Source organism: Leuresthes tenuis, unplaced genomic scaffold (assembly GCF_036924035.1).
Source record: "Leuresthes tenuis unplaced genomic scaffold, fLeuTen1.0.hap1 SCAF_17, whole genome shotgun sequence".
Taxonomy (NCBI): domain Eukaryota; kingdom Metazoa; phylum Chordata; class Actinopteri; order Atheriniformes; family Atherinopsidae; genus Leuresthes; species Leuresthes tenuis.
Window position 1 is genome coordinate 31,662,693 of NW_027325371.1, and position 144,179 is coordinate 31,806,871.

Below are 144,179 nucleotides of genomic sequence, written 5' to 3' on the forward strand. Positions count from 1 at the left end.
GCTAGATTTGGAGCACCACAGATTTTACAGTTGGTATAAAGAGATAAGGCAGACAGACATACAGGTGAGGCAGAGCTGCTAACTTTGATCTATTTCTAGAAAGTCTTTGCTGGCCTGCCCAATACTGCTTGTGTTACTCATTGTAAACACATGATGTAAGAGCCAGTGTTTGCCTTGAGAAACCCTCTCACATGTCCCTACTCCTTTACAGGTTTACTTTTCATGCCATCTTATCCTGTTTACAGAAGCTGCAGTACATCAGCTGACTGTAAGAGGCGTTTATAGACTTTTTGTCCCCACCAGATTCACTGCAATATGGACCAATCTTAGTATGTTACACAGTAAGAGTCTAATGCAACATGGAGTTAGGTGCCACGGGATGCCTTTGTCAGATAAGATCATGCAGCACAATTTACCTTGGAAATTTATTGAGAAAAAAATAAGTAATTTGAATTACGTAATGTACAGACTACAGAAAGTATTCAAGAAGAATATCAAAAACCCGGTACCTTCCCTTCTATATCCTGTAAGTACTGTTATTTTCCTGAATACTCATCACAACATTCTGTGTTTATTAAAAATCTAAGACTAAGATTAGATGCAGCAACAGGTCACAGGTCAATATTTTTATCCCTGAAAAAAATCAGAAAGTGAGGGCTATGATCCTTTTTAAAACAAAGCCATCACACTGTTAGAAACTGCCATAATGTTAATGTTGTAACTGATAATGAGCTAATACCCAATTAAACCCAATTAAGTCCACATTCATAAAGTCACTGATAATGTAAATAACTAACAGAACGTGGGCACAGTAAGAATATCATTGCACTTTTTCTTACCAGAGGAGATTGTCGGGCTATTCCGGGAAGTCTGCAATGTGCCTGTGTGTCCCTATCTGTCTGTTCTGGACAATGTTGTGAGTTGGGATCTATTCATAGCAACACCACGATGACGTTTTACAGCCCCTCCCTGGGATTTAACAAAGTGAAGCAATACAGCTTTCAGTGAGCAAATTTCGGCTCTTTTTAGTGAACCGAATCATTTGGCTCAGCTCACCAAGAAGAGCTCTTTCGGCTCCCAAATGGCTCTCCATTTTACCACTTATCCCTTTTAGAATTCAGCCAAATTTAGTGCTGTTTTGATTTGTGATTCATCTTTGAACACATATATCATTCAAATTTCAATAAATTGCTGTAGCCAATTGCATTTGTAGTTGTAAAATCCCTTGTAACTCTCTAACTTGCTTGAAGAACCACTCTGCTACACAAAGCAGAAAGAACAAGCATAGCAATTAAAATAGGACAGCTATTGACATAACTGTCAAAATGCATCCAAATAATCCTTTTCTGTTTGAAAAACACTCCTCTCTCCTTCAAGGGAGTCTCTCCCTCCTCCTCCTCCTGTCACAGTCTCAGCGCTGCAAACCCCGCCCCTCCCTGCTTGGTGGTATGATCCTTGTCAATCCTCACGATTGGTTGCACAGCCAGAGGTGTCAAATGTATTCACATTCATTACCCAAGTAGAAGTATAGATACTAGAGTTTAAAAAGTATGGAAGCGAATTGTAACCTTAATTCAAATTAAAATGCATTTGCAGAAATGCTTTTTCATTTTAAGAATGTGGCTGTATTATTTGACTCATAAATTCAATTAGTAATCAATCATCCTATTTGCATGATAATTTTCTTCTTCAAGAGTGCTCAATCTTTCACTTAATCAAAATGAAAAAGAAATAGACATTTGAGATTTATTTTTCAAAATATGCCCCAGAAAATAGATACCAAAATTATTGGACTCATAAATAAAAGTAGTAATCAGTCCTTCCATTTGCATTTTCTTCTTCAAGACTGCACATTGTTGCTTTTTCGTTTTCATGTCGTGCCTGCAAAGTACTACCCATGGTTCGAAAATGAAAAAGCATTCTGAGCGGCGCAGCAGAGTGACGTCAGCTCTTCTTCAGCTCCCTGCTGACCGAGCTACTCATCTTGTTCGGAAGGGGGCGGTGTGCATATCTGCATTGCATTACATTCAAAATATGCCGGGAAATTGATTGAATTGCCGGGTCTTTAGAGGACGCATCACAGATCATGGCGCTCCCTAAGATTGTGCAAATACTGTTAGAATTAGCTGAGCAGGTAGAATCTAATAATATATCTGGGTCTGATGCCCGTGGCCGAGTAAAAGTCAGAGAGCTTGGCTGCATGCTCTGCCGTCACAGATTTACACATTAATGAGGTTGCCATAGTAAACCCCTGTTCAGTCGTGGAACGGCTGGATGCTGTGGTGCCTCAAATGGGACGAGGACGACCAACCATCAACATCCGTTCAAGTCCATTGAAAGCTATTTATTAAATGGTTTAAAAATAAAGGAAATAGAGGAGCTGTGCGGCACAGGCCACCAGACAATCCGTCAGACGATGCAAAGCAACGGATTGACGTAGCAGACTCCTTATTACTATTACTTGTAAAGGGGCCGTGTTCACAACGAAACTTAATTGTTGCCATTTGATGCTTTGTGCCAAAGTTATAACCTGATCATTGTTGATGTGACTGTCACTAAGAATAACTTTTATAACGTAGATCAGCGGCTCCTAAACTAAACGATCAGCGGCTCCCTTCTATGTCCCCACTGGGCTGACCCACCCTCAATCCCCCAGACATTAAGAAACCGGGCGGGCGGTTACATCCGCTGTTCATTCATGGAACGGGGGTTTATGTCCACTGCTATGCCGACTTTCGCCAAACTGTTCTCATGAGGAGATAAACATATTTCATGCCAGAAATAAGGTCTAGATTTAGAAATACTGGAGTTCCCCTTTAAGTAAGGTAACAAAGTATTTGTACCGAAAGTGGCAAAAATTGGCATCGGCCAATATGGCCACAGTCTGAGAAGTGACCTTTTCTTGTCAGGAAACCTTGTGGCATGTGATAAGACAACAAGATTATTTCGAAAAGAAGAAAGCTAAGACAAAATGAACATCTAAGTGACTTACTAGATACAAATCTCCTCAGATTAAAAATACAAATAAATTAAATAACAAGAAAAATTTCTATCAAATCAGTCAATTTGTCTTTCCAATTTGTTTTGGAAAAGACCCGACAACTTTTCAACAAGCATGATGAAATGTTCAACGAATTCTGGGATTGAATCTACAACAGCAAATTCAGAAGGTGTCTAACACCGTAAAACATCTTATTCTGGAAATTAATTGACACGATGAAATTCTCAAAGGTTCAGGGAACGAGACTGAAGATTTAAAGAAAGAAAATATACCACTGAGGGTAGGCATTGCTGAATGCAAAATGTTACATTTGGAGATAGGCTCTGAAGCTGCATGGTTTGAAAGAGGAGGCAAAAAAAAACTGAGAAAAACAAGGATCGATGTTATTGGCAAAAATATTTCTGGGCTTCTGGAATATCTGGAGGAGGGTATTGACATTGCCTCTTGATCCAAGAAGAAAGTTTTATCTCATCAGTCTGTTATCATCTTGTTTACTCTTCACCAACTTCGAAATGCGATGTGGAAACGTACCAAAGTCAGCAAGTTTCTGTGGGATAACAAACTACAACTCACAGAGGCTCTGTTTCTGGAGCTGCGAGAAAAATAACTGGTTTGTCATCAACAAAGCAAGGAAGGAAGGGAAAAAAGCTAAAGTTTGCTCTGATCAAAGGGAGAAAAAAAACAGTGCTTTTTAACATTGGCTAATTCTTCTTAAAATGGACTTTCTGAAGGTTTGAGATCCTAATTGAATTTCTTTGCAGTGACATCCAGATTCTTTATAAAGTGACTGTTGAGATGGTCCTGATCATTTTCAGTCACAGACTTATAATCTGTGGTGAGTCACTGTGACACTCTCTCATTGTCAAGGATCCTCCAGTTGAGAAAGTTGAATTGTGTGGTACTTCTTTATGGAATATTTTTCTGCAGAAGTGAATCATTCACTGTGATGACGCACCTGAATATACATTTCTGTTCTTTTTTTTTTTTTTTTTTGGACCCACAGATATCATTTGCATTTTTAAAAAAAACAAAAGTCATGGAGACATGGAAAAACTGTAACAGGTGGTGTATGGACCAAATTGCAGTACAAAGGAGTCAGAAGACAGTGGTAAAAAGTTCAAGGCTTTACTGAGACTCTGGCAGACAGACAAATGGTTTAGAAACTGGCAAACAGGAATCAGGAGAGGAGAGGCAAAGTTCTTCGTCAGGGACAGAAGGCTGGGTCGAATTACCAGGAGGCAGACGAGGCAGACGAGGCAGACGAGGTCGGTACCGGGAAGGCTGGCAGGAGAACGCTGGGAAGACTTGCATGGCAAAGAACAATCTGGCAAAGGATAGAGTGTGGAGCTGGTGACTATATGCTGGGCTGATTGCATGTGATGAGAGGCAGCTGTGTGCACAGGTGAGTGGAGTGAACTGATGAGGTGTGTGTGGCTGACAGGCTGAGTGGGGCAGAAGCAGGATCAATGGAAAATTACTGATGGTTGGATGACTGAACTGTGACAAAAACAACAGGAAACAATCATGTGAGTCAGATGGTACATTTTTGAAGGGACAGTGGTGTAATGAAATTTACTGTTGATATGGCACCAGCCACTTCAATTCAATTCAGTTCAATTAAATTGTATTTATGTAGTGCCAAATTTTGACAAACGTCATCTCAAGGCACTTCAAAGTTACAATCCAGTTAAAGATAATTAGTATGTATGAATAATAATACAATTCATTGTAATACAATCATAAACCAATCCAATCCAAAGAATTCAATTCCAGATTAGTCCAATTTATACATGCTAATAAATAAACTAAGCTAATAAATAAAAAAATACCCAGCTTAGAAAACCAACAGATTGCACCAAAACTTCTCTTCATTCCAGTCTCCCATCCTGAGCATGCCTGTGGCGACTGTGGAAAGAAAAAACTCCCTTTTAACAGGAAGAAACCTCCATCAGACCCAGAACCAAGGAGGAGGACAAAAAAGAGGGGACAGCCAGCACCATAACACCAGGCCAGGGATACCTGCTGAGAGAGAGAAACACAAGTTAATGACAAGAATGTTTTATGTAAATAGCGAGAAAAGAGGGAGGAGAGGTGTATCATGAGACGTCCCCCAGGAGTCTAGGCCTACTCTGGGAACCACAAGTAAACCTGCAGTCTGAGAGAAAAGTGCTCTGTTGGGAAAATATCCAACTATAAGATCTTTAAGATATGATGGAGTTTGGTCATTAAGAGCTTTATATGTGAGAAGAAGAATCTTAAATTCTATTCTGAATTTAACAGGGAGCCAATGAAGAGACGCTAAAACTGGAGAAACATGATCTCTCCTGTTAGTTCTCATCAGAACTCTGGCTGCAGCATTTTGGATCAGCTGGAGGTTTTTCAGAGAATGTGTGGGACAGCCCAATAAAAAAGAATTACAGTAGTCCAGTCTTCAAGTAACAAATGCTTTGACTAGTTTCTCTGCATGACCCTGAGACAGGATGTTCCTGATTTTAGCAATATTACGAAGGTGAAAGAAGGCAGTCGTAGAAACCAGTTTTATATGTGCGTCAAATGATAAATTCTGGTCAAAAATAACTCCAAGGTTCCTCACTGTAGAACTAGAAGCCAAGGAAATACCATCTAGAATAACTATATAACTAGACAATTTCTCCCTGAAGCTCTCAGGTCCAAAGAGAACAAATTCAGTTTTGTCTGAATTTAAAAGCAGACAGTTCTGAGTCATCCAGGTCTTTATGTCTTGAAGACAGGCTTGTAGTCTGACCAACCTATTGGTTTCATAGATAGGTACAGCTGAGTATCATCAGCATAACAATGGAAATTTATGCCATGCTGTCTAATAATGTTACCTAATGGAAGTATGTATATAGTGAAAAGAATCGGCCCAAGCACAGAACCCTGAGGAACTCCATGACTTACTCTGGTAAGTCCGCTATGAGAAGCTAAGAGGAGATCATTGGTAACTTTCACCAGTGCTGTTTCTGTGCTATGATGCACTCTGAATCCTTCTGAAACTCTTCAAACAGATTGCACTCTGTGTAAATGATCACAAAGTTCAGCTGCAACAATTTTCTCAAGAACTTTACACAGAAAAAGGGAGATTGTTAATTTGCTAACACTTTTGAATCAAGAGTAGGTTTTTTTGAGTCAAGATTTCATTACAGCAGCCTTAAATGTCTGAGGTATGGGGTGGTCGGGTTGTGTAGGCGCTGCAGTTGCAGTTGGCCCAGGTTCAAGTCCCACATTGAGTCCTGCATCGGACAGCCTTTACTGTGTGTCATTCCCCTCTCTCTGTCCCCTTTCCTGTCTCATACAAAGCATACACAGCACCCCCAAAAAAATATTTGGCTATTACACTGGCTATCAAAAATTTATATTATATAAAGATATAACATAAAAATTGGCTATTACAAAGAAATAAAGAAATGAAGGTGATAGATGAATGATTTATCTTTTTCAAATAAATAAATTTCCTCTTTTTAAAAAGAAGCTAGCATTTCCACAGAAGAGGATTTTGAATTGAAAGAGATACAACTTGAAATTGGATCAGATTTATCTAGATTTGACAAGAGGTGTGTTCGTGAAATCTAGAGCCAAATGACTGGGGTAGGGCGAAAAGAATTCTAGTTGTCTTGTTGCACTTGAAAAAAAGAATGGCAACTGGAATTCACTTACAGCCTCTAAAATAAATGTTATACAATCAACTGACCCTCAGGTAATCTTAAATTTTGTATCTTCATTTTACAGGAATTTATATACATCTGCTTTTGATGACAGCTTCAGCAGCAAGATAAGAAGTCATGTGTCTGCTGTTGATACAGATCTTAGAAGTCGATGTGACTCTGTTCTGATTATAGATTAAATTAAAACGGCTCTTTTCTCAACGAAAAAAGGAAAATCACCAGCTGTTGATGGTTTTTCTGTTGAGTTTTAATCTTGACTTCTTATTCAAATTCCCTTATTTAATATGTAAAAAGCATGGGTCGAGTTGGGGTGAAATAAGTACAGCAATTATTTGACTCATTTCTCTGATACCAAAATCAGATCAAGACATTTCATCAATAGACAATGGGCAAACTATTACAGGGTTAACTATTGACTATAAAATCTTACCCTTGGTATATGCAAATAGACCAAAATCAGGTCTTAATAGTATAATTGCTGAAAGAGAATCTGACTTTCTTATGTTAGTAATAACATAAGGGGCAGCTGTAGTTCAGGAGGAAGAGCAGTCGCCCACCAATCGGAAGGTCGGTGGCTCGACTCTGGCTTCCCCGGGCTACATGCCAAAGCGTCCTTGGGCAAGACACTGAACCCCACGTTGCCTCCTGATGTATCCATCAGGGTATGATTGATTAGAAAGCACATAGTTATGTGTATCCTGAGACACATAATATCACTTGAACTATACAAGTTCATTTACCATAAGACTTCCTTTAGATTTGTTAGACTATGCAGCTTTAGTGCTGTCTGAAGCCTCTATTAGACTTTTATCAAGCTTTCAACACCATTAAACATTAATTTCTCATTGAATGTCTTAAATTGTTTGGTTTTATGAATGCCTTCATAAACACCAGTAATAGTTTTTTATAAAGAAATCACCAGCTCTGTAATTGTAAACTTTGATACTTCCCATAGATTCGATATTGAATAGAAAAATACTTTAAAATACAGTGGGGGAAATTCAAAATTTGTCAAGTAGCTCAATTTTTTTTTTTAAAGTTTTTGTAATGATTGTATATTAGAACAATACTAATAATTATAAAAGAATGCATAAATAAATAAATAAATTTGAGAAAAACATCAGCAATCACTGTTAAAAAGCCTTGCCAGTCCATGCTGTCGAGAGAATGTTGAATGTTCTCCAAAAAAGAATATAATTTCCTCCTCATCTGTTGCTCTACCAAAGCACTGAGAGGGTTTAGCTTTCTGCCTACCACAGAACCGGCCTTTTTCACTAATTTGTCCAGGCGCCTACGGTTTTTGTCTCACCTGAGCTCAGCTCCAACCTCCTCTATAGTTAGACACAGAGATTGTAGCACAAGTATGGTGACAGAAGTGATGTTGCTATCAATCATAGAGATAGGGGTGGAGTTGGACAGAGGAGGGCTGGAGGTGGTAGCTGTGCTCAGGATGCCTGGTGGTGGAAGCGGCCGCAGAGGTGGAGGTGCGGTTGGATTCAAGAGGCCTTGTGGTGGAAGCTGCCGCAGAGGTGGAGGTGCAGCTGGATTCAGGAGGCCTGGTGGTGGAAGCTGCCGCAGAGGTGGACGTGCGGCTGGATTCAGGAGGCCTGGTGGTGGAAGCTGCCGCAGAGGTGGACGTGCGGCTGGATTCAGGAGGCCTGGTGGTGGAAGCTGCCGCAGAGGTGGACGTGCGGCTGGATTCAGGATGCCTGGTGGCGGAAGCTGCTGCAGAGGTGGAGGTGTGGCTGGATTCAGGAGGCCTGGTGGTGGAAGCTGCCACAGAGGTGGACGTGCGGCTGGATTCAGGATGCCTGGTGGTGGAAGCTGCCACAGAGGTGGAGGTGAGGTTGGATTCAGGAGGCCTGGTGGTGGAAGCTGCTGCAGAGGTGGAGGTGCGGCTGGATTCAGGAGGCCTGGTGGTGGAAGCTGCCGCAGAGGTGGAGGTGCGGCTGGATTCAGGAGGCCTGGTGGTGGAAGCTGCCGCAGAGGTGGAGGTGCGGCTGGATTCAGGAGGCCTGGTGGTGGAAGCTGCCGCAGAGGTGGAGGTGCGGCTGGATTCAGGAGGCCTGGTGGTGGAAGCTGCCGCAGAGGTGGACGTGCGGCTGGATTCAGGAGGCCTGGTGGTGGAAGCTGCCGCAGAGGTGGACGTGCGGCTGGATTCAGGAGGCCTGGTGGTGGAAGCTGCCGCAGAGGTGGACGTGCGGCTGGATTCAGGAGGCCTGGTGGTGGAAGCTGCCGCAGAGGTGGACGTGCGGCTGGATTCAGGATGCCTGGTGGCGGAAGCTGCTGCAGAGGTGGAGGTGCGGTTGGATTCAAGAGGCCTGGTGGTGGAAGCTGCCGCAGAGGTGGAGGTGCGGCTGGATTCAGGAGGCCTGGTGGTGGGAGCTGCCACAGAGGTGGAGGTGCAGTTGGATTCAGGAGGCCTGGTGGTGGAAGCTGCCGCAGAGGTGGAGGTGCGGTTGGATTCAAGAGGCCTGGTGGTGGAAGCTGCTGCAGAGGTGGAGGTGCGGTTGGATTCAAGAGGCCTGGTGGTGGAAGCTGCCGCAGAGGCGGAGTTGCGGCTGGATTCAGGAGGCCTGGTGGTGGGAGCTGCCACAGAGGTGGAGGTGCAGTTGGATTCAAGAGGCCTGGTGGTGGAAGCTGCCGCAGAGGTGGAAAAAGCCACACTATCAAACCTGTTTAATATTTGTTACCCATATCACCTTCAACAGACTGAGAGTTCTTCAGTCTGTATCCAGTGATGGTCCTCATGCTCCTCCACACCTCCTTGGTGTTACTGTTCTCCAGCAAAACAAAAACAAAACTGAGGTAATTGTCTTTGGAGCCAAAGATAAACGATTGAAAGTCACCACAGAGCTTCAATCTATACACCTAAAAACTAAAAACCAGGCCAGAAATCTGGGTGTAGTGATGGACTCAGACCTAAATTTGGACAAAAACCCATTAAGGCAATAACAAAGTCAGCCTACTATCACCTTAAGAATATATCAAGGTTAAAAGATCTGATGTCTCAGCAGGACCTGGAAAAACTAGTCCATGCATTCCTCTTTAGTAGGCTTGATTATTGTAACAGCATCTTTACAGGTCTACCTAAAAAGTCAGTTAGACAACTGCAGCTCATCCAGAACTCAGCTGCTCAAGTCCTCACTGAGACCTAAACAAAAGTAGACCAAGTCAGTCCAGCTCTGAAGTCTTTACACTGGCTGCCTGTCCATCAGAGTACAGACTTTAAAGTTCTGATGCTGGTCTATAAAGCTCTGAATGGTCTAGGATACCAAAAATACATCAGTGACCTCCTGACCCACTATGAACCCTCCAGACCCCCCTGGATCTGTTTTTTTTTTTTTTAATGTTTTTTTTTTTTTTATCAGTTCCCAGTTCCCAGAGTCAGAACCAGACCAGAGTCAGAACCAAACATGGAGAATCTGCATTCAGCTTCTATGCTCCGCATGTCTGGAACAAACTCCCAGAAAGCCTCAGATCAGCTGAAACACTCAGTGTATTTAAGTCCAGGTTGAACACACATCTATTTTCAGCTGCATTTGAAAAAAAGCTCCAAATAAGCTTGAGTTTCAAAATGTAATCATATTTTACATTTTTATTCAATCATATCTTTATTGCTCTGATTTAATCTATTGTTCTTCTTTCTTTCTTTTTTATTTTAAATTGTGCTTTCTATCTCTACTGTTTTAATGTTTCTGTAAAGCACTTTGAATTACCTTGTTGCTGAATTGTACTATACAAATAAACTTGCCTTGCCTTGTACTCCACCTTAGCTCGAAGTAGTGTCTTTTTAAGCTCCTATTGTACACTCCTAATGTACAATACACTGTGTTGTACATTCCTGGTTCAGGAGGTCTTTGATAATCACTGGTGATCCATGGTTTATTATTAGGATAGCACCTTACAGTCCTCACTGGAATCACAGTGTCCCTACAGAAGTTAATGTATTCAGTGATGGTGCTGACCCTCCTTTCCATGTGTAACCATGCCAGCCCTTGGTACTGGCAGGTTCAGTTATCTCTGATGATACCCTGCGTTGTCCATCCATCCATCCATTTTCTATACCGACAGTCCGTTAATCGGGTAGCGGGTGGGCTGGAGCCTATCCCAGCAGTCATCGGGCGAAAGGCGGGTACACCCTGGACAGGTCGCCAGTCCGTCACAGGGCCTACCCTGCGTTGTGTTTTTAGAAATTGAGATTGGTTTGGTTTCGCCTGTACCGGCCGTTTATTTTCTCCTGTATAACACACGAGAATGCTGGTCAGGCACGGTTAACTCACACATGCTCGGACGCATCCGTCCCAATACTCACATATACACAATGAACAAAATACACATTTACCTGTATAACACACGAGAATGCTGGTCAGGCACTGTTAACTCACACATGTTGCAAAGGAATGGAAATACTTAATAAAGGAATTTAAAAATAACTAGCATACAAACTGCTAACAAGGAACCGACTTACCTCGGACGCATCCGTCCCAATACTGACGTCCATCAGATGCAACTGATGACGTAACCACGCCAGCATTAAGGAGGACACACCCAAGAGCCAACACACCACACACAACAACAATAAACGCAAGTGGAATGACAACCATTCACTCCGTTACACATGTCAGTGTCCATTTCTTCTTCCTCCAGCAGGACAGCCCAGTCTGTGACACCAAAGCAGTCTCTCAATGCATTACTCAACTCTGGTGACCACTTCCTGAAAGCTCTGGTAGTAACAGGAAGTCTTTGTACGCAAAGTATGTGGGTTGGAGATAGACCACACTATGATCAGATCTACTGCCTTGTAGCATAAAACAGATTTAATATCTTTTCTCCACACGTCTTACAGTCCACATACTGTACAAAGCCAGTCAGGCAGGAGGATAAAGAAATCCCCTGTGATGGCAGTGAATGCCTCAGGATGCTGGGTCTGTATTCTAGCAACGGCGTCATGGATGACGTCACACGCCGTTGTCGGTGCTGCCCTCAATGGAATGTAAGCTACGATGACGACTGTATATGGGAACTCTCTGGGCGCATAGAACGCACGGAAACCAACTGACAGCAGTTCAATGTCTGGACAACATATCCTCTCCTTAACGGTCACATTGCGGGGGTTAACCCATCTCTGATTAAAAAACAGGATAATACCCCCGCCTTTCCGCTTACCGCTCGTACTCTGGTCACGATCTGCTCGTATGGCTGTGAAGCCGGGTATGTCCACACATGAGTCTGGTGTGTTGTCGTTCAGCCAGGACTCAGACAGACAGAACAAACTGCTCTCCTTATTCTGCCATTGGTTCCAGACAAGCGCCTCTTGCTCATCACACTTGTTTGGTAGCGAGTTAGCGTTTCTCATAATCACAGAGGGCAGAAAAGGCTTGTACCTCTACCTTCTGTTGGCCCTCTTTGCCTTTAGTTTTGCTCCAGCTCTGCATCCACGGTACAGTTTTTTTTAGCTCGGTCGGAATTGGATGTTTAATTCCGCGTCCAATGCTCTACTGGTAGCAGTGCACATTGTCAAAAAATAAAAATAAAACGAAATGTAAGTAAAAAGCAGGTCACTAAAAATCACTAAAAATGTTTAAATTAAAACTAAAGTTACATATAATTATATAAACAACGAACACAATTCAGAGCTACATTTATATAACATACTTCTATATATATATATATATATATGTGTGTGTTTCACAGCCTCTTCTTTTGCTTTGTGTGGAGATCCTCAACCTGCCTTGTTCTTAATAAACACTTGGTCTGAAACTGACCCTGCATCTGTGTCCTGTGTCCTGAGGCCCTGACAAATACAACTGTGTAATCAAAGCTATTTCCTCAGTGTTAATTCACTTGATTAAAAGTCACTTATGCTGTGATGACACACTCCTTCAGCTTATATCACGGATCACATAAATAATCTTTCATTGTCTTTTTACAGAAGGAAAAGACTACAAGACTAATTTTGGGGAAAATAATTCTCTAAATGTGTATATATAGGTAAAAACAATAAACACCCTGCGGAGCAGTGGATGCGTGCCAAGAACTTCCCTGAAAAAAAATTGCGGAAAAAAAGAAAAAAGTCCGAAAAAATGAGAAAAAAAAACATTTTACATGTAAAATTCGGCTACTTTAGCTAGCATTTTGCTAACAAGCTAAATTCGTAAAAAGCCCGCTACCAAGCAGCGGGTGTATATTATGGCCACGCTCTGATACATAAAAAAAAATCCGGAAAAAAAAACACGGCCGAAAAAATGTGGAAAAACATGAAAAAAGAAGGCGATTTATTAGTATCTAGAAAAGTTTCCCTTTTCTTTTTATTATTATTATCCCGCACGCTTTTTCGTCCGTTAATGCGGCTCGAACCGCAACGTGAAGCCACGCATGGCATACATCAATACGTGCGTCTCCACGATGCCTCGATGGGCATTACTTTTATTGTTCAAAAGTGTTACCGTGGCAATGCTAGGTGCCGAAAACCGGAAAAAAGGTCGAACATTTGCGCGCTTATCGCTCGTCTATACTTTATCGCAGAGACATCGTTCAAACTTTCAAAGACTCAGGCTGATGGGTACTAAGCGCCCGTACAACCTCATTATGCGAATTATTACGCTTTTTGAGATTTTGAACTTTGAATTTTTAAAAACCGTCATTTTGACTTTGGCCGCTTGTTACTAGGCAGCAGGTTGTCGTAGAGACATTATTAATATATTCCACGACTCGCCCTACTGTGGACTACAACACATTCAAATCTCATGAAGCTGTGATTAAATTTTTTATTTATTTATTTTTTTTGTCCAGTCATCCCAATGCATTTCTATGAGGATTGTGAACATTTTGTTACCACGAAAACGAAAAAAATTAATCTGTTAATTCGGCCCGAACCGAAACTCGCAACCCACGTAATGCATACGTCATTACGTGCGTCTCCATCGTGCCTCGATGGGCCTTACTTGTCTCAATCAAAAGCGTTACCATGGTAACGGTAGAAGCCAGGAAGCGAAGACATTTGGACGTTTATTGCCTGGCCCAACTTTATCGTAGACACATCATTCGTGCGTTCAACCACTTGGGTCGCTTCGTACTAAATGGTCATTAAGCCTCGTTACGCTAGGTGCTCCGGTTTTTGCGATAGCTAAGTTTAAATTTTAAAAAAAGTGTAAATTTGATTTTGGACGCTTGTTGCTAGGCAACAGGTCCTTGTAGAAAAAACATTCAAATGTTCCCCAACCCGGGACGCGTTGTACTACAACATATTTCTCATATGAAGTCTCATTATGCTGGCTATTACGGTTTCTGAGAAATTTAACGTTAAAATTTGCCCAACCGTTAACATGAGGCTTGTTACCGTTGACAACACAAATCCTATGCATTCCTAAGGGGGAGCCTCGGAGTGAATGCAATATAACCAGAGCCAACTTAGACAGAACCAGCAGATGCTAACATCATGCTAAAATGCTAACATACTAGCATCATTACCATTTTGCAGGGAAGCCTAAAATGCCAATGTTACATCACGTAGACATGCTCTATTAGCTGATGCCATGAGGTTATTATGCCGATTTTTGGAGGACTTTTGCTCGGCCGCACTATAACGTAGAGACAACGTTCAAATGTTCAAACACACGGGACGCTTTGGACTACAACATATTAGCGTCTCGTTATGCTGGCTACTACGGTTTTTGAGATGTGACACTTTAAATTGGTCATAATTTTAATGCTAATGATTGACATGCTGATTTTGGAGAGGCTTTGCTCGGCCAAACTTTATCGTACAGACATCGTTCAAACATTTAAAGACTCGCGACAGTTTGAACTACAACATACTTAAGTCTCGTCAGGGTGGCATTGACAATTTTTGAGAATTTTCAACGTTACTTCTATCGTAATTTGAATGCTAATGAATACACATGCTGATTTCGGAAGCCTTTTGCTCAGCCATAGTTTATCGTACACACATCGTACAAACATTTAAAGACTCAGGACGATGTGGACCATATTGTAACCTCATAAGCAAAGCAGCAAGGGGGCAGAAATGGGCAGTAGGGCATGCCCATATCAAAATTTCCAGAAACTTTCTAGTTGTTGTTGTTATTGTCTAATATACAATCTTTGTAAATATTTAAATAAATTTGAGCTACGTGAATATTTATTTTTTTAATTTGGAAATCATTGTACTCCATTTTCAGACTAAACCTGGAGAAGCAGCATTTAGCTGTTATGCTGCAAACAAGTGGAACAAACTGCCAGTAGAGATTAAACTGTCACCAAATGTAGACATTTTTAAATCCAGCTTAAAAACATTTCTTTTCTCATGTGTCTATGCATGAAATCTGCACGGTATCTTTGAACTTATCTACACTGTTTTATTCATTTTAATTATTTTATTGCCTTCTCTTTATATTCTTTTACATATTTTTAATGCTTCTTCCACTCCCTGCTGCAATGCTTTTATTTTATGTAAAGCACTTTGAATTATTTTGTACATGAAATGTGCTAAAATACATTGGACTTTGACTTTCATTTGAATTTTACATGCGCCAGACTCAACTTTTTTAGAAGTGAGTTAGTTCGACCATATATTTACCATACCTATTTTCAACAGCCCGTTCAGGTTGCTGGAGCCCATTCCTGCTGTCATTGTGTTGTAACACCCTGGTGGGTCGCTTCTTAGTTTGCTTTTATTTACAAAACTCCAATACTTTACAATCAAGAAAAAAACTGAACATTCCCTTTAAACAAGTACTTGGCAAAATCTAACAAAAAAAAATTTCGATTGGAAGAAAATTCAGGTCGAGTATATATATGTGTTGTGTATGTATATATATATAAATACATACACACATACTCTATAAGAAGCAACATGGTATGCTGGCAAAATCACTGACATACAGATAATAATTAATTGGCACATACTAAGCGAATGATGCAAAGATAAAAATACACATTCAGCTTCTTAATAAATGCACTAAACAGAATAACAAAAGAAGAAATCGTGTTGCTGCAAGTTGCTGACTATGGCTGGGAACTAAAAGCATTGAAAATACAGAAGCCAGTTTCTCAAATACAGATAGATTAGTCACCTACTACAGAGTTTTCGACTGGGTTTCCCATGTCTCAAAGTTAGGTTCAATCTAAACGACACACCATCGCCATTACAGGCAGCTATTACACAACAAATAAACTTGAATTAATCAAAAACCTTTTGACAAAAAACTGACGTGAAGAGTCAGATTCTGTATAAAAGTATTCATAACCCTGCTTACAAGAACCTAAAAAGCCTTTCCATCTTGGTCGTGGTCTTCTATTTCTTGTTTAACAACACAAAAGTGTGTCTCATTCATCAGCTTTCAAGACTAACAGTCCTCTGTCACTCTACAAAGATGGAAACTGAGCATCTATATTAAGATATAGGGTAAACCAGATTACACTGAAGTCTGGATGATGTATCCCCTACGTGTGGGTTTAAAAATCCCATTTCTGACAAGTTGCCATCTCTCTGATGTTTTAGGCATAGTGGAGCTGAACACAGCATGCTCATTTGCTCTCCATAACAGCTCTATGTTGTGAATGTTCTTATTTTCATGTTAGTGAAACAATATTGCTAGAACACAAAAAAAAAAGAAAGAAAAAAAAACAAAGTATAACTGAGGCAATGAGAACATTAATGTTTAACAGGTACAGTCAAAGTGTTTATGTTTATGCATTTAGCAGACGCTTTTATCCAAAGCGACTTACAGATAGGGTAAGGGGGTCTTGCCTAAGGACCCCTACTGGAGGTAGTACCTTTCATGCAGGGGCTTTGAACCCAAGTCTCCCACACGAAAGATGGATATCATACCACTACACTATCCAGTGAGACTAGAACTTTCCAGGTTTTGTTCAAAGTGTTGGTCTAAGAACTTTAAACAAGCTCCAAACACAAATGAATTAATATGCTATTATAACACATAACCTTCATATCTGTTTCAGCATTTCTCATAAATGCCTTTTCCTATAGTTCAAGACCATCACAGGTTAAACATTGTATGAGGTAAGTTCATAGTTCAAGTAGCTGTGGTTTGTTCAGCCACCTCTGTAATATCATGGGTTGTTACTGGATGAGAAATGAGAACAAGAAAGTACTGGTGGATAAAATGGCTATTGAAAAAAAGAAACTGACATAATGCAATATCAAAACTATATGGATTGAAATGCAACTATGAACAGACAACAAGGAAAGTAAATTTCACAACTACATCCAATACGTTAAAGTTGTTCGTAGATTAGCAACAAACATGCCACTGCTGGTCATTACATATAAAAAGTGACAAGAAACAGTAGCAGTGATTGAATTAATTCTGCCTGCTCTTTAACTTGGTAACAAAGTGCAGATATTTTGAGCTTCTTTTTCTGTTTGCTGGTACTTTTGAATAGATTTATGACTTAAAGTAATTATGACTTTTTTTCCTGCTCTTTGTTTCCTTCTCCAGTTGTGGGATGCAACACCACTATCATAAAAACAAATCTCCAAGTGAGCCTTGCACATGTTGAGTCATACCACAACGCCATCAAAAGCCCACAAAAATGTCAAGTGGCCATAAAAAAAACAGTGTGGTGCAGGGTGGGACCAGTTGCCCAAACATCCCATGTCATAAATGTCCCAGAGAGACATTGGCTCACCTAAATAAGCAAGTGAAAACTCACTGCAGTTTGCTTATCATCCTGGAGTTGGTGTTGAAGATGCTGTCATCTACCTGCCTCAACAAGCCCACTCCCATCTGGACAAAGCAGGCAGCTTGTTTTTTATTCTTTGATTTCTCCAGTGTAAGGTTGGGCGATATGACGATATTAGATTGCGAAGGATTACGACGTGAAGACGATCTGTCAAACTGCAGAGATTGTGGGATCGTGTAGGGCACATTCTATAAGTTATAGTTAGTTGTAGTTGCAGTTCTATGCTGATGCACCGACGCACCAGTCGTATTATGTCGTCAACCTGACCGACCAATCATAGCGAATACCCGCCTCGTTTGTGTGTGTAGCGGTAGCCGCATGGAGAGCCATGGCTGAAAGGTCACTGAAAAAAATTCCATCTCCATTATATGGAATTGGTTTGGATTTTCTGCAACTGATCAAGTGCAAGCAAATGTAATTTGCAAAGTTTGCACAGAAACGGTTCGCACCTGTTCAATCACTTAAAGAGGAAGCATCCCAAACAGTATGCTGAGAGCCAAACAGCGAGGGGCCCAGCGGCACCGGCACCACAGGCGGAGGCAGCAGCTAGCTAAGACCAAAACAGACAACATTAACACAGGTATTTGACAAAAGCACTCCATAAATGACTGTCTGTAATGTCTTTGATTGATATTGATATGACTAAATTGTCTGTTTTTCATTATTTAAATTTAATTTAAAAAAATCTTTTTTTTTAAAATCGTGATATGATATTTTTGCCATATCGCCCACCCCTACTCCAGTGCTTTTAATACAATACAATACATGCACTGTTAAGTAATAAGCTGCAGAAAATACAGGTGGATGCCCCAATAACGCCCTGGATTATTGACTACCTGACAAACAGACCACAGTTTGTGAGACTGAAGGGTTGTGTGTCTGAGAAGGTGGTCAGTAGCACCACAGGGGACTGTACTCTTGCTGTTTCTCTTCACTCTGTACACCTCAGACTCCCAATACAACTCAGGGTGCTGTCATCTCCAGAAATACTCTGATGACTCTGTATTTGATGGGTGTATCAGTGATGGACAAGAGGCTGAGTTCAGGGATCTAGTCAATTACTTTGTGGCACGGTTTGGGAACAATCACCTCATCTTAAATGCAAACAAAACAAAAGAGATGACTGGATTTTAGGAGAACCACAAATAAGCCAAACAGTGTCTCCATCCAAGGTGAAGAGGTGGAGAAGGACAGCAGGTACCTGGGTGTTTAACTGGACAGCAGACTGAGCTGGAAATACAACACTGAAGCTGTCAACAAGAAGGGACAGAACAGGCATCTGTTGTGACAGCAGCATCAGAGCCAGAGACTCAAAGAAACTGAACAACCTGATAAAGAAGGCTGGCTCTGTGCTGGGACTGCTCTGGAATGCTGCATGTTTGTGAACATAAAGAACAGCACTGACCGTCCTCTTCATAACATTGTGCTGAACAATGATCAGTGATCAGTTTGAGGTTTCTTCAGCTCCACTGCAAAAAGAAAGAAACAGGAGGTCCTTCCTACCAGCAGCAATAAGTGCTATTAATGAAAGCTTCTAATGTTCACTTAAAAAATAAATAAAATTATTCCTGCAACAATATAATTTCCCTTTGGCAAAATTAAAGTGATTTTTTTTAATTAATTCATTTTCTTTTTTTCCCCAAAAGGAATCAGAAGCACTTCATTTCAAAGGTTCACAAACTTTTTTCTTCTGCCAACATTATGTAAATTCAGCTTTTGTGTGTGCATAATGGCACTGGTGAAGTTTTATGAGAGCTGTATGGGAAGTCTGTTAATGGGAATCTGCTGATTTATCTGATAAAATGCCCCACAGAACCTCTGAGGAACAAAAAAAAGACTGAAAGAAATTAATCATTGCACTGATTTACCAGAGCTAACAGAGTTCAGGTAGCTACGTCATGACTTGTGTGCGTTTGGTCACAGAGTCAATTTTCCACTGTCCACTTTGCTTGCAGAGGTAAGTTGAAAAAAGCTCATCTTGTTCAAAGCATTTTGTGATTGTTATCATGGTGATGATGATGGTCGAGAGCAAAGACACCTCAACATGGCACATGTTCACTGAATAGAATGTGGAAGTGTGACCCCTGCTTAAGAACAGATATGAACTAATTATTCTCATCATTTAGTGGTCATTTTCTGACAACACAGCGTGAAAAATAAACTATACACAGTAATTACAGTAAGGACCAAGAAAAATAAACTAATTAGGTTCCACGTGAATATTCTTGACAGACAGGTTAACAAGCTCCACCCTTCAACCCCCCCTAAACAAAACAATGTGCTTAAAGTGCAAGCTTTGACAATTCAGAGCAGAAATGACTTTAAACCTGTTGGTGGACTTAATGTCCATGAGATCCGTTTGTTACCCTCTGATTTCTGATAGTTTAACACACCAAACCACAACTTTTAATTTTTCTATGTATCTCTCCTTTACACAGCTCTCATGCTTTCTTCTATCTCTCCGTCGCAAGTCCAACCTACCTCCTTCACTTCCACTAACCCCACCCTTTAGCAGCACGCCTTCTCCTTTTCTTTATTGTCTCTATGATCCAGCCTCCTGCTCCTGTCCCAGGCCCTGTAACAGCAGTCCCATGGGAGTCCTCTTTAGACCAATGCTCTCCAGCTTATTCTCCAGCTTGTTCTTCAAGTTGCGCAGCCTCACAGATGCATGGATGAGAATCACTGTGAACCAGACAAAAGTGTTGGACTTAATTAGCAAGCATTTTAGAAGTAGCTGCTAAATAATTAATAGAACCGTTCACTCTAAAACAAAAAACATTTTTAGGACAAGAAAGACCTTTTCTTCATCCTCCTTTGTTTTCAGATTCTTCTTGGTTTTCTTCTCACTTACATTTATGTACAAAGAGACATTACAAAGATTATTTAGGTATCCCACATAGCAGTTAGCTGTCTTTGACACTTAAAGGGGAACCATGTGAATTTATTGTCATTTTAGGGGTGAATTATAATTTGTGCACAGGATAAACAACTTGTCTTGTTGTCAGGAATCTGTCTAAATTCATCAAAAGAAAAATAAAAGCTGAAGAACATACTAAGATGACTGAATGTGAGTTACAGACATGACCTCTGTGCCCTCTACAATCCATCAGTCAATCAACACTGCAACGAAACTCAGTGAAGGTTCAGGAGATCCAGAGGCTCAGTCCAGTAGCTTTTTCAAAGTGTAGCTTTGCCAGATCTTCTTTTTGACTCACAATTCCATGATGAATCCAAGTAAGATTTACCACAAATGTATCAGTTCCTCCTCAGGTAATGCAGGAGATGCATTTTGCTGCAGGAGGGATGTCATGCTTACCCCATTCCCTAAAATTGTCTATGAATCAGACTTTGAGCAAAGAAAGTGAATATGTACACTGTTGCACTTACTGTCTAAAAGCATTCCAAAAGTGACAATATGAATGAGTGAGTCAGCAAAAAGCTTTAAGGCAGAACAACAAGAAAAATTCAAAGAGAAAACAAAATGCAGACACAGGCAGATTTTCAAATACAGCTTACCTGTTTCTATATCTGTGTACAGTAAACAGACATGACAATGTCTTCACTGGTGCTAAAGAGTACATTGTTTTAATCTGATGTAGCGTACTGTAAGTGCAGTACTGTGTGTGTGTGTGTGTGTGTGTGTGTGGTTCCTCTCTTACTCAGTATGGGGAAGGCTATCCCAAACAGGAACACACTCACTCCTCCCAACACTGATATGAAGAAGTAACTGGCCAAAAGAATGGCCAGCACAGATATTAATGGGTGGTTTCTCCGGAAACGGCGAACAGGAGCTTGGTTCTCAGCAGCCCAGATGAAGCCCAGGAACAACAAGGTTACCGCCGCTGCACCAACAAACAAGTGGAAGGGCTGAAAATACCTAAGAGGCGAGATGTGAGGGACAGTGGTGGATATACCCAGTGAGATGAATCATATGTGCAGAAACAGGGCACAGTGTGACTAACAGCTGGAATGTATCCTCTAACTTCACTGCACTGGGAGAATTTTACAATCAGACGACTCTCAGGTAGCAGAGGGTGGGGTGAGCCACGGTTTACTAGTGCAGTCATCAAGATAAGCAAAAAGCAGAGTAAAATGAGAGCCTCTAACCAAATATCAGGATGTATTTGTCAATTCAAATAAACTGAAAGAATTTACGAAAAACACAACTCTAAAAATTGGATTCTTGTGGCTCAATTTACCCCAAGCTGGGGGTAAGTTTATCTGGGTGGGTTGGTGGGGGTAGAGCGAACATCTGGAATCTTTTTACAGATAACCCCAACCCTAACTAATCTAATAGAGCACTTTTGTTTCACACTTTTCTTAAAGATAACTAAATAGAAAAACTTATACTCCACTAAACTTGTAAACTTCCCCAAAACGAAGCATTGTTGAATAAAACCAGTTGAATGAATAAATGTCACTCAGACAAATAAACATTTTCATCAAAAATACGTCAAAAACTGCTGCCCAGATAAACCTTTTCATGTTATAGCCTGTGCCACAGGATGCAAAACCGGATGCTCTGCTCCATAACAGATATTTTTGGAGAAAAATTGCTAGCTTACCAATTCAGGCAGATGTTGAACTGAATGATTTGCATGGTTTTCTACCCTGACAAATGACAGAAATATTTTCAGATCTGGCTAAAGTGCCACTGATGTAGCAGCCATGACATCTAATATGTCAGAGTGAATCTGTGCTGTGCTTCTTTTTACAGTGTGACAGAACAGCTGGATGCTCCCAAAATGAATGATACAGAGGCCAGCCAAGTATTTTCAGTTTTGTCATGCTAAGTTAGATCGGCTGCTTTCTTCTACTCCGCCGCAGAGGATCTGACCACGACCTCCAGCTCTGTCTCAGGTGTTTAATCTGATTTCTGATGATGGAGCTGGTGGAGGCGGCTTGCTCTGACTGCTGCCAGTCACTGAGAGGATGCAGAAAGACCAAGAAAATCTACAGAAATGTGTGTGACTGCCGCGCAGTGACAGAGAGAGGTGGTCAGGGAAAGGGTCGGCTGAAAACCGTGAAACTTACCCCACAATGAACAGAAAGCCCAGTGCGGACAGGAAGTAATTACTCTGGTAGTACAGCAGATTGTTAATCATGCGGTTGTTCCAGCGGTCCAAGTCACGCACATCTGGCACAGCAAACCGAGCCGAGCTAAGGAGAAAATCATCCAAACTCCGAAGGGGAGGCGGCTGTACGCCTGCCATCTTTCCTTTCCGATAAATAAACTTTATTTCCCAGAGTGCAACGCTGTGGAGAAACGAGAGGACGCTTGCGCTGTCTAGAGGCTCATGCCCGTACATCCAGAGTGCGCTTCTCCTCACCGAGATTCCCCAGTGCCTTTTTCATTAGAAACACATGACCAACTGTCTGGACAGTTAGCCAGATCTACCAGACAGGATCTGGAGTCCAGAAGCCCAGAGTCACTAAACACAGCCACAGAGAACACCAATCTGAGAGACATTTTAACTGTCAGTCCTTCAACTCTTTGCTGGCAGTAAAACAACCACCTTTGAGTGTGAGCAGAAAAATAAAAGAAAGAAAATTAAAAAGCATCAATTAAAGAACATGAGTGCATAAAGGAATGACCACCAGACTGACAAACAGTTTTTATCCTCAGGCCATCAAGCTTCTGAATCATGGACCATAACCCCACTTCTGGACAATATGGTTATTGCAATATTTGCAATTTTTGCACATGAACATTTGACTGATCTTTTGTTGCAAATTTTGCACTTTATATTCTTTATATTCTATATTTTATACTCTCTCTCTCTCTCTCTCTCTATATATATATATATATATATATATATATATATATATATATATATATATATATATATATGCCAGAATCATCCTGATATGAAAAGAAGAAAACAAGAGTGTAAAAACAAGAAAAAGAGGGGGAGACAAAAAACTAGGCAATATTTATTTGTGTATATATATATATATATACACAAATATATTTAATTTTTAAAATATTTTTTCAGTTGCCCTGCAGTGCTCGCTACAGTGAGCCCACAGAAACAAAGAGAAAGTGTTATCAGTCACCTTGAGAATCTCTCTCTCTCTAAAACCTAATAATCAATAATGGAGCCTGCTCACTGGGCTCTAAAGGGGCTGTAAAACAGCTGCAGCACATCCAGAACGGTGCTGCTCGAGTCCTGACTAGAACCAGGAAATACGACCATATTAGTCCAGCGCTCAGGTCTAGAACCAGGAAATACGACCACATTAGTCCAGCGCTCAGGTCTAGAACCAAGAAATACGACCACATTAGTCCAGCGCTCAGGTCTAGAACCAGGAAATACGACCACATTAGTCCAGCGCTCAGGTCTAGAACCAGGAAATACGACCATATTAGTCCAGCGATCAGGTCTAGAACCAGGAAATACGACCACATTAGTCCAACGCTCAGGTCTAGAACCAGGAAATACGACCACATTAGTCCAGCGCTCAGGTCTAGAACCAGGAAATACGACCACATTAGTCAAGCGCTCAGGTCTAGAACCAGGAAATACGACCATATTAGTCCAGCGATCAGGTCTAGAACCAGGAAATACGACCACATTAGTCCAGCGCTCAGGTCTAGAACCAGGAAATACGACCACATTAGTCCAGCGCTCAGGTCTAGAACCAGGAAATACGACCATATAAGTCCAGCGCTCAGGTCTAGAACCAGGAAATACGACCACATTAGTTCAGTGCTCAGGTCTCTGCACTGGCTTCCTGTCGCTCACAGACTTTAAAACAGCTCTCCTCATATACAAGTCTCGTCATGGTCTAGCGCCAAAGTACATCTCTGACATATTAGAGCCATGTGAACCAACTGGGACTCTGAGACCCTCAGGGAGGGGTCTCCTGCTGGTGCCCAGAGTCAGGACTAAACAAGGTGAGGCTGCGTTTCAGCTTTATGCTCCTAAAATCTGGAACAGTCTTCCAGAAGATGTGAGACAGGCCCCAACTCTGACAATGTTTAAATCCAGGCTGAAAACAATTAATTTAGCTGTGAATATGACCACTGAAAGCATTTAATTGAATTAATTAATGACTTTTTTTATGTTTTTAGAATAATTTTGTTTGCCTTCTTGTGATTTTATGTAGCTGTAAAGCACTTTGAATGCCTTGTGTACGAATTTTGCTCTACAAATAAACTTGCCTTGCCTTACAGTGATCTCACAGTGATCTTACAGACTGTTGCGGAAGAGTAGGAAAAAAACTGGTGGCAGGTCACAGACTTGAGTTCATACCTAGCTGAGAGGACATTGCGCTGTTATTGCATGTATGACAGTGAACAGCACTTTGAAACACTTGACAGGCTGAAGGATGGACTGATTAAATTAAATATCTGCAAATTCTGGAATAATCTGAAACAAATGTTGAGGTCTTTGTGGGCCTTATTGAAGTGTTTCTTTTTTTTTTTTTTTAAATGTGAGTTCTAAAGAAAATAAAAAAACATTTTAGTGGATTTTGAATTAATCTTGAAGCAATACTAGATAGGAGATAAGTGTGTGAACCTTAAATGATTTGTAGTGATGCTACTTATGTGTGAATGAATAGAAGTACACATACAATTTTCTATTCTATTCTATATTCATACATTGGACATTTCACTTACATGTATTCTAAACTAAAACTGGACAGAGATTTACACGAGAATCCTTCTCAACCCACGAGGCTGTTGGCAGGTCGTCCACAGCCGCTCAGCCACTGAAGGCGCTGCGCGACTTTTCTTGTGAAAGGTCCGATGTAGAGGAAGAGGCGTGTCAGGAGGACTTTCTGCGTGTTTGGGTGGCGTCGTGCTCGTGGCTTCGAGTCTTTGGTTCTATCCGGTTGGCTGATGCGGAGGCGGGAGCGCGCCAAGGCTGTCCCATTATTAAAAAAGCCGTGATCGCGGTGTGACAGCTCGAGGCTGTCCACGTCAACACAAAGAACGAGCGCGGCGACGGCGGCGGCAGCAGCGATGGACTCCACGTCCCCGGTGAGTTTCTCCGCCGTTCCAGCAGACACGAGATTCAGCTCGTCTGTGTATGGGATGGAGGGATTAACAGGTAGCAGGGTGTTCTCTCTCTTTTCCTATCAGCATTCCGGCCGGACATTTGTTGCATTATGGTAGTTTCGGTGGAAGACATTATGAGAGAGACTGGGAGGGAAGGAAGAGGTCTTGGCTGCAGATTATTAAAACATCAGGTTTTATGCATGAACAGATGGGATCTGACACATTATTTGACTAAATGCGCAGATCAGTGTTCGTGATGCATTTAGTAACCCTCGCACTTTCTCTCCTGTATGGGTTTAGAAATGGAAGCAGTGTCAGTGATAACTTCTCCAAACGTTTACTCTGTTCATGGACTAGTTGAGCCACAGCGTTAATCTCCAGCTTTCTCACTTCGTTCAGCAGGACAAGACAGGGAAAGCCAACGACCCGATCCTGCAAAGATAACCACTTCAGAGATGCTGTGTGTATTTTCATGAAATGAGTGCAGTTAAAGCGGATCTGCGCGTTTCAGTGTGTGCTTCTGTTGGGCAGAAATGTAGTGACGTGTAAAGCAGGGTAGGTGCCACGTCCACCGTTCTCTCTCCCTCCTCGTTTGCCTTGCGCACCCTTTACACAGTCTCACTCGCTATTTCGGCCTGTCATCCGTCTTCCCTCATATTTGCCTTCCAAAAAACCTGTGTCAGATGTCTGTCTCTTTCATACGCAACACCCATGCTCCACTGCGCTGATTTGCTTTAGGTTTAAGAAGCAAAAACAACAAGAGATTGTGAAAAGCAACTTTATTAAGCAATTTTATTGAACTTGTAAGGTTTTTAAACCAGGCCTGAGTATTGTCATTTTACCTAAAGAAATCTAAAGTCCATTTTTAAAATGTGAAACATATTTGGTAATCAGAAGCAAATATGCTAATATTAGTCGACCATGATGCTAATTAAAACATGTCCAACATTATAAATAGCTGCTGTTATTTTTTATTCATTAAGTACAACCCAATTCCAAAAAGGTTGTGACACTGTAAAATTAAACTATTTTCAGATCTAATTAACAAAGCTTTAGCTTGCAATAATTCATGAAGACCATCAAATGTTTAAAGTGAGACATTTTACTGGTTCATCAGCTCATGTGAATTTGATGTCTAAAAAAATAACTAATTGGGTTAAATGCAGCAGTAATATGATTGGGCATATAAAGGACACCTTCTTTCTGAGGTGATGATAGGCAGAGGTTCAATCTGCAAAAAAAAAAATAGTGCTGAGCAATTTCAGAATAATGACTTTATTGTACATAATATCACCTAAAGATTTGCCAGAGATGTCTCTGTGGTGCCCTAAATCTGTCATTTAGTGAAAAGAAATTGGGGAATATACACATATGAATAAAAAAAGATAAATAAAGGTATAAAGATAAAATACGAATTTCAAATTTTAATTCAAAACATTCTCATTCTCTTATTTTTACTCTAATTTTTGATTGAATTATTTTTTTTTAAACAAAAATTAAATAGTTTTGAATTAATACACAGTCTGTTGAAAAAAAAAAACACTCTAATATTTCATTGGACCGCCTTTAGTTCTGATCACGGCATGCATTTGCTGTGGCATCGTTTCGATAAGCTTCTGCAGTGTTACAGCATTTATTTCTGTCCAGAGTTAACTTTTCACCAACATCTTGTAGTGATGATGAGAGTCGGACTGCTGCACAAAGCCTTCTCCAGCCCATCCCAAAGATTCTCAGTGGGGTTAAGGTCTGGACTCTGTGGGGGCCGACCCATGTGTGAAAATTATGTTTCATGCTCCCTGAAGCACTCTTTCACAGTTTGAGCCCGATGAATCTAGGCATTGTCATCTTGGAATATGCCCGTGCCATCAGGGAAGAAAAAATCCACTGATGGAATAACCTGGTCATTCAGTATATTCAGGTAGTCAGCTGACCTCATGTTGAGCCCATCACTCTGGAACAGGGTAAATCTGGACTTTTTTAACAATTAGCTTCACTGATAAGATGTTTTCTTAAGGCTGCACAGCAGTTTAGTCCCTATCCCTTCACATTGTGCGTGTGGAAATGCTCGTACTTTCACAAAGCCGTGAGTTCTACTGTTGTTTTACGATTTGATTTCACCAAACGTTTAAGTGATCGCCAATCACGATCAATGAAAATCTTTTCCAACCACATTTTTTCCTCAAAGATGTTGGTTCCCACTATCCTTCCTGTTTTTAATGATGCGTTGGACAGCTTTTAACCCAATTTTGTAGTTCCAGCAATTGTCCTCAGATGTTTTCTTTGATTGGTGAATGTCAATAATTTGACCCCTCTGACACAGATGAACAGCTTTTCCACAACCACAGGATGTGTATTTAAGAAATGAGAAGCTACTCACTGCATCACTTTGGGTTAAATAACTTGTTGCCAGCTGAAACATAATCATCCATGTGGTGATGAATGAATGAATGATTTATTCACCCCTTCATGTTTTCAATATAATTTTTTTTATTAAACTTTTTATTCTCTCCTAATTTCTGGTTACATTGTTATTTTTCAAATTTGAATATTTATCAGTTTTTCCATGATGGATGAGAAGGTTTATATTAATGTTTCTGCATTTAGCAGATGCTTTTATCCAAAGCGACTTACAAATAAGGATACAACATTAAAACTAATATCAAAGCTAACAATAAGCTATGTAGAAGAAAACCACTAGTCAGACTCTGTCAGAGGTGACAGGGGTGATAGTGTAGAGATAGAGTGCAAGCATAGAGGGAAGTACAGAAAGAGAAAGTGAAGTGGGGAAGTACAGGGTAAGTGTTAGGGTAGGAGATGCTCTCTGAAGAGCTGGTTCTTCAAGACTTTCTTCAAGATAGACAGGGTAGCGCTCAGTAGGTCATTCCACCATCATGTAACAACACATGAAAAGATGTCTTATGACAATTGTGGTGAAAAGAGTGTTGAGTTGAAAGGCAAAGCCGTTTTCACCAGTCAGTCTACATATCAACCTTCACCTATGATCATGACTTGTGAGTACTGACTGAAAGAATGAGATTGGAAATGCAAGCAGCCAAAATGTGCTTTCTCCATAGTGTGGATTGATTTATCCTTAGGGATAGGGGGAGGAGCTTGGTCATTTGGTAGGGGCTCAAGGTAGAGTCACTAGTCTCCTCTGTATTGAATTTAGGTGGTTTGGGCATCTGGTTAGTATGCCTTCTGGATACCACCCAGAGGAAATGTAGTGGACACGTCCCATGAAGACATGGCCTTGGGGCAGATACAAGACTTGCTGGGGAGATTATATCATCTGACTTGAGACACCTCATGGGCCCTCCTGAAGAACTGGAGGGGGTGGCTGAAGAGAAGGAAATCTGGGCGTCTGTGCTCATAACATTGCTGGTGATCATAACCAGCTGAAAACTGATGGATGGATGGATAGATACTATGTTTATGGCTTTTCCATCGAGCTTTTGCTCTGAGCCCGTCAGATTTTAGCCAGAGTTGGCTTCTTTTCCCTCATGCTTTGAGCCAAATGAATTGTAAAAAAAAAATAAAAAAAAATTGGACTTCTTGGATCTTGAAGACGATCATGTATCACCTTCCCAGCACCTACGATGCAGCATCATCTCTTCTCCCCAGGCAGTTTCACAACCATTCATACCTTGGATCCTGTGACCAGAACTCGCCCTTTCAGGCAGGTGGACAATTCAGAGGTGATAATGACTCTAACAACATGCACATTGGTGGGAGCTCAGTGACACATGTGACCGTAACGACCCTCTCTGCTTATAAGCTCGTACTCCCCACCATCTAGTTCAGAACTGAAGAAGCCTTTTGGATGAGAGCTGAAATGTCTTCATGATCCAAGAAGTCCAGTTGCCCTATTCAAACTCTTATGATCGAAAGCCAAAGCTTTTTCTTTCTTTCACATACTGATGCAGTCATCAGTTGGAAACTTTGGGTTCAGTGTCTTGCCCAAGAACACTGGTCCAGGGAAGCTAGGGGTCAAACCAATGACATTTTGATTGACAGACAACTGCTCTTCCTGAGTCACCCTTACTTGCAGTATAATGATACTATCGTGGGCTTGATCTACCATAGTATCATTATAATACACATTCTGTTGATCGGTATAAAACATCATAACTTTGAGAAAACATAAAAGACAACCAATCATGCACACAAGTATCAGTGGGAAGTGTACACTTAAATGGGATGGTTATGTTGTCATATGGTTGGCATTAAGGACAAAGAACAATTAGAACTGGTTAGAATCACAGCTGGTCAAAGTTGACAGCTATTATTTATTTTGGTTAAACCAGTATAATTTTACTCATCCCAAAAATTTAGGTCATTATTGAACAAGTTAGATGGTGCTTTCATTGCATGAAAAGTGCATGTGGTAACAGATCCATCTACATCAGCCTCCTCCCCTCACTTTGGCACCATAGCTACTGAACTTGGGATGTTCTTAGTTTCTGGTCTAAGTTCTGTGATACACTCTGACTGTGAATCTTTGCTAGTCAGTGCATAACAGAACTTTGTCCCGGGTCTAAAAGTTCTCCATGGAGACAAACACGTGGATGGATGGATGAGTAAGTCATGTATGTGTCAATGAATGTAAGTTTTCTGTCATTTACACTTCTGGAAAATGATTTTTATTGGCACGTATCATTCACAGGTCTTTACACTGGTTTATTTCAAAGTGTGAATGCTGCCAGAACTAAAGTATTGTCGAGCTGGACAGCTTTGTGTGGTTAAAGACTAGGGTGAAAATAAAGCAAATGGTACCTAAAATGAAGCTTGTATCTGAATAATAAAGTGTGATGCCACACACTAACCAAGTGTGGGAGGAATGAATGTGACTGGAGCTGTGGTATTACATCTTTTCATTGCATGTTTCTATGAGCTTTCTGGGGTAAATGAGCAAAGTTAAATAATTAAAGAATACCTTTTCTGTATATTGTTGCAGGAGCCTTCCCTCTACACAGTAAAAGCTGTTTTTATACTTGATAATGATGGCAACAGACTTGTGTCAAAGGTAAGTTAAGTGGCCGTTACGTCTTTTGGCCTTTAACTGTAAATTACATTAAATTTCTTCTTTCACTGAATGTACAATTACTGTAAACGTTCTTTGATAAGTTAATCCACCGAAATAAACGCAGTACTGCTTTCACTCTTTCAATATTACATTTGTTTGTAAAGTTTAATTTGTGGATTCCACAGCCATACTTTAAGGCAAGATGTTTCAAATAGTAGGCTAAGTTCTCTTTGGGCAGTTCAGCATTTTGTGACATACTGAACTGATCATTAAACCAGTATCACTGATAATTGTGTATTTCAGTACTATGATCCTGAGCTTTACCCCTCCATGAAGGAGCAGAAAAACTTTGAGAGCAACGTTTTCAACAAAACACACAAAGCGGACAGTAAGTTCTTTATTTATGTCATTTATTTATGTGTGTGTTTTCTTGTATATATATATATATATATATATATATTTTTTTTTATCCCCATCCCCCTCCTATCATTAAGATTATGATCAGATTTTATTGTCATATACAGGGACACACGGAATTTAACCCATCCAGGTTGGACATGCACATGCACATGCACATGCACAGGGTCACACACTCATAGAGACAGATGCCATAGACTGGAGCGGTGGGCTGGGAGCATGGAAGTTCGGTGCCTTGCTCAAGGGCACCTCGGCCATGGCAAGGAGGTGACTGACCTCCCTCCAGCTGTCAGTTTCACCAATCATTTTGAGTGGTGAGAGTGGGGAATCGAACCTGTCCGGCCGCCCGTCATGACACCCCTTGTATTGTAATGAACACTCCCACACATCTCCAGTGTCAACTATTGCAGTTTCTGCTGTTAGTTGCCTAAAGCAATTTTGCATGTTTTTATTCCCAATTTGCACTGTGGAACTGAATCTAATCTGTGGTATTCATGACAGAGTTGGACAGTGACCCATGTAAATGTAGCAAGAAAGACTTTGGGAGAGTATCGGTGCTTTCTTTTTGGGGAAACCTGATCAGCACCCACTTCTAGTTTTTGTAACATTCACACAGTTGATACCTGATCTACCACTGGTTTGTCTCCTTGTCAGTCACGCAGCATCCTCCCCTTTTGTTCTAGACGCCTCCTTTATTCCTTCTTTTCTCTTTCTTCTAATTTATGTAATTTTACTGCCCCCCCCCTGCATAGTCTTCTCATCTACTCAACATCTCTTTGCTGTGTCAGGGTCTGTCCTTCTCCCGCATCTCACTCTTCCTTTACACCCCTGTTTTCTATCTTCTGTTTTCTTCCTATCATATTATTTTTTTGTTTTTGTTTTTTATTATATTTTTATTAGGAGTTAAGGCACATTAGAACAGGAACCAATGTCATATTTACATTGAATACCACATCACGATATAAACATATTGATACAATAGAAATACTGTGCATCTTGATGAATCAAGAGCAAGGCATACAGTCAACCTCTCAACCTCCTAGGATGTTTTTTTTTACTTTGGGCAGACCAGGAGCTTTATTATTTTGCACGCATCTCATGGCAAAAATGATTTCTTTACCGTTAATGGTGAGTCAAGTTCTTTAGCAGCATCTGAGTTTATCACAGGGAAATTGAGGCTATCTAGGAATGAATTAATTTCAGTGGTGTCGGGTGGAGATTCAGACTCTTATAAAGAGGAATAGAATGAGTGAAAAACAGAATTAATGGTGGTGGGATCCCTATGCAATGTGCCCAATGATATGTGAGCCTGGCTGGCAATGTAGTTGGTGAGCCAGGAGCTGGCTTTCCTTATCACCATGTTCATGATATGTGGAGCGTGATCATAAAACAAGTCGCTCTACATCACTAGTATTGATGATATCAAATTCAGTCTGTAAATCAACAAGTAGCGAGTTGTTGGTCCAATTTAGTGATTTTAATACTGATTTATTGCAATTTGGCTTTAGGGGACTTGTTTAAATGGGTAGAGTAGGAGATGATTTGATTTGGTGAGGCCATCTGTCCCACAGCTAAAGCTGGGCTGAAACTGGCTCATTAACAGGACAATGATCCCAAACACAGCAGCAGATCTACAACAGAATGTGTGAAAAAGAAAAGTATCAAGGTGTTGCAATGGTCCAGTCAGAGTCCAGACCTCAGCCTGACTGAAATGCTGTGGTGGGACCTTAAGAGAGCTGTGCAGAAACCAATGCTGCAAACCTCAATGAGCTAAAGCAACGTTGTACAGAAGAGTGTGAGTCTGGGGTGCAGAGTCGCTCCATCTCACTAAGGATTACACCACCCGTGTTTTAAAACCATTAATATCTCTTCTTTTTTCTTTTTCTTTTTTTTTAATGAAATGTTTAAGATTTTGAGCAGAGGGAGACGAGCATTTTAATCTCGTGAAAAACTAGTACAGCATAGATCTTCCCATTAACATAACTAATAAATGAATAACCAGTAAAAGAAGAAATGCAGGGTTCATAGTACTTGTTAATTTTGCAATGGTGTTAACTACGTTACTCTAGAACATAAACACCTGAGGGCAGCCTCACAGAGAATGCATTCAAGTACCAACCATGCCAAATGCAAAACAAATAGTACAGATAGGGATCTAACCTCATCAAATGTCTTTTCTGTGGTGTTATGAGTGTGGCGACATATGTTGAAATGAATAAACCATGGCCTGACGTCTTTAGATGAACTTTTAAATATTGTCCCAAATAATATCCCAATTAATGTATCTCTGCAACTTTTCCATCTACCTTTGCCATTCTTTAATTGTGTAGTCAGAGGATTTTAAATGCCCAGACAATTGCAAGTATAAAAAAGAAAGACACTATCTTTATTATTAGATCCACAATTGGATGTAGCTTTAATTCAGAGCCCCATTGACTGCTTGAGAGCTGAAAGTAGTCTGAAAAAGTGTAACAGAAAATGATTAGGGATCTCGTAGAGTGACACCAGATCGCTAATGCTTTGTAAGGCGTTTTCCCCCTTTATGTAATTGAGTACATATGTAACGACATATGGGCCACGTGTAAATGGTTCCCTGACAATAAGGAGTGATTATACCAGAGAGGAGAGTTTTTGTGCTGTTTGACCTTCCCTCCGAAGTACTTTTTTATTCTTTAACAACAAGGAGATTATGGGGCAATGTCTGAAAGAGCAAAGTGTTTAAGTGAGACACCTGAAAATAGGAAGTCTTGTAGCCTCAGAGGGCTTTACATTTCTAACCAGCGGACCTCAGCTTTTGAGTTCAACCAGTGTATTAGGTGCTGCAAAGTAAAAGGCCAATGATATAGTTATGATTTGGAAGGGCCCAGCCTCCTTTAAGTTTAGGCCTTTGTAATGTTACCCATTTTATTTGGGGGCACCTGTTGTTCCAGATATATGATTTAAGCAAAGACTCCTCCTTATTCCAGTAATCAGCTGGGGGAGGTAGTGGTAGCATAGAGCTTATGAAGTTAATTCTGGATAGGACATTCATTTTAACTGCTGAGATCCAGCCGGGTACTAATGAAGGAAGAAGCATCCACTTACTAATATCTTCATCTATCTTTTTCAAAATGGCACTATAATTAATCTTCACAATAGAGGACAGTGATGGTGTTATTTGAATACCAAGGGGTGACTTGTTCAGCAATGGTTAGTTCAGATTCAAAATTTGAACCATTTTGATAAATTTTGGGCCGAAACAACTCGCCAAGTATTTCCACTCCTGTCAGTCAAATGCATTTTGTGCATCCATGAAAAATCAATATATTGTCAGAGGAAAGCCTTCCTTTTGATAAATCCTATCAGGTGCCAGTCAATTAGATTATACGTCACCTTTTCAAGGCAAAGAACGAACGCCTTAGCATACAGTTTAACATTGGCATTTATCAGTAAAATGGGACAATAATTGCACTTTCAAATGGGTCCTTTTCTGGTTTTAGCAATACAGTTATCAGAGCAATATGCTGATTTATAAGGAGACCATTATTTTCAATAGCATAATTAAGTGCATCGAGCCATAGTGATCCCAGTTTTTCCCAGAGTTCATCCATTCATCCATTAATTTTCTCTACCTGCTTCATCCAACGCAGGGTCGCCTGAGTTCTCCAAATATTGAGTAAGTTCAGGCTTTGAGAAAAGCCTTGGGGGAAGTTACCGGAACCAGAGATATTACACCATGTGACCGGTCCAAGTTTTGATCAAAAAGGTTATTCATATCTGATCCAGTAATTAAAGCATAATCATTTAAAGACATCGGATCTTTTGTTGAGATTGGAGAGAAGGCTACTTCATAAATGATTAGAGCATGAATAGGGGTGCGTTTTGAAAGGAAAATTCAGCCCCTTCACATTTAAGGACAGTGTAGTAATGTCATCCACAATTTTCAATAAGGAACACACCAAAAGGCATAAAAAAATAAATGAAAGGAAAGGGTTTAATACGCGAGATATGAGTTGAGATTGGAATCAATTGTTTTGCCTCCGTCTGTCCTCATAACAATCTTAAGATGCAGGCAACTAATTTCAGCAATGCTGTTATTATTAGCATATTTTCTGGTCCAGCAGACCAAACCTTGGAGGTTATCAACTTTAGTAGAAAGCGTGTGCACCTTTGTTGCTTGGGTGTTCAAGTTGTCTTTGAGAGAGCGTAGCACCTCTGAGAGGAAACAGGGCTATCTCCAAAGTATCAGTTAGCATTTCTCTAACAGGATGTAATCCCTTCTTTTACTGCTAGTACAGTCTGAGACCTGGGTAGAGAGATATTAGTCATTCCTGTCAAGTGGTCTCAGTGAAACAAATAATCAAATAATTTACCTGCCATTGAGCTCACATTTCCCCTGATCATCAAGGACATAAATTATTTAACTTCCTCTTCTTTTCTACGTTTTGTTCCTTTCCTGGATCCTAGAGATTTTATCTTCAACTCATCTAGATTAAGGGGTCTTATTCCAGGCATTTCTTGTGGTTTGGAAAGATAAATTATTTCTGCTTAAAGTAAAAAAAGTGCCAGAATTACCATCAGAAATTTTTCTGTCAGCACAGCATCCAAACTAGCATAGAAAAAAAGTTTTAGAAAAAGATCTGTTTTCTCTGGAAAAAAAGCTCAGTAGAAAATCTCACTAGACAAAGAAAGACACAAATATGTCCTTTGCTACTGCAGCAGGCTGCCACTCGCACTTTTAAGGAGGATCTACCACTCGCTAACTTTATGGGTGACGTTTAGGCCAGCTTGTTCATAGAAACAGTTTAATTGAGTCAAATTTGTAACAAGGGCACAACATATATGCAGTTAACTGACAATGATGTGTCAAACAGTAAATTTTCATCAACATGTAATACATTTTTTAAAACTGGATTACAGATAAATGTTTTATATTAAAAGAAGGGGTAGTTTTAAAGGATTTAAGAATGTATTGTTTTACATTTCAAAAAGTACTGTTAAACTCTGCTTTTTGTTCTTTACTCTACAAAATTTCTCTGCAGACGAGATAGCTTTCCTGGAGGGGATGACAATTGTGTATAAGAGCAGCATAGATATTTTCTTCTACGTCATTGGAAGTGCTCAGGAAAATGAGGTAAGATTAGTTAAAATTTTTCATCAAATAACATTTCCCCATTTTATAGAAAATACAGAAATGACTTGATAGAAGGCAGTTGCAGAGGACTCACTGGTAGGTTGTAGATTACTTCCAGTCACTCCTACAGGCACAGTAATTTCATAAATGGTCTGTTGTAGGGGACTAAGCTGTAAGATATTGTCATTTGTCTGAATCGAAGGCAAGTAGTGGTTAGTTTGATGAATCTGAAATATGAAACATATATTAGTTCATTTAAACATTGTTTGCTTTGTAAAACATAATGCATAATTTCACGTGTTTTCATGTCTGAAGTATTTTAGTAACAACTTCACTGATAAAGATGCAGGTTTGTTGTACAATATTAATAATTTATATTCAAATTAACAGGAAAGAAAAGTAGCCCTAAAATTGACTTCATTTGGTAATCCATTTGGAGGCTTACCTGAAAAGTTTCAAAGTTCTTTTTGCAAACAGACCTTAGTAAATGGTAAATGGTCCAGACTAAACTTTTCACATCAGTTAGTGTCTTCAGAGTGACTTTTTGTCATGTTTCTCATTCACTTCTTCAAACGTACACATGCACTCACACAGCGCTTCTGATTTGATACAAATGTGTATTTTTCATGCACACACTATCACACTAAGCACATCAAGGGATGTATGGGGTTCAGTGTCTTGCCAGAAAGAACAATCATCCATCCAAATCTACTGCTGTACCAAATCCGTGCCTCGGATTTCTTTGGTGTATTTTAAGGCATAAATTAGAGAGGCACTCAGGGTATTTTAAGACACTGACAAAGTGTAGGTGTATGGGGCTGGTTAGTTCATGCTGAATATCTGCAAATTTATTATATTTATTTATTCATTCATTTTCTCTTGCCAGTTGATGCTGATGTCAGTACTCAACTGTTTGTTTGACTCCCTCAGTCACATCCTCAGGTATGTTCCTTCATGGAGTTGTTTAAAAAGATAGATGAATGAAAGTTTGATTTTATTTATAAAACTGTTGGAACCAAAAACTTGAAGGAGAAAAAAAAAGTAAAAAAGGCAGTTGCTCCAGACTTCTCTCCATAAAAATGCATCAAAGCATTTGTCATCAATTCTAATAGAAATCCATGCACATCATTATTCAGGGTATTATTCTATTATTTATCTTGTTATTAATTGTTTTAGATAATATTATTCTAAAATGCACCACCCCATAGAGGCAGCAAGTTGCTGATGATCTAAACATATTGTGGGGGATTTTGTATTTTTTCCTCAAAGTTTCTTTTTTTTCTTTTCCACAAAATATAGATTTTTGGAAGATATTTTTACTCTTGTTTAGAAGCTGTGCCTTTTGTGTGATTTCTCCTTGTATTTGTGACACTTTTCAACATCTTTTATGATGAGTTCCCATGCTAACCACAGTCAACCAAATGCCATCTTCTTCTTGGAAGAAAAGACCCCAAACCCCTTCAAATTGAAGTGCCATTGATGTCAAACAGGATCAAGACCGTGAGAATTTAAACCATTTCTTCCCCCAGTCATTATGGGCAAAGTGAGATCACTTTGGACAAGCTTGAAGATGGACAAGCTTGAAGTGCTAATGAGGAAATATGGAGAATGCAGTATCATGTGCAGTATTAAGTATCATGTTTCACAGAGACAGAGCATATACCGGACTTCAGTGCCTCTGTAGCTGGCTTTTAGACTTTTCAGGCAGACGGAGACACCAGAAGTAGTCCCAAAAGTAAAGATTAAGTTATTGCAGGGCTTATTAATAACAGATGGTGTGATCATGGACATGTCACTGTGAAAGAGGAGATCTGTCCCCTGGATACTGAACTGTTAGCATTGAGTTTACGTTCATATATATATATATATATATATATATATATATATATACACATACATACAATTACTGATAATTGTTTAAATTCATTATGCTGCATAAATAATTTGCCATTTCAGAATGAATAAAGTTTTATTCAAATCAAGGTTATTCAAATCAATTCAATCATTTCGTCCAAGCCTCTCAGGAAATAAGTCTATGTTAAACTATATGTAAAATAGAAGAAGCAATCCTGATCTAATTAAAATAAAATCTGAAATATGCAAACGTTCATCCTATTTTTATGTGTATTCAATTTATTACAAAACACAAAGATTAGTTTGAAAGCTGTCTGTGCCAAAAGTGTGTGTATGTTTCACATCAGCATTTATTATTGACTGGAACATAGCGGTTGGTGTGGTTGCCATGGGAACTGGTGCAGATGTAATCCAGAATGTGAGTGACGAAGACGTGGGTATTTTTTGTTATTATATAGTAGTAAAAATGATCAACTAATATTAATGGGACAGGCAATTTGTACATTTTAGTGGGACAGTGTGAAGTTAAATTTCATTCCAACTCTAGATCTGAGTTTAATCTTTTCTAGCACTTGCCAAGTTCAAACAAACACTTGTGTTTCAAGCATTCAGTTGCTTAAATATAGATTTTTGGGACAATATTGAAGTAGATCTGTGTCCCCTATCTCTGTGTCAGAGTGAGTTATAAAAAAAAACTGCAGGCATTTTTTACTCCTCCAAATGTTATACAATTGAAATGAAGAACAACAAGCTTTGTTGTTTTTTTTAATCATAGTTGTTCTGTCTTCTCACTGAATATGGCCAACAATATTTGAAAAAGCGTGGTGGGCTGCAGTTTAATGATGATGCAGAAAGGATAAAAAGTTCTTCAATTTACTTATCTTCCTTGTGAGACTGTGATAAGAACATAAATATCAAGCTGGAGCCACAAAAGCAGGTGAGACGAGGGTGTTGGAATTGCACTTTTTGATAGCATGTGTGAACGACCAGAATTTTAGCTAAAAGCTAAATAGCTAATACTAAAGCTCTTCTCTTCTTTGTCGAGGTTGTGGCCATCTTGTTGAAGCAAAAGTTTATATTATTTTTCAGTGGACAAACATTATTACAGTTCTCAAACTTCAAACCCTGTTTGCTACTAAATATCTGGTCTGCTGGAAATTGTGTGTGCATGTTCATTGAAAGCATATGCTCTGTTCGATTGAAAGTAAAGTCTGAGCACAGTTTTATATATACCAGCTGTAAAAAGTGAAACTTTGAGTTGGTACAATGTGTAAACTTACTGGAGTAAACATCAGTCTGCCTTTCCCAAGTAGGAGAGTGTTAAACCTGCTCCAAATTAGGTTTAGCTTCAGATTGTGGACTGAGGTGCTGAATCTCTACAGGAACAGTCAATGTAGAATATTTATTTTTGTAAGTAGTTAGGCTGCTCTGATAAGTATGAGTCAAATCACTGCAAGAATAATTAATTAGTGAATGAACAAACCATGAACTTGATTGGATGCGGCTAATATTTGCACTTATGCTGCAGGAAAAATGTGGAGCGGAGGTGTTTACTGGAAAACATGGACGGAGTGTTCCTGGTATTTGATGAAATCATTGATGGGGGGTAAGATAAATCTTAACTGTATGTTAATTTACTGCAGGTTTTGGTTACTCTTAGTGAAAATTAACCTGTGATTAACTAATTTTTTAAAATTTTTTTGTTCATAAAATGCCAGAAAATTAATTGTTAGTCTTGCTTGTGCAGAACTCATTCCTAATAAGTTTGTTTATCCTGTCGCCAGGGTGATTATTGAGAGTGACCCCCAGCAAGTCCTACAGAAGGTCAATTACAGGGTAGGATGACTGTTGACCATTCCCATATTTTAGTAATATCAATTTAATTTATCATCAGAAAATGTACTTGGAAGCAGGTGATAATGTCTGAGGCAGCTTTTTTGCCTGTTTTGAATTACTATGTTATGACTCTCACTGCTTTTTCTGCCTCCTCTTACCTGCTTCATCTTTGTCTTTCCTTCTCCTTGTCTCTCCTCTTTTGATTAGTGACAGCTTATGTCAGAGACAGCCTATGGCTTTGTCCTGTTTGATTACATCACCAGTAACCTAAGAAGCACAGACAGGAGCTTGCTTCTGTAGACAAACAAACCAAGGGTGAGAAAGAGAGGGAGTTAAGGAGACAGAGAGAGAGAGAGAGAGAGAGAGGACAGAAAGATGGTTGGGGAATGGAAAAACAATAGGTGAGACAGGATAGAAATGCATGATGAGAGAGCACGCAGACTAATATATTTCTGTATTTCTGTTCCATTGTTTGAACCACTGGTAGATGAAAAGCCAAGTCATTAGACTTATTCCTCAGGGGAACACTTCTGAAAATGGCATGTTAATTCATTCAGTAGTCAAAGTAATGGACTGACTATCAAATAGCCATTTTTAACCCTCACCGCTAGCATGTTTTCAAACTCCTGTAGGAGTTGTGATTGGTTCAACTGCTAGCACTGTGGTTACTGGCCTCCAGCATGATTCTGCAGTTCTGATGGTGGTTGCAGTGCTTTGCATTTGCTTTTGGTGTCTGTGTGTTTTACTTTAGCTTTTTGTCTCTTATACTCATGATAATGTCGTTTTCTTTTACAGGCAGATGAGAACCCATTAACAGAACAAAGTGTGACGCAGGTAACTCGCATACATTTCATAATGTTGCACTACAAGAGTTGCACTTAAAGTACATCCATAAAAATAGACACTAGGCAAGGCAAGTTTATTTGTACAATTCAAAGTGTTTTACAGCTACATAAAATCACAAGTAGGCAAATAAAATCATTCCATAAAAATAATCCATCCATTTTCTATACCGACAGTCCGTTAATCGGGTAGCGGGTGGGCTGGAGCCTATCCCAGCAGTCATCGGGCGAAAGGCAGGGTACACCCTGGACAGGTCGCCAGTCCATCACAGATTAAAAATAATCCTTATTCATTAATTCATCATCATTAATCATTAATTAATTATATTAAAAGGGAAGAGTGCAGATAAAAGAGACCCCTCCCTGAGGTTCTCAGAGTCCCAGCTGAAAAGTCTATTCTCTGAGCGACAGGAAGCCAATGCAGAGACCTGAGCACTGGCCTAATATGGTCATATTTCCTGGTTCTAGTCAGGACTTGAGCAGCAGTGTTCTGGATGTGCTGCAGCTGTTTTACAGCCCCTTTAGAGCCCAGTGAGCAGGCTGTTACAGTAGTCCAACCTGCTGTCTAAGTCTGGTTTAGACACTATTCCTTTGATTCTGGTAGTGGTTTTTAGATGGTAAAAAGCTGCTGATGATATTGATTTAATGCAGCTGTTAAAGTTCAGGTCTGAGTCCAATATTACCCCGAGATTTCTAACCTGATTATTAGGTTTTTGAGAGAGAGAGAGAGAGAGAGAGAGAGAGAGAGAGATTCTCAAGGTGACTGATAACACTTTCTCTTTGTTTCTGTTTTGTCTGAGTTTAGCTGGAGAAAATTGTTTTGCATCCACACTCTGATCTGTTGGATGCAGCGACACAATGTATCTACAGGCCCGTGTTCTCCTGCCGTCAGTGACACATAGATCTGAGTGTCATCTGCATAGTTGTGGTAGGACACATTATAGCTGCGTATTAGCTGGCCTAATGGGAGCATGTACAGATTGAACAATAGGAGTCCCAGGATGGACCCCTGGGGAACCTCCACTGCTTTACATTTATCTAGTGGCAGCTGATTGTGTTGCTGTCATGTCTGCATTACTCCCCTTGTGCATTTCTGTAACATTTCGAGAGTTTGGTAGACATGGTCTGACTTAATAACAGATCTATATCATTTTTAGCACAACACAATAGTGGACTGCTGGAGTCACATTAACTATCAAACAGCAGAGATTCATGGATTTGAGATAAGATCAGCTGTTGATCAGCACATGATCCGACAGATCGTGTTATAGAATAGCTTTGTTCAGACTTTCCTCCTCTGTGGTTTTATCTACGATAATCAGCTGCAGGACTGAGTCAGTTGTTCATTTAGCTCAGATGTGGAGTAAAAAATGTTTGACAGTCTTTGAGCTCTAGCGGAAGCTTCTGCTCTGTCTGATTATATAATCAATGTTTCCAACTGCTCCCACCCATTGTCATTCAATTAAATTCAGTTTTATATTTATATAGTGCTTAATTACAACAAATGTCTTATTGAGGTACTTCAAAAATGCAGTCCAATTGAAGCCAATTAGAATCCAATCCAATCAAATTAAATTTAATAAATGCTAAATTAGTCCAATTCATACAAAGCCAATTTATAAAAATAAAAATAAAAAAAACATTCTAAGGAAACCAACAGATTGCACCGAAACTTCTCTTTGATCCAATTCCAAATCCTGAGCGTGCATGAGATGACTGTGGAGAGAAAAAACAACCTTTTAACAGGACGAAACCTCCATCAGAACCAGGCCAAAAGAAGGGTGACCATCTGCCTCACCCAGCTGGGGGTTGAGAGGACAGGAAAGAGGGGACAACAAGCACCGTAACACGAGGTCAGAGATACCTGCTGAGAGAGAGAAACACAAGTTAATGACAACAATGATGTCATATGTACATGGAGAGTAAAGAGGGAGGGAGGAGAGGTGCATCATGGGAGCTCCCCCAGTAGTCTAAGCCTATAGCAGCAGAACTATGGGATGTTTCAGGGTCACCTGAGCCATCCCTAACTATAAGCTTCATCAAAAAGGAAAGTTTCAGCCTGATCTTAAAGGTAGAGAGGGTGTCTGCTTCCTGAAGCCAAACTGGCAGCTGGTTCCACAGAGAGGGGCCTGATAACTGAAGGCTCTGCCTCCCATTCTGCTTTTAGAAACTCTGGGAACCACAAGTAAACCTGCAGTTTGGGAGCAAAGTGCTCTGTTAGGAAAATATCTTACAATGAGATCTTTAAGATATGATGGAGCTCGGTCATTAAGAGCTTTATATGTGAGGAGAAGAATCTTAAATTCTATTCTGAATTTAACAGGGGGCCAATGAAGAGAAGCTAAAATCTTCTGTTTTATCTTTAACACAGTTACACTCAACCACTCATGCCGACTGATTTTTATTTCTCCACCAATTTACTGATTTTCATGCTAATGCAGTCCAGTGAGTTTCCTTAACGACTGCAGTTCTCCAGTGATAACACTCTTTCTTCTTACCTTACCTATTGCACACTTGTGCATGGGCTTGTTTGTTTTTCTGGCTTTTAACACACTTTGTCTGTGTGTATATACTCACTAAGGTTCTGTTTGTCTGTTGCTTTTACCCTAACAGCACCTAACAGAGAAACTGGCACTCACCACTAATGTAAGTTTCTACTAACATTGTATTACAAAGCTATTTTATTGCGGACTGTTTAACATCCAACAGTATGGGTATGAATTATCTTTCTTTCAGCCCAAAGCAATAAGTACAAAATACTCAATTTTGGATTGTTAGTTCAGTACACCCTATGATCAAAACTCTTACTGTCAGAATATCCACTGAATTGTTATTGTGTCTTACATCTCATAGAGTTTTCTTAGTGTGTACTCTGCCTGCACTCATCACCACTGCTGCTCATCCCTACAGTGCAGAAATAGTGTTTTCTAATACTTTGTAGGTATGTATACGTCAAATTATTTTCAGGCAGTTTTACCCATCTGAGCAGAGAATACGTTCCAAAGAAAGGGAAAAACATTTGATAGTTGACATATATTCTTATACCATTTGTTAACCTACCTGGTTTGGTGGCCATGATTCCAGAACTAAGAAAAGCTTGTGAAAGGTTGAGAAACTGCTCCACAGACTACACTAAAATAAAGCATAGCATGTGTAGTTTTTAAACCAACAAAGAAGTCTACTGTATCCTATTGCATGTATGTACTCCAGTCTCAGAAGTACAGTGATTTGTATTCTCAGTATATCTCCACTTCTGTGCAACTTGAAAAAACCTCAGAGACACAGCAAACATGATCCATTGTTTTGTCATAATATAAAACACTACTACTTTACTTTACACCTAACATCTCTAAGGTCAGGACTCTTCTAAACGCATTGTACAAAAGTATCTCTGAGAACCTAGCCATACTATAGAAATGGAAAATTCTCAAGAAATTGGCATATTATCAGTTTATTGAATTACAACTGCAGTGGACAAAAAGTTTCTAGCATGTTATAGTAATATTCCAGTAAAAGTAAAATCTCTGAGAAATACCACAATGTAGAATTATCAAGCAAAAGAAATCTGTGGGATTCAATTGTACATGATATTGTTACAGTCTTTAATATGTTATCATTCGATTTTTAACAGCGATTCTACCCATAGTATATACAATCTAAATGTCTGAATTACCTATGAAGCTGTCAGTGAAAAGTTGTTGAGTAAATGTACTTCAGAAAAATAATATATCAGAAAAGTACCGACTGCATTCTCCTGAATCCTGGGGGTGTTAAATGAGTGCCCTGCGACACCTGCTGTTGGAATGTGGTACAACATTCTATCAAATTCTTATAGTGTTTCTCTTTTGTTGAGACCTGTCCACTCTGGACTTGTGGGCTCATAGCTGGTGCTTGATGCTGTATCTCTGAGGGGCTACAAGACAAAGTTTCCCAGTTATGGGGTCCCGCATCATACTATTATTTAAACGTTACGTTATATGCCACAACACTACACAATTCATTGACTTGATAATTAATTAACTTGAACGGTGCTTTGCAGGCAGGGTTCAACATATTGCCTTACCCATTTCGTCGTCCTTATTTGACGTTACAAACCGCAAGCTCGTCTTAGTGAAAAAGTTGCCAATTTTTGCACATTTAGCTGTATATGTTTCCAGAGTTTTCCTCTTTTTAATTCTAGCCTTCACCACACCACCCTCGCTCTTTCTACTTTCCATCTTTCAAACACCACTGACCGAGTGCACTGATGTGTTACGTTAGGGTGCGTCTAGAAAAAAGGAAAAAAAAAAAAAAAAAAGATCAACCCACTGCCATGACTGAACACCAGTGCTGTACTGACCACCAGAACCCAGTATAAAACGTCTTTTTGACACGGTTTGGTGTGTGTGTGTTTTTTTTTTTTTTTTTTTTTTTACACCGTTATAACACAGTCGGTCACCCAAACACATCGCGTTTATTTCTTCTTATTGCTGATAAGGCTGGAAGCTCGGTCTGCTGTTTCTGAACCCAAGCCCCCTGTTAAAAGGGGAACAGAATATTTCAGAGGGAGAAAAACAGGCTGGCTGAAATAATCTGTTTAATGTTTTTAAACACACATTTGCTTTTATTTATTTACATATTTTTAAGAAAGACCAATCATACCCAAATATGTCACAGGGACAGGGTGTTTGAGGAGAGGAATACATGCAGTACGTTATTTCAACACTACATCTGCTCGAGCAGATGATTTTCTGACACAAAGCACATTAACTGACATTAATGATTAAAAGTCATGGCAGCTACTAGGCTACTAGAAATCTTTCATTTATCCAGTAACGTGTTACATTTTACATCATAAACGTGGTTTACAGGAATAAGGTGGAACACTTTCCAGTAAGTTTTATTTTTCATGCCCAGCAGACAGAGCTTCCAGCCTTTTATATCAGCAGGAAGAGGAAATAAACTTGATGTGTGGGAACACAGGGTTTGGGTGACTGACTGTTATCTCTTAAACTATCGTTCAAGTCAACACAAGTGGGGGAAGTGGATACATTTGAGCAGATGCTGGGAACAAACTCGGTGAACAGAATAAGACATTAATCCCCCCACCCCCACACTGTATTGTATCCAGTTTCTAAAATAGATTTAAAATGATAAAAAATTTACCGCTATTTTTTTGTTACATAATTTCCATTTCTGAAGAAAAACATCCAATGAGCAAAAGATCCACAGGCTGTTTCTGTTCCTGCTGAGCTCCATCATGGAGGCACGGGACTGCACAGGGTTCTCTGTATGCGTTCAGCCTGACCTCTGCTGGTTGAAGTTGGTACTGTAACGTTATGCACTTGTGAGATTTAAAACCAAAAGCACAATTCTATCTGTAGGTTACCTGCATGAATTGTTTCTATGATGGCTTGTGCAGCCCGTAAAGATTACTGATACATGTCTTCACTGAAGGCTTCAACACACATACTGTATAGAAGTTATTATGAATTATGAGAGAATGCTTATAAGCAGTTGGTGAGTATACATTATTTGTACACTTCTGTATAACTGATCAGCAGTTATAAAGCTCTATGTTTTCTGCATCCATGACTTGGCTAACATTTTGAGCATCAGTATGTACATCAGCAACATCTTTTTTATGTGCATCTTCTTTCCTGGTTTTCAGGTTCTGCAGTCAGCCAAGGAGCAGATCAAATGGTCCATACTGAAATGACTTGGGAAGAAAAAGGCTGAACTGTCAAGAGCTAGAGTGAATGTTTCTTGTCCCTAATCTACATTTATAGGGCCAAACCAAAGGGAAGGTCGTCACATGCCTGTCAGGTTGTAGGCTGCTTTATAAAGCAATTAACCAGTCAGTACTTGGGTTTTCTGGTTTCTCTTTGTGACTGTATGTTGTATGTATTTAACTTATTTGTCTTGGGAGTGATGTTAGCCTTTGCACATGTAGAGATTAATTTAGCAAGCCAAATGGGGCTATTCTCAAAGGGCTATCAAAAAGTATAACCAGGCAGTTAACCAGTACCAAGTTATCAATTAAGCTGTGGAGATATAAATGGCAAATAATTTGAGTGTTCTTGTTATCAACATTTCTACAAGTTTGTAGCCTGTAATTTGTTACTATGTATGAGTCAGAACACCTTCAGGTCAATGTATGAATAAAAGAAAAAAATCCACACATGATCAGCAAAAATGTTTAAAGCAAGAAAACAGAATACAGAATACCAGGTGACATGCTCTCATGTCACCTGGTAATTAGTTACAGTTTGTAAGGGGAGGTAACCAAAATTCATTTCCACAACATAAAATAACGAACCTGTTTAGATTCGTATCCCCTTCAAGCAATAAAGAAAATAACAAACCAAAAATAAAGTGTCCACCTTTCAGTTTTGAGCTGCTCTCAAAATTTAGGGATCAAGGTGACAAAGTTTAAAGTTCAAAGTTCACAGTTCAGTTAAGTCACACCAAGGTCCATTTGATTAAAGTCCAAGTCTATATATGTGCAGTCTACCCGGATAGTGTGTTATTCTTTCGAAGTTCATCTGAACCAGATGCTAAAGACTAAAGACTGAGGATCCCGTTCCAATCCCTGGTTCCTGTCGATCCAGCCAAAAAAAAAACAGAAAACAGAACACGGCAAGTCCTCCAGTCACAGCCGTCCTGGAGCTTCCGTAGTACATGAACACACTAAGACTCGGTTTCATAAACGGTTAACAACACTCTTTTTCTACAAAAATAAGAACCTCGGTCATGGCCGATTGTGGCAGCGATCTTGGAGTTCTGCCATAGCGTCTCCCTCCCAGCATGCAATGCACGCATCACTGCCTTTCCCGCATTGACTGAACAGGAAGCGCCTCCGTGTGGCTACTTAAAGGAACTGCAGTTAGAAACCAGCCCTTTCAGTGTCTTTACATACATTACATAGACTCACACAAACCAACAATATAACATACGTTTCGTAACCCGACAGTAATTTTCATGGAGTTACATCTGTATGTCGTGTGATCTCTTTGAATAATAGTAACGTGTTTTCAATTTAGAATCTGTGATCCCTCTTTCTTGCAGTCTGCTTCAAAGCACACAACTGTGAATTATACCAAGGAGCCAACCTCTTCTGACTGATTAGAAGCTGCATTATATAAAGACACATTCCAGTGTAAAGAGATCTCATTTGGTGATTTGTCTTCTTTCTAATATCTTAGTTTTATTTTAAAGGGTGTTCCTAAAATTCTGTTCTTAATCATTTACAGATCTCCAGGATACTGTGCAAGTTTTATTTATGAATTTTCTTAATTATTGTTTGTTATTTCGACCCACCTTTGAGGTCACACTCTGGACCTGGTCATTTCTAAAGGTGTTGATATTTTTTCTGTTGTGGTTATTGATTTGACCTTGTCTGACCATTTCTATATTTTATTTGATTTATTGACCACTCAGAATGTTCAAACAACCAGCTTTTCAGTTGATAAGAGGTACATTAATGGGAAAACAAGTGCTCAGTTTAGGGAGGCCATAGCTATGTCACCAACAGTGAGCGCACAGTTGGTTGACGGACTGCTGGATCATTTCAACTTGAAAATTCTGAATGTAATGGAAGCTGTTGCACCGATAAGAATCAAGAGCACCTTAAGGATAAAGAAAACACCATGGAGAAACACTGCAACGGTCAAAAACCTGAAAAGAGAATGCAGGAAAGCTGAACGAAAGTGGAGGAAAACAAAGCTTCAGATTCACTATGAACTGTATAAACGAAGTCTGAGTAGTTCTATCAATGAGCTGTGCAAGGCCAGAGAGCTGCATTTATATGAAATGATTAATAAGAATGCCAACAGTTCTCCAACTCTGTTTTCTCTGGTTGAAAAACTCAAAAACCCTCCTAAACAGTTCAGCATCTGAAATCAACAGATTGCACTCGGGACATAATACCATCTGACTTTTTAAAAACTCTTTTTAACCTCAGTAGAAAGTGATCTCCTACAAATAGTTTGTACTACATTTATCCCAAGTCACTAAAGACAGCTGCCATTAAGCCACTCCTAAAGAAGAGAACTCTAGACGCCTCTGTGATGAACAACTACAGACCTGTCTCTAACCTCTCTTTTATATCCAAGATTATTGAGAAAGTAGTATTTAACAAGCTCAATGACTTTCTGAATGGAAGTGGAAGTCTAGATAACTTTCAATCAGGCTTCCGACGTCACAGCACTGAAACAAAATAAAAGTAAAGTGTTAAACGACATCCGGTTGAAGACTGATTCTGGTTATGTTTCAGTCCTGGTTCTGTTGGATCTCAGGGCTGCATTTGATACTGTAGATCACAGAAGCCTGTTGTACAGGCTGGAAAACTGGGTTGGACTTTCTGGAGCGGTCCTTAACTGGTTCAGGTCCTATAAAGAAGGCTGGAGTTATTTTGTTACAATTGGCAGCTATGAATCTGAGCAAGTGGCCATGACTTGTGGAGTCCCCCAGGGGTCAATTCTTGGACCTCTTCTGTTTAACTTGAATGTACTACCTTTGGGACAGATATTGCAGAACTTTAACATCAATTATCACAGTTATGCAGACTATACACAACTTTATGTGTCTCTGTCACCAGACGACTGCAGCCCAGCAGATGTACTGTGTTCAGTGTCTGGAGGAAATAAACCTGGATGAGAGAGAATTTTCTACAATTAAATGAAGACAAAACTGAGATCATTCTGTTTAGTAGCAAAGAGAAGAAGGTCAGCATTGGTAAATATATTGAGACTCGGGACCTTACAATCACTGACCAAGTTGGTAACCTTGGAGTGTTGATAGACTCAGATCTGACTTTCAGCAGCCACATCAAAGCTGTCACCAAGGCAGTTTTTTACCAACTCAGAAACATCAACAGAATTAAATATTTTCTCTCCCAAAAAGACAAGGAGAAACTCATCCATGCATTCATCTCCAGTACACTCGATTACTGTAATGGTCTTTTAACTGGACTTCCCAAAAAGAGCATTAAATATCTGCAGCTCATCCAGAACGCTGCTGCTGGAGTTTTAACCAGGACTAAGAGATCTGAACACATCACTCCAGTTTTAAAATCTTTACCCTGGCTTCCAGTCAGTCACAGAATAGGCAAGGCAAGGCAAGTTTATTTGTATAGCACAATTCAACAACAAGGTGATTCAAAGTGCTTCACAGAGACATTAAAACAGAAGAAATAAAAAGCATGATTTAAAATTTAAACAAAAGAAGGAAATAAGAACAATAGATAAAATCAGAAAAAATGATATATATGAAAGATAAAATCAATAGTTATGAAACTCAAGCTTATTCAAATGCAGCTGAAAATAGATGTTTCTTCAAACTGGACTTAAATACACTGAGTGTTTCAGCTGATCTGAGGCTTTCTGGGAGTTTGTTCCAGACATGTGGAGCATAGAAGCTGAATGCAGCTTCTCCATGTCTGGTTTTGACTCTGGGAACTGATAAAAAACCGGATCCAGATGACCTGAGGGGTCTGGAAGGTTCATAGTGGGTCAGGAGGTCACTGATGTATTTTGGTCCTTGACCATTCAGAGCTTTATAGACCAGCATCAGAACTTTAAAGTCTATCCTCTGATGGAGAGGCAGCCAGTGTAAAGACTTCAGAGCTGGACTGATGTGCTCCACTTTTTTGGTCTTAGTGAGGACTCGAGCAGCTGAGTTCTGGATGAGCTGCAGTTGTCTAACTGACTTTTTAGGCAGACCTGTAAAGATGCTATTACAATAATCAAGCCTACTAAAGATGAATGCATGGACTAGTTTTTCCAGGTCCTGCTGAGACATCAGATCTTTTAGCCTTGATATATTCTTAAGGTGATAGTAGGCTGACTTTGTTATTGCCTTAATGTGTTTGTCCAAATTTAGGTCTGAGTCCATCACTACACCCAGATTTCTGGCCTGGTTGGTCGTTTTTAGATTTATAGATTGAAGCTCTGTGGTGACTTTCAATCGTTTATCTTTGGCTCAAAGACAATTACCTCAGTTTTGTTTTTGTTTAGCTGGAGGAAGTTGTGGCACATCCAGTCATTAATCTCAATGCATTTTCCAAGGGCCTGTACAGGCCCTCTGTCTCCTGGTGACATTGTTATATACATCTGTGTGTCATCTGCATAGCTATGGTAGTTTATTTGGTTGTTTTTTATAATCTGTGCCAGTGGGAGCATGTAGATGTTAAACAGAAGAGGTCCCAGGATGGAACCTTGGGGAACTCCACATGTGATTCTTGTCTGCTCAGATGTAAAGTTACCTATTGACACAAAGTACTTCCTGTTCTCTAAGTATGTTTTGAACCAGTTTAGTACAGTTCCGGAAAGACCAGCCCAGTTCTCCAGTCGTTTGAGTAATATATTGTGGTCAACTGTATCAAAAGCAGCACTGAGATCTAGTAAAACTAAGACTGACATTTTTCCACCGTCTGTATTCATACATATGCCATTAAACACTTTGGTCAGAGCAGTCTCAGTGCTGTGGTGCTGTCTAAAGCCTGACTGGAAGGTATCATAGCAGTTATTCTGTGTTAAAAAGTAATTAAGCTGTTGAAAAACCGCTTTTTCAATGATCTTACTTATAAATGGGAGATTTGAGATGGGCCTGTAGTTGTTCATTTGCGTCTTGTCAAGATTGTCCTTTTTCAGCAGAGGTTTAATTACAGCTGTTTTTAGTGGCTCTGGAAACAAGATTTTAAAAGCCTACTGATGGTTTAAAAATCCCAGAACGGTGCAGGCCCAAAATACATCTGCGATATGTTCAGAGAATATAAACCCAGCAGAGCTCTTAGATCCAAGGACCCAGGTCAGCTGATCCAGTCCAGAGTCCAGACTAAACATGGAGAATCAGCATTTAGCTGTTATGCTGCAAACAAGTGGAACAAACTGTCAGTGGAGAACTGTCACCAAATGTAGACATTTTTCAATCCAGGTTAAAAACATTTCTTTTCTCATGTGTCTATGCATGAAATCTGCAGGGTATATTTTAACTTATCTAGACTGTTGCTTGTTTTTATTAATTTTAATTATTTTCTTTCTTGCAATGCTTTTATTTTATTTAAAGCTATGCAAATAAATTTGACTTGATTTGATTACCTTCCTTTTCAGAGGGGCAACATTGTCCAGTGTTGTACGCATTGAAGCTATAGTGCTGTCAACAAGAGAGTCAAGTCCTACTGGAGTGAAATTTAGGTAGTCGTCCTCTGTCATATCAGCACATGGCAGTGAAGAAAAGGATGATGAAATCAACTCTTTAAATCTGGTTACAGCATTCTCTGACAGACACCTTCTATATGTAGAATTCTTCTCAGAAGCTGTATAGTCAAGTAATGTAAATTCAAAGTCAGCACAAGATCAAGGGTATGATTAAGGCAGTGAATAGGTCTGTGAACACTTTGAGAAAATCCAATAGAGTCTAATATTGTGAGAATTTGTCTTTTTTGCCATATTTATTTATTCAGTCTGTGTTCCTGGTGCTATGTCATGGACTTTCTGGCGGTTGCTGTGACTGCTGGCCAATATGTCATTTAACTCACCTGTGGTGACTGTTGGTTCACTGAGTACTTAAGCTCCAGTCTTCTGCTCTCTCATCGTCAGATTGTTGGTTATCCATAGGTGGTACAGCTCCGACTTACTCTTGAGTTTTGCACTTAAAGGTTTTTAAGTCACTAAGTCTAGTGTTTTCTCTTGCCTTTCTACAGAGGTCTTGCCAGTCCCACATAAAGTCCTCAACCAAGGACACTCGACCTTGCAGAGCTGGTCAGTATTGATGAGGGAACAGAACAAACTTCTTATAAAGAGACAGAGGACAAATAGTTAATTTGGTGAACCAGTGTGTACAGTTTTGGAGGCTCACACCACAAAGGACATTTTTTACATTTATCCAACAGTGATTGGATGTTGAACCACAGGACATTTGGAACTGAATTTAATGCTTTTTGAGCTGAAATCTGTAGAGCACTGCAAGCAGAACAGAGGCCTCAGGGGGAGAGCCTGTGAATCCGACCATAAACATCACACAAAGAATGAAGGAAGTGAAACAAAGAAACGGCCTGGTGGATACCTGGGCAGGGCCAGACTTTAGAATGTGAATTAAAATGCAAATATTGATTCCAATTAGACACCTAACAATTTATTAGGGAGAGTTTTATAAAATAAGATTAGAAATAAAAAAATCTGGTGTTCTCCCTGGGGTGTAAATAATGATAAACTAAAAGTTTCCTATTGAAAGACATAATTTATACAAACTGCTTCAGATGTAAGAATGTTTATCCAGTGCTTTCTAATTACAAGATGCACCAATGATCAGAATCCTGTGTGATGCATCAATGGTATGAACCACAGGCTGTTATAGCAAAGCAAAGAGCCCCTCATAGATCGGATGAAATCAGGTAAAAAGTGATGTGTTGAAGGAGACGCTAACACACATGTACCAAATAATTCATGGTCCAAAATAAAACTCTGCTTACCAAGAGAGAATAGAGTTAAAAAGAATTCCAAATCTTCCAAATTACCCAGAAATCAGAAGACAAAGAGGGAGCGAGTAAAATTATTGAGGGATTAAGTGCCTATATAAATAGAAGATAACTGAACTGATTTGGATTAATACAATCAGATTTATTGGTTAAAACACAGTGAGTGTGACACTATTAACAGGTGTAAAATAGAGAAATCCAAGTATAGGTTAGTTCGTGATTTGAATATCAGGTTCTAGGTTCAATCCCCACCTGGGGCCTTTCTGTGTGCATGTTCTCCCCGTGTATGCGTGGGTTCTCTCTGGGTACTCCGGCTTCCTCCCACCATTCAAAAACATGCATGTTAGGTTAATTGGTGATACTAAAATTGTCCTTAGGAGTGAGTATGAGCATGAATGGTTGTTTGTCTCTGTGTGGCCCTGTGATGGACTGGTGACCTGTCCAGGATGTACCCTGCCTCTTGCTTGATGACTGCTGGGATAGGCTCCAGCCCCCTGATGGATTAAGTGGGTATAGAAAATGGATGGATTAATGTTCTGCTTATTTAGTGTTTCTCTGGCTGAGGACTCTCAGTGTTTGTTAGCATTCATACAGAGGTAAGCAGATGTTCATTTAGCACAAAGTCAAGACATGGCTGAGAGAATTAATGAAACCTATCCAACATTGATATGATCTGTGAGCTGTTCCAGGAGTTGTTTCTTACATTAAAGCGTTAATTCTGACATTCTCATACCAGCACCATAGTTGAGGGGAATCCTTTAAAGGACCCGTACTTCAAACATTGATGATTCTTTTAAGTTTAGATGTGCACAGTACATACACACTGTGACATGGGGGAAGGAATGGCAAGAACAAAACAGCTGATTACTTCGTGATGAGCTATTTTATATTAGTGTTCAATTCCACCCACTAAACCCGACACCAACTAAATACACCGATCCAAACATATTCTTATAGACAAAAAGAAGAGTGAGTGTGAGGTGCTGAATGTGGGAGAATGCGAATGGGATGAATGAAATGTTCTGTGAAAAAAGTTTTGGTTCATTAGAAAACTTCCATAAGAGATGACCTGGGTTGTTTAATCTGGTGCACTGAAGTAAATTAGAATATACTGAAGGCAGAGCTGCTCTAAGTAAAGTAAAGCACAGAGCTTTGAACTACATGATTAAAGGCCTAAATTATGTCAAAGCAAAACAAAAAGGATCCTGAACAATTTGGCTAACATTCCAAAACTGCTCAGAGCAAAGAAAATTATTACAAACAATGATGAGAAGAAAAGTGAGAGTATCAAAGCTGATCTGGGCCCTTAGGTTAGAGCATACATGCAAGGTAACAGTGATCGACAACCAACCGGAGATCTGATGTCTGACAACACAAGAACGATGCTGTGGCACTGCTAAGGAAAAAGTTAGCAGCACAAGGCCACAAAAATAAATGATTAATTAAGATAAATAAGCAAATAAAATAAACCTTGATTTTAATTCTAATCTGTACGTAAAAGCTGTTGTTGCATCACATGATGCTTTAAGCAGCTCTGTTGTCACACTGCTGGTACCATAAGTGTTTCTGATTCAGCTGGAGCAGAAAAACTTAATGCCGATCCTGAACTGTCAGGTTCTGATCCTGACAAGTTGATGGTGGAACAATCACACAATCTTCATCCACATGTGCACAATGAGGGTACATAAGGGTGAATGGCGAAGCTAAGCGCTCCGCCCCAACTGAATGAAAAGCTGATTTGAAGAGTTCATTCCTCCAAACTGCCACCAAACGTTTAACAATCTACAGCCTCCAACCACTGTAAGAAATATGTCTGAATTCTCTCCTGAATTGTCCTAAAAGAAGATTAGTTAGGGAATAATTCATGGAAGTGAAGTGCTAGTAACCTCTCCTTCTGAGTTAGCTCCGGATCAGACTGCTGAAGTGATGTTCAGTCAGAAGAGGCCTTGCCACTGCTCACACAATATATATTATTTGGGGTCAGAATGTTGTCTGTCGAGGCAATGATAAAGATGCTGTGGCAATCTCAGGCACAGTGGTGCTGGACAGAGATTGGGTTTGGCCACATATGCACAGAATGTGAGTTTCCTTTTGGATTTCATCATTTTTTGTTTACCCTTTTAAATAAACCCTTTACCTTTTACCTGCTTGCCTCTGCTCATCACTGGATCTGACCTGTAAAAACCACTGCAAATCATGACAGAACAATCTGGCCAAATGGGCAACGTACCCAGCTATGAGTGAGCAGTCCAATAGCTGGCAGCAGGCGCTAGCCAAACAGGGACAATTACAATTACAGACAGAAACTCAGAATAAGGGCCAGGTGGACGATACACAACAACAAACACAAGAGGTTTTTGCGATTTCCACTTTGGGTGGGAAAAACTGAGAATCACAGATTCAAAAGAGCTAAAACTAATCTTGGGTCTAGGACTGATTAGTAACCCTGATCTGACGATAGCTGCCACTCCTCCTCCTCTGCCTGTGGATGGAGGAACGTGAACATTTAAATAGTCAGAGGGAGTTGATTCATTAATGCTAACATGATCCTCCTGTTGCAGCCAGGTTTCTGTAAGACAAAATATATCAATATGATGATCACAGATCAAATCATTCACTAACAGAGACTTCCAAAGGAGAGATCTAATATTCAGCAAACCACATATATCATGTGCTCATAATATGACAACAAAAAAGTTATCCTATAAATAATTCTGTTGTCACTGTCTTGCTGAGTCAACTGCAAAAAATCAAACAAAATATCAAACAGTGGTTTCTGAATCATTTTTATCCTATGGTTCGGATAGTGTGCTGTTTGAGGGATTTCCGCCGGTAATTCTGGTACTTCTTAACATTTGTCATTGGTAACCATACCAACCTCAAAGTATTTTATACCATTTATGGAAGCAGCTGAATGAGGTTTCCAAAGACCAACGAACACCCAGAGTAAGATCCCAAATCCAGATGAGTTGAAGAGGACTTATGAATAAAGGACAGGAGTAATACGGGGAGCAAGAAGAAGTTTGAACCATGAACTTTGAACTTTTTGGGGAATATGAGATAATTTGCAAATAAACCTATATTTATATAAGTTGCAAAGGAAAGCTCAGAGAACCTAATCATTGTTTTCTTGAAGTTTTGAAGTCTTTTTTAAGTATTGAAGTGATACAAAGTATGTTGGAAACAGCTGGAGAAAAATGCAAATGATAATGCATTGTTCAAGCATTATGAAAAAGGGTACATGTTGACGTGCAATTAAAGGAAGGTCAGCCAAAGCTCAGCTGGTAAAAGCCAATGTAGGATACACAACAGGAATGTGTGATATTTCTATATATTTTATCAAGGCCTTCTTATTGCTCCACAGAAATTCCAGATGATTTCCAAAATGTGCTTTGCCACCATTTGTCAGCAGCACAGACTTACTCCAACTCTCTCTTTGAAAAACTACCGTAATAATTTCCCAGGTTTGAGGTGTCCTGTGGACTGTACAGGCATCTTCCTTATTATTTTTTATATATTTGACTGCTTCCTTCAAAAACCTTCCAGGAAAATTACATTGAAGAAAGATAAAATATTAGCTGCCATTGTTCATTGATGGTAGGTTTGTAATATATAGAACTGCATTTTGTAAAATGATTAAGAAAGCTTCTGCTGGAAGCTCTGAACTATCTCAGAGATGTTCAAGTTTTCTCTACTCTTTATTAACTTCACATGAGAATATTATCTAACCATACTTTTATTCTGAATGGTAGTAACCTGGCCTCAGTTACTACTGAGAGGAACTTTTGGAAATATTTTTGACTAAGATGTGTCCACATGAACTCGTCCTTTAGATAGTCCTATGAGAAGATGGTCTAAAAGCAGTGAGGAAGGGGTGTGAAACTGGGAATATCCTGCCTCAAAGCAACACAGAAAATCCAATCCATGAACTATAATCCAGGTGGATTGTGCTCTGGTCTTGCTGGAGGTTTCTTTTTGTAGAGAGAGTTTACTCCAACCATCACTAAATCCTGCTGAAAGGGAAATAATAGGTTTCTCACCATACATTTATACAATATATCTTCTATATATCTTACCTGATGGCTGCTGGGATAGGCTCCAGCCCCCCCGTGACATGACCGACGGATTAAGCGGGCATAGAAAATCGATCAATGGATGGATCTTCTAAATATCATCTGAATATTTAGATGCTGTATGAAAATATATCTGACAATAGTTTGTTAGTAGTGTTACAAAAAAAGAAAACATCAAAACTTCCAATTTTTTTATGAAAACAAAGCAGCAAAACTAAAGATGTTACCACATCAATATGCTTTTACTTGGTAGCATAGTTGCTCAATAAAATAAGTTATTTATAGCCAACACTATGATAAGATGCAGGGTACTGCGATAGAGAATTGCTGAATATGTATACTCAGAGGGAAGCTGAGAAAGAGTGGGGACACTGTGGTGTAAAGACTGTTCTTAACTTTGTGCTGACTCAGCACAAAAACAGCTCATCATCATTGGTCTGGATTCATCAGAACATGTGCTCTCCTTCGTACAAGGCATCTGTCACATTAAATTACTCATCCTGTTGCTGTTGGCAGTTAATGCTAAGTGTGAGTGACTGTAAATATGTTTGATTATGTTTGTGCATGTGTGTACATATGCACATGGTGTCAGGGCAAGTTCTTACTCTTCTGCCTAGAAAGAAGTTTAAATTTCTCTCATTCAGTTCAGGTTCATTTGTATAACCCCAGTTCACAGCAGAAGTCACTTCCAGATCTCCAGGCACTCTGCAACTGGAGGAAGCCAACAATTCCCAACAAGTCATGTTGTGTTCGACAGTGAATACTCTTCTGTCAATCATGACGAAGTGACACACTGTCCAGATATGCATATGCATGTATGTACATATTTACATGTGGGCAGGTCAGGGCCAGGCTCACTTCCGTTTGGAGAGAGGAAGGTTTGCATGTAGCAACTGACTGACTGGAGTGTTGACAGTGATAGATTGGGCTTCTTGTGACTGGTTAATTACACTGTGACATCACTGAGTGTGGGTGGGGTAAGAGAGAGAGAGAGCGTGAAAAAGTTTTAAGAAAACGTTGTTTTGTGTGTCTGTATGTGTTAGTATGTGAGTGTTTAAATATGTCACTGCTGGAACCTTCATCTTTAAGATTTGCCTCTCTGTCCTGTCACAATTTCAGGATGTCAAGGCTAAAAAAAACTTTGAGAGCTTTGTATGAACTATTTTTCTGTCTCATGACATAAGCTTTATTCCAAAAGCAATGCTGTAAGTTTACAGAGACATTTCAGCTTTCCACTTGGCTTTCCGTAGCTAAATATTCTTCTTGCAAGTCTTCACCTTTGATTTGACATGCAAACATAATAATGTGATTTTCTCACAGCAGGCTCCAGCTGGAATCCTGAGTATAAAAACTAATTAGCATCTTCAAAAGGCCAGCTCTCTGACACTATAAAGAGTGACAACAGACGAGTTACCGCCAACGACAGCAGGCAGCCGCAGCGTCCAGAACCCTCCAGAGATCTCCAGAGAGATCTTCCAAAAATTTTTGAAATCCCTGGAGATCACCAGATGTCTCTACTAAAAGCCCCCCTAAATATTTTGGCAAATAGGCTTTTTTGTTCTTTTTCCCTAAATAAAATAAAAAGATTGATAACACTATCATGTAAATACAATAGAAACATTACTCACAAGACATCCTTTGAGTTCTTATGTGTTAGAAAAATGACAGTCTTGAATTTCTGCAGTGCTATTTCTTTGTCGGGTCAAAAAACTTTCTGGAGACCATAAAAGACCCCTGTCAAAAAGGGACTTGAGTTTTGGAGCTCTCGAGAACAATGTGTGTAAATTGTTTTTATACTGATGCATTCTACATGTTAACTCAGTCCAAAATATCCCTACACTGTATTATCTGCAACATATGTAAAATTGGATTATACAGGCTTTAGCAGTCCAGCCCAGGCAGTGTGCCCCAAAGCACCAAAATGCTGATTAATCTCAGCGGTGAAAAGAGAAACCGTACCAATGGCCTGTATTCTGCTGGGCTGCACGACTCTTTTCAAAATAAATGCAAAGTATATAAAAAATAGAATCCAGGTCTTCGCTGGAGCAATACGATGGGCTTCTCGTGCCAACATCTGGCTAAAGTTAATTTGTGCTCTGCCAAATGAATTGCTAAATACATATATGTACACTCATATATATGTGTATACATATATATAGAGAAAATGAAGTACAGACTTATTCCTTAAAGTAGAAAGACACAACTAGATTCAGACATTTAAAGTTGACCTTGAACATGTGTCTGTCTTATTTCAAAATGGACATATGAGATCTTGTAAATAGGGATTTGGAAGTCGGCAGTAAGTCGGATACGTTTCCGGTGAGAGTTGGACTCCGTCAGGGCTGCCCTTTGTCACCGATTCTGTTCCTAACTTTTATGGACAGAATTTCTAGGCGGAGCCAGGGCGTTGAGGGTGTCCGATTTGGCGACCTCAGAATCGGGTCTCTGCTTTTTGCAGATGATGTGGTTCTGTTAGCGTCGTCAGGCCGTGACCTTCAGCTCTCACTGGAGTGATTCGCAGCCAAGTGTGAAGCGGCTGGGATGAGAATCAGCACCTCCAAATCCGAGACTATGGTTCTCAGCCGGAAAAGGGTGGAATGCTCTCTCCGGGTCGGGAATGAGATCCTTCCCCAAGTGGAGGAGTTCAAGTATCTCGGGGTCTTGTTCACGAGTGAGGGACGAATGGAACGTGAGATTGACAGGCGGATCGGTGCGGCGTCTGCAGTGTTGCGGGCTCTGCACCGACCCGTCGTTGTGAAGAGGGAGCTGAGCCAGAAGGTGAAGCTCTCTACTTACTGGTCAATCTACGTTCCCATCCTCACCTATGGTCACGAGTTGTGGGTAGTGACCGAAAGAACAAGATCGCGAATACAAGCGGCCGAAATGGGTTTCCTCCGCAGGGTGTCTGGGCTCTCCCTTAGAGATAGGGTGAGAAGCTCAGTCATCCGGGAGGGGCTCGGAGTAGAACCGCTGCTCCTCCGCATTGAGAGGAGTCAGATGAGGTGGCATCTGGTTAGGATGCCCCCTGGACGCCTCCCTGGGGAGGTGTTCCGGGCCCGTCCCACTGGGAGGAGACCCCGGGGGAGACCCAGGACACGTTGGAGAGACTATGTCTCTCGGCTGGCCTGGGAACGCCTCGGGGTCCCCCCGGAAGAGCTGGAGGAAGTGGCCGGGGACAGAGACGTCTGGGTTTCTCTGCTCAAGCTGCTGCCCCCGCGACCTGACCCCCGGATAAGCGGCAGATGATGGATGGATGGATGGATAAATAGGGATAATTGAACTTTTAGAGTCACACAGGCATACACATGCTCACACACGTTATAAATGATGCCCCTGTCCCTGAAAAAACAAACTGGTTCCATACAGGATCATAGAGCTCTGATTGGAGAAACACAAAATCCGCCAATAGAAAAACATGCAGCAGCAGTCAGCAACAGAACAACCATTTATCCTTGTGTGAAGGTATGCATGAGGAGACAGGTTGGTGATAGAGGAGAGGGAGCATTCAGAGGATGTAATTAAACCAGAGAGCAGGGAAAGGCTCAGGATGAAAAACACCAAAGACTTTTTTTGTTGTTCAACTACAAATTCCAAATTTCTGTTGCTCCATCAGATTTGATTTAATTTATTGATTTATAAATCTTTAAATAAATTCAAAGATCATGGCCAGTGACATAACAATCACAGACCCAAAACTCTTGCCATTAACAGTTTTATCTTAGTCCAGGTGTCAGCTTTAACACACTTCTTAGGGGAAGGAGATGGCTTGTGAGGTTGTCCGTTTATAGATTGCAGTTCACTTAATTCGTCTTTGCTTCAGTTTCTGAACACACATTTTAGTTTTTTGGTTTGGATGATCATTAAAGTTTTAAACTTTAAAGCCAAACTTAACAGTTTGCAGCCACATCACGAGTTTTACTCAAATGTTGCACAGATTCAGTAACAACACAATTGCTTTACATTGCTGTTGTTCTACAATCATACATTTCTAGCTGAATTATCCTTGTAGTGAGTTGAGTTATTGTAGTGCCTTCTCCATCTTTTGTGTAACTTCTTCCTCTGACCACAACTTGTTGCGGAGAGCCAGGGACAACACATACCTTTACCATTACCTTTTCAAGTAACATATATATCAATTTGACATGTGATTTTTTTTGACAGTGGTGTTTTGAATAAAGTGAAAGAGGCTGAAGTTTCGATCTATTCCAGCATGTTTTTCTATAACTGTCATAAATAACTGAAATTGTTCTCTCTGTTGGATAGTGTGGTCTAAATCAAACTGCTTAGGAATAAGTGATCAAAAGATTAAGAATCTAATTTTATGCAACCCAACCACATTGAGGGTGCAGAGGAACAGATGTTCTCATTTTCAGTCCCACAATAGCAAAGAGCAGAAACAAAGGTGGTGTTTCCAGGAAGAATCTGGTAGTAATGTCGAAGCATAATGCTAACTTACTCAGTCAGAAACTGTGGAAAATTCTAAAGAGTGTGGACTTGCAGGAAGCAAGAAATTACAGATGAGCTGAATCAGTCAAAAGTCCAGCCTATTCAAAGAGTCTAAACCAGAATGATATTAAGTAGCTGTCAGTCTGGTAGACTTTAAGATTTTTGTCCGTTTCTCAGCGATTGTCACAGTGCCAGTCGACATTCTTATTTTCAAGCACGCATTGAAATACATGCAAGAATAAACACACGAGTGCACAAACACGCACACATCTGAATGATCTATCTGAATGGCACTTTGTTCTGCTTGTCTAAAATGGAACAAGGGAGGAATGACAGCTTGCTCTGCTGGTGACGGAATACTTTGACTGGCATGTGATGGCAGCTGGCTGAGTGTGCGGCAGTTGCAATGACATGCAGTAGAGTCTGCTGCCTGTTGCTCTGTCATTACTGAGAATTAAAGCACAAACATGAGTCAAAGACATTTCAGCGAGGCAACTTCCACACACTAAGTGTGTCTGTCAAAATAGCTTCATGATCAAAATTAGAATCTGACAATAACATGAATGCTGTGTGGCGCATTCCTAAAGTAGTTCAATTAAAACTTGAACACAAACTGCTCACTGAATTTCAAGTTTATGAAAATTCTTGAAGGGACTTTTATTCCATCCATCCATCCAAGGGACTTTTATTCCAATGCATCCATTGTCTTCCGCTCCTTTAGATGGGGAGGACTCTACACCAAGTTCCCTCCAGACGACTAAGCTCGTCACCATATCTAAGGCTGAGCCCAGCCACCTTCTGAAGGAAACACATTTTAGCCTTTTATTCCTCAGTCAATTATAAAAAATTGCCATAGATCTTCACATATGTCCAAACATCCATCTGCAATCAACTGTTTTAAATGCCAGTGTAGCTATACCCACAACATAACTGCTGTCACTGATTTGTGGAGACATCTGGAGACATGTAACAGAAATCACTGCATGGGCTCAGGAACACTCTGTGAGCACAGTTTACCGTGCCATCCACAAATGCAGGTTAAAGCGCCATCATGCATAAGTGAACATTAATGCTGAAAGACATATGCTGCCATCCACACTACAGCTCAATCTTTTCATCAACTGAAAACGTTTGGCATAAAACACAAAATACAACAAAGAAGACCAAGTCTTTAGGGGCAGTTGTTGCTAAGGTGGAAGAGCAATCGCTGAACAATTGGGAGATTGGTGGTTTGACTCCTGACTTCTCCAGGCTACATGTCACTGCACCTGGTCACTTTTTTTAATAAAAGTTGTCTTGTTATATATCGCAAAGAAAACTATTCTCATGAACTGGAAAGCGAAGAACAATCTGTGTATTAACCAGTTTAGAAATTTTCTTTTAGATTATATTAGCATGGAAACAATGTCTGCCTCCTCAAAACATCAATTGGCTGAATTTCATTCTCTCTGGTCCCCTCTGATTCGCTCTGGGCGGTTGAGTGTGTGCTGGGGGGGGCTGTGTGGCTTCGGGCGTCTGGTGGTCTCTCGGGTCGTGGGGACCGGGTTGGTCATTGCTGGGGGGGACTGGGTGTCGGGCTTGGAGGGCAGTTTTGGGGGCTTGCGGGTGGGGCTGTCTTACGGTGTGGGGCGGGGTCCCTTAGGGGCCTTGGGGTGGTGGCTGCTGGCTCTATGCTGGGTGGCCGGGCCGCTCTGGCGTGGGTGGTGGTGCTGGGCCTGGGCCCTGGTGGCTGGGCGCTGCCTTGCGCCCGGGGGGGGGGCCCTGCCTGTGCCTGGGGGGCTGGGTTGCCCTGGACGCGCCACAGTATGGGTGGGTTGGTGCAGGTCCTGGTGCCGGGCTTGTTGCTCTGGGACCTCCAAGGTGTCCGCAGATGGTTGTTTTTTTTTCAGGGTGTTGGGGCGTGTTGGGGGGGGGGGGGGCAGTGCTTTTCCCCTGTTGGGGGGGCCTGGGTGATGGTGGGTCTCAGGCCCGGGCTGCTGCGACTGGTGTGACCGGGTGGTTTGTTTGTTTGTTTGGTTGAGTGGGGTGGGGCGGGATGGGTACCTTCTGGGGGTACAGTAGCTCCCGGAATATGGTCACTGCAGGCCCCGAGCCTGGTGGACATCAGCCCCTCCTGCCCTGTGTTGGCTCCCAGGTAGCGGGGATGCCTATTGCAGCCAGTCCCTCGCTGCCCTCTCCGGGGGAGAGTAGCTCCCCCGGTGTATATCCCCATACCCCTCTCCCTTCTAGCTCCTGTACACAGCACACACTCACACATGAAGGGTTTTGGGGGCGTGTGTGTTCGGTGGGGTGTAGTGGATGGGGCCACATAGGTGGTCCCCTTTGGTTGCACTCTGCAGTTCCCCGCCCCTGTTTTAATTACCCCTTAGACATTACTACTTATCAAACACACTCACACACACACATTAGGTCTTGGGGGGTGGTTACACTCAGTGGCATCTGGTGGGCGGGGCTCTTTGGGTATGTAGGCTGCCCAAAGGGCCGTGCTCCCAGTTCTACAAGTTTGGTTGCCCCTCAATTTTAATCGCTCACTATTAGAAAATATTGAAGAGCCAGAAGGGTGAGCGGAGGGGTCTTCTTCCCACACCCCTGCTTCCTGGTTGCTGCTCAGGGCGGGAGGGGCCAAGAGGATTAATTAATTGTTCTGCTGGTTCGGGGTCTGTGGTGGCTGGGGGGCTGCTGGCCCCCTGGTGTGCCCGCTGCACTACACCCCAGCGGAGTCGAGGGAGGGAGGACGTGTGGATGTGTGGATGTATGGGATGTGAAAGTGTGTGTGGTAATGATTGGGCCTGGATCTGGGACTTGCTGTCGCCTGGCCTGCCTCTGCTTCTCCCGATGGGGGGGCAGCGTTGCCTCTCCCCGCTGCTCGCGACTTCACCCACCTGTGGGCACGTCTTGACTCCCAGGGTACTTAGCCAGGGGCGCTGGGGCAGGCGCTGACCCACTGTGTGGCTGTCTGGGGCGCTTGGCCCTCCTGGGTATTGGGTGGGGCCTCTGCCGGGGGGTTTGGGGGCACTCGGGCTCCTGGGGCCCGGGTCCAGTGCACGGCCCATGTCTGGGCGGCTGGGGCCTGGCGGGGTCGGTGGGCTGTTGCCCCTGGCTCCCGGAGGGCCTCTGCCCTATGCTTATGGGGGCTCTGTCCAGGGGCTTCCTCTGCAGTCTTCTGGGTGGATGCGTGGTTGCCCCTGCGGTGGGCTTCCTGGGTCCCAGGGGGCTGTGGGGGCTGCTGGTGGCCTGGGTCTTGTGGCCCTCTCTGCCTGCTTCTGATTGCTTGGAGGGGCTGTGGATTGTGGCTCTGTACACGTATACAGTCATAACTAAGCACGGTTATCATGTAGGTCCTATGCCATGGGTGTTGCATGTTCTCACACACACACACACACACACACACACATTCATTAGTCCAGTAGCATGGTCGCTAAGCAGTTGATGTATTATCATGTCGTCTCAGGTCATCTATATCCACAGCTGTGTTGTATGCGATTGCCGCTTCTAGTGCTTGTTTTTGTTTGTTTGTGTGTTTGTTTTTTCTCTGCTTGTCTGCTTTCAGGTGCTCCTGGTGGCGCTAAGGCTGGATTCCCCTCAGAGGCCATGGATTGTTGTCTGTTTTGTTTTTTACAGGTGTAGCAGCTGGTTGTCTGGTTTTTGTTTCTATTTTTGTTCTGTTTCCTCTTCTTTCCTCTTCTTCTTTCCTTGTCCCCCGGTCCGGTTCAGTTCTATTACATGTCATATATTGTCAACAGAAATAAATAAATGGGCATCAAGGGGAGCTTTACATTTATAAAACTTCCCTTGGCAAAGCAAATCTGTTTGGCATCAAAGGTATTCAGACTACAATTCTGCTGCCATAATGCTGAACAGGACAAGGGAAAAAAAAAAGTTGTCTTGGCAATCTTCCTAAGTCAGGTCAGACTGACAAATGACTTTCAGCACAGAACAGGGGTCCGTTTCACAAAGCAGGTTCATCAAACTCTGAGTTGATCTACTCTGAGTTTCCACTTCCAGAAATGCTGATTTGAGTTAGATTAGTCAACTCTGTGTAGTTTCACTTTGAGTTAAGTTAAGTATAGCGCTTTTCTAGTCTAACTGACCACTGCTTCTAACACTACATGCCACATTCATTCACTCACCCACACTGTCTTAAGTATACTACACATAACTCCGTGCTTTTCTAATCATTCATACCCCAATGGATACATCGGGAGGCAATGTGGGGTTCAGTGTCTTCGACATGGATGCTTCGACATGTAGCCAGAGTCGAACCACCAACCTTCTGATTGGTGGCAACTGCTCTTCCTCCTGAGCTACAGCTGCCCCTATAGTGTGCCACAACTATAAAAAGCCAGCATTCGCTGAGTCACTGTAGCAACAGGGAAGAGGAGGGCTACGTTTTTTCACTAACCTTGAATTAGAAATCTTAATGCGCTCATACGGCGAGTTTCAACACGTTTTTAGAAAGAAGTACAACACCGCTGCAGCTGCAAAAGAGACGGAGAGACAGGTGTGGGAGAACGTTGCTGCTCGGGTCAGTGCGTAAATTTAAATGTAGTCCTTTGAAATCACAATAATATTACTATTCATTTATTTCATTTAGGTGCAATCCCACAGGGAGAAGCGCACTTGGCAGCAGCTAAAGATGAAATAGAAAAACATTGTTCAAACAGGAGGCACCTCCATTTGTTCATGTTTTACACCATAAAGTAAATATTATGTGGCTATTTGACAGTGCAGTTGTTTTATCCCAACATAATGCTTGGGCTCCCTGAAACTTCCATCCTGCACCGCTGTTTGCTTTTTTACAAGAGCAGAGAAGAGCGCACTGTTCCCAGCGGCACTGCAGTACCGGGTCGATGCTTGGAGTGAACGGAGCAAGCTCCTTTTCCAACTCCTATTGCTAAAAATCCATTTAATATGTAGTCCTCGTATAGAGGACATATCAGATATTAAACTGATAAGAACAGATACTACACTTGATCTTAGCCAAAAGGCCGAGAAGCGATAACTGTCCACTGGTTCACGTCCGAGGGCCCTTCCTGGCACAATGCGCACTTGTAGCGGTGTTCTTTTTATGGCCATAGGTGGCCAGAGTGTCACTTTGCACCTCCGCCCACCCGCTGCTCTGAGCACTCTTCAGCCCTCTTAAATGGTATAACTTTGCACTCCCGCACGCTCCAGCGAGCACCATTCAAGCAATAACTTTGCACTCCAGCTTCGAACATCGGCACAGTCGCAACAAGTAAGGCGACTCTACTCAGAGAAGTCAGTCTGCACAGTAACAAGATTTCTTTTGCACAGACAGAAAGGGCTTCACCCGCAAAGGTAAAGCCTGCCAAAAATAGAAACAACTCATTAGTGCTGCTCTCCACAGAAGTGTTTAGTAAAAGGCGAAAGACTTGTACGTTATGAGAAACCAGAGTACGATTATCCGTCACTGCGGAAGCAGGGCATCAGGCTAGTTGTTATAGCCACCTTCCCCATGGTGAGCTTTGCTTGGTTGAGACGCTTGCCCCCCCCTCGGTGTTTTCACACACATAAATGTCTTCTCATCTATATCATGTTCTGTTGAATAATGAAGCCTATTTAAACTAACTCAGACTTCTACTTAGAAAGAAAGAAGGCAGATGCCTGTAAAATGGGTGGTGGCCCAGCACCACCACCTCTAACGGAGGCAGAGGAGCTGGCCCTAAACCAGAATATTGGAAGGCCAGTGGCTGAAGGGATCCCTGGAGGGAGCTCATCCTCTGAGTCCATCCCCCAAGACACAAGTGCCTTTATAAAATGCATTAGGCCTATGGATATCTTTTTTAAGCCTATTCATACAAATATTTATTTGTCTTTTCTGTCTTTTTTTTTCTTTTATCCCAACAGATTTGATGGTACCGCTCAAAAAGATAATTGTCTGGAAAAGCTAAAACTGATAACCATCTCCCGGCGAATATTTAATTCTCTGCACAGTAATGCTACACTTTCATCCACAGCATCATTGTCAAAAGGACATGCCATGTTCGTGAAAAAAGTCTCCTCCTTCCGTGCCTAATGGACTTCCAGAACTTTTAGAAAAACTAGGCTACACCAAAAAACTCGCTTGCTGACTGAATGAATGAGGAAATCAAATGGTGTGTGGCTGAAAGACGGTGGAGACAGAGAGAAACTCGAGGTTTACTGTGGAAAACCTGGTCCCGACCAGGTTAAGTTCATAGAGTCTGTTACTACGGTAACTGACCTTAAGTTACCGCTCTCTCTGAAACAGGCTGGAGTTAACCCTCTGGTTTGAGTTACCCCCCTTTGTGGAACAGAAAAACTCAGTTTCCCTCATTTCAAGGTTAATAAACTCAGTTTTCACTAAACCTGCTTTGTGAAACAGACCTCAGGTATAGACTGCATGCACTCACATTAATGAATAAACCAACCAACCATCTCCTTCTTATAGGGTCATGTCACTCAATGAATGAGTACTATATTGTGGTCCTGTGGTTTTAATCATCAGTAGCCACAGTTATGTATTCATATACTTGCTGCTGGTGTTGTTGTTGCTGTTTGTGTTTTTCTCTGTTTGTCTTTTTATAGGTGTATCTGACGCTTCTCCGCCTGGTTTCCCCACAGAGACCATAGGATGCGATATGTTAAGGACAACCAGACTGACCCTAAAACACTAATTTCCCTTCATGGGACAATAAAGAGAAAATGAATTGAATTGAATTGACCTCTCAGATGTGTATACTTGGAGTTGTGTGTGTGTGTGTGTGTGTATATATGTATGTGTGCGTGTGTGTGCGTGTGTGTGTGTGTGTGTGATATGACATTTACTATGATGCACAGACCTCAGCCTTTAACAAGTGTTTGCAATTATCTGTATGCTCGTAGATTACACACAGTGATTAACCACAGTAAGTCATTATTCTCTGGATAAATGCAGAGTGAATCATTAACCTACAACACTTTGAGAGGCATATCTCTCTCACACACACACATATATACAACAAACACAAACCATCCTGTTTCAAGGTAATCATGAGCTGATGTTCATTTATAATCATTCTCAAAGTCGTGACACAGGCTGTAAACAATCAGAGCTGTGTGTATTTTGTGTGAGTGTGTGATTTCCATCTGGCTACTATAGAAGGGACAGCAGGAAAGTCACTTCAGCATCTATCCATCACTTTGACCGCAGCACAATCCACGTGCTGCGATTAGCCTCGTCAGTCTTTGTTTGTGTTACCCTTTCTGATGGTTGGTAATCTTTAACACATGGCTGTAGCAATGAAGCTCACTTTCTCATCAACGTACAAAGACCTAGGCAGTTTGATATTCAAACTGATTTTAATGTAACCAGTCAGTAAACGTAATGGAGTAAAAATTAGAGTCCCTTACATATAGGTGCATCTTCTCCTACAATTAGATTCAATTCAATTAAATTCAATTCAATTTTATTTATATAGCGCCAGATTACAACAATTGTCATCTCAAGGCACTTAAGTAATATAGTCCAATTCAAGCCAATTGGAATTCAATTCATTGTAATCATAATCCAATTAATTCATATAGAGCCAATTCAAAAAATTAATATCCTAGCTAAGGAAACCAACAGATTGCACCGAAAGTTGTCTTCAGTCCAATCTCCCGTCCTGAGCGTGCCTGAGGCAACTGTGGAAAGGAACGACTCCCTTTTAAAGGAAGAAACCTCTGGCAGAACCTCAGGAAGGGTGGCCATCCGCCTCGACCAGCTGGGGTTTGAGAAGACAGAAAAGAGGGAAAAGAGGGGGGGGAAACACCATAACGCCATTCAAAGGATATCTGTTGGAACAGGGAAACATACGTTAATAACCACAATAATGTCACATGTACATAAAATCAATTGTGAAATTAAACAGGGGGAAAAAGAGAGCAAAGTGAGGAAAGGTGTGACAGATGAGGTCCCCCAGCAGTCTAAGCCTATAGCAGCTTAACTATGGGATGTTTCAGGATTACCTGAGCCATCCCTAACTATAAGCTTTATCGAAAAGGAAAGTTTTAAGCCTAATCTTAAAAGTGGAAAGGGTGTCTGCTTCCCGGACATTTACTGGCAGCTTATTCCACAAGAGAGGGGCCTGATAACTGAAGGCTCTACCTCCCATTCTACTTTTAGAAACTCTGGGAACAACAAGTAAAAAAAACAAGCGAAGTGCTCTGTTAGGAAAATACCTTACAATTAAATCTTTAAGATATGATGGAGCTCGGTCATTAAGAACTTTATATGTGAGAAGAAGAATCTTAAATTCTATTCTGAATTTAACAGGGAGCCAATGAAGAGAAGCTAAAACTGGAGAAACATGATCTCTCCTGTTAGTTCTCATCAGAACTCTGGCTGCAGCATTTTGGATCAGCTGGAGGCTTTTCAGAGAATATGTGGGACAGCCCAATAATAAGGAATTACAGTAGTCCAATCTTGAAGTAACAAATGCATGAACTAGTCTCTCTGCATCACCCTGAGACAGGATGTTCCTGATTTTAGCAATATTACGAAGGTGAAAGAAGGCAGTCCTAGAAACCAGTTTTATATGTGCGTCAAATGATAAATTCTGGTCAAAAATAACTCCAAGGTTCCTCACTGTAGAACTAGAAGCCAGGGAAATACCATCTAGAGTAACTATATAACTAGACAATTTCTCCCTGAAGCGCTCAGGTCCAAAGAGAACAACTTCAGTTTTGTCTGAATTTAAAAGCAGACAGTTCTGAGTCATCCAGGTCTTTATGTCTTTAAGACAGGCTTGTAGTCTGACCAACCTATTGGTTTCATCTGGTTTCATAGATAAGTACAGCTGAGTATCATCAGCATAACAATGGAAATTTATGCCATAATGTCAAATAATGTTACCTAATGGCATGATTTTTGAAGCTGCCCAGATCATGCTGACGGCTTTGCTTTGCGGTAAGACGTATTGCATCACTTCCTGTTGCTTTGTGTGTGCACTGTGACAGTTCTTGCTCTTCTTGAACTACTAATAATCACCTTATTTCTCCCTATAATTTACACATCTTGCATAGTTAACTCTATCCCATACTTGTTATATTCTAACGCTCACTCTTACAGATCTTTAGTTTTTATTTCTCACTTTTTAGCGGTGTGTCTGGTTCTCTAGCTTAGCATGGCTACCAGTTCTCTTCCTCTATCTCCTGCTTTCACCTGCTCCGTGTGTCAGATGTTTAGTTACTCCTCTGCCTCCTTTAGTAGTAATGGTACATGTAACAAATGTAGTCTTTTTGTAGTTTTGGAGGCAAGGTTATCTGAATTGGAAGCTCGGCTCTGCACTGTTGAAAACCACCCGATAGCGAGCCAGGCCCCTTTAGTCAGTGCGGAGCCACCTAGCGTAGCTAGCTCTGTTAGTCGTCCCCGAGCAGATCCCGAGCAGCCGGGACTTAAGAGTGGCTGGGTGACTGTCAGGAAGAGGAGTCATAGTCCTAAAGTCAAGCCCGTGGTTCACCATCAACCTGTCCACGTTTCAAATAGATTTTCTCCACTCAGCGACACACCCGCTGAGGACAAAACCCTGGTAATTGGCAGCTCTATAGTCAGAAACGTGGCATTAGCGACACCAGCGACCATAGCGACACCAGCGACCATAGCCAAATGCATTTCAGGGGCCAGAGCGGGCGACATAGAATCCTATTTAAAACTGCTGGCTAAGGATAAGCGTAAATACGGTAAAATAGTTATTCACGTCGGCGGTAATGACACCCGGTTACGCCAATCGGAGGTCACTAAAATGAATGTTGCATCGGTGTGTAATTTTGCCAAAACAATGTCGGACTCCGTAGTTTTCTCTGGACCCCTGCCAAATCTGACCAGTGATGACATGTTTAGCCGCATGTCCTCATTCAATCGCTGGTTGTCTAGATGGTGTCCAGCAAACAACGTGGGCTACATAGATAATTGGCAATCTTTCTGGAGAAAACCTGGTCTGATGAGGAGAGACGGCATCCATCCCACTTTGGAAGGAGCGGCTCTCATTTCTAGAAATATGGACGAATTTATTAGTCATCCAAAAACATGACAACCCAGGGTTGAGACCAGGATGCAGAGTTGTAGTCTTACACACTTCTCTGCGGCTTCCCACCTGATGCTGCCCCCCCCTCAATCAAAAAACACAAAAGGAGCAAATCCTCTTGTGCAAAAAAAATTTAAAACAAAAACTTTAACTGAACAAAAACATCAAACTATTAAATGTGGTTTGCTGAATATTAGATCTCTCCCTTTGAAGTCTCTGTTAGTGAATGATTTGATTTGTGATCATCATATTGATATATTTTGTCTTACAGAAACCTGGCTGCAGCAGGAGGATCATGTTAGCATTAATGAATCAACTCCCTCTGACTATTTAAATGTTCATGTTCCTAGAACCACAGGTAGAGGAGGAGGAGTGGCAGCTATCTTCAGATCAGGGTTACTAATCAGTCCTAGACCCAAGATTAGTTTTAGCTCTTTTGAATATCTGATTCTCAGTTTTTCCCACCCAAAGTGGAAATCACAAAAACCTCTTGTGTTTGTTGTTGTGTATCGTCCACCTGGCCCTTATTCTGAGTTTCTCTCTGAATTCTCAGAGTTTTTATCCCAGTTAGTGCTGAGTACAGATAAAGTCATTGTAGTGGGTGACTTTAATATTCATGTAGATGTTGAAAATGACAGCCTAAATATTAACTTTAATTCTATATTAGACTCTATTGGATTTTCTCAAAGTGTTCACAGACCTACTCACTGCCTTAATCATACCATTGACCTTGTGCTGACTTATGGCATTGAGAGTGAACAGTTAACAGTGTTCCCTCATAACCCTGTCTTGTCTGACCATTTTTTAATAACTTTTGAATTTACATTACTTGACTACACGGTTTCTGAGAAGAATTCTACATATAGAAGGTGTCTGTCAGAGAATGCTGTAACCAGATTTAAAGAGTTGATTTCATCATCCTTTTCTTCACTGCCATGTGCTGATATGACAGAGGATGGCTACCTAAATTTTACTCCAGTAGAACTTGACTCTCTTGTTGACAGCACTACAGCTTCAATGCGTACAACACTGGACAATGTTGCCCCTCTGAAAAGGAAGGTAATCAGTCAGAAGAGGTTGGCTCCTTGGTATAATTCACAGCTGCGTGCGTTAAAGCAGACTGCAAGAAAGCTGGAGAGACAGTGGCGTTCCTCTAATTTAGAAGAGTCTCACTTAGTCTGGAAAGATAGTTTAATAACGTATAAGAAAGCTAGAACTGCGTATTATTCATTATTGATAGAAGAGAATAAGAATAATCCCAGGTTTCTTTTCAGCACTGTTGCCAGGCTGACAAAGAGTCCGAGCTCTGTTGAGCCATGTATTCCTTTAACTCTCAGCAGTGATGATTTCATGAGATTCTTCATCAATAAAATTGTTTCTATCAGAGAGAAGATTAATGGAATCCTTCCCATTATTATCACTGATGTATCATCAAGTAGAGGAGCTTTAGAAGTATCTTTCGAACCTGAATTGTATTTAGACAGCTTCTGTCCAGTTGATCTTTCTGAGCTAACAACAGCAATAGTCTCTTCTAAACCATCAACTTGTATGTTAGACCCAATCCCAACCAGACTGTTCAAGGAGGTTTTCCCCTTAATTGACACTTCCATATTGGATTTGATCAATCGGTCTTTGTTGATAGGATATGTACCTCAGACTTTTAAGGTTGCTGTAATTAAACCTTTACTTAAAAAACCTACTCTTGATTCAGAAGTGTTGGCTAATTATCGACCTATATCCAATCTCCCTTTTTTGTCCAAAGTTCTTGAAAAAATAGTTGCAGTTCAACTTTGTGATCATTTACATAGAAATAATCTGTTTGAAGAGTTTCAGTCAGGATTCAGAGTGCATCATAGCACAGAAACGGCACTGGTGAAAGTTACCAATGATCTCCTGTTAGCTTCTGATAGCGGACTTGTTTCTGTGCTTGTCCTGTTGGATCTCAGTGCTGCATTTGATACGATCGATCACAGCATTCTGTTACAGAGACTTGAACATGTTATTGGGATTAAAGGAACTGCATTAGGCTGGTTTAAGTCATATTTATCTGATAGATTCCAGTTTGTTCTTGTAAATGAAGAATCTTCCTCACACGTTGGAGTAAGTCATGGAGTTCCTCAGGGTTCTGTGCTTGGACCGATTCTTTTTACTTTATACATGCTTCCATTAGGTAACATTATCAGACAGCATGGCATAAATTTCCATTGTTATGCTGATGATACTCAGCTGTACTTATCTATGAAACCAGATGAAACCTACAGGTTGGTCAGGCTACAAGCCTGTCTTAAAGACATAAAGACCTGGATGACTCAGAACCGTCTGCTTTTAAATTCAGACAAAACTGAAGTTGTTCTCTTTGGACCTGAGCACTTCAGGGAGAAATTGTCTAGTTATATAGTTACTCTAGATGGTATTTCCTTGGCTTCTAGTTCTACAGTGAGGAACCTTGGAGTTATTTTTGATCAGAATTTATCATTTGACGCACATATAAAACTGGTTTCTAGGACTGCCTTCTTTCACCTTCGTAATATTGCTAAAATCAGGAACATCCTGTCTCAGGGTGATGCAGAGAAACTAGTTCATGCATTTGTTACTTCAAGACTGGACTAGTGTAATTCCTTATTATTGGGCTGTCCCACATATTCTCTGAAAAGCCTCCAGCTGATCCAAAATGCTGCAGCCAGAGTTCTGATGAGAACTAACAGGAGAGATCATGTTTCTCCAGTTTTAGCTTCTCTTCATTGGCTCCCTGTTAAATTCAGAATAGAATTTAAGATTCTTCTTCTCACATATAAAGTTCTTAATGACCGAGCTCCATCATATCTTAAAGATTTAATTGTAAGATATTTTCCTAACAGAGCACTTCGCTCCCAAACTGCAGGTTTACTTGTTGTTCCCAGAGTTTCTAAAAGTAGAATGGGAGGTAGAGCCTTCAGTTATCAGGCCCCTCTCTTGTGGAATAAGCTGCCAGTAAATGTCCGGGAAGCAGACACCCTTTCCACTTTTAAGATTAGGCTTAAAACTTTTCTTTTCGATAAAGCTTATAGTTAGGGATGGCTCAGGTAATCCTGAAACATCCCATAGTTAAGCTGCTATAGGCTTAGACTGCTGGGGGACCTCATCTGTCACACCTTTCCTCACTTTGCTCTCTTTTTCCCCCTGTTTAATTTCAAAATTGATTTTATGTACATGTGACATTATTGTGATTATTAACCTATGTTTCCCTGTTCCAACAGATATCCTTTGAATGGCGTTATGGTGTTTTTCCCCCCTCTTTTCCCTCTTTTCTGTCTTCTCAAACCCCAGCTGGTCGAGGCGGATGGCCACCCTTCCTGAGGCTGGTTCTGCCAGAGGTTTCTTCCTGTTAAAAGGGAGTCGTTCCTTTCCACAGTTGCCACTGGCACGCTCAGGACGGGAGATTGGACTGAAGACACATTTCGGTGCAATCTGTTGGTTTCCTTAGCTAGGATATTAATTTTTTTAATTGGCTCTATATGAATTAATTGGATTATGATTACAATGAATTGAATTCCAATTGGCTTGAATTGGACTATATTACTTAAGTGCCTTGAGATGACAATTGTTGTAATCTGGCGCTATATAAATAAAATTGAATTGAATTGAATTAATGGAAGCATGTATAAAGTAAAAACAATCGGTCCAAGCACAGAACCCTGAGGAACTCCATAACTTACTCTGGTAAGTGAAGAAAATTCTTCATTTACAAGAACAAAATGGAATCTATCAGATAAAAATTACTTAAACCAGCCTAATGCAGTTCCTTTAATTCCATTAACATGTTCAAGTCTCTGTAACAGAATGCTGTGATCGATCGTATCAAATGCAGCACTGAGATCCAACAGGACAAGTACAGAAACAAGTCCGCTATCAGAGGCTAAGAGGAGATCATTGGTAACTTTCACCAGTGCTGTTTCTGTGCTATGATGCACTCTGAATCCTGACTGAAACTCTTCAAACAGATTATTTCTATGTAAATGACCACAAAGTTGAACTGCAACACTTTTTTCAAGAACTTTTGACAAAAAAGGGAGATTGGAAATAGGTCGATAATTAGCCAACACTTCTGAATCAAGAGTAGGTTTTTTAAGTAAAGGTTTAATTACAGCAACCTTAAAAGTCTGAGGTACATATCCTGTCAACAAAGACCGACTGATCAAATCCAATATGGAAGTATTGATTAAGGGGAAAACCTTCTTGAACAGTCTGATTTGGATTGGGTCTAAAATACAAGTTGATGGTTTAGAAGAGACTATTGCTGTTGTTAGCTCAGAGAGATCAACTGGACAGAAGCTGTCTAAATACAAATCAGGTTCTAAAGATACTTCTAAAGCTGCTCTACTTGATGATACATCAGTGATGATAGTGGGAAGGATTCCATTAATCTTCTCTCTGATAGAAACAATCTTATTGATAAAGAATCTCATGAAATCATCACTGCTGAGAGTTAAAGGAATACATGGCTCAACAGAGCTTGGACTCTTTGTCAGCCTGGCAACAGTGCTGAAAGGAAACCTGGGATTATTCTTATTTTCCTCAACAGAGGGGCAACATTGTCCAGTATTGTACGCATTGAAGCTATAGTGCTGTCAACAAGAGAGTCAAGTTCTACTGGAGTAAAGTTTAGGTAGCCGTCCTCTGTCATATCTGCACGTGGCAGTGAAGAAAAGGATGATGAAATCAACTCTTTAAAACTGGTTACAGCATTCTCTGATAGACACCTTCTACATATAAAATTCTTCTCAGAAGCCGTATAGTCAAGTAATGTAAATTCAAAAGTTATTAAAAAATTGTCAGACAAGACAGAGCTATGAGGGAACACTGTTAACTGTTCACTCTCAATGCCATAAGTCAGCACAAGGTCAAGGGTATGATTAAGGCAGTGAGTAGGTCTGTGAACACTTTGAGAAAATCCAATAGAGTCTAATATAGAATTAAAGTTAATATTTAGGCTGTCATTTTCAACATCTACATGAATATTAAAGTCACCCACTACAATGACTTTATCTGTACTCAGCACTAACTGGGATAAAAACTCTGAGAATTCAGAGAGAAACTCAGAATAAGGGCCAGGTGGACGATACACAACAACAAACACAAGAGGTTTTTGTGATTTCCACTTTGGGTGGGAAAAACTGAGAATCAGAGATTCAAAAGAGCTAAACCTAATCTTGGGTCTAGGACTGATTAGTAACCCTGATCTGAAGATAGCTGCCACTCCTCTTCCTCTGCCTGTGGTTTGAGGAACGTGAACATTTAAATAGTCAGAGGGAGTTGATTCATTAATGCTAACATGATCCTCCTGCTGCAGCCAGGTTTCTGTAAGACAAAATATATCAATATGATGATCACAGATCAAATCATTCACTAACAGAGACTTCCAAAGGAGAGATCTAATATTCAGCAAACAACATTTAATAGTTTGATGTTTTTCAGTTAAAGTTTTTGTTTTAAATGGAAAAGGATTTGCTCCTTTTGTGTTTTTTGATTGGGGGGGGGGCGCAGCATCAGGTGGGAAGCCGCAGAGAAGTGTGTAAGACTGCAACTCTGCATCCTGGTCTCAACCCTGGGTTGTCATGTTTTTGGATGACTAATAAATTCGTCCATATTTCTAGAAATGAGAGCCGCTCCTTCCAAAGTGGGATGGATGCCGTCTCTCCTCATCAGACCAGGTTTTCTCCAGAAAGATTGCCAATTATCTATGTAGCCCATGTTGTTTTCTGGACACCATCTAGACCAGCCATTCTCAACCTTGGGGTCCCAACCCCAGTTGGGGTCGCGAGATGATTTCTGGGGGTAGCCAAATTATTTTGGAAAAATATAAAAGCACCAAGTTAATGTAGCTTCCGATTGGACGTTAGAAGGATGACAAGCGGTTGGTCTTAAACAGGCATTTTATTACTCAAAAGATACTCAAAAAATATTTTTTATAAAAACAGGCTCGTTGTTGTTTTAGCCTCATCTGCAGCAACTTTGCTAGCTGGAAAAATGGAACGATGGCTTAAAAGAAAAAGTGTTCCAGACAGTCAGCAGCACAATGACTACCCACAATGTGTCATTTGCTCTGAGGTGCTGGCACACGAGAGCTTGAAACCGGTAAAACTTAAGAGACATTTAGAGTCAAAAGACAGCAGCTTAATTAATAAACCAATTGATTTTTTTTCAGCGCAGAGAGCAAGAACTAAAAATGCAAAAAACAGTCGTGAGTGAATGTACTGCTGTCCCTGCAAAAGCCCTGGCAGCTTTATATGAGGTGGCATATCTAGTGGCCCAATTGAAAAAGGCTCACACGGTCGCGGAGAATCTCATCCGTCTCGCAGCTGTAGATCACGACTCCTCAGAGTTGAGAGTGATCTTCGCGTGGCCGTGTCTAACATAAAGCCAAGAATGCAGCTGCTCTGTTCAAACAAGCAATAAAATGATAACGAAACTAATAGCTGAAGTGAGTTCATATCAGAAGTGCTGGTCAGATTTGGCAGGGGTCCAGAGAAAACTATGGAGTCCGACATTGTTTTGGCAAAATTACACACCGATGCAACATTAATTTTAGTGACCTCCGATTGGCGTAACCGGGTGTCATTACCGCCGACGTGAATAACTATTTTACCGTATTTACGCTTATCCTTAGCCAGCAGTTTTAAATAGGATTCTATGTCGCCCACTCTGGCCCCTGGAATACATTTGACTATGGTCGCTGGTGTCGCTAATGCCACGTTATAGAGCTGCCAATTACCAGGGTTTTGTCCTCAGCGGGTGTGTCGCTGAGTGGGGAAAATCTATTAGAAACGTGGACAGGTTGATGGTGAACCACGGGCTTGACTTTAGGACTATGACTCCTCTTCCTGACAGTCACCCAGCCACTCTTAAGTCTAGGCTGCTCGGGATCTGCTAGGGGACGACTAACAGAGCTAACTACGCTAGGTGGCTCCGCACTGGCTAAAGGGGCCTGGCTCGCTATCGGGTGGTTTTCAACAATGCAGAACCGAGCTTCCAATTCAGATAACCTTACCTCCAAAACTACAAAAAGGACTACATTTGTTACATGTACCATTACTACTAAAGGAGGCAGAGGAGTAACTAAACATCTGACACACGGAGCAGGTGAAAGCAGGAGATGAAGGAAGAGATCTGGTAGCCATGCTAAGCTGGAGAACCCGATACTAAAAAGTGAAAAATAAAGACTAAAGATCTGGAGATCAGGAGATCGCCCCACATTGCTGTGCTCTGTGTGCTGCATTTAAATAATAAAAACCCTCTTGGAACCCATACGACCCTGCATCTGTGTCCTGAGTCCCCTGGTAAACTAACAGCAAGAAATGTCACAGTACACACACAAGGCAACAGGAAGTGATGCAATATGTCTTACCGCAAAGCAAAGCAGCAAAGTCATAAGGGGATCAACAGTGTCTGTGTTAAAACACAAGAATGCACTAACTGGACCAGCTGGATCATTGACCAGCTCTTTTAGTGATAAGCTCGCAGGTATTGCAAGTCATTTTTCCTGGCTGCATTCAGACTCTACAATCAGCTCCACTCCCAGTAGCCCCTTCCACTAAACTGAAACTGATTCTGATTCAATTTTATTTATATAGCGCCAAATTACAACAATTGTCATCTCAAGGCACTTAAATAATATAGTCCAATTCAAGCCAATTGGAATTCAATTCATTGTAATCATAATCCAATTAATTAATATAGAGCCAATTCAAAAAATAATATCCTAACTAAGGAAACGAACAGATTGCACCGAAAAAAGTGTTGCAGTTCAACTTTGTGGTCATTTACATAGAAATAATCTGTTTGAAGAGTTTCAGTCAGGATTCAGAGTGCATCATAGCACAGAAACAGCACTGGTGAAAGTTACCAATGATCTCCTCTTAGCCTCTGATAGCGGACTTGTTTCTGTACTTGTCCTGTTGGATCTCAGTGCTGCATTTGATACGATCGATCACAGCATTCTGTTACAGAGACTTGAACATGTTAATGGAATTAAAGGAACTGCATTAGGCTGGTTTAAGTAATTTTTATCTGATAGATTCCATTTTGTTCTTGTAAATGAAGAATTTTCTTCACTTACCAGAGTAAGTTATGGAGTTCCTCAGGGTTCTGTGCTTGGACCGATTGTTTTTACTTTATACATGCTTCCATTAATTCAATTCAATTCAATTCAATTTTATTTATATAGCGCCAGATTACAACAATTGTCATCTCAAGGCACTTAAGTAATATAGTCCAATTCAAGCCAATTGGAATTCAATTAATTGTAATCATAATCCAATTAATTCATATAGAGCCAATTCAAAAAATTAATATCCTAGCTAAGGAAACCAACAGATTGCACCGAAATGTGTCTTCAGTCCAATCTCCCGTCCTGAGCATGCCTGTTGCGACTGTGGAAAGGAACGACTCCCTTTTAACAGGAAGAAACCTCTGGCAGAACCAGACTCAGGAAGGGTGGCCATCCGCCTCGACCAGCTGGGGTTTGAGAAGACAGAAAAGAGGGAAAAGAGGGGGGAAAAACACCATAACGCCATTCAAAGGATACCTGTTGGAACAGGGAAACACAAGTTAATAACCACAATAATGTCACATGTACATAATATAATTTGAGAAATTAAACAAGGGGAAAAGAGAGCAAAGTGAGGAAAGGTGTGACAGATGAGGTCCCCCAGCAGTCTAAGCCTATAGCAGCTTAACTATGGGATGTTTCAGGATTACCTGAGCCATTCCTAACTATAAGCTTTATCAAAAAGGAAAGTTTTAAGCCTAATCTTAAAAGTGGAAAGAGTGTCTGCTTCCCGAACATTTACTGGCAGCTTATTCCACAAGAGAGGGGCCTGATAACCGAAGGCTCTACCTCCCATTCTACTGCAAACTCATACACAGACTGCAGTTTACAGAGTTACATAATGTTTCATAACTTTTGTCACTCATACTGTTTATGTACATACCATACACTATATATTATTGTCCATACATACTGCTCATAATCTTCTAAATACTCCTTATATATTGTGATGCCCTTACGGCTTTCTAAATCAGTCTAGATCTGGAAGTCCCACAGGATCTTGGCTCTGTCATTCTCCACCACCTCAGGAGGTATCTCTCACTTTGACTTCAGGATTTCCAACCCATTCTCAGCACAGATGTTACTGTACACTATTCCTGCTACTTGGTTATGGCGTTTCACGTACTTGTCTGCATCTTACACTCTTTTACCATGTACTGGACTATCTCAGAGGCCTCTTTGCATAGCCTGCACCTGGGGGGGCTGTCTGGTGTGGTAGACCCCAGCCTCTATGGCTCTCGTGCTCAGGGCCTGTTCCGGAGCTGCCATGATTAGTGCCTCTCTACTGTCTTTCAGACCAGCCTTTCGTAGCCACTGATAGGACTGCTCAATATCAGGCACTTTGTTAATCTGTTGGTGGTACTTGCCATGCCAAGGCTTATCCTACTGTGAGTGTTTCTCCTTTTCCTCCTCTCCTCCACTAGGTTTCAGCTGCCTGAGTTCCTGATGAAGACTCTTTGTGTACTGTAGATGTTGTAATGTTGCAAGCCTTCCAGTATTCATGTATGCTGTATTGAGTTGTAAACTTTCTTCGAGTCGATTGAAGGAGGGCATAGATTTGTATTTCTAACCTTGCAGTCTTGAGTGACATTTCTGTTGTAATGGAAAATTAATTCTTATATGCATTGTATTGAGTGTTACTGTGTATGACCTGCAAATGATCGAGCTGCAAGGTACCACCCTGCCCTGTTTTTCTTAAATTCCTCTTTACAATGGTGGGCTTGTTATAATGAGGTAGCTGCACTTTAAGGGGGACAGGGCTGAGGCTGGTATTTACGACTGTGTCTGGGCAACTTCAACTGATGGTTGGGGAGGAAAGATAGAAGAACAATCAACTACACCCAAAGACAGATGACGTGATAAGCGGGCAATATAACTGTGTTTTTGCCTCAGTGGTCAGAGCAACTCTGTATTTTGTACTGTGTTGTTCTCTCTTGCAAGATATTATTATCAAAGCCTCTTATCTCCTCTGAAGAAAATAACTGACTCTGTGCATTACTAAATTTCCACCACACTGTCCATCAGTAGATGGTGTTTAGCTCTCCTGTGTTACTCCCAATTCCCCTCAGGACCCTGTTCATGTATTGAGCCTACTCATCTGGTATGATGCCTGATAGAAACTTCCATGTTGTACAGAGGCAGGTTATTGGCCAGTAGTTTGATGGAACAAGCCCTTCTGGGGATCTTTCATTATCAGGACTGTCTGACCTTCGATTAACCAGTCTGCGTGGGTTCCCATCCATTCGAAGCTGCTTCATGTGTGCTGCTAGGTGTTCATGGAGTGCAGTTAGTTTGATAAACCTGAAGGTGTGTAACATGTGAGAGTCTAGTGCAGTCCAACTCTTCATACTTGAGACCCTTTCTTGGATGTCTATTGTTCTGGGATATTGCTGTGATCAGCTGTCAGATCCACTAGCCATGAAGCATTGGTGTTATGTGATGCTTCTCTCTCCCACATGCTCTTCCAGGATTGTTCAGTCTCAGCCTGAGGTGGATATATTCTCATCTAATTACCCTGTCACTGAGCATACACTTTGAATGGTTCAGTGGATAACATCGTATTTATTTTCCTGGCTTTAGGTTCTTCAGTGTACCTTCTCAGATGGGTAACCAGAGCTGTGAGTTGTTGTTTGGCACTATCCAGTGCCTCATAGTTTTTAGTATTTCTTATGGAGTACTCTTTCCATTACATCTTTCTCAAGCTCTAAGCTGCCTAACCTCCCTCTGTGTTGCCTTGATTTAAAACTCAACAATAGTAGATTATTACTAGAGTAAGTCTATTACAGAGACGTCAACATACAGAAAAAAATTAACAACAAATAATTTCCAGTGCAAAACAATTGCAAACAAGTGACAGGTTGGTGCCTAATATTATCCTACATACTGGTCGGTGCCTTAAAAGAACCGAAGTTCGGTACCCAGCCCTATCTATTGATTTCCTTAGCTAGCAACATTTTTTTTAATTGGCTCTGTATGAACTTTACTCATTTGGAATTTAACAAATTTGGATTTGATTAAGTGATGCTTTTATTACAGAGAAGTATATTCTAATTGGCTTTAATTGGATTGCATCTTTAAAGGGCCTTGAGATTACATCTGTTGGGATTTGGCACTATATGAATAAAACTGAGTTGAATTCAGCATGAATAAGAACAACAATAAAATTGTTGAAGTGAATGAGTAAACCCATGTTTTGTCCACAAAAGCTAAGTCTGGTTTCCTGCCTCATAGTCTTGCCATAGTCATAGTCTTTGTCAAAGTTATTTATTCCATAGTCTTGTTTTGTTTTCACAGTCTTGTTTTTTCATGTTTAAGTATTTCTTATTATCCGGCTGAGCCGCGCTTTTCGTTATTGCTCCCTGTGTTGTTGTTTTTTTAATAAACCCTTTTGAATCTTGAAAGAACTGCATCTGGGTCCTACCTCACCAACGATCCCTGACAGAATCATAATTATTTGTGTTAGCCCAAGTGTATAGTTTAATTTGTCTATCAATATTAAGCTTATGTCAATATTCAGAGTAATTTAATTGAATTAGGTTTCACCTGAAAGTTACTCATTTCAAAGCAGAGTATGTTCTTTTAAATCAGTTGTATCATATTTTTGTTGTACTGTACATTGACTGAGACAGGTATTCATAAATTTTGGAAGAATTTGTGACTGAATGCATTTGGTATCAAAGTAATCCAAACACAGTTTAGCTCCCATCACCTACAGATATGATGAATATTTAAAGTGTTTTGCAACAGTGAACATGGTATTTAATAGAAATTGAATTAATAATGATTATCTTGTTATGGCTAATATTCATATATTGATTCTATTTTCATTATCATTCCAGTTATGTCCAGTTAGTCCAGAATATGTACTGCTTATTCTTCCAAAAAGAACTGTTGTGGTCAAGAGTTAATTTTTTTGTTGTCAATTAATTTTTCCTTCATTTCGCAAGTTAGTGACACACAATTTGATTAATTTACAGACATTGTTTCTTAAATACAGAAGTCCTCAAAATGGCTGCCAGACTTTCTTCAGAAATGTCTTTTTCTGACCCTATGAACCCATCGCACACACAAACACATCACCCCCACACTGCAGTGCATCCCTTCCTTGTACCATTTTAGTGTCACATTAATCTATTTGTTTGTGAGTGTGCATGTGTCAGGTGGATCCTAGCCAAACCCAACTCCAGTGGGTCCATGTCCCTTGACTCATATAGACACTCAGAGGCTCTAGCCAGCTGCCCTCCTTTTCCACAGGGAACTGAATACACTTCTACCACCAGCTGAGCTCAGAGGGAGAGTGACAGCATCTGTCCATAGAAACAAGGCCTGTCATGTGTGTGTGTGCATGAGCCCGTGGATGTGCATGTGTGTGTGAGTGTATGTGTGTGTTTGATTAATGCCCACCTCACCCTCCTTCACCTCCCACTGCAGACAAAAACCTCAACAGACACAGCTCTTCATGCTCCCTCTCCCCTCTGCCTCTCTGCCTATGTGGGCCTCCCTGTCAGAGCTGATTGATAGCTAAAACATTGATTGGATAGAAATACATGTGGGGAGAGGGTAAGAAGGGGAAAGGGGGAGGATCAAGAGAGAGGTGGAGAGAGTATGTGTGAGATAGAAAGAGAAAGAGAGAGAGAGAGATCCAGTAAACCAGTCAGGTTCCAGAAGAAAGGTGGATCCACCAATGGCAGAGAAGAGAGAACATTAAGCAAGATGGTGGGTGGAGTTTGATCACCCATCAATGGACAAAGAAAAAGAGCGAGAATGAAGGGTGAGGGAGGACCTTTTGTTCATGTGTAGTCAGTTTTTTTCAGTCACAGGTCCAACTCCAGTAAATCTTCATCACTGTTTTGATTGCATGACTGCGCTGGTTATATTAAGGTGTTCATATTTCTCCACTTGACACACATACTTTTGCTGTAGTAATGGAGTCATCCTGTAGATTAAACCCCAAAGGTGACACCAACCCGCTCAGACTCAGATCACATATAACAGTAAACATTTTTTAATCTTTCTCTTTTGTCGATCTTGCTAAATAGCACGAGTGAACACGGCTGATAAGCATTCCTACCCAATGAAAGTGGTGTCTAAAAAGCACAGTTTCAAACAGCCAGGGTTTCAGTTGTCAGTCACAACTGAAAATCAAGAAAAAGTTTCTAACACTACATTTGTAAACACATAATTAGGGATTTGATAACATAGTTAAACTGAAAGCTTTTTTTGGGCGCAGTGATATTTAGGAGAGATTAGTATTGGAATACTTGAATTTGTAGGCACAACTTGTATATATTTTTTCTGTTCAAACATATGTAGCTGAATTTCTACTCTATTACATAGTACCATTGCCTTTGTTTTGGCAAGCTGTAAGCAAGTGTTGGAAAGAAAAGCAGGGACCAATTTATATTGATAGATTCATACATTGTAAAAAAAAAAAACAACAACTGGTGACTTACACCTGCAGAACCAGTCTCCCAATCCCCCCAATAAATGCATAAACACCATTAAAACATGCTAGGAATATATTTTCTAATTGCAATGACAGTTAGTGCTGACATTGCAGTGATTCGGTTATTGATAGAATTAAAGCTAAATATAGAATAAAAAGATTCAGAAGGGAAAACATCATTTTAATTCATTGTAAATATGAAATTTGACAAAGTGGAAAGTCTCCCAAAATTATTCCATATTTTCAGTAGCAATATTTGCTCCTAAATGTGACTGCTTTTAAACAGATCAAATTCTTACATATGTATGATGAAGATAAACATTAAAACTACCCGATCTTGTCGATCACATGCCATGGGGATTGGGGTGGGGGCTGCAATGATGGCGTTGTGGTGCTCCCCTTATCCCTTCCCTTTCTTTTTCTCTTCCTCTCATTCAATCAATCTGACAAAGTATCTCTCATGCACATGGATTCAGATGACTGAACACACAAACATACAGAATAGAATAGTAAAATACTTGATTCATCCCCAAGTGGGGGAAATTCAAAGAAACAACCAGACACAGCAATGCTTGAATGTTGCAAATCATCATCAAACACATACTGGTCAAATACAGAAAAAACTGAGTTGGTGTTGTTCAATAGATGATAACAACTGCTTATGACAAATAATTCTGAATTAATTATCAATAACTATTATAGACTACCGATTACTAATTTGAAATGAATCTACTACAACTTCAAATTTATCCTCTGGGTTTATTAACGTATTGTTAGAAATTCATGATAATCTATTTTAATTTCTGTCATTCATACAGACAGACAACTTATTGGCCCCATTACATTTATTTAATTGTATAGATGCTTCTCACCAAAGCAGCTTATGAGTAAATAACACAGCGGGGTCAAGGTTTGCTCAGTAAATACCAAAAGACACTTAAACATGTGAACTGAGGAAGGTGGGATTAAAACCAACAACCCTCTGATTGAGAGATGACCACTTCATTTTCTGAACTACAACCACCAAAATAAAAAGCTAATTAATAATTTTAAAAAAGTAAAACCATGAATACAACATGTGAAATCCACAGTATAGACCCTATAAGTAGATGCCCAGTTTCCCCAGAAAGAGGAGAAACAAAACTCTCCTTTCTGATTCAGCTGGAGGATGAACACTACAAGATGGTAAATTTCCTACAGTTAGCATTATTCCACATTCCACATTCCACATACCCATTCCATACCAGCTCTATTAATTTACAGCTATATGCTTTCTGACACAGCACAGACTACATGTTAATGATCAGTTCAGTAAAGTTTGTAAGCTTTTCAAACAATGTAAATAGCATTTTGTTCATGTATTTTCCTTGAAAACAAAACAAAACAAAAACTAATCAATTATTAGGTCATAACTCGTGACTTTAAGACTTTCTTTACATAGCACCATAAAAGAGAGATGCCTGGATTGTCTTATTTCATGCATATCTACATATACATATACATACACACACACAATTCCACGGTCATAAGATAAACTGCATGACTCCCCTCTTTTTCTGTGTGTTTGTTTTGAGTGTTTAAATGTATATTTAATCTGAATATCGTCTTGTGATTTTTTTATTAAAAAAAACTTGATTTACAATTATTACATATAATTATATACAATTATTACAATAATAACAACTTGACTTTCTCCATGTGAAAACTGGTCTTATTGTTCATAAAGAAATCTACTACACTGAAATCATCTGCTCAAATGAAGGAAACACCAAGTCATTGTTCTCACTGCCCAACACTATTCTCAGGCCCCTGGACTCTCTCCCCCACTACTTCTGTAACTCCTGAATGTCATTTCAATGAGAAAATCCACAAAATCCACCATGACCTGAATTAAGACTCCACCCTCAGCACCTCTTCTGACACCCCTCTCCCTTCAGGTCAATTCTTTGTTTTCCAGCTCTGTATGTCAAAACCTTCTATCTGCCAGTTTGAGCCCCTCCCCACAGCTCTGGTTAAAGCCCTCCCCTCTCTGCTCCTCTTTATCTCTGCCATCATCTACTTCTCACTCACCACTGGAATTGTTCCTACCCCCTTTAAAACCATCACCTCAATTTTGAAAAAGACTTGTGTAGATCCAAACAACTTCAACAATGTCCATCCCATTTCCAATTTACCCTTCCTTTCCAAAATAGTTGCAAGACGAATCCACACCAATTTAACCAACTTCAACTTGTATGAATAATTCCAACTTTGTTCCCACTCCCTCCATAGCACTGAAACAGCACTCAAAATCACCAATGACCTCCTCATGGCAGCTCATTCTGGTTTACTTATCATTCTCATCCTCCTTGATCATAATGCCGCCTTCGGAGCTGTATCTCACACTATTCTCACCCACGTTTCACCCACATCCCTATAGAATGGTTTAAATCTTACCTCTCAGGTCACACTCAGTACATCCAACTAAAATCTCTCAATTCTCAGCCCTCCCGTGTTACCACGGGTGTCCCCCAGGGATTTGGCCTGGGGACCCTTCTCTTCATCCTTTCTCCTGCCCCTCTTCAATATTTTCCATAAATATAATTTTAATTTTCACTGCTATGCACACAACACCCAGCTCTTTCTCTCCAGTATAGCTAATTCCAGCCTCCCACCTTCCTCCTTCCTTTAGTTCACTCACTGTATCAGTGAACTAAAATCCTGGTTTTCCTCTAATTTTCTTAAACTAAACTGTGTTACAGCTGAATTTCTCCTGACGAGAACAAAATCCAAAGCTGACAGTTTTTCCATCACAATTGACAACTTGTTCATAGCCTAGTCACTTTTCATATCAAGTACTGCATGTGCAATACAGTGTTTTTGATGACCATCTTAGATTTTGGATTGAAATGCTTATTAGTTTAAAACAAATTTTAGTCACTTTTATATGTGATAGTTTTAGTCCAGTTTTAGTAAAAAAAAAGTTAAAAAAAGTTTTAGTCAGTTTTAGTAAAAAAAAAGAAAAACGAAATATAGTCTTTTAACAAATTAATTTAGGTCTATAAATATTGGAGATTGCTGTTGGACCGTGTCACACATAAGTTGTGAAAATTGCAGATCTATAAATTCAACACATTGCAACACATTGTGAGCTTGCAGATTGGCTATTTTCACCAATAATTACAATAATAAAGGTTTTAGACATATAAGGTTTCCACCCAACGGCAAATACTTTCTGACCTAAGGATTGTGCATTACACACAGATAAAGTGGGAACAGTGGAATCAATGTTCATTACTCCAATAAAACCAAAAACATTCTACTATCAATTGTGGCTTTATTTCTCAGAATTTGCTAAAGTACAATGAACATACACATGCCCCAAATATGAGTGACGGATGAGGAACGCATATGTTCAACTTGGCCTTGTCTGCCAGATGCATATTTTTTGTAAAAACAGAATGAATTCACGTTAGCATAACAAAGCTAATTTTAGCCTTAAGTTAGTAGCCCATTTGCGCTAGGAGTATGTGGAAAGCTTTTTTTTTTTTTAATTTTATTTATAAGCTTACTATGAAATTTATCACGAGCCGATTGTCGATTAACATTGTATGTATACGTTATGTTAACAGCACTTGTAACTTACCTTCGAAAAAAATATCCTTGTGACGAGCCTTCCTCAGGTGCAGAGAGAGCCTCTGCACAAGAATTCCAATGTGTCTGGACTATTTTTTAATGCACAAATGGCAAATAAAAAAAACCTTGGACCTTGCAACTCCTTGTCTACCTCACAAATCCCTCCATAAGCTTCACTTAATTCCGAATTCTTCTGCTAGTATAATCACAAAAAAAAAAAAACTATTCACCACATGTCAGAAAAATTCTCTCAAAATTAGGCTCAGAGTCGCTGGATACGATGAACACAAAACATTTATTTCTTGCAAGAAAGAGACAGGTCCGCACAACCTGTCAGGAAGCTGGCTCAGAGTTGTCTGACTGACAAAATGGTATTATTGCTATTTATATTATCTATATTTACTGGCCACACAATATTATCTGAAACTAACATTACTAGCTATTAAATGTTATGGGAAAACGAGTTCGGACAGTCAAAAACAATTTTGCTTGCTACACAGTGTTATGAGAACCAAAAGATAGGAGGAAGCCTTCCCCCATCACATGAACCTTTATTCTTGCAGCTTTTCTCATAGTATGACTCCATCATTTTTCTAACATTTCCCTCCTGTTTATGCTATGAGAAAATAAGGACTAAACACTGTAAAAATTCATCATCTCGTAACTCATCTTATTTTAAATCTTTAACATTAAAATCTTCCCCTGTTCGCAGTGCTTAGGAGCGAAAAACCCATTTGCTGTAACTCATGTTCTTATTTACGGGGAAATTCTTCATAGCCCCATCCCCACTTGGCGACCGGCCACTTAATTACTCAGTCAGTATCAAAGGTCGCACTCCGAACAGTTGATTCAGATGACTGGCAATGGACATATGTGTGATCAATAAACACAAAATGAATACACAAACATATTAAATGAATATTAAATTAAAAAATTAATAAATGCAATTAATGAATAATAAATGAAAATAAGAATAAATGAAAATCAGGAATAGTCAAACAATCATAATAATAATGTAATACAGTTCATTCAGTCCAGTCCCGTCCCGTCACCAGTTCTGCAATCGTCTGCTTCTGACTGAACATCAGTCTGGCTGGGTCTGGAACTGCTAAGCTATCTTGGTAAATGGTAAATGGACTTGTACTTGTATAGCGCTTTTCTAGTCTAGCTGACCACTCAAAGCGCTTCACTACATGCTGCATTCACCCCACTCACACACATTCATACAGCACGTCTTAAGATTCATAACTACGTGCTTTTCTAATCATTCATACACACATTCATACCCCCAATGATACACTGGGGGGGCAACGTGGGGTTCAGTGTCTTGCCCAAGGACGCTTCGACATGCATTCTGGGGAAGCCAGAGTCGAACCACCGACCTTGGGTGGGTGACTGCTCTTCCTCCTGAGCTACAGCCGCCCACAAGGAAGGAGAGGTTACTAGTACTTCACTTCCAGGAAGAGGTCTTTACCACCTCTTATTCCCTAACTAATCTTCTTTTAGGACACGTCAGGATATAATTCAGACATATTCCTTAATTCAATTCAATTCAATTCAGTCAGACTCTACAATCAGCTCCGCACCCAGTAGCCCCTTCCACTAAACTAAAACTGATTCTGATTCAATTTTATTTATATAGTGCCAAATTACAACAATTGTCATTTCAAGGCACTTAAATAATATAGTCCAATTCAAGCCAATTGGAATTCAGTTCATTATAATTATAATCCAATTAAATCCAATTCATTAATTTCAAAATAATCCAATTAATTCATATAGAGCCAATTCAAAAAACAATATCCTAGCTAAGGAAACCAACAGATTGCACCGAAACTTGTCTTCAGTCCAATCTCCCGTCCTGAGCGTGCCTGTGGCGACTGTGGAAAGGAACGACTCCCTTTTAACAGGAAGAAACCTCTGGCAGAACCAGACTCAGGAAGGGTGGCCATCCGCCTCGACCAGCTGGGGTTTGAGAAGACAGAAAAGAGGGAAAAGAGGGGGGAAAAACACCATAACGCCATTCAAAGGATACCTGTTGGAACAGGGAAACTCAAGTTAATAACCATAATCTTAATAAGCTTAATAAGCTTTATCAAAAAGGAAAGTTTTAAGCCTAATCTTAAAAGTGGAAAGGGTGTCTGCTTCCCGAACATTTACTGGCAGCTTATTCCACAAGAGAGGGGCCTGATAACTGAAGGCTCTACCTCCCATTCTACTTTTAGAAACTCTGGGAACCACAAGTAAACCTGCAGTTTGGGAGCAAAGTGCTCTGTTAGGAAAATACCCTACAATGAGATCTTTAAGATATGATGGAGCTCGGTCATTACAGTGGTTGGAGGCTGTTAAATGTTATTTGGCGGAATTAACTCTTAAGATCAGCTTTTCATTCAGTTGGGGTGGAGCGCTTAGCTTTGCCATCCACCCTTTTGTACACCTGTTTTGCAGCAGCTTCACCGACTCCCACTAAAACTTGGCATTCATTTCAAAATACTTGATACCTTAAGTACACTTAAGGTCATCCATCACCTCTCTCCACCATCTTTGTCTGACCTTGTCCACATTGGCACCCTGTCCCGCACCCTCAGATCCTCCTCCTCTCTTCCTCTCACTGTCCCTACCTCCCAACTCGCAACAATGGGGTGCAGGGCTTTCGGTTGCTCTGCTTCCAAGCACTTGAACTCTCTACCACCAGACATCAGAAACATCAATTCTCTTTCTGTTTTCAAGTCTTAACTCAAGACTCTTCTGGTTTAAAACAGCTTACTCTTCGTGACATAAAAATAAAATACATTATTATTGTCATTACTGTTTTTAGTTATTATTAATGAAAGTTGTAGGAAGTAAAATTTATGGTGAGACTTCCTCCCATTAGCATTTTTTCTAATGGTGCACTGTTGAATGTTAGAATATTATTATTTTTGCAACGCAAAAATGCAATTTAAATGTTCTTTTTATAATTCTGCTCTGTTTCGCACTGAATGTTAATTTATTGGCTGTTTGGCTTATTTGCATTTATTTAGAGAGAAAGAAAGAAAAATAAATGTTTCGCCTCTGAGACTTCTTGATTTTTAGTCTTTTTCACAATGATTTGGGGACTGGAGTGGTTTGGAATTTGTTTGTACATTCCGTGAATCAGTCACACTCTGGGTGACTGATTCAAATTACTTACTTTAGTAATTTAGATTAACTTTAGTGAGTGACTCATACAAACTCGAGTCAGTAAAAGGAATCAAGTATCCCATCACTACATTTTGAGCAGGCTGCTATCAAGCAGGCCAAAAACATCCCCACTGACACATCACATGTGTTCAGTCCAGAATACACATTATTAAACTCAGGAAGAAGGTACAGGGTTCCACTCTGTAAACATAATCGCTTCAAATACTCATTTATCAATTAGGCTCATTAACTAAAGGAAATTAGGTAAATAAGGCCAGGAGCCTGAGCAGTAGGCTCTGGAGTTTCTCCACAGAGGCACTAAATGTGCGGATTTGTTTTGGAAGGGTAACGGTATGCACCTTGTTCCTGTAGGTGCTGAGGAGGATGGGATGGGTGTGGGGTTATGGGGAGGGTGTTCCAGACTGTGTTGTTTATTGCATTCAACTTACCAGACGTCTGTTTTATGGCCCATCTGCTGTCATGTTAGGCTTTGGGCGGAAGGATAGTTTGGTGGAGTGCGGTAAATTCAAAAACAACACGAGAGGAAAAAAGTGAAATAAGGAGTGTTTAACATCATCACTAGAGTATAGTAGGTAGGTAGAAAAGTAACTTACGGAGAGTAGAGTGGGGGATATCGGCCGACGGCCTGTACAGGTCCGGTAGCGATATCCTAGCGCTACTTTTGGTAAGCGGGTGTAAAATGGAGGGGGATAAAGAGAGCTGTAACAATACGGAGATGAGTGAAGAGGAGTTTGAGATTGATAAAGAGGGTGGTGAGTGGGAGCAAGTAGGGAGAGGAGGAAGGGGTAAAGGGGAAAGTGGGAGAAAGAGAAAGAAAGAAGATAAAGATAGCGTAGAAGACACGGAGAGTGAGGGACAGGAAGATGAGGAAAGGAATAGGAAGAAGGGAAACTTTAATGTTGTAGTGAGATTTGAAGGTGAAGGGGGAGTTAAAAAAATGGATCCATTAAAAATTACAAAAATAATCAGAACACAAGTAGGAGAAGTCAAATACGCTAAAGTGTTAGGAGATGGAAACTTGCTAATCGGGTGCAACACAGATACACAAGTGGAAAAAGCTCGGAAAATGGTGAGTGTAGGAAAAATGAAAGTTACAAAAACGGTGAGAGTTGGAGAGCAAAGAAGTTTTGGATGTAAGGGAGTGATAACAGGGGTTCCCCTTGGAATCAGTATGAAAGTTGTAATAGAAAACATGAGAGTAAGAAATACAACAGTTAAAGATGTTAAAAGAATGACAAGAGGGCCTGAGAAAAAAGAATCAGAAACAGTGGTTATAGAATTCGATGCAAAAACGATCCCAAAAGAAATTTATTTTGGATTTGTAAAGTATAGTGTTAGAGAATTTGTCCCAAAACCAATGAGGTGCTTTAACTGTCAAGAGTACGGACATATTGCTAGCAGGTGCACAGGGAAAAGAAGGTGTGCAAGGTGTGGAGGGGACCATGAATATGGGAAATGTGGGACAGGTGTGAAACCAAAATGCTGTAGCTGTGGAGGAGAACATAGTGTAGCGTACTGGGGATGTGAGGTTATGAAGAAAGAGATAACAGTGCAGTGGATGAAAGTGAATGAGAAAATATCGTATGCTGAAGCTGCCAGGAGAGCGGGAAAGGAGAATGATAAGCAGAAGCATAGAGAGAAACAAGTGGTGACGGATGTTGGGCAAGAAATTGAAAAGAAAATGGTGGAGGAGAAAAAAAGATTGGTGACATTTGTAGCAGGGGTCATAAATGCGACTGCAGATGTTAAATCTAAAACCGAAAGAATATAAATCATAGTCAAAGCAGCAGTACATCATCTGGGTATGAGAGGGATACGATGGGAAGAAGTGAGAGATGAGTTAAGTGTTCAGGCCAGCCAAGATTCATCATGTATTGGATAGTATTAATAATAATGATAATCCTTCAATGGAATGCAAGAAGTCTAATTGCTAATGGTCAGGAATTTAAACAATTCATATATAGTCAGCAGGAAAAACCAGACATATTGTGCATACGGGAATCATGGTTAAAACCAAATTTAGATTTTATTATCACAGGATACATGGCAGTCAGAAGGGACAGGGAAGAAGGGGTAGGAGGTGGGTGTGTCACGTTTGTTAAAGAGGGCATTCCTTACAGGGTTATCGATATAGGAGTTGAGATGGAGACTATTATAATAGAAATATGGATAGGGAAGAGAAAGTTGGCAATAATAAATTTTTATAACCCATGCAGGAAGTTCGATATAAAGAAACTGGAAGAAATGGGGGGCAAGAGCAATGGAAATACAGTGTGGTGTGGAGATTTTAATGCTCATAATACATTGTGGGGGAGTGAGAAAAATGACAGTAATGGAGAAATAGTAGAAGAAATGTTAGATGGACAGAATCTGGTTTGTGTGAATGATGGAAGAGGGACAAGGACAGATGTAAATACTGGGAAGGAGTCGGCTATAGACCTGACAATAGTGACGAATGTATTAGCACCACTGTATGACTGGAATGTGTATCAAAAAGGGACCATAGGAAGTGATCACTACCCTATATATAATAAAATAAATATAGAGACAGTACAGGACACGGAGAGAGTAGGGGGAAGATGGATCTTAGAAAAAGCAAATTGGATAGAGTTTACAAAGGAAAGTGAAAAAAATCTGGATTGGGTTAATGATAATGTGGAGGTGGAAATGATGGAGAGGGACATAAAGCAGGGGATTATATCAGCAGCAAACAGATGTATAAAAAGTTCAGGGAGAAAGAAAAACAAGTTAGTACCATGGTGGGATAAAAAATGTAAACAAGCAATAAAAAGTAGAAATAAAGCGTTTAAATTAGTTAAAAGGTACCATAACTTTCAACACATGATTCAATATAAGCAAGCACAAGCAATGGTAAGGAAAACAATAAGACAAGCAAAGAGGTCGTATTGGAGGAAATTTTGTGGATCGATTGGGAGCAAAACTAAGATAGGAGAAGTATTGGGAATGTTGAGGAAAATGGGTGGGGATAGGAAGGGTTGGACTTATCCAGTCCTGAGTTCTGGAGAGGAAGTGGCTATAACTAATAAAGAAAAGGCGGAATTAATGGTTAAAACTTTTGTTGCGGTGCACAGTTCAAATAATTTAACTGAGGAGGGAAGAAATGGAAAGAAGAAAAAGAGAGACGAAAACGGGGAGGTGTTAATAAGAAAAGAAAGTAGAGAAAACGAAATAGATGTACCATTTACAATTAGAGAAATGAAACGAGCAATAGAGAATACAAGAAGGAGTGCGCCAGGCAAAGATGGGATATGTTACACTATGATCAAACATTTAAGTGAGGGGGGATTAACAAAGATATTAACATTATTCAATAAAGTCTGGAAAGAGGGGAAAGTACCACGAAGTTGGAAGGAGGCAATAATAGTACCAATTAGGAAGCTGGGGAAAGATCATAGTAAGACAATAAATTACAGGCCCATAGCACTAACATCCCATATAGGTAAGATAATGGAAAGAATGATAAATGAAAGAATGATGTATTATATAGAAAGAAGGGGATTGGTAACTAGACATCAGAGTGGGTTTAGAAGAGGTCGGAGCCCTATTGATCCAGTTGTATGCATTGAAGATGAAAAGCACAAGTAAATGGAGAAACAGTGGCAGCAGTGTTTTTTGATGTGGAAAAGGCATATGACATGTTGTGGAGAGAGGGATTGCTAATTAAAATGCATCGAATGGGAATTGAGGGAAACATGTTTAACTGGACTATGGATTTTTTAAATGAAAAAGTTATACAAGTTAAAATAGGGTCGGAGGTGTCAGAGAGCTATGTGGTAGAGAATGGCACACCGCAGGGGAGTGTGATAAGTCCAACGCTATTTACAATAATGATAAACGATATATTCGACAGTATACCAGCAGGAATGGGAAGATCTTTGTTTGCAGATGATGGGGCATTATGGAAGAGGGGAGGCAACATAGATCACATAGTTAAGAAACTACAGGAAGGGATAGATCAAGTGGAGAAATGGAGAGAAGAGTGGGGTTTTAAATTTTCAGTGGAGAAAAGTAAAGTAATGTTCTTCTCAAAAAAGAAAATTAGTGAAAATAAAAAGTTAAACTTGTACAGAAAGAACTTAGAGAGAGTAAGCAGCTTTCGATTCTTAGGAATGATAATGGATTCTAGATTAACATGGAGGGAGCATGTGAAGGGAATTGTAGAGAGAAGTAAGAAAGTATTGAATATTATGAGGTGTTTGGCTGGGTTAGAGTGGGGTGCGGATTTTACAGCATTAAAATACATATACATAACATTAATAAGGTCTAGAATAGATTACGGTTGTGTGGGATATGGATCGGCAGCAAAATCAGTACTCTCGCAAATAGATATAAGTCAAGCCAGAGCATTAAGAACTTGTCTCGGAGCAATAAAAACAGCACCAATATGTTCACTACAGGTTGAAGCAGGAGAAATGCCACTAGGGCTCAGAAGAAAACAGCTAAAAGCCAACTACTGGATAAATTTAAAAGGACACAAAGAAGAACATCCAGCAAAGAGAGTTCTGGAGATGTGCTGGGAAAAGGGGAAGGAGGAAAAAACGAGTTTTGGGTGGGTCAGTGAGGGTTTAGCAGAACAACTAAAAATACAACATGTGGAATTCAGCCCAACAGTTCTTTGGACAACAATACCAAAATGGATGCTACAAGAAACAAATGTAGACTTAAACATGTGGAACATCAAGGAAAGAAATAAAACAGCAGATCTAGTGCAGGAATTTTATAACTATGTGGAGGAAAAATATGGAGAATATGTGTATATATATACAGATGGGTCCAAAGAACAGGCAACAGAAGTAACAGCAGCAGCAATGGTGGTTCCCATTTATAATAAGACAATTTCAAAAAGAACATCACATCATTTAAGTATATATGCAGTAGAATTATGTGCAATATTGATAGCAATTGAATGGTTGGAGGGGGTGAGGGATAGGAGAATAGTTATATGTAGCGATTCATTTTCATCACTCTTAAGTATTAAAAGCGGAACAGCAAAAACACATCAGGAAATTTTATATGAAATACAGTTAAAAACATCCAGGTTAATGCAACAGGGGAGGGAAATAGTGTTCATGTGGGTACCAGCTCATGTAGGAATAAATGGAAATGAAAAAGCAGACAAAGCTGCTAAGGATGCAGTAAAGAAAGAGGTGGTGGAAATGAAAGTAAAATTATCAAAAACAGAAGAGAAAAGTTTAATATGGAAAGAAATAAACAATCAGTGGAATCAATATTGGAAGAATCAGGAAAAACGAAGACATTTATATAAATTACAAAGTGTAGCAGGAGAGGCAGGGTGTTATGGACAGAACAGAACAGAACAAGTAATTATTAGCAGGATAAGAATAGGTCATTGTAAACTGAATAATACACTTAAGATAATGGGGAAACATCCAACTGGGCAGTGTAGCTGTGGGGAGAAGGAAACAGTGGAACATGTGTTGATAGCATGTCCCAGATATGGAAGGGAGAGGGAAATAATGAAGATAGGGCTGCAGAGGGCAGGAATAACAGAATATAATTTGAAAAACATAGTAGAATCTGCTAAGTCTAAGGAAGGGAGGAGAATAACAATAAGATTCTTGGTAAATACTGGAATAATTAAAAGAATATAGAAAAGAAGAAATATGAAGGAAAAAAAGAGAGAAATTTAGTCCAGTAGATGGCGGCATATGCAACACCAAGGATGCCAGCTGCCATTAAACACCAAAGAAGAAGAAGAAGAAGATGTTAGGCTTTGCTTTGCGGTAAGACGTATTGCATCACTTCCTGTTGCTTTGTGTGTGTTCACTATGACAGTTCTCGCTCCTCTTGAACTACTAATAATCACCTTATTTCTCCCTATAATTTACACATCTTGCATAGTTAACTCTATCCCATACTTGTTATATTCTAACGCTCACTCTTACAGATCTGTAGTTTCTATTTTTCACTTTTTAGCGGTGTGTCTGGTTCTCTAGCTTAGCATGGCTACCAGTTCTCTTCCTCTATCTCCTGCTTTCACCTGCTCCGTGTGTCAGATGTTTAGTTACTCCTCTGCCTCCTTTAGTAGTAATGGTACATGTAACAAATGTAGTCTTTTTGTAGTTTTGGAGGCAAGGTTATCTGAATTGGAAGCTCGGCTCTGCACTGTTGAAAACCACCCGATAGCGAGCCAGGCCCCTTTAGTCAGTGCGGAGCCACCTAGCGTAGCTAGCTCTGTTAGTCGTCCCCGAGCAGATCCCGAGCAGCCGGGACTTAAGAGTGGCTGGGTGACTGTCAGGAAGAGGAGTCATAATCCTAAAGTCAAGCCCGTGGTTCACCATCAACCTGTCCACGTTTCAAATAGATTTTCCCCACTCAGCGACACACCCGCTGAGGACAAAACCCTCTATAGTCAGAAACGTGGCATTAGCGACACCAGCGACCATAGTCTACTGTATTCCAGGGGCCAGAGCAGACGACATAGAATCCTATTTAAAACTGCTGGCTAAGGATAAACGTAAATACGGTAAAATAGTTATTCACGTCGGCGGTAATGACACCCGGTTACGCCAATCGGAGGTCACTAAAATTAATGTTGCATCGGTGTGTAATTTTGCCAAAACAATGTCGGACACCGTAGTTTTCTCTGGACCCCTGCCAAATCTGACCAGTGATGACATGTTTAGCCGCATGTCCTCATTCAATCGCTGGTTGTCTCGATGGTGTCCAGCAAACAACGTGGGCTACAACGGCATCCATCCCACTTTGAAAGGAACGGCTCTCATTTCTAGAAATATGGACGAATTTATTAGTCATCCAAAAACATGACAACCCAGGGTTGAGACCAGGATGCAGAGTTGTAGTCTTACACACTTCTCTGCGGCTTCCCACCTGAGGCTGCGCCCCCCCCCAATCAAAAAACACAAAAGGAGCAAATCCTCTTTTGCAAAAAAAATTTAAAACAAAAACTTTAACTGAACAAAAACATCAAACTATTAAATGTGGTTTGCTGAATATTAGATCTCTCCCTTCGAAGTCTCTGTCAGTGAATGATTTGATTTGTGATCATCATATTGATATATTTTGTCTTACAGAAACCTGGCTGCAGCAGGAGGATCATGTTAGCATTAATGAATCAACTCCCTCTGACTATTTAAATGTTCACGTTCCTCGAACCACAGACAGAGGAGGAGGAGTGGCAGCTATCCTCAGATCAGGGTTACTAATCAGTCCTAGACCCAAGATTAGTTTTAGCTCTTTTGAATCTCTGATTCTCAGTTTTTCCCACCCAAAGTGGAAATCACAAAAACCTCTTGTGTTTGTTGTTGTGTATCATCCACCTGACCCTTATTCTGAGTTTCTGTCTGAATTCTCAGTTTTTATCCCAGTTAGTGCTGAGTACAGATAAAGTCATTGTAGTGGGTGACTTTAATATTCATGTAGATGTTGAAAATGACAGCCTAAATATTAACTTTAATTCTATATTAGACTTTATTGGATTTTCTCAAAGTGTTCACAGACCTACTCACTGCTTTAATCATACCCTTGACCTTGTGCTGACTTATGGCATTGAGAGTGAACAGTTAACAGTGTTCCCTCATAACCCTGTCTTGTCTGACCATTTTTAATAACTTTTGAATTTACATTACTTGTCTACACGGTTTCTGAGAAGAATTCTACATATAGAAGGTGTCTGTCAGAGAATGCTGTAACCAGATTTAAAGAGTTGATTTCATCATCCTTTTCTTCACTGCCATGTGCTGATATGACAGAGGACGGCTACCTAAATTTTACTCCAGTAGAACTTGACTCTCTTGTTGACAGCACTATAGCTTCAATGCGTACAACACTGGACAATGTTGCCCCTCTGAAAAGGAAGGTAATCAGTCAGAAGAGGTTGGCTCCTTGATATAATTCACAGCTGCGTGCGTTAAAGCAGACTGCAAGAAAGCTGGAGAGACAGTGGCGTTCCTCTAATTTAGAAGAGTCTCAATTAGTCTGGAAAGATAGTTTAATAACGTATAAGAAAGCACTTCGTAAAGCTAGAACTGCTTATTATTCATCATTGATAGAGGAGAACAAGAATAATCCCAGGTTTCTTTTCAGCACTGTTGCCAGGCTGACAAAGAGTCCGAGCTCTGTTGAGCCATGTATTCCTTTAACTCTCAGCAGTGATGATTTCATGAGATTCTTTATCAATAAGATTGTTTCTATCAGAGAGAAGATTAATGGAATCCTTCCCACTATCATCACTGATATATCATCAAGTAGAGCAGCTTTAGAAGTATCTTTCGAACCTGAATTGTATTTAGACAGCTTCTGTCCAGTTGATCTTTCTGAGCTAGCAACAGCAATAGTCTCTTCTAAACCATCAACTTGTATGTTAGACCCAATCCCAACCAGACTGTTCAAGGAGGTTTTCCCCTTAATTGACACTTCCATATTGGATTTGATCAATCGGTCTTTGTTGATAGGATATGTACCTCAGACTTTTAAGGTTGCTGTAATTAAACCTTTACTTAAAAAACCTACTCTTGATTCAGAAGTGTTGGCTAATTATCGACCTATATCCAATCTCCCTTTTTTGTCTAAAGTTCTTGAAAAAATAGTTGCAGTTCAACTTTGTGATCATTTACATAGAAATAATCTGTTTCAGTCAGGATTCAGAGTGCATCATAGCACAGAAACAGCACTGGTGAAAGTTACCAATGATATATATAGGATATATATATCATCATATATATATATATATATATGTGAGGAGAAGAATCTTAAATTCTATTCTGAATTCAACAGGGAGCCAATGAAGACAAGCTAAAACTGGAGAAACATGATCTCTCCTGTTAGTTCTCATCAGAACTCTGGCTGCAGCATTTTGGATCAGCTGGAGGCTTTTCAGAGAATATGTGGGACAGCCCAATAATAAGGAATTACAGTAGTCCAATCTTGAAGTAACAAATGCATGAACTAGTTTCTCTGCATCACCCTGAGACAGGATGTTCCTGATTTTAGCAATATTACGAAGGTGAAAGAAGGCAGTCCTAGAAACCAGTTTTATATGTGCGTCAAATGATCAATTCTGGTCAAAAATAACTCCAAGGTTCCTCACTGTAGAACTAGAAGCCAAGGAAATACCATCTAGAGTAACTATATAACTAGACAATTTCTCCCTGATGAGCTCAGGTCCAAAGAGAACAACTTCAGTTTTGTCTGAATTTAAAAGCAGACAGTTCTGAGTAATCCATGTCTTTATGTCTTTAAGACAGGCTTGTACTCTGACCAACCTATTGGTTTCATCTGGTTTCATAGAGTACAGCTGAGTATCATCAGCATAGCAATGGAAATGTATGCCATGCTGTCTAATAATGTTACCTAATGGAAGCATGTACAAAGTAAAAAGAATTGGTCCAAGCACAGAACCCTGAGGAACTCCATGACTTACTCCAACGTGTGAGGAAGATTCTCCATTTACAAGAACAAACTGGAATCTATCAGATAAATATGACTTAAACCAGACTAATGCAGTTCCTTTAATTCCATTAACAAGTTCAAGTCTCTGTAACAGAATGCTGTGATCGATCGTATGAAATGCAGCTCTGAGATCCAACAGGACAAGCACAAAAACAAGTCCGCTATCAGAGGCTAAGAGGAGATCATTGGTAACTTTCACCAGTGCTGTTTCTGTGCTATGATGCACTCTGAATCCTGACTGAAACTCTTCAAACAGATTATTTCTATGTAAATTATCACAAAGTTGAACTGCAACTACTTTTTCAAGAACTTTAGACAAAAAAAGGGAGATTGGATATAGGTCGATAATTAGCCAACACTTCTGAATCAAGAGTAGGTTTTTAAAGTAAAGGTTTAATTACAGCAACCTTAAAAGTCTGAGGTACATATTCTGTCAACAAAGACTGATTGATCAAATCCAATATGGAAGTGTCAGTTAAGGGGAAAACCTCCTTGAACAGTCTGGTTGGGATTGGGTCTAAAATACAAGTTCATGGTTTAAAAGAGACTATTGCTGTTGTTAGCTCAGAGAGATCAACTGGGCAGAAGCCGTCTAAATACAAATCAGGTTCTAAAGATACTTCTAAAGCTGCTGCACTTGATGATACATCAGTGATAATAGTGGGAAGGATTCCATTAATCTTCTCTCTTACATAAAAAAAAATTATTGATAAAGAACCTCATGAAATCATCACTGCTGAGAGTTAAAGGAATAAATGGCTCAACAGAGCTCGGACTCTTTGTCAGCCTGGCAACAGTGCTGAAAAGAAACCTGGGATTATTCTTATTCTCTTCTATCAATGATGAATAATAAGCAGTTCTAGCTTTACGAAGTGCTTTCTTATACGTTATTAAACTATCTTTCCAGACTAATTGAGACTCTTCTAAATTAGAGGAACGCCACTGTCTCTCCAACTTTCTTGCAGTCTGCTTTAAAGCAGCTGTGAATTATACCAAGGAGCTTCAGAGTGTCACACCCTAATGAAGTGTGGGAGTGTCAGGAGAAACAAGAAGTCTTAGTTCAAACAAAGGTTTATTGGATAACAGAAAATCTCACACAGAGGAAAAACCTGGCCTGGTGAGCAGGGAAGTCGGCCAGCAGGACAGAAACAAAAAACCAAGGTAATCCAAGAACTGAAAATAATCCACAAAATCACTAAAGGTCAGGATCCAGCTTGTGAACCAAGCAGGCAACAAATACATTAACACACGAGCGAAGAATGGCAGAGAAGACCAGATATTTAAACTAACGGGGCAATCAAAGGAAGATGGACCACAGGTGAGTTAAGAACCAGGTGTCACAGCTGTGGCTGTGACAGTACCCCCCCTCCGACGACCGCCTTTAGGCGGCCCACCAGGCTTGTTAGGGTGGGCTCTGTAGAAGTCTGTGATGAGTGAGTGGTCCTGCTACGACGTCTGACATTCAGAATCTGACTAACGAAGTAAGCAGGATGGCCATCCACGACTAGGGGGGGAGGAGAAGGTTCAGCTGGAGGGCCAAGTGCACAAGAGGTGACTGGCTTTAAGAGGGATACATGAAATGTGGGGTGCACCTTAAGGGAGTCTGGGAGCTTAAGGCGTACAGCCGAGGGATTAATGATTCTGACCACTGCAAAAGGACCAATGAAACGAGGAGCCAGCTTACGGGAGTCTACCTGCAAAGGCAGGTACCTGGTGGATAACCACACCATCTGCCCAGGCCGATAATTAGGAGTGGGCGAACGCCGACGGTCCGCCAACCATCGGTTCCTGGCACCGGACCTAACTAAAGCAGCCCGAGCCTCCCGCCACACTCTGCGAACCCATCGCAAGTGTTCCTGTATAGAAGGAACGGACACATCATCCTCCTGGGAAGGGAACAAAAGGGGGTTGAAAACCATACATCACCATGAATGGCGACATACCAGTAGCAGATGTGGAGAGACTGTTATGAGCATACTCTACCCAAGGTAGCTGAACACTCCAGGAGGACGGGTTACGTGCACACACACATCTTAAAGCGGCCTCCAGGTCCTGGTTGGCCCGTTCTGTCTGGCCATTTGACTGAGGATGGTACCCAGACGATAAACTAACCCTTGCCCCCAATGCTCGCCAAACCTGGGAAGAAAACTGGGGTACCTGATCAGAAACTATGTCCATGGGGATAACATGGAGATGAAAAACATGGTGAACTAAGAGCTCAGCAGTCTCTAGAGCAGAAGGGAGCTTTGACAGTGGCACAAAATGCACAGCCTTAGGAAAATGATCAATAATAGTAAGGATGACAGAGTTACCTGCAGAAGGAGGCAGACCAGAGACAAAATCCACCGCGATGTGAGACCAAGGCCTTGAAGGGATGGGGAGAGGGTTCAGTAAGCCAGCGGGCCGTTGGTGCGAGGCCTTCCCACAAACTGATTGGTGTCACGGACGAGCGTGGGCCACCAGAACCGCTGTCGAATAAGCTCAAGTGTGCGTGCCGCCCCAGGATGGCAAGCCAATTTGGAGGAGTGCCCCCACTGCAGCACCTGAGATCTAACGTTCTCGGGAACGAACAAACAGTTAGGTGGTCCAATCTCTGGACGGGGACAACGGGAAAGGGCCCTCTTAACCTGCTGCTCAACCTCCCAATGGACCGCCCCCACAAAACAGCTTGGAGGGAGCACAGACTCAGATGGATCAGTCAATGTCTGTCTCTCTGTCTGACGGGAAAGGGCATCAGGCTTTAAATTACGGGAACCAGGTCTGTAAGAGAGAGTAAAATTAAATAGGCCTATGAAAAGTGCCCATCTGGCCTGTCGAGAATTAAGACGTTTGGCTTGCTGAAGGTAGGCCAAGTTCTTATGGTCCGTCCAAACCACAAATGGAATTTCTGCCCCCTCCAGCCAGTGTCTCCACTCTTCTAATGCCAGAACGACTGCTAAAAGCTCTCGGTTACCCACGTCATAGTTGCGCTCAGCCGGAGACAGCCGGCGAGAAAAATAGGCGCAAGGATGCAATTTCTGTTCTGAGATTTGTGAAAGCACTGCTCCCACACCACTGTCAGAGGCATCCACCTCCACTACGAACTGCTTAGAGGTATCAGGGTGGATGAGAACAGGCGCAGAGGAAAACAGCTCTTTAAGTTTTGAGAATGCCTGGGCAGCTTCAGAGGTCCAGGTAAAAGGGCTGGAGGTGGAGGTAAGTTGGGTGAGTGGTGCAGCTACCTTACTAAAATTCATAATAAAGCGCCGGTAAAAATGAGCAAAACCAAGGAAACGCTGAAGTTGCTTGCGGTTTTCAGGTACTGGCCACTCAACCACCGCCCTTACCTTGGCTGGATCAGGGCGAATCTGTCCCCTTTCAATGACAAAGCCCAAAAAGGAGACTGACTGGACATGAAATTCGCACTTCTCAGCCTTGACAAATAGTCTGTTCTCAAGCAACCTTTAGAGAACTAGTCTGACATGCTTGCTATGTTCCTCCAGTGTGCTAGAAAAAACTAAAATGTCGTCCAGATAAACAAAAACAAAATAGTTGAGCATGTCACGGAGTACATCATTAACTCAGGATTGAAAAACTGCTGGTGCATTAGTTAACCCAAAAGGCATGACCAAGTACTCGAAATGGCCAAGAGGTGTGTTGAACGCAGTTTTCCACTCATCCCCCTCTCGATTTACGGACAAGATGGTATGCATTCCGAAGATCTAGTTTAGAAAAGACAGTGGCTTGGTGAAGGGAGTGAAAGGTTGAATCCAACAGTGGCAGGGGATATTTATTCTTGACAGTGATATGGTAAATGGACTTGTACTTGTATAGCGCTTTTCTAGTCTAACTGACCACTCAAAGCACTTCACTACATGCCGCATTCACCCCACTCATACAGCACCTCTTAAGATACACATAACTATGTGCTTTCTAATCATTCACACACATTCATACCCCCAATGATACACTGGGGGGGCAACATGGGGTTCAGTGTCTTGCCCAAGGACGCTTCGACATGTATCCTGGGGATAGTGTTCAGACCACGATAGTCAATGCAGGGGCGCAAAGTCTTGTCTTTCTTAGACACAAAAAAACCCCCATCACCTACAGGGGAGGAAGAGGTGCGAATGATACCTGCTGCCAATGACTCCTGTATGTACCTCTCTATAGTCTCTCTCTCGGGACGGGAGAGGTTGTAAAGGCGGCTGGAGGGGAGAGGGGACCCAGGCAGTAAGTCTATGTGGCAGTCATAGGGACGATGTGGTGGGAGAGAGAGAGCTTGATGTTTGCTGAATACCTCAGCCAAGTTATGATAACAAGGAGGAACCCTAGAAAGATCAGGAGAGACGGAAGGAACAATGGCAGGAGGGCTCAAGGCTGGAACAGCAGATCTTAGACAATTATTGTGACATGCTACACTCCAGCTAATGATTGTGCTCTGTGTCCAGTCAATGTTGAGATTGTGCAGTCTAAACCAGGGGAGACCTAAAACCACAGGAGTATGAGGAGCAGGCATAACAAAAAAACTGATAAGCTCATGGTGGTTACCAGAGATAGGTAGAGATAAAGGAACAGTGTGGTGAGAAATTACAGACAACAACCTACCGTCTAGAGCATTTACCTTACGAGGTGCTGTAAGTGACACAACAGGAATCTTATCTAGTTTAACAAAATCTGCGGCAATAAAATTCTCATCTGCCCCAGAGTCTACAAACGGGTTTATACCCACCTGTTTAAAGTCACAAAACGGCAGACAACTGAGTACGTGTGGAAGGAAAAAAACTTGAATCTTGGCTCACCTGGGTCCCCCCTCCTCAGGTGAGCCTAGGCTTTTGGCAGATTGGGGCAGTTCTCTCGAATGTGGCCGGGTTGGCCACAATAAACACACAGCCTCGCCTGAAGTCTCCGTTGACGCTCAGTTGGAGTCAATCTGGCCCGTCCAAGCTGCATGGGTTCAGGAGGGGGCAGGACAACAGGAGTGTGAGCATCTGCTGGAGTGGACACCTCCACCTGTTGGCCAGAGGCAGAACCAAAAAACGGGGTACAGGCGGAAGTGATGCGGCTCCGGTCACGCTCCCGGCGTCTCTCTCGCACGCGGTTGTCCAACCGCCTCGCAAGGTCTATTGAATCGGCCAGGGACTCTGACTCATCCCGAGCCGCCAGCTCATCCCTCAAATTGTCATTCAGGGAGCGAAGAAATATTCCCATCAACGCAGCATTATCCCAGCCGCTCTCCGTCGCCAGTGTGGAGAACTCAATAGCGTAGTCGGCTACTGACCTGGAGCCTTGGCGCAGTGAGAGCAGTCGGTTGCCCGCCTCTTTACCACGAACAGGATGGTCGAAGACCCCTCTCATCTCCGCAACGAACCGCCGGTAGGAGGAGCAGAGCTGGGGGTTGCCCTCCCACGTAGCCAGCGCCCACTTTGCAGCCCGTCCGGAAAGGAGGCTGGTGATACACGCCACCTTGGCGCGGTCCTCCTGGTACATTGGAGGCTGTAAATCAAACACCAAAGCGCACTGGAGGAGGAAACGTCCACAGGCTCCCACGTCCCCTCCATAACGCTCCGGCATCGGGAGATGGGGCTCAGGAAGAGGGGGCGTTGATGGCAGAACAGCGACAGATGGCGGAGAAGCAGCACACAGGTCCAGTCTCTGAGAGAGGGAGGCGACGCTAGAAGTCAAGGACCCCAACGCCTCCATAATATCCTTGAGGTCCTGGGCATGCTGTCCCAATAAAGAGCCCTGGGCTGTCAGCGCCTGGTGAATCGATTCTGGATCCGCGGGGTCCATTTGGCTCGTGTGTTCTGTCACACCCTAATGAAGTGCGGGCCCCGGTGTGTCACAGAGTCAGGAGAAACAAGAACTCTTAGTTCAAACAAAAGTTTATTGGATAACAGAAAATCTCACACAGAGGAAAAACCTGGCCTGGTGAGCAGGGAAGTCGGCCAGCAGGACCGAAACAAAAAACTAAGGTAATCCAAGAACTGAAAATAATCCACAAAAACACTAAAGGTCAGGATCCAGGTTGTGAACCAAGCAGGCAACAAATACATTAACACACGAGCGAAGAAAGGCAGAGAAGACCAGATATTTAAACTAACGGGGCAATCAAAGGAAGATGGAACACAGGTGAGTTAAGAACCAGGCGTCACAGCTGTGGCTGTGACACAGAGGGGCAACATTGTCCAGTGTTGTACGCATTGAAGCTATAGTGCTGTCAACAAGAGAGTCAAGTTCTACTGGAGTAAAATTTAGGTAGCCGTCCTCTGTCATATCTGCACATGGCAGTGAAGAAAAGGACGATGAAATCAACTCTTTAAATCTGGTTACAGCATTCTCTGATAGACACCTTCTATACGTAAAATTCTTCTCAGAAGCCGTATAGTCAAGTAATGCAAATTCAAAAGTTATTAAAAAATGGTCAGACAAGACAGGGTTATGAGGGAACACTGTTACTGTTCACTCTCAATGCCATAAGTCAGCACAAGGTCAAGGTTATGATTAAGGCAGTGAGTAGGTCTGTGAACACTTTGAGAAGATCCAATCGAGTCTAATATAGAATTAAAGTTAATATTTAGGCTGTCATTTTCAACATCTACATGAATATTAAAGTCACCCACTACAATGACTTTATCTGTACTCAGCACTAACTGGGATACAAACTCTGAGAATTCAGACAGAAACTTAGAATAAGGGCCAGGTGGACGATACACAACAACAAACACAAGAGGTTTTTGTGATTTCCACTTTGGGAAAAACTGAGAATCAGAGATTCAAAAGAGCTAAACCTAATCTTGGGTCTAGGACTGATTAGTAACCCTGATCTGAAGATAGCTGCCACTCCTCCTCCTCTGCCTGTGGTTCGAGGAATGTGAACATTTTAATAGTCAGAGGGAGTTGATTCATTAATGCTAACATGATCCTCCTGCTGCAGCCAGGTTTCTGTAAGACAAAATATATCAATATGATGATCACAGATCAAATCATTCACTAACAGAGACTTCCAAAGGAGAGATCTAATATTCAGCAAAACACATTTAATAGTTTGATCAGGTGGGAAGCCGGAGAGAAGTGTGTAAGACTACAACTCTGCATCCTGGTCTCAACCCTGGGTTGTCATGTTTTTGGATGACTAATAAATTCGTCCATATTTCTAGAAATGAGAGCCGCTCCTTCTAAAGTGGGATGGATGCCGTCTCTCCTCATCAGACCAGGTTTTCTCCAGAAAGATTGACAATTATCTATGTAGCCCACATTGTTTGCTTTCATTGAATAACATCAATGATGATATGAACGGAGAGTAATAGACAACAATGATGCTCAATGCATTTTGGGGGGGGTCTCCCAGCAATCTAAGCCTACAGCTGTATAACTAAAGAGTTGATATATGCTTTGTTAATATACATCGTTCTCGCTCTCATGCATGGTGTCCTCGCCAAAATGAACAACTTAAAGGCTGGTGGTTCGTGCACTTTGTTGTGTTTTCAGCCGGTTGTGTACTTCTCATTTTTTGTAACCTGGCACACACTTTACAAGGGGCGCATTTGTAAAACAGGAAAAGCTACAGGGCAGAGTGTACAAGCAGGTCCATCTCTACACCCATCAAAACTAAATAAGTGCAACTATTGAAAATGTGTTGGGATGCTGTGTAAACTGTGAATCAAATGGAAAGCAAATCTCAAACCAACATTTTATTCAGAAAAGAATAACAGAGAAAGCATATAAAAATGGTGAGACATGGTACTATTCTAATGCAAAAATATCAGCTCATTTTGAAATTGAAGGCAGTTTTACTAAAAAAAAGGGACATTTGACACTTTGGAATTTGTACAGAGCTTTCTCGTTGAGTGCATACATGTGTAACTGGTGAGTTTCTGTTTTGTGCTGGTTATTAAATTGCCGTGACACAGCGTGATCTCTTGGAGAAACAGTCCCGTATACTTTCTGAGAGCAAAAAAGGAAAACAAAAACCACCATGTAAAATGCTGCCCTCTCCAGTTCCTCTCCGTCCTACAGGAGAATTGTACAAAATGGTGCGTTTGCAATGCCAAAACACTGTAGATGCTTTTCACACATTGTAAACTTGCTTATATTAATATACTAAAGAGTAACAAAGGAAGAAACCAGGAAGTAGAGGTGTAGCAGCCCTTTGACTAAGCAGCCCTTTGACTAAAAGAGCCTCTACTGATGCGTAAGATTTCTTTAAATAAAATCCACCAGACAGCAGAATGACGTTGATCAGCAACTCCTTACAGCACCATGAAAACTGCATTAACGACATTTAAACAAAACAAACACTCATAAATAAATTCTCAGCACTTTCTGACTACTCTATCAATTGGTCTAAGACCACAGTTCTGCCCATTAACTGCAGAGTCCAGAATATACCAGCAATCACTTTACAGTCAGGAAATATCAGATATTTAGGCATAAACATTTCCTCCAGGCTCTCAGAGCTAACAAAGCTAAATTATGTGCAATTATTAAAGACAGTAGAGGACGATCTCTCTCGTTGGAAGTCCTTACCTATATCACTTATGGGGAGAGTTACAACCATTAAAATGATGATACTACCAAAAGTTAATTATTTGTTCTCAATGATCCCCATAAAACCATCTGCTACTTGGTTTAAGTCACTAGATTCTTGCATCTCCAAATTTCTGTGGAAAAACAAACCACCACGTATTAGTTTAAAAACCCTACAGAAGACCAAGGACTGTGGTGGATTAGATTTACCTAATTTTCAGCACTATTCCTTAGCCAATAGGTTACAGTATATTTCAAAATGGTTTAAACCTAGCCCAATAGATGAACCATGGATAAATGTAGAACAAGCATTGTGTGATAATCTGGAAATCTCTGACCTGCCACTTATTAGTCAAAACGTAAAACATCACAAATGTTTCAAAAGCATTAACATCAGCACCTCTCTGACAGCCTGGTGGGAATTTCTTAAAATAACAAAGTCTTCAATTGTCCCATGTAAGCTTACACCCATCTGGAACAATCCTGACATACTGCAAAACAAAAAAATGCTAAACTTTACTCTGTGGAAGATCAAAGGAATCAAACATCTGGAACATATAATCCAAAATGGAAATTTTATTTCATTTGATGAGCTCATATCACAACATGAGATAGGCAGCAATAAATTCCTAGAATATCAACAACTTAAGTCTATAATAACAAAGAAATATATCCCCCACCAACCAGACTTACAACTCCCGACTAGGGTAGCAGAATTTCTAAGCATCTGCACCCCAAAACTACTATCAAAAATATATAAATTATTATCTAAAATAGATGACACAATGTCTCTACCGTCCTCAAAATGGGAGGCAGATTTATCCATCAGTTCTAGTCATAGCTTCTGGCCACAAATATGTTTGAACACCTTTAGAATGACTCAGAATTCTAATTTACAGCTCATACAATACAAAATCCTTCATAGAACACACTATACAGGACAAAGGATGTTCAGGATGGGTCTAACACACTCAAACATCTGCTCACATTGCACAGATAACACACCTGATGATTATGCACACGCTTTGTGGTTCTGTGCGCCTGTCCAGAAGTTCTGGCTTGAAGTCTGTGTGGACCTATCAACATGGCTAAAGTGTAGCATTCCTGCATGCCCCACACTGTGCATACTGGGTAACTTAGACAACATCAACATGGAAATTAACTCAGCACACATGGTTCTCACAGTGTTATGTATCGCAAAGAAAACTATTCTCATGAACTGGAAAGCGAAGAACAATCTGTGTATTAACCAGTTTAGAAATTTTCTTTTAGATTATATTAGCATGGAAACAATGTCTGCCTCCTCAAAACATCAATTGGCTGAATTTAATTCTCTCTGGTTCCCGCTGATTAGCTTTATCACTTAGTGGTGGTGGTGGGTTGCTGTCCCGTCGCTCTGGGCGGTTGGGTGTGTGCTGGGGGGGCTGTGTGGCTTCGGGCGTCTGGTGGTCTCTCGGGTCGTGGGGACCGGGTTGGTCATTGCTGGGGGGGACTGTGTGTCGGGCTTGGAGGGCAGTTTTGGGGGCTTGCGGGTGGGACTGTCTTGCGGTGTGGGGCGGGGTCCCTTAGAGGCCTTGGGGTGGTGGCTGCTGGCTCTATGCCGGGTGGCTGGGCCGCTCCGGCATGGGTGGTGGTGCTGGGCCTGGGCCCTGGTGGCTGGGCGCTGCCTTGCGCCCGGGGGGGGGGCCCTGCCTGTGCCTGGGGGGGCTGGGTTGTCCTGGACGCGCCACAGTATGGGTGGGTTGGTGCAGGTCCTGGTGCCGGGCTTGTTGCTCTGGGACCTCCAAGGTGTCCGCAGATGGTTGTTTTTTTTTTCAGGGTGTTGGGGCGTGCGGTGGGGGGGGGGCGGTGCTTTTCCCCTGTTGGGGGGGTGGGTGGGGGGGCCTGGGTGATGGTCTGGGTGATGGTGGGTCTCAGGCCCGGGCTGCTGCGACTGGTGTGACCGGGTGGTTTGTTTGTTTGTCTGTTTGTTTTTTGTTGTTGTTTGTTTGTTGTTTGTAGAGGTCCTCCGGGGTGGGGTGGGGTGGGGTGGGGCGGGATGGGTACCTTCTGGGGGTACAGTAGCTCCCGCAATATGGTCGCTGCAGGCCCCGAGCCTGGTGGACATCAGCCCCTCCTGCCCTGTGTTGGCTCCCAGGTAGCGGGGATGCCTATTGCAGCCAGTCCCTGGCTGCCTTCTCCGGGGGAGAGTAGCTCCCCCCGGTGTATATCCCCATACCCCTCTCCCTTCTGGCTCCTGTACACAGCACACACTCACACATGAAGGGTTTTGGGGCCGTGTGTGTTCGGTGGGGTGTAGTGGATGGGGCCACGTAGGTGATCCCCTTTGGTTGCACTCTGCAGTTCCCCGCCCCTGTTTTAATTACACCTTAGACATTACTACTTATCAAACACACACTCACACACACACATTAGGTCTTGGGGGGTGGTTACACTGAGTGGCATCTGGTGGGCGGGGCTCTTTGGGTATGTAGGCTGCCCAGAGGGCCGCGCTCCCAGTCCTACAAGTTTGGCTGCCCCTCAATTTTAATCGCTCACTATTAGAAAATATTGAAGAGCCAGAAGGGTGAGGGGAGGGGTCTTCTTCCCACACCCCTGCTTCCTGGTTGCTGCTCGAGGCGGGAGGGGCCAAGAGGATTAATTAATTGTTCTGCTGGTTCGGGGTCTGTGGTGGCTGGGGGGCTGCTGGCCCCCTGGTGTGCCCGCTGCGCTACACCCCAGCGGAGTTGAGGGAGGGAGGATGTGTGGATGTATGGGACGTGAAAGTGTGTGTGGTAATGATTGGGCCTGGATCTGGGACTTGCTGTCGCCTGGCCTGGCCTGGCCTGCCTGTGCTTCTCCCGATGGGGGGGCGGCATTGCCTCTCTCCGCTGCTCGCGACTTCACCCACCTGTGGGCACGTCTTGGCTCCCAGGGCACTTGGCCAGGGGCGCTGGGGCAGGCGCTGACCCACTGCGTGGCTGTCTGGGGCACTTGGCCCTCCTGGGTATTGGGTGGGGCCTCTGCCGGGGGGTTTGGGGGCGCTCGGGCTCCCGGGGCCCGGGTCCAGTGCACGGCCCATGTCTGGGCGGCTGGGACCTGGCGGGGTCAGTGGGCTGTTGCCCCTGGCTCTCTGAGGGCCTCTGCCCTATGCTTATGGGGGCTCTGTCCGGGGGCTTCCTCTGCAGTCTTCTGGGTGGATGCGTGGTTGTCCCTGCAGTGGGCTTCCTGGGTTCTGTGCTCCGTGGGGGCTGCTGGTGGCCTGGGTCTTGTGGCCCTCTCTGCCTGCTTCTGATTGCTGGGGGGGGGGCTGTGGATTGTGGCCCTGTACACTTATACACTCATAACTAAGCATGGTTACCATGTAGATCCTGTGCCATGGGTGTTGCATGTTCTCACACACACACACACACACACACACACACATTCATTAGCCCAGTAGCATGCTCGCTAAGCAGTTGATGTGTTATCATGTCGTCTCAGGTCATCTATCCACAGCTGTGTTGTATGCGATTACCGCTTCTTGTGCTTGTTTTTGTTTGTTTGTGTGTTTGTTTTTTCTCTGCTTGTCTGCTTTCAGGTGCTCCTGGTGGCGCTAAGGCTGGATTCCCCTCAGAGGCCATGGATTGTTGTCTGTTTTGTTTTTTACAGGTGTAGCAGCTGGTTGTCTGGTTTTTGTTTCTATTTTTGTTCTGTTTCCTCTTCTTTCCTCTTCTTCTTTCCTTGTCCCCCGGTCCGGTCCGGTTCTATTACATGTTATATATTGTAAACAAAAATAAATAAATGGGCATCAAGGGGAGCTTTACATTTATAAAACTTCCCTTGGCAAAGCAAATCTGTTTGGCATCAAAGGTATTCAGACTACAATTCTGCTGCCATAATGCTGAACAGGACAAGGGGGAAGAAAAAAAAAAAAAAAAAAAAAAAAAAAAAAAAAACATTTCATGATATTGTTCTCACAGTTCGTGCAAATCATACATGGATAAATAAAATCTTGATTAGTCACACAATACGAAAAAATGAATCTTGACAAACATACCTCGCTGCGCTCTCCAAGGAATGCAAACAATAGATATGATGGTCATTTCAGTCATTAAATGTGTATATTGGCAAATCCAATAGTCCTTTGAAAGGTATAACAAGTAAAAAGACAAAAGTCATTATTGTGCAAATTAAGTACTACGTGGCAATAATAGTCCGCCAATCACCAGTATTGTTCACCCGCCGGCTGCCTTGAAGGACGTGCCAAAATACCTGGGAGCTAATAAATGGAACACACTTAATTAATACATGTGTGCAGGGCTTCCACGTCACACTGAAGGATGACATCACAAACCTCATACCATTCAAGATGTTGCAAAACAAAGCAGACGCCACGTTCCCGATCCATCCCAGGTTATCAATTTTATAAAGAATATTAACTTAAAACTGTACCCGTTAAGTTCATATTTGAGTAATAAATAAATAAATAGATAAATAGATTTTAGCAAAGCAGGGATTTTCTTTAGAGTTCTTGTTTGATAAGAGAGTCAAAGTACTTTACAGCTCAAGCCAACTAGTACAAAGAAAAAAACACAAACTCAACAGTGGTGGGTGGGGACATGCGTAAGTGGTGTGTCCGTGTCCGTTAACTGATTAACCTGATCAAACCTGATCTGATTATCTTCCCAGTTAAACGTTTGTTGTTTATATATTACTGACAATCATAGTGTTTTAGAGCTAGAAAGTTGGCAAAGGGGCTTTGGATGGAAGGGTTAACAAAACACTGGAAAAAAAGAAAACTGCCATTTTATTTCATCAGTTTCTCCATTCCACATGTTGAAAGTGTTCCGTGTTTCAGAGAAAAATTACAAATAAGAAGAAATTGTGTGATATGCTAAAGGTGACTGTTAGCTCAGTCTCTCCTCTTCTGCCCTCACTGGTTCTCTCACTGACAGCCACGACAGCGATCCTACAAGCTGAACTTGGATAAAATGACAGAAAATGGATGCCAAAGAAACCCAACAATGCTGACTGGCCAGACACACCAAAAACACAAGTGAGCTCACTTGTGCTGCCAAAGTGTGTGACGGCCAATTGTCAGGTCAGTGTATGAGGGCTCTCACTGTGCAACATCCCATTACACACACACATGGAGCTTGTATTGCTGGAGGCCCCTTCTGGTTCAGTTAAGTGAGTCCTGAATGAGACTGATGGGGGTCAAGACCCAATACACACTCACACTGACATTCATTCATATATACTTTTAAGGTCATCTATTGTGTGGTATGAGCAGAGTGGAAAAGTACAAACTAGGAACATAGGTTATTAAGTAAAATACATGTGTCATATGTCTGAGAACAAAGCCAATTATAACGCTACTCTCTTTACTCTCCATATGATCTCTCCATCTAATCCACCATTGCTATCTTGAACTTTTTTTTTCCTGCTCCACAGCAGGTTTCCCTGGATTGGATCAAAGATTTGATTTTGTTAATTGGTTTTCTTAACAGGGCGATTTTTTTTCTCTTTTTTTCACATATACAATACAGCAATACAGTGTACAAATTGAATTATATTGATTTTGATTGCATTGATTTCAAATACTGTATATTCAATAAAATTTTATTTATATAGCGCCAAATTACAACAATTGTCATCTCAAGGCACTTAAATAATATAGTCCAATTCAAGCCAATTGGAATTCAATTCATTGTAATCATAATCCAATTAATTCATATAGAGCCAATTCAAAAAACAATATCCTAGCTAAGGAAACCAACAGATTGCACTGAAACTTGTCTTCAGTCCAATCTCCCGGCCTGAGCGTGCCTGTGGCGACTGTGGAAAGGAACGACTCCCTTTTAACAGGAAGAAACCTCTGGCAGAACCAGAACCAGGAAGGGTGGGCATCCGCCTCGACCAGCTGGGGTTTGAGAAGACAGAAAAGAGGGAAAAGATTGGGGAAAAAACACCATAACATCATTCAAAGGATACCTGTTGGAACAGGGAAACACAAGTTAATAATATAATATAATTGGAGTTGCAAGTTGTTTCTTTTATTTTTACACAGTGAGTGCATTGTCAGAACAGGTTGGTTAGCTGTGGTGTGGCTTGGCAAGAAATAGGACCAGGATGCAGATTTCTCAGAAAAACAAGAACAGAAGTAAAACACAAAGCACAGCTGAGCCGGAAAACCAAAAACATTTAACAAAACCAAACCTGACGTGCACTATGACTGTGGCTAAAATTGTAACTATGACAAACCTGATTTGACCAGACGTGACGTGGGGAATCTGGAAACTAAATACAGAAGGGAGGTGATTAGTGATAGAGTGCAGCTGAGGGAGAAGCACAGGTGAAGTGAGTGACGCTAAATGGCAGGGCAAGAGAAACTAAAGAAACTATAGCAAAACTAATTACTTTAACATGGAACTAAACACATAACAAAACTAACAGATGTGACAAAAGGAAACTAGTGACATGACAGAAACCTGAAACATGACAACAAAAACTATAATCATGACATGCATGCTATTTTTGGGGTGGCAGTTCATATATGTAGGCTCAATTAGCAGTAAATTGGTTACTGCAAATAAAATAAATGACAGTGCATGATTCAATACGTTCCTCATAAAATTTTGTGCTCTGAAAGGGGAATTCCCTGTGCCAATTATCTCACTGTGTACACATCTTCATTCATACATTTTCCAAGCCTGCTTCATTCCAGTCAGAGTCACAGGGGACTGAGGCCTATCCCAGCTGACAAAAAAGCATACACACTCACAATTACTTCTGCCAATTTAGAATCAATAGTTATCCTAACCTGCATGTTTATGGACTGTGGAAGGAAGCCGGAGTACCTTGGGTAAACCAGTGCATGCACAGGGAGAACACAGAAACTCCACACAGAAAAATCTAAGTTGAAAGTTAAAAGTTCAACCAGGAATGTTCTTGCTTTAACTGTGAGGCAACCGTACTAACCACCACACCATTGTGCAGCCTTACAGCCTGTGGAGCATTAAGCCTCCACAGCTTATCATTATGCATTCACTTATGAACGTGTCCCTTTAGTAAATCCAAATATTTAAAAAGAAACTGAACCTTGTTCAGCTCAGCTTTTAAAACTGACACAGATGTTTATTGTTCCTACCCGGCATTGCTTTATGACTTGATTCAAACTTATTACTTATTGCTTTTTGCTTTATGAGGGAGTTTTGGAATTCAGTGCTATAGTTCGATGGATTGTCCCGAATGTCCATGATGCCTCATAGACAATTCTCCTATGGATAACTATTGTCATGTTAACCCTTTAATTTGCCCACTGCTTTAACTCTTCATTTTTCTATGATTAAATATTTGCTAAAATTCTCATCACGCTCAACTTTAATGTGATAGGATCATTGTTTAAGTGTGATCATGCAAACATGCTAAAGTTGAATCAACAACAAAAGCATGACCTATCTGACATTAGTAAATTTATTCTTAGCATGAAGCTCACTGCACCGCTTCACTTACTGGAAGTAATAAATCAAGTATTACTAATCAATAAATGCATGCCGTATATTCAATATATTTAGCTTTTTTTTCAGTGTTATGGCACTCCATTTATGATCAAATATGTTGTCCATGTCCTCTGCTTAGTTATCTTTTGCCAGAGTGAGTCCCATTCTTCTTTTAACAATAAATGCCCATTCATCCTCACTGTTTCTCTATCCAAAAGTCTCTCTTTGTTTTACTGTGTCTGTCTCTTCAAGAAGTGCAAGGTGTTCCTAGTCCCCCCAGCTACTAATATGTCTCACACACACACTCTGAAACAGACACGTGGTCTTTCACACGTTTAAAGACGTACGTATATACACAGATGGACATCTACACACCTAAATTCCACTATGACAACATGATGGAGTGTCAGGTGCTGCTGGCTAATTTCTTTCTCTGTGTGTGCAGGAGAGGAGAATGAAAGGGTATGAATACTAAACAGCCAGCTAATGATATCTATTTTCTTAGTGAACAAGCCCCCTCTTTTTGCATACTCACATGCATACACACGCAGAAACACACACACAAAAAGGGTTGAATCTGTATATCACCAGAAGCATTTATTCTGTTCCTAAAAATCATTTAGGCATATTAAATCGCTGTGTGATGGTGAGATTCAGCTGCTTCTTTTTTTTTTTTTACAACATTTGTGTTGTCTGTGTTTTTGCTTGCAAATGTTATTTAGTTATTTTTCATAAAAGCAAGCAACCCCATTAAAATTTCTCCCTGTAGTGTGGTGTAGTCCTGTTTGTAACAGCCACATCTTAATAATGAGCTGATAAGAGAAAAACCTATGAGCAATAAAGTAATCTACTAGTGTGCTGGGAAGATGGAAGTAAGGTGTCTTTCCAGTCACCTTGTGCATGCTCAGGACAGGGAATTGGATTGAAAATAAATTTCGGTGCAATCGGTTGGTTTACTTAGCGAGGCTACTTTTTTTCATATTGTCTTTATATGTATGAATTGGACTTTTTGGAATTTAATCATGGGATTTGATTGGATTATGGTTGTATTAGAATAAATTAGATTCTAATTGGCTTGAATTGGATTGTATCTTTGAAGTGCCTTAGTCTAGTCAATTCAAGTCAAATTTATTTGTACAGCACATTTCATGTACAAAACAATTCAAAGTGCTTTACATAAAATCAAAGCATTGCAGTAGGGAGCAGAAAAAGCATTAAAAGAATGTAAAGACAAAGAAATAAAATATTTAAAATTAAATTAAAGTTAATAAAAACAAGCAACAGTCTAGATAAGTTAAAAGATACCGTGCAGATTTCATGCATAGACACATGAGAAAAGAAATGTTTTTAACCTGGATTTAAAAATGTCTACATTTGGTGACAGTTTAATCTCCTCTGTCAGTTTGTTCCACTTGTTTGCAGCATAACAGCTAAATGTTGTTTCTACATGTTTAGCCTGGACTCTGGACTGGACCAGCTGACCTGAGTCCTTGGATCTAAGAGCTCTGCTGGGTTTATATTCTCTGAACATATCACAGATGTATTTTTTTAAAATACTTTATTTATTCATTTTCAGAACATCAAGATAAGTGAAAACCCAAACAATCACCACTTTCATCTCACTCCCCTCCCTCCAAGCAGGTTGGAAAAAAAAAACCTGTACTGTATAACAACACTTTCTGTGGCTATCAAATAAAAAAAAATATTCAGACACATTCAGGACATTGACGTGTCATGAGGGTCCTCTCCGCTGAGTAATATGATCAAGAAATGGTTGCCAAATCTGATGGAATCTATCTGATGTCCCTGCTAACTCAAATCTAATTTTTTCCATGTATAAGGTATGTGAGAGCTCTGTGAGCCAGGCCTCAAAACATGGAGAAACATCTTTGTTCCAGACTTTAAGAATAATTTTCTTAGCAATAACCATTCCATATTGGATTGATAAAGCCTTCCAGTGGCCAAGGGTCTTGAGCTGGTGAGACCAGCTGAGGATGCCTGTCTCTGGGTCTGGAGGGAGATCATATCCATAAACCTCAGAGTAGAAGTGGGAAACCTCGCGCCAAAATCTACCAAGTTTGTTGCAGAACCAGCACATATGTGCCAATGTACCATCACACTGTTTACATTTAACACACAATGGTGAAGTCGATGGAAAGAATGAATGCAGTCTGACCCGTGAATAATGAAGTCTGTGTATGACCTTATATTGAATTAGCTGGTGTCTTGAGTTAATTGAATATGTGTGTATGCTATAAAGACATCTACACCACGCATCATCCGAGATGACGGTACCTATTTCTTTCTCCCAACACTCTCTCAGATGTTGTGTACTTGGAGCAGTTTGAGCTGCAAACACATTTACAAACCAGCTTTTTGGTCTCACAGTCCTTTGCTAGAAGAGAGTAGATTTCATCTGGTGAATTATAAGTTTCAAATCCTAAAATATTTGCTCTAGTATAGTTCCTGACTTGCAAATACCTGAAAAAATTAGATGGTGGTAACTCAAACTTACCATTAAGTTGGTCAAATGAGGCAAAAACATTGTCAGTATACAAATCTTTCACAGTAACTAAGTCTTTCCATTTCCAGAATGGGAGCATTAATCCGCCCAGTTCTTTTGACTTCCAAAGGTGCTTCTTACTTATGCGATGTGGTTTATATCCCCAAATGAAAGGCATAATGATTGAGTCCAATGTTTTAAAAAAAATGTTTTAGACAAAACAATGGGTATATTCTGAAATATGTACTAAATCCTGGGTATGGTCACCATTTTTATAGCATTAATAGCCAATGTCATTGACATGGGGAGTGTTCGCCCAAGTTCAATATCACTTTAAAGTTTATCAACTTATCAACTTACACACTGAACTACAAAGCTTCAGAGCTTTGTAGTTCAGTGTGTAAAGCTAATCAGATTGTTGGGAATTGTAGTTCCAAGATATTTACTGGGTGGTTACTTTTACTGGTAGATTCCTGAGAAAGTTGGTGTCCAAGTCCTCGCTCAGAGGCATAAGTTCACATTTTTGCCAGTTTATAGTATATCCTGACAACTTTCTAAAAAATGTTATTTGGTCCAACAATGGTGGGATAGATGGTATAACGCTATATAGTGATCCATTTTTCCCAGACTTATAGGGATAATTTTTGGGTTACATCTAATGCTTAATGCAAGGGGCTCAATACACAAAGCAAACAACAGCGGGCTCAAAGGGCAGCCCTCTCTAACACCACGGTACAGATTGAAAGGGTGAGATCTAGCTGGGTTGATGAGAACTAATGCAGTTGGGTGCGCAGAAAGAATTTCTACCCATGAGCTGAAACATTCACCCAAACCAAATTCTCAGATTGTTTAAAGCATATATTTCCAATCATCTCATGGGTAGCTGATTGGAAATATATGCTTATATATATATGCTCAAGGGTAGCATGGGCAGCTCTATAGTCAGAAACGTGGCATTAGAGACACCAGCGACCATAGTCAAATGTATTCCAGGGGCCAGAGCGGGCTACATAGAATCCTATTTAAAACTGCTGGCTAAGGATAAAAGTAAATACAATAAAATAGTTATTCACATCGGCGGTAATGACACCCGGTTACGCCAATCGGAGGTCACTAAAATGAATGTTGCATCGGTGTGTAATTTTGCCAAAACAATGTCGGACACCGTAGTTTTCTCTGGACCCCTGCCAAATCTGACCAGTGATGACATGTTTAGCCGCATGTCCTCATTCAATCGCTGGTTGTCTAGATGGTGTCCAGCAAACAACGTGGGCTACATAGATAATTAGCAATCTTTCTGGAGAAAACCTGGTCTGATGAGGAGAGACGGCATCCATCCCACTTTGGAAGGAGCGGCTCTCATTTCTAGAAATATGAACGAATTTATTAGTCATCCAAAAACATGACAACCCAGGGTTGAGACCAGGATGCAGAGTTGTAGTCTTACACACTTCTCTGCGGCTTCCCACCTGAGGCTGCGCCCCCCCCAATCAAAAAACACAAAAGGAGCAAATCCTCTTGTGCAAAAAAAATTTAAAACAAAAACTTTAGCTGAACAAAAACATCAAACTATTAAAGGTGTTTTGTCTATATTTTGTCTTACAGAAACCTGGCTGCAGCAGGAGGATCATGTTAGCATTAATGAATCAACTCCCTCTGACTATTTAAATGTTCACGTTCCTCGAACCACAGACAGAGGAGGAGGAGTGGCAGCTATCTTCAGATCAGGGATACTAATCAGTCCTAGACCCAAGATTAGTTTTAGCTCTTTTGAATCTCTGATTCTCAGTTTTTCCCAAAGTGGAAATTACAAAAACCTCTTGTGTTTGTTGTTGTTGTGTATCGTCCACCTGGCCCTTATTCTGAGTTTCTGTCTGAAGTTTTTATCCCAGTTAGTGCTGAGTACAGATAAAGTCATTGTAGTGGGTGACTTTAATATTCATGTAGATGTTGAAAATGACAGCCTAAATATTAACTTTAATTCTATATTAGACTCTACTGGATTTTCTCAAAGTGTTCACAGACCTACTCACTGCCTTAATCACACCCTTGACCTTGTGCTGACTTATGACATTGAGAGTGAACAGTTAACAGTGTTCCCTCATAACCCTGTCTTGTCTGACCATTTTTTGATAACTTTTGAATTTACATTACTTGACTATATGGCTTCTGAGAAGAATTTTACATATAGAAGGTGTCTATCAGAGAATGCTGTAACCAGATTTAAAGAGTTGATTTCATCATCCTTTTCTTCACTGCCATGTGCTGATATGACAGAGGATGGCTACCTAAATTTTACTCCAGTAGAACTTGACTCTCTTGTTGACAGCACTATAGCTTCAATGCGTACAACACTGGACAATGTTGCCCCTCTGAAAAGGAAGGTAATCAGTCAGAAGAGGTTGGCTCCTTGATATAATTCACAGCTGCTTTAAAGCAGACTGCAAGAAAGCTGGAGAGACAGTGGCGTTCCTCTAATTTAGAAGAGTCTCAATTAGTCTGGAAAGATAGTTTAATAACGTATAAGAAAGCCCTTCGTAAAGCTAGAACTGCGTAATATTCATCATTGATAGAAGAGAATAAGAATAATCCCAGGTTTCTTTTCAGCACTGTTGCCAGGCTGACAAAGAGTCCGAGCTCTGTTGAGACATGTATTCCTTTAACTCTCAGCAGTGATGATTTCATGAGATTCTTTATCAATAAAATAGTTTCTATCAGAGAGAAGATTAATGGAATCCTTCCCATTATTATCACTGATGTATCATCAAGTAGAGCAGCTTTAGAAGTATCTTTAGAACCTGATTTGTATTTGGGTGTTCTGCCCAGTTGATCTCTCTGAGCTAACAACAGCAATAGTCTCTTCTAAACCATGAACTTGTATTTTAGACCCAATCCCAACGAGACTGTTCAAGGAGGTTTTCCCCTTAACTGACACTTCCATATTGGATTTGATCAATCGGTCTTTGTTGACAGTATATGTACTTCAAATCTTTTAAGGTTGCTGTAATTAAACCTTTACTTAAAAAACCTACTCTTGATTCAGAAGTGTTGGCTAATTATCAACCTATATCCAATCTCCCTTTTTTGTCTAAAGTTCTTGAAAAAATAGTTGCAGTTCAACTTGTGATCATTTACATAGAAATAATCTGTTTGAAGAGTTTCAGTCAGGATTCAGAGTGCATCATAGCACAGAAACAGCACTGGTGAAAGTTACCAATGATCTCGTCTTAGCCTCTGATAGCGGACTTGTTTTTGTGCTTGTCCTGTTGGATCTCAGTGCTGCATTTGATACGATCGATCACAGCATTCTGTTACAGAGACTTGAACATGTTATTGGGATTAAAGGAACCGCATTAGGCTGGTTTAAGTCATATTTATCTGATAGATTCCAGTTTGTTCTTGTAAATGAAGAATCTTCCTCACACACCAGAGTAAGTCATGGAGTTCCTCAGGGTTCTGTGCTTGGACCAATTCTTTTTACTTTGTACATGCTTCCATTAGGTAACATTATTAGACAGCATGGCATAAATTTCCATTGTTATGCTGATGATACTCAGCTGTACTTATCTATGAAACCAGATGAAACCAATAGGTTGGTCAGACTACTCTTAAAGACATAAAGACCTGGATGACTCAGAACTGTCTGCTTTTAAATTCAGACAAAACTGAAGTTGTTCTCTTTGGACCTGAGCGCTTCAGGGAGAAATTGTCTAGTTATATAGTTACTCTAGATGGTATTTCCTTGGCTTCTGGTTCTACAGTGAGGAACATTGGAGTTATTTTTGATCAGAATTTATCATTTGACGCACATATAAAACTGGTTTCTAGGACTGCCTTCTTTCACCTTCGTAATATTGTTAAAATCAGGAACATCCTGTCTCAGGGTGATGCAGAGAAACTAGTTCATGCATTTGTTACTTCAAGATTGGACTACTGTAATTCCTTATTAGCGTTATGGTGCTTTTCCCTCTTTTCTGTCTTCTCAAACCCCAGCTGTTCCTTGAGATGACAATTGTTGTAATCTAGTAAGTACTGCAGATTTTGACTTGCTTTGTTTGCTATATATAATATTTAATCATCTACAGACATTAAAGAAGGAAAATCTCCTGGGAATAAACCCCACCTGGTCTGTATTATAGTTGCAACATGTTTATTCAACTGATTTGATAAGATTTTGGTGAACACTTTAAGATCACTACCGAGAAGGGCAATGGGCCAGTAAGATGATGGATCAGTCTGATGTTTGCCGTATATAGAAAATCTGGTAATTTTTTATTCTTTATTGATTCTTTAATCATTCTCAGCAATAGGGGGGCCACATCGTCAATGAATGCTTTGTAAAAATCAATGTCAAGGCCATCAGGGCCAAGTGACTTTCCACTTGGGAATTCCTTTATGGCCATGACAACCTCCTGTAACGTAATTTCAGCATTAAGTTCACCTTGCGCATTACAATCCATTTTAGGAAGCAATCCATTTTCTACTGCAGAGCTTTAGGCTTTATATAAGTTTTCGTAAAAATCCCTGAATCACTTATTTATTTCAACAGGGTCTGTAACAATAGAACTGGTCTGACTTCATAGATAATCCTGCTAGCCTGCACCCCTCATAGCTGTCGTGAGAGCAGAGGGCCAACTCAAATTGTCTATGCCTCACCTTCAACAATAAAATATGAATTTGTTGAGAAAGAATACTGTTATATTCATGCTTTAACTTAACTATATCCTTCAATAAAGACGAAGATGGAGCCTCTCTGTACTGTTTTTCAAGGGGGGCAAGCTGTGAATCTATAACTAATAACCGTTGTCTCCTCTGTTTTTTTGTGCGGCTTCATAGGATAAAACAAAACCTCTTATCACAACCTTGAAGGCCTCCCACAAAGCTGAATCTGAGACATCACCTGTATCATTAAAAGCTTAATACTCCTTTATTGAAAGTGAGAATTTTTCCAAAAGGATTTTGTCATTAAGAAGACTTAAATCGTCAGTAATAGTGTTTTTTTTTCCACCCAAAGTCCATACCTATAGAAACTGGGCTGTGGTGTGAGATGAAGATATGATATTTAGATGACTTAATAATTGTTCTTAATTTAGAATCAATTAAAAAAAAGTCAATCCTTGTGTATGTATTGTGAACTTGTGAGAAAAAAGAATATTCCTTTTCTGTAGGGTTGTGAATCCCCAAGATATCAACCAGGTTAAGCGACTTCATCAGACTATTTAACACATTTGTGAAGTCCGAAGGACCAACTGGGCGGGGTGATGACCTGTCCAAAAAAGTATCTAAAACGCAGTTGAAATCACCACCTGCAATCAAGTTGGTTGTTGCTAGGTCAGGTATTAGACGGAAAACACCTCGGAAAAAGGATCGTCAAAGTTTGGTGCATATGAATTAAGGAGGGTAACATAAACAGTCAGAATAGTACCAGTCACAATTATAAAACGACCATTTGGATCCATTTTAGTTTAGATATGCTGGAAGGGAATATTCTTTTTAATCAAAATAGCCACACCACCTGCTTTGGCTGAAAAAGTTGACTGAAAAACTTGTCCTATCCAGCTACACCTCAGTTTTAAGGCCTCTGTGTGTTTAATATGCATTTCTTGCAAAAATAAGATATCAGCATGCAAATCACATAGGTGAGAGAATATCTTCACTCTCTTAGGTGGGTTATTTAAACCTCTGACATTCCAAGAAGTTATGTTAATAATGTTATTCACCATATGATTATTCTTTGGGCCGCCCATGACACCCCCAGAACATAGAAATGTAAGATGCCATTGTATACAAACAAAAAAAGATGAGTACGGATGAACTAGACTGAAAGAAAACAACCCCAAACTCCCTGCTTTACCTTCCCTAAAGAAACGGGGTAATGTAAACCCCACATGACAGTGGAGCTGCTGAGAAAGGAGCTTGTGCATGGAATAAAGAAGCACAAAAGCAAAAAAAATAAAACTACTAACACCTTATCCCCTGTCTCAGCCCTTTACCACCCTCCTGTAAGTAACACTGTTTTGAATCATGCAATTAGCAGTCTAGAAATTATTTAAGTTTCCAGAAAAATAATGATAAGTAACATGAAAAGTCTTTTTTTGTTTTTTTTTTTCCCCCAAGAGCAGATAATGTATATGTAACGTGAGCCAGTCACACAGTACGGTTACATGTGTGCCATCGGATAGGATTAATGGCTAAATTACAATAAGATTGAGTTATTCAGATCCTGTAGACAGCTTAATCTGACAAGAAATCGAATCGGATCGAGTTACTTGCGATCGAAGCCCCCGGGATAACTCAATCCAAATGACCACTGAACGTGCATGTAGACAACAGTGGATTGGATCGAGCATTCTGCGCATGCTCAAGATTCACCCAGAAGTTGAAGGAGACGATATTACTGTTGTTGTCTCCGCTATCAGAAACAAACAAACAACGTGGTGGAGAATGCACTGTTGTGCATCGCGTTTGTGCCATAACCATGCTCATCACAAATGTAGAGGGACGTAGCTTCATCTTGTTCTTCGTTCGCCATCTTTCTCGAATGCTAGTTTTGTTGTTGTTGGTGGTGAAGACGTCAACCGAAAGTAGCTCTATTAGCGATAGTTGAAATGGGTACAGCGCTACCTATCGTACTGCGGTATTGCATGCTTTGTGCCAGTGAATCGATTCATTCACCGCCATATATCCAAGGATAATTATCCTTGCTCAGATAAGGAGCAAAACCCAACTATAGCTATAATCGAGTTAATCTCATCATGTAGACCCATTGACAGGGACAGCAATCCTAAGCAGCCAACGATGACGTTAAACAGACGTCATAATGCTAAGGCAACGTAACTGATCATAAACACTCAGTTTTGTAATTAATATAATAATAATTATAATTGTGAAAATATGTCGGCTTTTGCCTTTGCATTCATTCAGTCCATTTGTCCATAATGAGAAAAACATACACCGGCGCAGGCAAGCCTGTGTAATCATACCATATCCTGTCGCATTGTCCGTGTCCAAATCCTACGGTGCCCAGATCAGGTGTCTTCAGCTGCTGGGGGCTGAATGTATTCGTAAACATAGGCAGCTACTTCTTTTGATGACTCAGATATTTTGGTTTGACCAGCATGAGTAAGAATCAGATGTGCAGGAAACAGAAACCCGTGCCTGATACCAGCCTCCTTAAGTTTTATGTCGAACTGCATCAAACACCTTACGATCCTTCATCACCTCTGCTGCAAGGTCCGGAAAGATGCTGCTGCGCTGCCCGTCATAATTTAGCAGACCATCGTTGCGAGCCACCCGGATTATCTTCTCTTTAACGTGTCATGATGTATTCTGGTGATCATGATTTGTGACCGGTTACTTGGTGAGCCGATGAGGTGGGCACAATCCACTTTAATTCCTCGGGGGAAATGCTGCGCTCCCAGGAATTTAGGTAGCAAATCGGACACAAATGTAGTTGGAGAGCCCCTTTCTATTTTCTATTTTAACTTTTTTCCAGGTTGGCCAGGCGGCCATCAAACTCTCCATGCCATTCTTCTAGATTCATAATGCAGGAGGTATTGCAGGTGACAGTATTTTTAACCCCAGCGAGAGTTGTCTCCAAGTTGTCGAACCTCGTGTTCATAGAGTTTTCCATCCATCTAATGGCCCCGAGGATGAGCAATGCAGAGAAATCGTCCTCCAGTGCTCCTCTCTGAGCATTCTTGGGGCTGGTTGAGCCAGGTGAGCTAGCATTAGCAGGCTTGGTTGGCAGTTGGTCTTCGATCTCTGGAGGAGACGCGAGGGTTTTCTGGGTCAGTTTCTTAGGCTTAACCATTCTTTGGGGTGTTATAAATAAATTTCACCGTCAAAAAAGCAAAAAAAAAAAGAGTGTTAAATACTTATATAAAGTCTGAGTGGAAGAGCTGGTGAAAAACACAACCTACTGCATCGCTGGCTCTCGAGCGTCCATCACTGATGTATTTTGGGCCTAAACCGTTCAGGGATTTGTAAACCATCAGTAGGCTTTTAAAATCTATTCTGTGACTTACTGGAAGCCAGTGTAAAGATTAACTGGTGTGATGTGTTCAGATCTCTTAGTCCTGGTTAAAACTCTAGCAGCAGCGTTCTGGATGAGCTGCAGATGTTTGATGCTCTTTTTGGGAAGTCCAGTTAAAAGACCATTACAGTAATCGAGTCTACTGGAGGTGAATGCATAGATGAGTTTCTCCTGGTCTTTTTGGGAGAGAAAACCTTTAATTCTGTTGATTTTTCTGAGTTGGTAAAAAGCTGCCTTGGTGAAAGCTTTGATGTGGCTGCTGAAAGTCAGATCTGAGTCTATCAACACTCCAAGGTTACCAACTTGGTCAGTGATTGTAAGGGCCCGAGTCTGAAGATATTTACAGATGCTGACCTTCTTCTCTTTGCTACCAAACAGAATGATCTCAGTTTTGTCTTCATTTAATTGTAGAAAATTCTCTCTCATCCAGGAGTTTATTTCCTCCAGACACTGACACAGTACGTCTGCTGGGCTGCAGTCGTCTGGTGACAGAGACACATAAAGTTGTGTATCGTCTGCATAACTGTGATAATTGATGTTGAAGTTCTGTAATATCTGACCCAAAGGGAGGATTTGTGAGTTTTTAAACCATAGCAAACCGAGTTGAAGAATCGTTGATATTCTTATTAATCATTTCAGATAAATGCAGCTCTCTGGCCTTGCACAGCTCATTGTTATAACTACGCAGACTTTGTTTGTACAACTCATAGTGAATCTGAAGCTTTGTTTTCCTCCACTTACATTCAGCTTTCCTGCACTCTTGTCTAAAAAGTTTGCTTATTATCATTATATAAAAGTCACAGTCAGAGAGGCCATTTCATATCAAAACTTCACAAGGAGAAGTTGGGAGACAAAGAGAACTGTGTTTTAAGAAGGAATGTTGTCTCCCCACTGATCGTTATTTTTATAGCTCCCCAAATAAGGAGATGCCTCCAAACTCAGGAGATATACCAGACCTGGGCACATAGAGGATTGTATGTACGTGTGTGTGTGTCATCAAATAAAAGAGCAAGGGAGGCCACCACTCGTTGGAGAACTCTTGTGAATCTGCAGAGAGAAGGTTTGTGTGTTGTTCTCCCCTTGCAAGTAAAATACTGAGGCCTCTGAGGGATTTCTTGGTTTCATGCCATTGTCTGTGAGTTAATTTTTCTAACATTCTGTTTTCAGGTCTTTGACCATTGTGGTGTTTCTCTATGGTGTTTTCTGTTTGCTCAAAGTGCTCTTGATTCTTATCGGTGCAACAGCTTCCATTACATTCAAAATCTTCAAGTTGAAATGATCCGTCAACGGACTCTGCGCTCATTGTTGGTAACATAGCTATGGCCTCCCTAAACTGAGCACTTGTTTTCTCATTAATGTACATCTTCTTAACTGAGAAGCTGGTTGTTTGAACATTCTGAGTAATCAATAAATAAAATAAAATAAAATACAAAAATGGACAGACAAAGCCAAATCAATAACCATAACAGAAGAAATATCAACACCTTTAGAAATGACCAGGTCCAGAGTGGCGACATAACCAAGTATTAAGAAGCTTAGCTGCAGGTATTGAAGATAAACTAAGGCAGGTAAATTTAGGAGGGTCCAAAGTGAAGAGAGTGGCAATTCAGTTTGTTGAAGAGGGGGAGAAAGTTAATAAGACAATAGGAGGCAAGGCAACTTAGAGGTTGCTTGTGATTGGAAGATGTAGGTAGATTTAGGAGCAAAGCTTGTTTTTCCTCAGGAAATAGTCCCTACAAATGTATGGCCCGATATGGTCTTGAGGTCTAGGAGTAGAATGAGAGTCTGTCATAGAGCTGACTGTTCCTTGGGAGGAATTAGTAGCAGAAGCATATGATAGGAAAAAGCAGAATCTTGGAAGAAGCAAGGAAGTAATCCAGGATATATTTAAGTGGCAGATGTGGCTCATGTGATCCTTTTGAAACATGGCGGTCATTTTTGGTGAGTTGGCCTGTATGGCCTTGTTTTTGCTGGCATTTTTAGAGATTGTAGGACTGTTTAGGTGAGTTTGTTTGCTGAACCTGCTGGTGTGTCTTGCCCTGCTTCCAACTCTGGCACCCTCTATAGGCAAGGCAAGTTTATTTATATAGCACATTTCATACACAAGTGCAACTCAATGTGCTTTACATAGCAGGAAAAGCACAGAATAAAAGGATGAAAAGATAAGATTTTAAAAAACGTGCAAGGACACGTAAAACTAAATAAGACAGTAAAACATTCTGTAACAGCCGGAACTGTCACGGTTCGTTGGAGAGGTAGGACCCAGATGCAGTTCTTTCAAACGTAAGAAGGTTTATTAACAAAAACAGGGAGCAAGAACAAAAACAAGACAAGGCCAAAAAACATAAAGCGCGGATCAAAAATACTTAACTAGGAAACAAAACGAGACTATGAATAAGCAAAGGAACACAAAACAAGACTGAGAATGGCAAAACAAGACTTATCTGTGTGGCAAGTGTTAGTAAGGATTCTGCAGTGACTGAAAGGAAACCAGAAGACTAAATACTGTGGAGGGATTGATCAGTGAATGAGGTGCAGCTGTGAACAATGAGCCAGGTGACTTGAGTGAACCGAGGTGGCAGGGGAAAAAGATGACTAGAACATAACTGAAACCATGATTAAACATAAACTGTGACCGATAAAACATAGACTGTGACAAAGCAGACTGTGACAGATAAAACATAGACTGTGACAGGAACCAGAAGTAGTGCAAGATAGAATTAATAAAATCCTTTGGTAAGAAAAAAAAAAAAGATAAGACAAGTAAAAAGGAGATAATAGACACTCAAGAGTATCTGTAACTCTAACCATTGGCACCCATCATCACATTTCAAAGGCCTGACAAAAGAAGAAAGTTTTGAGCCTTGGTTTAAAAGTAGCAACATTTGGGGCACATCTAAGTGTTTCAGGGAGTTTGTTGCAGAACTAAGCAGCACAATGTCTGAATGATGCTTTACCATTTTTTGTCTTTGGACTATAAATCGTTAGCAGTCCCTTTCCAGATGACCTAAGGGTTCTTGATGATTGATAGGGAATAAGAAGATTTAGCAGGTATTTTGGGCCCAAACCATTTAGGGATTTGTAGACCAGCAAATTAATTCTAAATTTAATTCTCTCACACAGAGGGAGCCAGTGCAAAGATCTGAGAACTGGTGTGATGTGGTCGTATTTTTTGTTTTTTGTGACTACCCGTGCAGCTGCATTTTGAACACGCTGCAATTTTTGGATGGTTTTCTTTGGAAGGCCGGTATGAAGCCTATTGCAGTAGTCAAGTCTACTCGAGATAAAAGCATGGACAAGTTTTTCCATACTTTCATTACCCCCTACCCGAACCAGGGTTTGAATCCCAATCCCTACTTATCTTTATCTCTTCTGTTTCTACCTCCTACCAGAACGAGGGTTTGTATCCCCCACCCCACTATGACTAGTGTGCAGTTGGTGAGAGGCTGGGGTAGCTTGTTGTTGTGGAAAAAATATGGTTGTTGTGGTGTGAGGAGCAGTGATGGCTGGCATTAGGGGAGTGACTCTGGGATGCCAGTGATCACTGTCTTGCCTCCTCAAGGTGTGTGGGCTCAACTAGAGAAAACACTGATGAAAGAAAGTTCCCACCTGATGACCCCAATGACATGTTGGTCAGCACTGCTCACTGGTCTAAATAGGGATTATAGGGAATTATTCACTGAGTCTGGTCCATTTTTTCTTTAGCATGAGTTTCTTGTGTTCTGGGGGTGCTGTTTCAGAACAGTTTAAGAACAGTAGCACTTGTGCTTTCTGTTAACCATGTTTCTGTCAGGAAAAGAAAATCTAAATAGTAATAGAAATAGAAATAGAAATAGAAATTATGAAGTCATTAACTAACAGTGACTTATTGGACAGAGATCTAATATTGAGTAGAGCTAGCTTTATGGAGTTTACACTGGTCTCTGTTGTATTCTGAATTGTACATGCTACCGTTAACAGATTAGACAGATAGAGTTAATAGACAGACAGATAGAGTCACCCAGCAAGTTGACTGTTTTTGATTCCTTCTTCTGAACACATCATGGCATCTTCTGAGCTCTGCTGCTGCTCCTTGAACATCCTTGAACATCCCCTTCATCCCCTGCTCTGCCAGGACAGATGATGTAAGAAGAGGAGGAGGGGGTGCCCTGCATTTCTTGATAGATGGTTGTCGCTGGAGTCCTGGCTGGGATAGAGACATCGTTTGGAGACCTTGGGTCATGTGGAGTAAAGGGTCTGGTGAGGGGGGAGGTCTGGGGGTTGTTTGCCTCGTTACTATGTCCTTCACCCTTATCTGTACAGTCATGTTTAGGTTTGGCGTCCCAACAGCATGACGAAAGTGTGCACCAAGTAATCCGTATCCAGTTAGATTTGGATGCACGCCATCAGGTCTGAAACGCTCCTTAAAGTTCCAAAAGATATTGAAGTTATCAATGAACTTAATCACATGGGTGATGCATGCATTTGATAACCATGTGTTCATCTATCAGTTCCCTGGCTAATGTATAAGAAAAAGTTATATTTTCTGTCTTTGCCATTCTAAAATGCTGTGTTACACACCGTAAAAAAAAAAAAAAACGTTAAAAAACAGTTATTTTCTGGCAGCTGGGGCACCAGAAAAATACTGTGAAATAACAGAAAATTACATTCTCATAAAAATACGGTTATTTTCCATAATTAAAATACAGTTTTTAACAAGATTTTGCCTTATTTTCAGGTTGTTTAACATTTAATTAGAAACATTTTCACATTTTAAAACAATTGAATTATCTAGAAAAATAGTAAATAAACGTTGTATTACGAATAATAATACTTACATTTACAGAAATGTGCTGTTATTAGTTGGTGTTAATGATATTTTATGGAAAGAGCTATAATAATTTATATTTGATGTAATACATAACAGTATATGACACAAAATAATGTGATTCATCTTTCAAAACATGTCAAAAAACTATTTTCTTTTTGTTTTTTTGTTTTTTTTTCCCCCTTGTACTGTCCAGCATTATGGCAGCAGAATTATAATCTGAATACCTTTTATGCCAAACAGATTTCCTTTGCCAAGAGAAGCTTTATAAATGTAAAGCTCCCCTTGATGCCCATCAACTGCCCATTTATTTATTGTTGTTACAATATTTCATAGTAATAGTGCTAAACTGGACCGGGGGACAGGGAAAGAGGAAGAGCAAAGAAGAAGAAACTGAACAAAAATATAAGAAAAACCAGACAACCAGCTGCTACACCTGTAAAAACAGAACAGACGACAATCCATGGCCTCTGTTGGGAATCTAGCCTTAGAGCCACCAGGAGCACCTGAAAGCAGACAAGCAGAGAAAAAACAAACAAGTAGCGGCAATCGCATACGACACAACTGTGGATAAAAATTATCCGAAACCACAGGATAATAGATCAACTGCTTATCGAGCATGCTACTGGGCTAATGAATGTGTCAGGCAGAGAGGCCCCAAGACCCAGGCCACCAGCAGCCCCCACAGAGCACAGAACCTAGGAAGCCCACCGCAGGGACAACCACGCATCCACTCAGAAGACTGCAGAGGAAGCCCTTGGACAGAGCCCCCATAAGCATAGAGCAGAGGCCCCCCGGGAACCAGGGGCAACAGCCCACCGACCCCGCCAGGCCCCAGCCGCCCAGGCATGGGCCATGCATCGGACCCAGGCCCCAGGAGCCCAAGCGCCCCCAAACCCCCCAGCAGAGACCCCACCCAATACCCGGGAGGGCCAAGCACCCCAGACAGCCACAGTGGGCCAGCGCATGCCCCAGTGCCCCTGGCCAAGTGCCCCGGGAGTCAAGACGTGGGCGAAGCCGCGAGGAGAGGCAACGCCCCCCCCTGTAGCAAGTAAGTGGTCGTTTTGCCTCCAATCACACGCAAGATACTGCTAAGAGAATATCAAGGCACCCTTCGCTCAAACTATTTTGACAGATGACCTTTGACCTACATCCGGTTGCTGACATCTGGTCAGGTGACCTTTGACCTCTTATCGATCAATCAAACTAATTTGACAGGTGACCTTTGACATGCATCTGGTTGCTCACATCTGGTCAGGTGGCCTTTGACATCGAAGGAAGGGGGAGTTTATGGGTTGGGTTAAGATTGATTACAGCTAAGGTCAGGAGGTTGTGAGAAATATATATGTATATATATATATTTATTTATATTTTTTTTTAGCAAGAATTTACTGTTAATTTCAGATAACAAATGTATATTCAATTATTTAATTTTTTTTAACGTTTAATTACAAACATTTTACGTTTTAAAACAACTAAATTACCCATGAAGATGGTAAATTAACATTGTTATATGAGCAGTAATGCTTAAATTTACAGAAATGTAAAGCTGAACAAGGACAACTACAATTTCCCATTTTCTGTATTTTTATTCTGTGTGTATATATATATATAACTGTAACAGGTAACCATACAGCAAATGGTTCTGGAAATTAAATTCAACTGAATTAGAAAAAAAAAAAAAAAAACAAATCCACAGACTCTCTTCTCAGATATCTCTTATATGATATGCATAGATACATCAAAGATTCCCATGACCAACACCTGTGAAGTGTGTTGGAAGAGCTTTGGTTTCTGCTCCGTGATGAACCAGGAGAGCCTATGGCTGCTACTGGAACTCCAACGCCGAGGTGCTACTGCAGGCAGTACAACAGATCACCTCAGCAAGGTGAGTTTTTAGAGCAGTTGTTTTTACTGGGTTAATTTTTTGTTTTTCTATCAATCTACTAATCCTGTGATTCCCAAACTGTGGGCCGTGGGTATTGCAGGTGGGTCATCTAAATCCTTTTCAAAATAGTTTGTTTTTTGTTGAATTAAAGAAAAAGATAGTAAATACATTTTTAGTATAGAGGATAAAACAATCTTAAATTTGGATATTCAGTTAATTGTCATAAAGGAACAAGGAAACAGAGAGAGAAATATTCACATTTAAGAAGCTGAAATCAGACGATTTGGACTTTTCTTTTCTTAAAAACGTCCTCAAAGCGATTATTAGTTCAATTGAAAAACTGAAATTACAAAAACTAATAATAAATCAAAATCAGTTTTGTTTTGAGGGGACATAAGTGTAATTAATAAGTTTTATATAAGTTTCCCTAAGTGTATGCATTTTTTTGCCTACAGTGTATTATTGACGTTAGAAAAATTTCAAAACCAAATTTTGACACGTTACATAAAGGGGGGGGGGGGGCAGCATCAGGTGGGAAGCCGCAGAGAAGTGTGTAAGACTACAACTCTGCATCCTGGTCTCAACCCTGGGTTGTCATGTTTTTGGATGACTAATAAATTCGTCCATATTTCTAGAAATGAGAGCCGCTCCTTCAAAAGTGGGATGGATGCCGTCTCTCCTCATCAGACCAGGTTTTCTCCAGAAAGATTGCCAATCATCTATGTAGCCCATGTTGTTTTCTGGACACCATCTAGACAACCAGCAATTGAATGAGAAAATGCGGCTAAACATGTCATCACTGGTCAGATTTGGCAGGGGTCCAGAGAAAACTACGGAGTCCGACATTGTTTTGGCAAAATTACACACCGATGCAACATTAATTTTAGTGACCTCCGATTGGTGTCATTACCGCCGACGCGAATAACTATTTTACCGTATTTACGTTTATCCTTAGCCAGCAGTTTTAAATAGGATTCTATGTCGCCCGCTCTGGCCCCTGGAATGCATTTGACTATGGTCGTTGGTGTCGCTAATGCCACGTTTCTGACTATAGAGCTGCCAATTACCAGGGTTTTGTCCTCAGTGGGTGTGTCGTTGAGTGGGGAAAATCTATTTGAAACGTGGACAGGTTGATGGTGAACCTTTGGGCTTGACTTTAGGACTATGACTCCTCTTCCTGACAGTCACCCAGCCACTCTTAAGTCCCGGCTGCTCGGGATCTGCTCGGCAATGACTAACTGAGCTAGCTACGCTAGGTGTCTCCGCACTGACTAAAGGGGCCTGGCTCGCTATCGGGTGGTTTTCAACAGTGCAGAGCCGAGCTTCCAATTCGGATAACCTTGCCTCCAAAACTACAAAAAGACTACATTTGTTACATGTACCATTACCACTAAAGGAGGCAGAGGAATAACTAAACATCTGACACACGGAGCAGGTGAAAGCAGGAGATAGAGGAAGAGAACCGGTAGCCATGCTAAGCTAGAGAACCCGACACACCGCTAAAAAGTGAAAAATAAAGACTAAATATCTGTAAGAGTGAGCGAGATGTGTAAATTATAGGGAGAAATAAGGTGATTATTAGTAGTTCAAGATGAGCAAGAACCGTCACAGTGCACACACAAAGCAACAGGAAGTGATGCAATACGTCTTACCGCAAAGCAAAGCCGTCAGCCAAAGATCAGTCTCAATCAGGACAAGAAATTTTGGACAATTATGGTAAGTTGTTTTTTTTTCCCGGTGAATTGCTCGTAGTTAGCTGTTGAATGACAGGCGCGAGACAAATTCATGAGTTGTGGAGCAGTACAACAATCTCAAAGCCAGTTTATTCCATTGTTATTTTATTACAAATTTTTAAACAAGGCTATTTAAATGTCTTCCTATATTCATTGAAAAAAAAAGTGTAAAACGAACAGCATGTAATTAAACATTCCAGTAGGTTACATTGTAACTTGCTGTTACTAAAGAGCCAAGAGAACAAAATATGAAAATATGCTTAAATAGAAAACAAAATACGAAAATAAAAATGACATGACAGTAATCAAAAGCCTATAATTTAACAAAGTAAATGGACATGATTGTGTGAGAAGACATTAATGTGGTACGTTTTAATTCTGCGACAGCGATAACGTATTTTCCGGCGCCGAGAGTAGTGCCTGAAAGTGTCGAAAGATTTTTCTGTTGAGCTCACTATATAGTGCACTACATGTATTTCCCTATGCATTGAGTAGGGAGCAGGGAATGAGTAATTAATTTCGGACACAGTCAAGGGCTGCATTTCCCAGTTTCGATCGTTCTTAAGGACTTTAGAAGGCTCTTAAGAAGGGTTCAGCTAAGAAGGAGTGCTAAGATAGGGGTGTTTCCCAGACGTGTTCTTAACTGTCTTCTTAAGATCCCGCCAAAGAAGCATCTTAAGAAGCTCTTAGTGGAAGCTGTCCACCACCGTTGTGCTGAAACTAAATCAATCCATGCCAGGTAAATCGATCACCCACCACTTTATCAACGCACAAAAATCACACACAACGTCCTATGGTCCCCACACACAGGTGCAATTAAGCTATGCGTGCGCATGTGTGCGTGTGTGTATGTGATCACAGCTAACAGGTGTATCCAAGTAGTAATCAAGCCTATTGACGCATATATATATATATACTAGAAATTCTGTCCATAAAAGTTAGGAACAGAATCGGTGACAAAGGGCAGCCCTGACGGAGTCCAACTCTCACCGGAAACGTATCCGACTTACTGCCGGCAATGCGGACCAAACTCTGGCACCGGTCATACAGAGACCGAACGTCCCCTATCAAGGGGTCCGGCACTCCATATTCCCGGAGCACCCCCCACAGGACTCCACGAGGGACACGGTCGAACGCTTTCTCCAAGTCCACAAAACACATGTAGACTGGTTGGGCGAACTCCCACGCACCCTCCAGGATCCTGCCGAGGGTATAGAGCTGGTCCACTGTTCCACGGCCAGGACGAAAGCCACACTGCATCTCCTGAATCCGAGGCTCGATTATCCGACGGATGCTCCTCTCCAATACCCCCGAATAGACCTTACCAGGGAGGCTGAGGAGTGTGATACCCCTATAGTTGGAACACACCCTCCGGTCCCCCTTTTTAAAGAGGGGGACCACCACCCCAATCTGCCAGTCCAGAGGCACTGTCCACGCGATGCTGCAGAGGCGTGTCAGCCAAGACAGCCCTACAACATCCAGAGCCTTGAGAAACTCAGGACGGACCTCATCCACCCCCGTGGCCTTGCCACCGAGGAGCTTTTTGACCACCTCGGCAACCTCAGCCCCAGAAATGTGAGGCCCCGTCTCCGAGCTCTCCGACTCTGCCTCTTCCGAGCACGTGTTGGTAGGATTGAGGAGTTCCTCGAAGTACTCCCCCCACCGACTCACAACATCCCTAGTTGAGGTCAGCAAAGCCCCGTCCCCACTGTAAACAGTGTTGACTGTGAGCCGCTTCCCCCCCCTGAGACGCCGGATGGTGGACCAGAATCTCTTCAAGGCCGTCCGGAAATCGTTCTCCATGGTCTCACCGAACTCCTCCCAGGCCCGAGTTTTTGCCTCAGCAACCGCCGAAGCCGCAGCCCGTCTGGCCTGTCGGTACCTATCAGCTGCTTCCAGGGTCCCACTGGCCAAAAAGGCCCGATAGGACTCCTTCTTCAGCTTGACGGCTTCCCTCACCACTGGTGTCCACCAGCAGGTTCGAGGGTTGCCGCCACGACAGGCACCGACCACCTTACGGCCACAACTCCGATCAGCTGCCTCGGCAATGGAGTCACGGAACATGGCCCATTCGGACTCAATGTCCCCCACCTCCCCCGGGATATGGTTGAAGCTCTGCCGGAGGTGGGAGTTAAAGCTCCTTCTGACGGGGGATTCTGACAAACGCTCCCAGCAGACCCTCACAATACGTTTGGGCCTGCCAGGTCTGATCGGCATCCTCCCCCAGCGGAGCCAACTCACCACCAGGTGGTGATCAGTTGACAGCTCCGCCCCTCTCTTCACCCGAGTGTCCAGGACATACGGCCGCAAGTCCGATGATACAACCACCAAGTCGATCATCGAACTGCGGCCAAGGGTGTCCTGGTGCCAAGTGCACATATGGACACCCTTATGTCTGAACATGGTGTTCGTTATGGACAGTCCATGACCAGCACAGAAGTCCAACAACATAACACCACTCTGGTTCAGATCGGGGGGGCCGTTCCTCCCAATCACACCCCTCCAGGTCTCACTGTCATTGCCCACGTGAGCATTGAAGTCCCCCAGCAGAACGAGGGAGTCTCCGGTAGGAGCATTCTCCAGTGCCTCCCCCAGAGACTCCAAAAAGGGTGGGTACTCTGAACTGCTGTTTGGCGCATAGGCACAAACAACAGTCAGGACTCGTCCCCCCACCCGAAGGCGGAGGGAGGCTACCCTCTCGTTCACTGGGGTAAACCCCAATGTACTGGCACACAGCCGGGGGGCAATAAGTATGCCCACACCTGCTCTGCGCCTCTCACCACGGGCAACTCCAGAGTGGAAGAGAGTCCAACCCCTCTCAAGAGGACTGGTTCCAGAGCCCAAGCCGTGCGTCGAGGTGAGTCCGACTATATCTAGCCGGAACCGCTCAGCCTCGCGCACCAGCTCCGGCTCCTTCCCCAACAGAGAGGTGACATTCCACGTCCCAAGAGCTAGCTTCAGTAGCCGAGGATCAGACCGCCAAGGCCTCTGCCTTCGGCCGCTACCCAGCTCACATCGCACCCGACCCCCTTGGCCCCTCCCACGGGTGGTGAGCCCGTCGGAAGGGGGACCCACGTCATCATTTCGGGCTATGCCCGACCGAGCCCCATGGGCACAGACCCGGCCACCAGGCGCTCGCTGCCGGGCCCCACCCCCGGGCCTGGCTCCGGGGGGAGGCCCCGGTGTCCCATATCCGGGCAAGGGATCACGAGGTCCAAATTTTTTGTTCATCATAAGGGGTCTTTTGAGCTGTTCTTTGTCTGGTCCCTCATCTAGGATCTGTTTGCCTTGGGTGACCCTACCAGGGGCTTAAAGCCCCGGGCAACATAGCTCCCAGACTCATTGGGGCACGCAAACTCCCCCACCACGATAAGGTGACAGCTCAGGGGGGAATTTCTAGGCGCAGCCAGGGCGTTGAGGGTGTCCGATTTGGCGACCTCAGAATCGGGTCTCTGCTTTTTGTAGATGATGTGGTTCTGTTAGCGTCGTCAGGCCGTGACCTTCAGCTCTCACTGGAGCGATTCGCAGCCGAGTGTGAAGCGGCTGGGATGAGAATCAGCACCTCCAAATCCGAGACTATGGTTCTCAGCCGGAAAAGGGTGGAATGCTCTCTCCGGGTCGGGAATGAGATCCTTCCCCAAGTGGAGGAGTTCAAGTATCTCGGGGTCTTGTTCACGAGTGAGGGACGAATGGAGCGGGAGATTGACGGGCGGATCGGTGCGGCGTCTGCAGTGTTGCGGGCTCTGCACCGACCCGTCGTTGTGAAGAGGGAGCTGAGCCAGAAGACGAAGCTCTCTACTTACTGGTCAATCTACGTTCCCATCCTCACCTATGGTCACGAGTTGTGGGTAGTGACCGAAAGAACAAGATCGCGAATACAAGCGGCCGAAATGGGTTTCCTCCGCAGGGTGTCTGGGCTCTCCCTTAGAGATAGGGTGAGAAGCTCAGTCATCCGGGAGGGGCTCGGAGTAGAACCGCTGCTCCTCCGCATTGAGAGGAGTCAGATGAGGTGGCTCGGGCATCTGGTTAGGATGCCCCCTGGGCGCCTCCCTGGGGAGGTGTTCCGGGCACGTCCCACTGGGAGGAGACCCCGGGGAAGACCCAGGACACGCTGGAGAGACTATGCCTCTCGGCTGGCCTGGGAACGCCTCGGGGTCCCCCCGGAAGAGCTGGAGGAAGTGGCCGGGGACAGAGACGTCTGGGTTTCTCTGCTCAAGCTGCTGCCCCCGCGACCCGACCCCCGGATAAGCGCCAGATGATGGATGGATGGATGGATATATATATACCCCCCTGTGGCTAGGCACACACCCTCGTTTACCACAGAGGAGATTAGTGGATGAGATCTGGCAGCACCGTGATGTGTTATTTGGGGGAACAAAGGGAAAAAAATACATTGCATTAAAGAACCGAATTTGGCAGGCCATAGCCCAAAAGATGTCCCCCTCTAGTTCCTGTGACCTGCGAGACTGGGGTGCTGTAAGAAAGAAGTGGCAGGAGTTCCAAAGCCAAACCAAAATACAAGTGCAAAGGTGAGGCGAGAGAGCAAGGGCACAGGTGATGCTACAACCCTCAGTCCTGACGTGGAAAAAGTCCTTTCCATAATTGGAAAGTCGGCCTCTGAAGGCATTAGTGGGGGCCTCGATCTTCTGGGGGACGAGGGGCTCTCAGAAAACACAGAGGTTGAGGAGGAGGAGGAGCCATCTGGGAAGGGATTGTGGATTGGGATCAGTGTGCCATCCATGACACCAATCACCCAGGGGATCCCAGCCATGGCATGAAATTCACGGTGGATCTGGCACATTCTGATGTGTGTCTGGGCATGGCGCAGGAGGATCGGTGTCATGGCTGCCACATTCCGTGAAACCGATGCTTTGCTGAGGCCGGTGCCATCCCCCCACCACCCACCACCTCCAGCAAACTCTCCACAGCGTAAAAACGCAGCACGGTCAGGAGTTGCACCTCCAGGGTGAGGACAAAATTGCAGTGGGTTGCCCTCTGAATGTGTGGTGACACTAGCGTGACGAGGCGTTGGATCAACACACGGGGAAGCCGGTACTTGGACTGGACAGCCCGGTCTGACAGCACGTAAAGTGGGGAGAAGTGCTGACGCACATAGGCATTTATGTAAACCATCTGGTTTCGCGCATGGTTAGCAGCGAGAATATGCTGTATTGCAGCCATGGTGTCTCACACGTGTGGACTTCAGCAACGCCTTTATATAGACGAGCAGGTGGAGCCTCTCTTGATGAGGTTCCAGCCAATTTCAATTACACCTGTCAGTTTCCCTGATATCTGTGAAGGACCACAGGGTTGTTATTGTGTTTATAGCTACTGTAAACTCATATGCAGATGCCGAATGTGTGTGAAAACGTAATGAATGATAGTAATGATGATTCATTTTATTTATGTAGCTACAGGAACACATGGGCAATTCTTTATTTTTATTCTGTTATTTTTCTTCTTATGCCATTTTTCTTGCGTCAGTGTTCTGCAGCTATGGACGTACATTCATCATTATATTATATTATTGTTATATTATATATTACACATGGTTTTAGTGTTCCTTTGCGAGTCAGATATAACTTTACCTGACGCGGCTGCCAGTGAGCATTTGGTTGCCAAGAAGGCTGTTAAGAGTGGGTCAGGGCGATCTTATGTTTCCTTCTTAGTGAAAGATCTTCTTAAGCTAAGAATGACTCTGGGAAACACGTCCTTCTTTCACAGCGCTCTTAACACCGCTCCTAAGAAGCTCTTAGCGCTTAAAGGGGAACTCCGGTATTTTTAAATCTTGACCTTATTTCTGGCATGAAATACATTTATCTTCTCACCGAGAAAAGCTTGGCCAAAGTTGGCTTCTTAACAAATCTGGGAAACGCGGCCAAGGTCTGTATGTGGGTTGGAGATAGAACATGCTGTGATCAGATCTACCCAGTGGTGGAAGAGACACTGCCCTGTAAGCCTCCTTCACATTAGCATAAAACAAATCTAATGTCTTTTCTCCACGTGTTGGACAGTCCACATACTGTACAAAGCCAGTCAGGCAGGAGGATAGAGAGACATGGTTGAAATCCCCTGTGATTGCAATGGATGCGTCAGGATGCTGGGTCTCTATCCTAGCAACGGCGTCATGGATGACGTCACACGCCGTTGTCAGTGCTGCCCTCGGTGGAATGTAAACAAAAATGACGACTGTATATGGGAACTCTCTGGGCGCATAGAATGCACAGAAACCAACAGACAGCAGTTCAAGGTCTGGACAACATATCGTCTCCTTAACGGTCACATTGCGGGGGTTAACCCATCTCTGATTAAAAAACATAATGCCCCCTCCTCTCTGCCTACCGCTCCTTTTCAGATCTCTATCTGCTTGTATGGCTGTGAAGCAGGGTATACTCACATGAGTCTGGTGTGTTGTCGTTCAGCCAGGACTCAGACAGACAGATCAAACTGCTCTCCCTGTACAGCCGTTGGTTCCAAACAAGCGCCTCCAGAATTAGCATTTCCCATAAGTACTGAGGGCAGAAAAGGCTTCCATCTCCTGTTGTGCCTCTTTGCCTTTAACTTAGCCCCAGCTCTTCTTCTCTATTGTACACTACTCTACTCATAGCAGTGCACATTGTCCAATAAAATTAATAGAAATAAAAACTTAAAAAAATAATCTTGTGATTAAAAATGAAAAACTCTAAAGCAAAAAACAGCAAAAAACTACAAACAGCGAAAAATTGCAATGAAAATCTGAGAGCTACTCAGATTTGCTGCCAATTAAACCTGCGCATAGCGACAGCAATGCATATTTTTACATTTGTATGTATAAAGACACTAATCTATGATAAGATGATCATTCATGTATAGAATTATCAGCCTATTAAGTAAAAACTCACTCTCTTTTGCTCATTCTCTGTATATACGTGCATAATGCCATCCCCAGTGTCATGAACTCCGACCTCCTTAGTGATGTCAATCTTTCAGCTGGAAGAAAATGAACCCCTAAGGAGAGAGGTATATAAGCATCCTCTGTTGTCATGTGTGTGGTCCATTTACCCACAGGATCTGCTGCTGTCCCATAATCAGATTGTAATGTTCCTAATTTAATCATCAGGACGATGCAGAACAGTGTCTCACTCATGCACACTTACGTGCACACACACACGCACAATGAGATTCTCTGAAATCTGTGTATTGTCAAGCACATAGAAACACTTGAACACAGAGCAGATAAATGCTCCTTTTTTTAACAATGAACACACACACACACATATACTTTTTAGGATGCCATTTATCAACAGCAGCAGGCTGGGAGGCTGATCTTTGACCCTTAGTGAGGTCATTTCCCAGTAGCAGGGCTGTTGTTGAAGAAAGAAGACTACCAAGTATTTTGCTTGAGTCTGTCTGTGTTAGTTTGATGTGTTTGTGTCTTATTTGAGTAAAAATTAGTTGCTTTTTTTTTAAGCATAGTTTTTTTCAGATTATTGTTTGGCTTTACTTCAAGTGACACATTAAAGTAGAGTGGGATCAGGTCACATTCTGATTGGACCTAATACAAACTGTGACATAATCCCAGCTTTAAAGTTACTTTAAAGTTACTCTATCCATTAGTAGGTCAGACTTCATGCAGAGAAATCATACACAAAAAAACAGACTCAAATTAGCATTTCTGAAATGTTTTTACAAACAGAAACCACAGGCATAACAGAAATGCCACGCTTAATGTCAAGGTTAAGTTGTCAATATTAAGGTTAGGTTTGCCCAGAAGTATCTGAGTCTGGTCTTCGTGGTAAATGGTAAATGGACTGTACTTGTATAACGCTTTTCTAGTCTAGTTGACCACTTAAAGCACTTTAACACTACATGTCACATTCACCCATTCACACACACACTCAAACAGCACGTCTTAGCTAGCGCTTCTATTCTATGCATTAATTCACATTTATTCACAGATGGATGCATCGATAGGCAACGTCGGGTTCAGTGTCT

At 41.3% G+C, this 144,179-nt stretch overlaps 2 protein-coding genes and 2 non-coding genes across 7 annotated transcripts; 1 reads left to right on the forward strand and 3 right to left on the reverse strand.

The window, feature by feature from the left end:
- Positions 1–4,125: 4,125 nt before the first annotated feature.
- Positions 4,126–22,623, reverse strand: praf2 (PRA1 domain family, member 2). 3 transcript variants are annotated; one of them, XR_011907982.1, is made up of 4 exons: positions 22,429–22,623; positions 21,054–21,271; positions 19,876–20,076; positions 4,126–5,023 (listed from the first exon to the last, which is right to left on the reverse strand). XR_011907982.1 is itself a non-coding variant. In XM_072368322.1 (3 exons), the coding sequence occupies exons 1-3, from the start codon at positions 22,605–22,607 to the stop codon at positions 19,937–19,939; spliced, it is 537 nt and encodes a 178-aa protein (XP_072224423.1). In that variant the 5' UTR covers positions 22,608–22,623; the 3' UTR covers positions 10,041–19,936. The 3 variants fall into 3 exon arrangements, 1 of the variants encoding a protein (XP_072224423.1); XR_011907981.1 differs by lacking the exon at positions 4,126–5,023 and adding an exon at positions 10,041–18,383 and having other exon boundaries at positions 18,457–20,076; XM_072368322.1 differs by lacking the exon at positions 4,126–5,023 and having other exon boundaries at positions 10,041–20,076.
- Positions 22,624–25,272: 2,649 nt separating this feature from the next.
- Positions 25,273–46,832, forward strand: copz2 (COPI coat complex subunit zeta 2). Of its 2 annotated transcripts, XM_072368598.1 has the most exons (10): positions 25,292–25,381; positions 30,354–30,422; positions 30,726–30,810; positions 35,861–35,952; positions 36,839–36,894; positions 39,335–39,412; positions 39,591–39,642; positions 40,438–40,476; positions 43,098–43,130; positions 46,135–46,832. In XM_072368598.1, exons 1-10 carry the CDS (start codon positions 25,364–25,366, stop codon positions 46,180–46,182), a joined length of 570 nt encoding a protein of 189 aa, XP_072224699.1. In that variant the 5' UTR covers positions 25,292–25,363; the 3' UTR covers positions 46,183–46,832. The 2 variants fall into 2 exon arrangements, with proteins under 2 accessions (XP_072224698.1, XP_072224699.1); XM_072368597.1 differs by lacking the exon at positions 43,098–43,130 and having other exon boundaries at positions 25,273–25,381; positions 46,135–46,827.
- A 19,437-nt stretch (positions 46,833–66,269) lies between these two features.
- LOC140274087 (U2 spliceosomal RNA) lies at positions 66,270–66,460 on the reverse strand. The gene has a single exon (XR_011908080.1). It is a non-coding gene; the product is annotated as a U2 spliceosomal RNA (small nuclear RNA).
- Positions 66,461–66,768: 308 nt separating this feature from the next.
- Positions 66,769–66,879, reverse strand: LOC140274351 (U5 spliceosomal RNA). Its single transcript, XR_011908313.1, has one exon. It is a non-coding gene; the product is annotated as a U5 spliceosomal RNA (small nuclear RNA).
- Positions 66,880–144,179: the final 77,300 nt, after the last annotated feature.

What these genes read in the sequence shown, in the direction of transcription:
- praf2 (XM_072368322.1), bottom strand. Translation starts at nt 22,607, where the DNA reads ATGGCAGGCGTACAGCCGCCTCCCCTTCGGAGTTTGGATGATTTTCTC. An exon ending in GGCTTTCTGTTCATTGTGGG is followed by an intron (nt 21,272 to 22,428) that starts GTAAGTTTCACG and finishes CTCGCCTCTTAG; the next exon opens with GTATTTTCAGCCCTTCCACT. An exon ending in GATAGCCTTCCCCATACTGA is followed by an intron (nt 20,077 to 21,053) that starts GTAAGAGAGGAA and finishes TCTGGTTCACAG; the next exon opens with TGATTCTCATCCATGCATCT.
- copz2 (XM_072368598.1), top strand. An exon ending in CAAAACACACAAAGCGGACA is followed by an intron (nt 30,811 to 35,860) that starts GTAAGTTCTTTA and finishes ATTTCTCTGCAG; the next exon opens with ACGAGATAGCTTTCCTGGAG. An exon ending in CAGAACAAAGTGTGACGCAG is followed by an intron (nt 40,477 to 43,097) that starts GTAACTCGCATA and finishes TTACCCTAACAG; the next exon opens with CACCTAACAGAGAAACTGGC.